Below are 117,868 nucleotides of genomic sequence, written 5' to 3' on the forward strand. Positions count from 1 at the left end.
ACAAGTTGTGAAAATATTTGGCCCATCTAAACCTAGGCGTCATTATATCTATCTCTGCAAAGCAAACCCAAACCAGTAGGGTTAGAATCCAGCCTTAAAACAGCTCTTAATTAGTAATGGACTCATGGGTTGACCCGTCAAGCCCAAAAATTTTCTGTGGATAACTCGAGCTTAAAATACCCCCACTATAGGTAGATCTAAGTCCTTATAATATCACTCTAAAAGAACCCAAACCCATATAATTTTTCCATATTGTGATGGTGTGAAATCCAGTGGGGGGCAGGTTACCATGTGGGGAGAGGCACCGGACTTTGATTCCCTTCCAATTATGCAACTTCCACCTATATTCCTTGAGTTTTACTATAACCACTCCTACCTAATGGACCTTCCCATTCCCCACAATAATCCAAGTCTGGCACTAACAACTAATTTATATTTCCCACAAAGATTAGGGCGTACCTAGAGCTAGAGCACAAGGCTCCCGGCCACTGTGGGTCTGGGGAGGTTCATAATAATGTGGCCTATGTGGGGTCTGGGGATGGTTATAATAATGTACGTAGCCTTATCTCTACTTTCACATAGAAACTGTTTCCAAATGAATAGAAAAAGGAAAAGGAGAAAAAAAAAGAAGTTGGAATCAATTATGGTAAACATATATTATAGGTTTTCAAGGATCGGATCCCTTTACGGGGCGGGCTGCCCCAGGCCCCCAACTGTGCCGTGCTGCACAGACAGTGGGCCGTGCACGATGACTACCTTGCCCCTGCCAGAGTGGGGATAAGGTGGTCATCGCACGCGGCCCTGTGTCTGCGCAGCATGACACAGTTGGGGCAACGTGCAATAGAGGATCCGGATCCATTTCTCAAACAGAAAAAAGTTCAAAATGGGTAATCACTGTTTTTAGCCCTCTACATTATACCTTCAGTTTTGCATAGTGAAGAGGAAAATGCATAATTTTTAGCCCTCAATATGAGCATCACTGACCCTAATTGGTGCATACAAAACAATTGTGTGAAAAACACAGGTCAAGATACTGACTTGGGAGTCATAAATACCTCTTACCTGATTTATCTTATTCTTTTTTGGAAGTAAAATTAATGTGTAGTTAGTATAGGCTAGGGTTGGCATTTCACAAGCTGATCAGCTAGGCTAACCACAACCATTTCCTTTGGCACACATGGCCTCTGCTGTGCCGTCGGATGTACACTGCCACCCCGCCGGTATTGCAAAGGATTTTAATCCGAACCACAAGATATTAGTTTGGTTCCAGCATTTTAGTAGTTTTATAGAGGTGAACATCATGGTTTCTGCCATAGGATGATTAAGATTTAAGTATGGGTTAGAAGGAATAAAAGCACCATTAGGGGGCCTCGAGCTTGCTTGATGCAATTGGCCCCAAACCAACCTTCTTCATTATCAGTGCTTTTGATGCAATTGTTACTACTAGCTTCTTTGTAGGTTCATAACTTGGGTTCTTTTACATATCCGATTGGCCCCAATTGAGACCACTTTATTTAGTGGAGGAAACCAGGCTCTCTTTAATCTTAAGTCAGTCTTCTGACTTCCCTAATTGAGACCACTTTATTTAGTGGAGGAAACCACTAAGCTAGACCCATGCTGCGAGTTATTTCATGCCATAAATAAACCCGGACACGTTTCCTATGGTGGGGCAACAACGACACCGCTGATTATAAGATTGCTTGGAGAATGGTCTACTTGCCCAAGAGCGAGGGAGGCTTAGGCCTGCGTAGACTAGAGGAGTGGAATCACGCGGCACTAATGCGGCAGGTCTGGAATATTGATTCGAATATGACGAATTGTTGCGTACAGTATATCAGACACAAATGGCTTCATAGGCATTCCATCTGGTCGCTTAACACACCCATCCAATGCTCCAATGTGTTCAAAGCAATTTTACAAACCCGTGAAAGCACTTCCAAGTGTATTTGTCACATTCTAAAAGATGGATCCTCCACCTTGCTATGGTGGGATCCATGGCTACCTGGTGGAAAAATCTGCAAAGAGGGTTGTCTAGTAGTGGAAGCTCTGGGTAGAGACACCTTCGCTAAGGTGGGTACTCTCCTGACGGAGGATGGCATGTGGGACCCTGGTATAAATGACCTTGCTGTGGTAGAGCGTTGGGAGGAAATCTCCAACACCAAACTGCATAGACGAATTGGTGGAGACACCCCGGTCTGGACCCCCGCATCAAACGACTTATTCACTCTTCGGTCTACTTGGGAGGAGATCCGACGCAAAGGGGAGAAAGTGGCCTGGCACGACATTGTTTGGTCTCCCTCTAATCAACCTCGGTTTTCCTTCATTACCTGGTTAGCCTTCCATGGACGCTTAACAACGAGGATGAGGTTGCAGTAATGGGGTATTACCAATGACACAACCTGCTATCTCTGTAAGAACATGGCCGAAACCTTGGACCACTTATTCTTTGGCTGCCCCTACTCGACAGTGATATGGGGAAACATCCTTTAGCTGTGAGGACTCTCCCAACCGGCACCCTCCTCTTGGCCTGAGACAATTGCTTGGATCACTCAACACATGAAGGGAGACTCCCTGGTGGCCTGCATTAAGAAGTTTAGTGTTGTTTCCACCATCTATCGGATTTGGGGGGAATGCAACAACAGAGCCTTTCGTCACCTGGAAAGTGGTCCAACAGCAGTGCTACATAGGGTTATACGGGAAACACGGGAGAGATTTACGAAGTGGGATTGCCACCTGCAAGACTCGGATGCAAATAGGTCTTTCCTCCAGCGTTAGGCGATTTCTATTCCACTTTTCCTACCGTGTCCCACTCCTCACTCTTGGTGCCTACCCCTAGAGACTGGCTGGCCGTAAACTGTGATGATTCCATCAGAGGGGATATTGGGGGCTACGGGGCAGTTGCACGGGACTCAGATGGACGGGTCTTATTTGCCATTGCGGAGGCAACGTGTGACAACAGTATGTTGAAGATGAAACTCGTGGCAATCAAGAAAGGGCTCCTCAAGGCCAAATCCATGACTACCCACGATTCCATACAAGTCAGATCAGACTCGCAGGTTGCAGTCCAGGTACTGAACGAGAAATACAGAGCCCCTGGGATGTCTGGTGCTTGATTGGTGAGATTCTGGACCTAAGAGATGGGTTTCTCAACTGCACCTTCACGCACCACGTTCGAGAAACCAATGTTTGTGCTGACTTCCTAGCTGGTTATGTGCAGTCATATCAGGAGATTGACATGTGTATAGCTTCTCTCCCTGAGGCCCTTGCTGTTCTCTTGCATAAGGATGCCAATGGGAAAAATTACTATAGGTTGTAAATACCCCTCTTCCAGACACTCAAGAAATCTGTTGGACAGGCGGATTCACATCTCTTACAACCTACACAATCCTCTTTGCTTGGAGCAGAGGCAATTTGCTTACATTTACATCCGTCCCAAAAACAAGTGTAAACTAAAAAGAAAAGGCAGCTAGAGCCCCTAACAACAAAAGCCATGTGTAAGAAGAAGCATTCATGAAAAGATCATCCAAAATGAACACTATTATCAAATTAATCATTCATTTAATTATCCAACTAATTTTGTATTGTCAACAAAGAGATCAATGGAAACATTGTTACAAATTAATTTTTCTACTCATATCCTTATACTCGTTGATTTGTAACTGATATCCCTAATTCCACATGACCAATCACACGCGGACACGTGGCATTTATCAAGATTGGTTGGACCGGGCCGAACTAAAAATATGAAGATGGATCGGGTTAGGTTGGCATAGTAGGGCGATCTATCCAAAATAACAACTGAAGATCGGGTCGGTAGCCATTTGAACGAGCCGACCTTCAAGATTCCATTAGACAATTGGTAGGTTAAGAGTAGGATCGCTTCACCCATGTCACACCCTTCGCATGAGCTAGGGTCATACCGAACGCATGACCCTCTAGGCCAGATGTCCTCACCAGAGAAGCTCCACCTATGCATCTGGGAGACCGGAACAAACGTATAATATCGAGAAAAGGCCTACGACGATTTGTGATCTAAATCCTATAAGGTAGTGGACACTTAACTTCTTCGATTTCTCAGCTTTGAGATTATTTGTGGTGCGCGATCTAATTTAAGCATCAGAGCTAACTCCGCCGGCTCAGACCTACACTCCATAGCCTAGGTTTGCTTTTCTTGCAAGACGGTTCGACATTAGGTTAACACGTCCGGATCCTGCACTAACAAATTCAGGACAATTCGACATTAGTTCAACACGTCCGGATCCTGCACTAACAGTAACAATTCCCCTTACAAATAAAAATCTCCTCACTAACATTGAAATCAATGGATGATCAATTCAAACTATTCATAACCTCACACTCAATAATTTTTATCGGTTTCATCTGGTTCAATTTTGGTTTGCATATTAATCGGTTCGGTACAATCCGTTTTCATACTACAGCCCAAACCAATCTGATAAGTTCGATTTGGTCCAGGTTTTTTTGATCGGTTTTATCGGTTTGGGTCAGAAATAAACTCAAATAATTTATTCCTCCATTCCCCATCCCTACCCCAAATTTGTTGGGATCTATAATGCCCCAAAGACACACTTAGTTATATATGGGGCGTCATTCAAGTTTTTTGTGAATTTAATAAAATGCTAATTGAACTTGCCGGAGCTAAGTTTTCAAAAAACAGAATCAAGGATTGAATCGGTCAGTGCTAACATCGATTCAAATTTGCCAGAATCGGCCAAATCAATCAGGATCAATTCACTGATCGAATTCCCAAGTTTCAAAAATTCGTGCCCCAAACTTTATTCATTGTGAATTCCAAATTAACATAGATCACCAAACATATATCCATCAATCCAAGATCCCTGCCAAGCCAAACCAGCAAAAATAAGGGATTGCAAGATATATAGTTCTCTTGAACCTATTAGGTCCTAAAGGCTAAAGTGTAAAGTGAGGCAAGCACAATTCCATGCTTCATGGGTTCATAACTTTGGTTCTTTCAATTTCCAAATCCACTCAAACCCACTTCAGACCATTTTTCCACTTTTTTATATTTTATTTTATTAGGGAGGAGGGGGTAAAGACCACATTAATTAGTGGAGGAGACTCGGCTGGCTCTCTTTTTGGTCTTCAAGTCCTTGTCTAGAGGACGGATTGAAACAAAAGCCAAGAGACGTCTATCTTCTTTTAGTTAAATGTTATGGTAATTACTCTACAACACGTTTTTGGAGAAAGAGAGAACAGAGATCTTGGACGCGCTTTCATTCCTTTGTCCTGCTTCTCTCTTCCTACCTTTCCCACTCTTAGTGAAGGGGTACAAAAACATCTTTGTCTACTTTTCTTTTTGAGCAAGTGGTATAAGAAGCACACTAGTCTTCTTCTTGTTTTTAGTAAGAAGCACACCAGTCTTCACTCCTCACAAATTGGAGCTTTGATTGTCAAATTAATATGGGATAAAGTTTTTTGCACCGGAGCCCAGACACATGGGATTGGACGAAATGACTAGTCCACCCCCTGAATGCCTAAAATCCCATTCCTTTCTAGCCCCATATGTCTGGGCTGGGCGCAAGATATGCTCCTGGACAGAGGACAAAGGACGTACGTGCACCCAATTAATATTGTGTTTTTGGAAAAGGAACAATTCAGGTTTGGCCGGCCTTTGAGGTGGATTTTACTACTACCTACCAAATCCCCACTCATCACACGAATTTTTATCTGCTACTGTAACTGGAGTGTTGTTGTGCTCATCGTGTGGTGCAGCTGTGGGCCCCACTGTGCACACATGATCGTTGTTGCACCGCATAATGCATACAATAACGCTCCAATTACAGCAGCGAATAAAGATCCCTCATCACACACATACAGCCAGAGCAAATGTGTTTAATGAAGTGAATTTTACGTTTTATACACAATAGAGTGGCATACTTGTAATTTTCTATCATGTCTTCCAAGGAACTTAAATCAAAGTCTTGTGGAGTGGAGAGTGGAGACACCTACCATCTTGTTTCTATAAATAAGAAGCAGTGAGGTCTAAGGGTTCTCATCAATCATCGAGCACTTAACCAACCAAGCCTTCTCCCTACTTAATCGTGAGTCCCTTCTTTTGTTCCCCTTTGAAGACATACATAGAAATATGTCTGGGTGTTTCCTTTTCTTCTTACTGTCTTTGTTTCAAACTTGTTTCCTTTCTTCTCCTTCTCCTTCCCCTCAATTATGTCTCCATGACGAGAGATCTGCTTTGCTGCAACTGAAGCAAAATCACTACCATGCCTCTCCAGATTACAACTACCACCGTCTCAACTCTTGGAAGCCAAATACTGATTGCTGCTACTGGGAAGGCATCACCTGCGATGGCACCATTGGTCATGTAGTTGGGCTTGACCTTTCTAATTCATCACTCTTCGGCTCTATCCATTCCAATAGCACTCTCTTCCATCTTCGTCATCTTCAAATGCTCAACCTCTCGTCGAATGGTTTTGACTACTTTGTTCCAACCGGGTTTGACAGACTCTCAAGGTTAATGCATCTCAACCTCGCTGTTAACTCTTTTTCCGGACAAATCCCATCACAAATATCACAACTCACTGATTTGGTTTCTCTTGATCTTAATCGGAACATTTTTGGGGGCCATATCCCATTTGAAATCTCAAAGCTGGCCAAGTTGGTTTTTCTTGACCTCTCTTTCAACTATGGGTTATCTTATCTTGAAAGCCCTAATTTGGGAGCATTAGTTCAAAACCTAACTATGTTGAGAGAACTACGTCTTGATTGGGTGAACTTGTCAGCTCAAAAAAATAGGGATTGGTGTCGTCACTTATCTTATGCACTACCTAACCTTCGTGTGTTGTCAATGAGGGATTGTTCACTTCCAGGTCCCTTGGATGCATCCATCTCAAGCCTTCGTTTCCTTTCGGAGCTCTACCTTGACGGCAACCAGAATCTCTCTTCCACGGTACTAATTTCTTTAATGAACCTCAATTCTTTGACTGTCCTTAGTCTCAGTTCTTGTGGATTCCATGGAGATTTTCCAACCAATGTTTTTCTTCAACCTAATCTGAAGCTCATAGACTTATCTGGAAATTCTCTCCTCTCGGGTCATTTGCCTGAATTCCCTCAACTCAATAGTGCTGCACTTGAATATCTAGATGCTAGCCAGACGAAATTCCAAGGGAAGTTGCCAAGTTCAATTGGGAATCTCAAGTTTTTGAAGGAATTATTTCTCTATGGTTGCAACTTCTCTGGACCAATCCCACCTTCTCTTGCAAACCTTACCCACCTTACCGTGTTGGATCTTTCATCCAATAGTTTCATTGGTCAAATTCCTTCCTCTTTCAGGAGGAGCTTTCCCGATCTTGAGGAACTATACTTGAACGAAAATTTGCTCCAAGGGCCGATCCACTCCTATTTGTTTTTTCTCCCATCAATCCGTTTGTACTTGTCCGATAACCAATTCAGTGAAGTCATAAATGAGCCTGTTCACAACATTTCTTCCTTTTCCAGTCAACGGCACTTTGATTTAAGTGGCAACCACTTCAAAGGAGATCTAGAAGACCTGATTAGATCAATTTCCAAAATCAAAGGAACATTTCAGGTGCTTGACCTTTCAGGAAATGACTTTGGCTACACAGTGGAAGATGGAAATCTTTCCCCTGATAGTGGGGACAATTTTCTTGATGCTCAAATTCTAGAATTGTGGATGACTTCTTGCAACATTAGTAAATTCCCAGATTTCCTTAGGAACCAGAAGGAATTGACTTATTTAGATATCTCTAATAATAAAATTAATGGTGCACTACCCAAATGGATATGGAAAAAGAGTTTGACATACCTAAACCTTTCTAACAACTTGTTTACAGGTCTGGAATTGCCATTGCCCAATCACTCCTTCAACATTAAAGCATTTGATCTTCACTCAAACATGATGCAAGACTGTATCTCAACAGTTCCATGCTTCCCTCAAACATTCAATCAAACACAAACTGAGTTTGTATCTCCTATCTTAGGGAATCTCACGTCCGTTCTCTCAAAAGCCACCTTCATTTCAATTTCGGACAATAAATTGACTGGAAAAATCCCTTTCTCAGTTTGCAATCCGAGTGATCTTGATATTTTGGATTTGTCCAATAACCAACTGAGTGGAACCATTCCAATATGCCTCGGCAGTAGCAATTTGGGGGTACTAAATTTAGAGAGCAACAAATTGCATGGATCCATTCCTCCTACTTTCAGAAAAGGATGCAATCTACAAAGACTCAAACTCAACAAAAATATGCTTCAAGGAAAAGTTCCAAGATCACTGGGCAATTGCAAGAATCTCACGGTGTTAGATATTGCGGACAACCAGTTGAATGATACCTTTCCCTATTGGTTGGAAAATCTCTCTGAATTGCAAGTTCTTGTCATGAGGTCTAACAAATTTTGTGGTACCATTGCTCAACTCCCCCAAGCTAATTCTCTCTTCCCAAGCCTGCATGTCATTGACATCTCTTTCAATAATTTTACCGGAAATTTACCATTGCAATACTTCTGTCATTGGAAGGCGATGATGTCTGATGAGGATACATCCAAAATGCAATATCAAAGTCTCAATTATTCTACCTACTATTATGACACACTTGTAATTAGAGAGAAGGGACAATTGTTGAAAATGCCATATATTTTAACCACCTTCATCGTCGTGGATCTATCCAACAACAACTTTGAAGGAAAGATTCCAGATGCTTTGAGCAATTTGAAAGCACTGATGGTACTCAACTTGTCTGGAAATAGCCTCACAGGTCAAATTCCATTTTCGTTGGGGAATCTAAGCAAACTTGAGTCGCTAGACCTTTCAAGAAACAAACTCTTAGGAGAAATCCCAAGGCAATTGACAAGTTTGACCTTCCTTGCAGTCTTGAATCTATCATATAACAACTTCATGGGAAGTATTCCGCAAGGAAACCAATTTAACACTTTTTCAAATGATTCCTACGAGGGAAATGCAGGATTATGTGGGCTGCCTTTGTCAAGGAAGTGTGGAGTAACCGAAGATGGAGAATTACCTCCAACATCAGGGTTCCAACGAGAAGATGATTCAACATTTTCAATACTTGATTGGAAATTTGTCTTGGCAGGATACTGCTCTGGGTTAACAGTTGGATTGGTTGTTGGACAACAATTATTTTGGAGAAGAAACAGATGTTCTGAGTTCATTTCAAGAGTTGTGGCATCCAAACAGAGAAAAAGGTCAAGGAAAATCAAACACCACAAAAGAGGGAAATGAATCAATCTCCAAGCCTGGAATAAATGAGATTTGTCATTGTATCACAATGAAATGTACTTGTTTCCTTCAGCTTTTGTCTTGTGTCGTTTTCTTTCCCCCCAACCCCCCAACCCCACTTCTATTATGTTACTTGATTGTTTGAATTCATATTAGGACTGGGTCTGACGTTGTGTGCCCTTTAATTTGTATCGTTTTCTTTTATTTGGTAAAACAAAATTTTATACTTTGCAATTGGTTTCACTCCAAATTATTATCACTCTGGTTTTATGAAGCTTTGAATTTGAAGCCTATGAACATCACAGTCACACTAATGCTTATTATTCGATCTCATCAATCACTTGTTTTGATTGGGAGGGTCTAACAGCTAAGTGTTCTTTGTTGCGTACGTGCTCAAGTAGAGCATTTCCTAGTCCAACCTAAATTCTTGAACCCATTCTATTGCAGCCCCAAAATGGACTAATCAAATGACCCCATAAGTAAGATTTGGGTCTCTTTTTAGTTGTTTTGACAAAAGCAAATAAATAAATGAAAGAGACTGACAAGCCTGTTGGGTTTGACGATGACCCATGAACCAAGACCCATGAACCATGATGGATCCATTTAGAATTACGCCCGGGCAAGTCCATCCGTAGCTTTAGAATGAGATGAATAAAATGAAGTCGTTTGTTTCTTCAGTTTGGGCTGGTGTTTGGTGAAGTGGTACTTATGGCTATAATATTGAGTTATTTCTCTTGCAAAACGCCACAGTGGGGTCTAGAAAGTATCATAATGTACGCGACTACTAGGTCGCAATGGAGCAACCTTATCATTGCGTTGATACCTACCTTCTAGTTATTTGTGTTATATTATACTAATCTTAATTGATTTCAAATATAGGAAAGTAATTCTCTATGCGAAAGCGTAGCATACGCTAGTGTTCCCTGAGTCTATCTCTCACCTCCCACAACAGAGGGACAAATATGTCATTTCATAGAGTAGGAGAGAGAGATAGACTCAGGTAGACGCTAGCATACACTATGCTCCGAGACAGAGTTCATTTTCCCTTTAAAATATAAAGTATAGATACATAACAAAAATGTACAGTCATAATATACATACGACAAATAATAAAATACATATTGAATACCGAGCTGGTATTGGGGAACTGGGGAGGCACATGGAAGCATGGGCATCCAACGGTCCAAGCTCAATATTGTCAATGAGCTTGTATCGTTTGATGTCCGATCTACCACATGTAGGCATCTCACCTAACACTGCTGCATTGCTGAGCTAAAGATAATTTTCCGAAGAAAAACCTCTTTTATTCAGTTAACAAATTCGTGTGGGACTTACAGTGATATGGTCAAACATCAAAGCCTAAAAAAGAAAAGAAGAAGAACTAGTAGTACACCTCATCTCTAATATTAAGGGATTAAGATAAGAAAAAGGTTATAGTTAAAACTGTGCGCTCTTCTCGCTATCGCCGTCCACCAACGTGGACAGGAAGGTGGACGTGTCAGAGTTGTGAGCGGAGCAATTGGCACGAACTTCTCCTTGAGTGCCCGTCAAGACATTAAGTTGGCCCATCTTGATCATGGCAAAGACGAACTTCTCGTAGAACAAGGTCTGGTTAATAGCGAAGCTGGTGACGATAGCCTTGGTCCTACTGTCCATGTACAGATCTTGGTCGGAGGTGAAGAGTCCCTGTCGGTTCATGAGGTCCACGTAGTACTTATTGTCGAACAGGTCTGGGGATCGGATATCCAAGACGGTGGTGGCGTTGGTATCGGAGGCTGGGCAGGTGCTCTTAAGGTTGTTGGCGAAGGTCTTATCCATGTTTGTGTCCTGTGTAGGGTAGAGGCGATTGGTGAAGGAAGAGCAGTGACTGATGCCAATCGTGTGGCCACCGGAGAGAGCCACCACATCGGTGGCGTCGAACTTCTTGGTAGCCAGTGAGGTGAGGATTGTGGTGGTGTTGCTGCTGGGCGCTGGCAGGTTTGCTAAAGTTGCTTCCCTTGTTGCGAAGCTCAGACCATCTCGCCTTCCTAGGGGCACTTTGTATTCGGGTCCTCCGGACTGCACACCCAAGAGAGAAGCACATAAAGTAAGAAGGGCGTGAGTAGGGATGTTTAAACTCAACAGTGGATCGGGATCTTATGTTGCCGCCTGCCCGTGCGGCCGATCCGGCGTGCAGCCTCACACAGGCAGGGTGTGGACCCTATCCAGACAGGGTGCTCGGACAATGGGTAGGGCAGTCATATCACCCCCTGCCTATGTGAAGCTGCACGCTGGCCACACGGGCAGACGGCAGCAAAAGATCCAAATCCCTCAAAAGCTGGCCCACACTAGTAAGCCCGACCTCTACCAACAAAGAAAATTTTGGTGTTACCCAATTTACCGGAATATTCCTGTTACCTAGCCTTGCAGTCAAAGAAATGAAATAATTCATTTTCCCTTATGGTTCATAAATACTCTCCTAAATAGTATTTTTCAAAATATATTTTTTTATTCCATTTCTTTACCTGTGAACCGGTAGTAGGAACATTCTTGCAACCAACTGGTTGAATTCAGGACATGTAATTATTAAACGTGTTGTGTTTAAGCACCAACTGATTAATAATCATACAGTCTGGTGCAAAATAGTTGTATGAGACGGTCGTTTATGAATAGATCGAATACTATGATTGGCCGATAATCAATAGCATAGACCGATTAGCCTTTTGAAGCTTACTTAATCCGATCATAGTATGTTTAAATCCAGATTATAACCCGATTAGCCTAATTACCTTAAACCCAATTATAGACTGAAAACAATCCGTCGAATAAAAACATGTCTATGCCTTGGCTTACAAGGTCCAGTTACCTATACAGGCGAAAACTGTGTGGGGCCTTAAATTGGTGGGGGTGGGGCCGATTACCTACCCACATGGGGACGGGTAGAGACACTTCTGACCCCTCCATAGGGCATGGGTCCCACACCCCATGGAGGGTTCAGATCTATCCCCACCCGTCCCCATGTGGGTAACAGATCTGAACTCGGCCCGGAGGGCAATTACACCCCTACCAAAATATACCGGAGCCAACCGATTGGCACCCTTAGGTATGAGGAGTATAGTTTACCAAGAAAACGGAGTCACGGGCAGCAACAGCAGCGATGTCTGCACAGGAGACGACTTGGCCGCACTTCTTATGGACGAGGGCACGGAGATCGTTGATGATCTGAAATGCCTTTGCCCTGAGGCTTAAGTTTGGTGGCGCTGCCTTCTCGCTCGGACCACTTGAAGATCCATCCAGCAAAACCGAACCATCACATCCCTGCAGATATCCAGTTGTACCCACATGACCATTATCATCACAACTCTAGAAGAAACGTTACCTACCAACAACAACTTCATTTACTACAAATTCTCGATCATAAGATCATAAAAAAATAGGAAAAAAAAAAAAAAGCTAACCTGAACAAAGCAGTCATGGAAGTGAAGACGGAGGAGGCCTGCAGCTTGGCCAATATCCTTCTTGAAAACTTTCTTGAGTTGGGATCTTACGATGCTCTCAAATTTAGGACAGTTAGACTTGTAGAAAGTCCATGAGAGACCCTTCACTAAAGGAGGAGTAGATTCCGCCTCCGATACACCAGAAAAGATACCCAATACAAAGGAAGAATAGATCAAGAGCATAGAGATGAGGAAAGACGAAGAGGAAGCCATCGTTGATTGATCTCTTCTGCCACTCTGCCTCTATCTATCCACTACAATTACAATAAGCACAGGAAATGAATGACTCTCACTCAATTATATAGGCACACAAAGAGAGAGAGAGAGAGAGAGAGAGAGAGAGAGAGTTCTTGATAAGGTGTGCAATTCAATAGTATTAATTGTTCATAAATTTGCAGATAAGGTACTATAGTATTGGTCGAGCTTTACAATTTTTCATAAAAAACTTTAGAGGAAGAAAAAGAAAAGGTCGGGAAAGAAAAAAAGTGAGATGCAAAGAAGAAATTAGATTTTTTGTTTTTCAGTTGAATCATGTGCTTATTAAGAGAAAGAAAACAAAAAAAATAAATAAAAGGTAGGAGTCTGAGGGGAGGAGGTTGAACACGTTTGCTGTTTTTAATTTTAAGATATATAACGGTGGAGACTTTATCGAAAAAAATCTGGGTCTGTTACTTCTGTACCCACGGTATCGGAACCAATAAAAATCTTATACCCATATTGCTGGGTGCGTAGTGCACATCTTACGGTACAATAGAGAGACGATGTGTGCCACACTGGTACATTTCATCTCAATTGTGCCACAGGACATCCTACAGTATAACAGAGGATGGAATACTTATCAATCAACTCAGAAACTGATATGATATTGGATTGATATCAGTAAGCATCGATCGTATCAAACAAATTTGTCATTAATACTTCTTTAAAAATAGATTTTTTAATCAATTTATCCTTTTTTTGTGTCATATTATTGATACAGTACCGATACAAATATTAAGATTGGTAAAATTGATATAGATTGCTCGATACAAGCAATCAGATACCAATACTTAAAACCATGTGTACCTCGACCGTGAGTCCTTGTCAGGTCCATGGCTCCATCTTCATATGAAGCTTCATTATTACATATAATTAATTCAGTGCGCGTGGCATCATCTCCAAGCCTATAGTTTCATCAGACCTTGTGATGGGGACTGGCGGTCTTAGAACCTAAAAATTTTTTTATTTTGATTTTAATCTTGGGTAAAAGGAAAAGAGATGCCATAAAGCAAAAATGTCTTTGGGAGAAAGTCCTACAAACAAAGGGAATCCAATCATACTTGGAACTTTCACAGCAAATCCTGAAAAGCTGAAACTTTGTTCATAGAGTTTCAAGCAGCCCACGTGCTTATTTCACATTATTTCAGTCCTTATGAGTTATGATGATAGTTCCTTTTGCATCTTCATCCATTAAAGTATAAAACGACAACAAGGCCCAGGAACCCTAGGAATTGGTACTCAAGTAATTATCATTCCGTCTTTAGACTGATTAAATCGTATAAATTGTAAATTTGACCCGTGACTCAGTCAATTTCAAAATGTAAAAGCACTCTTCTTCTTTAGTTAGGTAGGGTAGTTCCCCCCTTATAGAGACCTATCGTTTCCATACACATGACACAGGCAGAAGGAATGAGATGACCAGTTCACCATGGAAAACGAATTCGATCCTATAGTCGTCTTCTTTATTTGACAAAAGCGCAATTGAAAGGGATTCTAATAGGCTCAGTGCAGTTGTAAACCCTAATAAATCAAATCAAGCGTGATTTCTGTATATATTAGTTAAGGGAAAAGGTATACTAACCGATCATACAGTGCTGCATATACCTGTATTTAAACACAGTTGTGCAAATGATCAATGTTTCTTTGATCCGTTTTGCCTTTCCATGAGGATGTACCAGTCATTTCGTATGCGACTGTGTCTGAACATAGGTACGTGGTGCCCGTGATTCTTTTGTTTTTTTTTTTTTTGTGGTTAAAATCCCATTAGTTAAAGTAAATTTTAAAAGAAAGTTAAGTAGAAAGTAGCATTAATTACTTATATTCACAAATTAAGTACAAGATTATTGGATAAAATTTCTTATCAATATTACGCCTTTAAGTTGGTGAAATCTTAATTGATACTTAAATCACGCTTGGTTAGCAGAGTCAAATTCTAGTGTGAACATGAGGAAAGAGGAAGTATGAAAAGTAAATTTCAAATCCCATTATTCTTTTCCCTATTGTGTTTATAGTTGAACAGAGAAAATTACAACACAGCCAAGGAGGGAGGGGAAAAATGATAATGAAGACATTACGAGAAACCCCCTTGTAGCGTGGGGCTCCTCTGTAGTGCTATACAATGTGTAGCGCATCAGTTGATGGCCCGCAATGCTTGGGCACGCAGCCCAACACACCAATGGAGTGTTGGACTGCATACCCAAACATTGCAACCCATTGGATATGTGCTACACACTGTGTTGCGCTACAGAGGACCCAAGTCCCCCCTTGTAATCAATACCTTGCAAACAAATATTTCTTATAATTAATAATTAATAAGATAAAAGAATGCTGTCTGGATTTAGATCCTCTACGGTATGTGGTTGAACAGTCATCACGTTGCGCTCAACTCACAGCCTGCCGTGTGGATTTCATGCCAATTCAAACAAAGAAATCAGAAATAAAAAGAAATAAATGTGAGAAAATACACATTAATTTCCATTAATTTCCTTAGGGCAACAGATGCTAATGGGTAGGTGAAAGCGGTTCAACTTTTAGAAAAAGGGGCAAGGGAGCAGGTAAGTCAATTCTCGATAGCTATTCCCCATATCATGCGGTTATGTACTGTTTTCTTCCTTTGATGGGCCCAATCTCTTGAGAGCTTCGTAATTTTAATCCAACTACAATTTTTAATGATTATTGCTTTGATGGGCCCAATCCTTTAATGGTTCTTGCTTCATCGATACTGATATTTGAGTTGTGATTGGTATGCATTTTTTAAATGTATTTTAGATCTATTTTACATCTTGGATGATAAAAATAATTGTTTTTAGAAAAAATTACTTGAACACCCCTTTAAGCTATGACCATTTTACTTATTATTCTTAGTTTTTCAAATAATTATTTGAACACCCCCTATAGTTTACCATTTTTTTCAAGTAAATCATTTCCGTTAGTTTAGTGATGATGTCATCGGTGAAATTTTTTGTAATGCTTAAACTACTGAAGTGACAGATTTACCCCCTCCATCTTCTTCTTCCGGCAACCAAAAAACAAAAAAAAACCCGGTATCGCTGCTGCTTCAAAAATCATTAGGGCATAAACTCCAATACTACCTATTCGTTTTCTATTTCTTCCGAGGCAAATGGTTTTCTTCCTTTGTTATCTTCATCTTTGTTCATCATAATCAAAGCTTTTGAATCTCAGAGTTGAACATATAAGAGGAACAATGGAGGATTTCGATCTCGAGAGCATCATCTGATGCTCTCTTCTTGAACATTTTTGCCGTTTCTGTTTTCGATTTTTATTAAAGATCTAACGGATCTTGGCATTACAGCAAGGAAAGCCGTGGATACTGAAGCTTATTGCTATGTCTTGCCTCTTTTTGGCGGCGAAGATGATGAAATCGGAGTTTTCCTTGATCGATTTTCAGGTGAAAAACTGAACATGCTCTTCTTTCGGTTATTTCTTTCATTCTGTAACCGAAACCGTCAAAAAATGCATCTGTACGCACACCTGATATTCTAAAATGTTTCTTGTATTCGTCTGAACTCGGAATAGAGGGGAGAAGGTTTCATCTTCAATACATAGTCTATACAGAGAATGGAACTCCTGATTCTCGGAACTCTTAAGTGGCGAATGCGCTCAATAACTCCTTTCGCATTCGTGCATTTCTTCCTGTCTTTATTCATGCTGAAAGATCCGTCACTGAGAGATGCTCTCAAAACCAGAGATAGAGATCATCTTTAAAGCTCAAAATGGTAAATCGCCAACACACTGTCGAATCCATTATTTGGATCCATACATTGCTCTTTTTTGGCATCAAAATGAGTGCACAAATTTGTTAGCTAATCTCATTGAGATTGCAGAAATGAAGTTTTTTATTTCAAACCATCGATAATAGCCAGCTTCTGCGCTTCTCTCTGCTTCTCTGCTCTTCCCTTCCTTCCTTCCTTCCCCAAATAACCCAAAATGTAATAGAGAGAAGAACTAAACTGACCGCCTGACGGACGGTCATCACCAGTGTCGGACAACGCTGCGGCTAACCGCCGGAATGGCCAGCAGAAGTGCAACACCGAGGTTTTGGATTTTCAGTTGCAGGTTTTTTCTGTGTTTTTATGATTTACAGTTTAGGGGTGAGGGTAAAATGGATATTTCCATTTAAACACTAATAGTAGACTAACACCGTCAGATTTCAGGGGGTGTCAAGTAATTGTTTGAAAAATTGGTAATAATAAATAAAATGGCCATAGTCTAGGTGGTGTCCAAGTAATTTTCTCTTACTTCAATTGTTCGAGAATGCAAAATGGACAAAGAATGCATACTAATCACAGCCTGGAATGTATTATAGATCTAGCATGTATTCTGGAGCAACAGAAATCTACCAATTAACATTTTTTTTCTTTTTTGAAACGGACTTTTGATACGTTCTACAACTAAGCCCATTTTTTACACAAACAACATTTTTATCGCTTCAAAATGCATTCTAACCATTCAAAACATAGCATTAGATTTCAAGACATTTGATTTTCCTTGAGAAACAAGGGATCAAACCCATGGAAATCTCTCATGTGGGTGGGGTGGATGTGGAAAGATCGATTGGGCAGAATTGGGTTGGGCTGGGCCAAGCATGAAGTCCAAGCTTAACTTTACCCGTAAAATTGGCATATCTAGGGCCAAGTCCAGCCAGGATGAGTTGGAGCCCAGGTCCACCCGTTATGAATCAGGAGCCATGACTCAGCCTGGCTCCTTCCTTTCTTTTCCTTTCAACATGCGCTTTGACATTAAATCCTAGACTGAGTTTTCCTTCACCGACAGAGTAGAGAAATCTCTTCTAAAGTGGTTATGTGACAAGTTGAAATTACTCCTCTTTAATGCAATTCAATGGTATCAATGGAAGTAGATGTAGAGATTCTCTCTTCACCATGGGTGCAACGATACTTTTTTTCTTTTTTTTTTAAATAAAAATCCCATTAGTTTAAGTAAAATTTTAAAGAAAGTTAAGTAGATAGTAGCATTAATTACTTATATTCACAAATTAAGTACAAGATTATTGGATAAATTTTCTTATCAATATTACTCAATGCCTTTAAGTTGGTGGAATCTTAGTTGATACTTAAATCTCGCTTGGTTAGCATAGTCAAATTATAGTGTAAACGTGAGGAAAGAGGAAAGTATGAAAAGTAAATTTTAAATCTCATTATTTTTTTTTTTCTATTGTGTTTATAGTTGAAGAGAGAAGATTACAACACAGGCTACACGGCCAAGGAGGAAGAAAAAAAAAAAGATGATGAAGACATTACGAGAAACCCCCTTGGGCTGCGTGCCCAAGCATTGTGGGCCATCGGTTGATGTGCTACACACTGTGTCGCGCTACAGAGGACCCAAGTGCCCCCTTGTAATCAATACCTTGCAAACAAATATTTCTTATAATTAGTAATTAATAAGATAAAAAGAATGCTGCCTGGATTTGGATCCTCTACAGCATGTGGTTGAGCAGTCATCATGTTGCACTCAACTCACAGGCCGCCATGGGGATTTAATGCCAATTCAATCAAGGAAATCAGAAATTAAAAATAAATAAATGTAAGAAAATATACATTTATTTCCATTAATTTCCTTAGGGCAACAGATGCTAGGGACCTTTATCCGTTGCTGTAACTGAAGCGCTGCTGTGCGCATCGTGCGATGCAACAACGGCCATGTGTGCATAGTGGAGCCCGCTGTGCACACATGGCTGCTGCTGCACCGCACGATACGCACAGCAGCGCTTCAGTTACAACAGCGGATAAAAATTCCAGATGCTAGTGGGTAGGTGAAAGCGGTTCAACTTTTAGAAAAAGGGGCAAGGGAGCAGGTGAGTCAATTCTGGATAGCTCACCCTTCCCCATATTATCTTTGCCTTATGCGGTGATGCACTGTTTTCTTCCTTTGATGGGCCCAATCTCTTGCGAGCTTTCATGATTTTAATCCAACTACAATTTTTAATGATTCTTCCTTTGATCGGCTCAATCCTTTAATGGTTCTTGCTTCATCGATACTGATATTTGGGCTATGTTTGATATGCATTTCGGAATGCATTCTAGGTCTATTTTACATCTTGGATGATAAAAATAGTTGTTTTTATTGTTTGAAAATGCAAAATGGACAAAGAATGCATACCAAACGCAGCCTTAAATGCATTATGGATCTAGAATGTATTCTGGAGCAACAGAAATCTAACAAATAACATTTTTTTTCTTTTTCAAAATGGACTTTTGATACGTTCTACAACTAAGCCCATTTTTTATATCATTCTAGGAATTCAGAATGTGAGCGTGTAACAAACTACATTTTTTTATCGCTTCCAAATGCATTCTAAGAATGCATATAAAACATAGCATTAGATTTCAAGACATTTGATTTTCCTTGAGAAACAAGGGATCAAACCCATGGAAAATCTCTCATGTGGGTGGGCTGGATGTGGAAAGATGGATTGGGCAGAATTGGGTTGGGCTGGGCCAAGCATGAAGTCCAAGCTTAACTTTGCCCGTAAAATTGGCATATCTAGGCCCAAGTCCATCCAAGATGAGTTGGGGCCCAGATCCAGCCGTTATGAATCAGGAGCCATGACTCATCCTGGCTCCTTCCCTTCTTTTCCTTTCAACTTGCGCTTTGACATTAAATCCTAGACTAAGTTTTCCTTCACCGACAGAGTAGAGAAATCTCTTCCCAAGTGGTAATGTGACAAGCTGAAATTACTCCTCCTTAATGCAATTCTTTGGTATCACTAGAAGTAGATGTAGAGATTCCCTCTTCACCATGAGTGCAAAGATACTTGGTCCTTTAGTTCTCTTTCCATATTTTTTTTTTAATATAATTTTCTGTTCCATCTTTGCTATTGTTGGCTCTCCAACTAAACCTAACCAAAAGAATGCTTATTTTGTTTGACTAAGTTTTCCTTCACCTGAGGAGAAGAGAAATCTCTTCCCCATTGTGATGTGATTATGTGATTGGAATCTTGGATGATCATTACGAAATCAAAATCACCCTCCATGTTACAATCCGATTCTAGCGATGAAAGTAGATGTAGAGATTCTCTTTTCACCACGGGTGCAGAGAAACTCAATCATATTTTATTGGTTTAAACTTGTCCCCTCCTTTCCTAATCAATGGAATTTGGTTCGGCCCACCTTTGGGCCTCTACAAGTTTAAAGTGGCCTAATGTTTAGCATAAAATCTTCCCTATGCAGCTGAGTGATCTGAAGACAAACCTTTATGGTAAAGTGTTGGGGAAAGTCTGCAGTCAAGGGCTACAAGAATCTCTACAAGATGACTCATGGTTTTGGTTGTCCCTCAAAGAATAATATCAATATTTCTGTTAAATTTGCTTATCATTTTCCATTATCTGAGGAATCAAACCTTTCTCTTAGCAGTTCAAGGTATATTTAGGGATCTTATTTGAAAGGGATTTTAATCCTCTCCGATTCCCTAAACTGTGCAGTGCGGCAGTTGGGGGTGGAGATTTTGACACGATGCAGCTCGGACATTCAACGGTCCGAGCTCATAGATTTCCATTTTTTATTTTTTTTTCTGAGCTTGGCACCGTTGGATGTCCGAACTGCAATGTGTCGACATCTCCACCCTAAACTACAGAACTGCAAAGTTTTAGGGAATTGAAGAGGATTATTTTCCTTGTTCCCATTTTAATATCTATATACAAATGGAGCTTGGAGAACTGATTCATTTATTGGTGGCAGGAGAGTCATTATTCGTAACCATAATGGATCTTTCATTGCAGTTAAATGTAAGCATAGTCGAAGCCATTCTGCTACAGAGATGGAAGCTGAAGCCGTTAAGGATGTGCTTTTATTAGCCCGGAGTTTCAAGCTAGATTGTATAACAGTTTTTTCTTATTTTTATTGTAAGCCATTAGTGGCCTTTCTGAATTGTTCTTCCGGTTCCTTAGATTGGGATGCATCTGTGGTGGAATCTAATGTTTTGTCTTTCAGACAATTCTCTTCTTCTATTTTATTTGTGGTGGAAATCCATTCATCGAGGCAGGTTCAGATGCACAAAGAGAGAGAGTATCGGATAATATTTTGGGGGAAATACTAAACCCTAGGAGGATTCGCCAACCCTAGAATGATGGGAATCCATTCATCGGGTGGTGGAGGGAAACTTAATCCTAACCATATTGTCTAAGTTACTACTCTTTGGAATTTTTTTCAAGCTTAATTTGAATGTTTCTTAAACACCCAAATAAATAATGAACAGGATCCATATGTTGGACAGATACCTTGAGGCTGAATTTTGTTCCATGTGACCCTCCAAACCTCAGGCGTGGTAAGTTATATGGGCCCGGATTTAGGACTAAAACTTACATATGAACAGGGGCCTTGGGGCTTACCACTTACCTGCCTATTAAATTTGGACCTATCCTAAAATAGGGAAGCCATTCCCTGCATGGGATGCAAGGGCATACTGCACACACCAGCCAATGAGAGCACGTGGCAGCACAATGGGCGGTGGAATTTCCATCATACATGGGGGTATAGCGGTCATTCCGTCATCCACTATGCATGTGGCCTGTATCCCATGCAAAGAATTTTTTCCCCCTAAAGAAATATCGATACCAAACCTTTTTTTGTACATTTTTACCCTCATCCCTACCAATTCAGAATCTGACCAATACCAAACCGATACCTAAAACCATGTTTCAGCCAGACACAACACGAATCATTTGACACTCCTCCTAAAGTCTTTTATCCGCTACCTAATATCTTTGTCTCATATACTACTACCCTTTCCTAATTTTCCACCAAACAAAATCCTATTTTGATGTAAGCCACATGCTGGACAACCTGTTTCTTTCATATTTTGTTTTTCCTCACATATAGTTGTTGTTCATTGCAACATAACACACTACAATAATTCAACTTTAACTTTCTTCCCACCTTTATTCCTTATTTTTCTCATAAAAATGTTTTGGATTATAAAAAAAAATCACAACATTTAATGAAAAATCACTTAAAATTTTTCAATCACATATTAAAATTTGAGTCTTCTACTTAAATAAATGGAAACATAGTAGATTGAATTGAAATTTGAAAGTGGTAGACTTCCCTTCTCTAAAGCATAGATTAAAAAGATTTGTGAATGTTTAAGTGTGCCCTAGGCTTGCCCTGACTTGCTTTAGCAGATGGACTTCACTAACTTTCACATTCAAAACAATACAATGAAACCAACTACTTAAATTATTATATATACAGATACAATTCAATTCAGCTTAGATCTTTTCCCTCCAATCAACTCTATTCAAAGCCAAGCCATCAATTGCCATTTTCTGCAATTGTTGTTGAATCAATATTAATTAATAGAATGGTCTTGGACCTCCTCCTTGTCTTTGTGCTCTTCACACTGGCCACAAAGTGACTCCAACATTGTCACCACCTCCTCCATGGAAGGCCTCTCCCTTGACATCTCACTAGTACACAAACATGCAATCCTTAGGAACTCCCTAATCTCATCCTCCTTCAACCCATCTGTAGACAGACTCTTATCGATCATGTCGATTTGCCGGTCTTCCGCAACCATCGTCACCGCCCACTCAATTAGCCCTACTTCCCTCCCATTGTCCATCTTCACCGGCCAATTCGGCCGCCGCCCCGTCGCAACCTCTAGCATTAGAATACCAAAGCTGTACACATCCGCCTTGAGTGTCGCCAAAGTGACACCGGCCTTATACTCCGGCGGCATGTACCCCATCGTTCCGGCCACTTGGGTCGACACGTGGGAATGTAATGCCTTGACCCTCCTAGCCAATCCAAAATCGGCTATGTGGGCCTCAAATTCTAAGTCCAATAACACATTACTTGCCTTGATATCTCTATGGATAATTGGGGTTTCTAAACCGTGTAGGAATGAAAGGCCCAGAGCTACACCCTTAATGATCTTAGTCCTCGTTTCCCAAGGTAACGGCCATGACACGTCACCCACAACAGGTGACGTGTCTTGAAGCCATTGGTCAAGGCTTCCCCTCTCGATGAACTCGTATATTAAGATCCGGTCAGTGCCGGAAACGCAGTAGCCAAGGATCTTAACGAGGTTGGGATGACGGATCTTACCTAGGGTTTCCATCTCGGCATGGAATTCACGGAGTCCTTGAAAGGCATCTTCGCTGAGCTTCTTGACGGCGACGGTGGCTCCGTCGGAGAGGCAAGCCTTGTAGACGAGACCGAAGCTGCCGTCGCCTATGATTCCGTCGGTGGCGAAGTTACGAGTGGCGACGACGAGATCAGTCATGGAGATTTGAAGAGAAGGATCGAACGTTGCGCTCTCATCGATGTTTATGGAAGAAGAAACGTTACGGGGTTCTGGTATGGTTCGGCTTCGAGTTTGGGTATTTGGCTTTGTGGTTAATCTGCAAAGGAAACAAATTAAGGCAAAAATTAGGGTTACAATGAAGAAGCTAGCAGAGGCTGCAAGTAAGGCCTGAACAGTCGGCTCCATGAGTGAGATTCAGGGTTGGGGGTCGGGGGAGTTGAGAAATTGAAGAGGAAAAGTAAGAAATTAGGGAGATTTAGTTGGATTTTCAGGGTTTACTTGTGAGAGACGTTGAAGAAAAATTGAGCAAACGTTGTCAGAGATTTGACTGGACCGTGTGTGAAGAAGAAAGAAGGAAGGAAGGAAGAAAGGGAGCCGCCATTAACAGTGCTTCGAGGAAGGCGGTATAGGGCTTTTAGTGGAATTGCAGTGAAGTCATTGAGTGGAATTGACTTGGGATAGAGTCAATGGTTTTCTAAAAGATGTTTGTGTCAAAATGGACTACTTCAGAAATTAAAATCGTTGGATTGGAAAGGAATAGATTCTGATCCAATGGCTTTTTCTTTTTGTATATGGTTGTTAATATAAACTCTGAAAGTTTATTATTTGATTCCATAAAAAAAAAAAAACAAGTTTATTATTTGATGAAAGAACTGGTCTAGAAATCAATTTCAAAAGTCAAGGAGGAGTTAATGATTCTTTAGATGGACACATCAAGATGAATTATTTCTTTGACTGTTACTACGAACAGTCAAAGAAAAAGAAAAGATTTCAGTTGTACATGGTGCACGATCACGTACACAGCCGTCAGATGGGGATGAGGGGCTACGGTCCTATCTGATCTTGATCATCAGTCCCATTTAAAGTTTTTCCAACAATATCAGCTCAAATCAGATCAGGGAGAATTGGGATCGGTCTCGATTAATTTCGATCTGGATCGACTGAAACCAATCTGATTTCTAAAACCTTGTGCTCAGTGAATCTGAGCCGTCCCACTAAAAGAAGGGTAGAAAACGATTGGACACTAGAAGTTAGGGTCATAGTGAGGAAAAAAATATACGACCACTTGCTTTCAAACAAAATTTGTCCAACCTAGACAATGGACAACTTAGGGGAATTTTTATCGTATGCGGTTCCTTGACCGGTGTGGTTCCCTAATGCCTCTCACAAGAGGAGGGTGGACCCCACCAGGGTAGAGTGTTCAGTCAGGTGCCTCGGGTGGGTCCCACCCCCCCTCTTGTGAGAGGTATTAGAAAATCACACCGATCAAGAAACCGCAGATGATAACAATTCCAACTTAGGGTGCTAGCATATCCCAAACGGTGTCAAAATAGAACCTTGATCGACCATTTACGATTGAAATGGGCAGACCGCAAAGAAATGAGTTTGATTCTGATTTTATAGATTTTTTTTCTGGTTCAATTTTGAATTTGACTAGAAAATCTATGATTCTAAACCAAATAGAAACCAGTAAAATTGGATCAAATAAATTCAACTATTTATACTACCTTATATTCAAGCAAGTGTTGGTTCTATATTTCTGAGGGACGATATTTTAAAAGTGGCTTTTATGATGTTAGAATTAGTACTCATATATTCAAGCAAGTGCTGGTTCTGTGTTAAATTTACCTATTCATGTTCTCGAATTAATGGGTACATAGGTGAAACTGAACGTGAACCAACATTACAAGTTTACGACCCACATGTAAACTGAATGTGAAATAGCAAAAACTGAATCGAAACCAATAAAATCGCAAATACAAAACGATTATGATTTTGATTGATTCCCATCCGATGCGATTCCAATAGACACCCTTAGCCATTTACAAGATATGTTCAAATATAAAAGGGAGCATTTGATTGAATTAGAACCTGAATTTTATCATGTAACTAATCTAATCCATGTCTTCTCTATCCAATGGTGAAAATGAACATATTATCTGGCCTGGCATAATAAATGCCCTGTGACATTTAGGAAAATAAAAACCATTGCTCACTTAAAGATGTAAAAATTATTGTTAATCACTTTTGAAGTACTTGCTAAACTTGTTTCAAGGAAAAAATTGACCAGGTTATGGGCATACGGGTCCTTAATCATCTATCATAGATGATAGAACCACTCTTGCCTAAAATCTGACCTTGTGTTGAAGAAAAAGTTCACAAACTCCCAAGACACTTAAACTGTTGGCTTACCTAAAATGCCACTTCATGACCTTTTTAAGATAAGTTTCCTTTGATACGGTCCACACACAAAAAATAGTAAAAAGATATGACAATCCCAATCATTAGAGAACACACTATACAACTTGGGTAAACTACTTAGTCAAATTTCCTAATAAAATTCAACCTTATACCCCTTGTGCATTGGTATGCATCTCATGTATGCTTAACTTGGTACTTGGAAGGGATGTCAATCGGTCGGGTCGGGTCGGTTGGTTTCATTATCCGTCTCACCAATTTAAGGTCCTACTATGTTTCAACCGTTTAGATGATCAGGCCTTGTAGGTCAAAGAATGGGCACATTTCTATTCGGTCAGTCGGTTGGTTTCTGATCCATAATTGAACTCAAGGTAACTGGGCTAATCAGGATGTAAACGGACTAATTGACTAATTGAGATATAAAAAGGTCCTTAAATTGGCCATAAAGGGTCCTTAAAACAGGCAATACTCAGGCTAATTAGACTTTAACAGTCTAATCTAGCTATAAACAGTTGGTTATCTTCAGGTTATAATATTCTATCAGTCGCAATCAGGCGACCAACAAGCCACTACCTTACATCGGGACCGCTCGATTATTCATTGGTCATTCCTTGATAATTTCCTAATACTTCTTCACTTGTCAGACGGTATATCTTTCTACATAGTGTTCCTTACTTAATATCTTCCTTCTTAAACTTATAATGTGCTGCTTACTAATTTTTAAGTTGGCCTGCTTGTTGCAGGAGAATTCTTACATGCACCATGTCAATTTTTACATCAAGGAAGAGCTAGTCCTTTTTCCACAATGGTTATTGATACTTCACATATTCTTCTTTTCTATGTAGTGTATCAAGTCTTTTTGCAATGTTGAGAATTGCTTTTCAAGACTACAAAATGATTTTTAATGTACAGATTCTTTATTAGGGGGCTGTAGAAAAGCAACTTCTACAAAAGTATGACCAGTAAGGAGGGCTCAAACTCCGAATGCATCCAAGCAGCTTCAAATACTGGATGAATTAAGAAATTGAGATCCAAGTCATTGCTTTAGGAATTGGATCGGTTGAACTGAAGAGGGACCAAGTTATGGTTTTATCTGGAATACCAAATGCTTTAAAGCTCAACTATACCATCACCATTGATGCCCCTTCTAACTAAACTCATTTGTCAAATATTTCATCCCTTCATCATAATCTACTTCAGTAATTTGACCAACCTCCATAGACCTTCGAGGAGTACAAGTGACATGTCTGATGATGGAAGAATTGAGGTCAAATCTGCTTTCAGTTTGAAGCAGCTGGTTTCAATCCATTACTCTGCGACACTGGGAACCAAGCTATCTTGGCTGTCCTTCACATGTTCTTCAATGGTGGGTCTGATTTCATTGTACAAGGAATCAAGTTGGGTAGTGGCCTGTTTCTTCATTTCCAGCATATCAGTACAGTTAAAACTACGTATCATATGCATTTGATATTAAAGATTATCACAGAATCATTTTAACAGTGTACCAATAATCACCCACATAAAAACCTAGTATCTTTTCCTATTCAGTATTCTTATGGCAGGGTTGTTACTTGGGGCTTGAAGTGCACTAAGTGGGAGAGGAGCAACTCAGGCTGGCCCATTACGCATTCAAACCCAAATACAGACTAGAACAGGCTGTGTCTCAGGCTCTGCACCACTCAAAATTCATCAACTGCCCAAACCAGCCCAAGTCCAGTTGCACCTCCCTTCAGAGACTCAATGAACTATTCAACAGCCTACCAGACCAGGAATTTCTTACATCGTATAGTAGATTTCCATTAAAATTCCTTATAAGGATTAAATATTTGTTTCCTATGGTTTGTTAGATCATAGCTTCCATCTTGTTGGCATTAGGGTAGCTGTGATCCCAAATAAGCTTTGTAAACCAAAACATGTCATTTCACAAGAAAAGAGGGTGGATATTTGAGAAAAGGATGCAAGAGTAAGACAACAAATACAAAAATGAAATCTACCACGAGTAGATACATTGGAAATATAAAACCAAAGATGATGCACCCCAAATAAACTGAAACTTGAAGCAAGGAGGCCCTCCACCTTTACCAAACAGAATGAAAACACCAACTCCCCCCCCCCCCCCCGGTATTTTTATCTGCTCCATTTCCTGGGCAGGTCCATTTCCCCAAGTTCCTCTAATAGAGGGGGGTGGACCCCACCCGGGCAGGGGTAGGGTGGTCATTTCCGCTCCCCTCTATTAGAGCAACTTGGGGAAATGGAGCAGATAAAGGTCCCCCCCCCCCCCACACAAACAAAAAAAAAATCTGATACTAGAATAAACCCATTTCACTCAATATGACATTGAAGCCATGAAACCAAAAAAAGGCAAGATGAAAATCAGAGATATTTTAAAAGACACAAGTATAAGAATTAAAGCGATGGATGGGCAAAAACTTTTTTTGTGTGTGTGTGTTGGTTGGGAAGAGAAGTTTTCAATCCTTCACTAGTGTTTGTGAGTTGCTCCTAGGTGATCTTAAACAGAGAAAAAGAAAAGGAGGCAGAAAATAAAACGACGTCAGAATGAAACATAAGGATTTTGCTGGTTTTAGGCTAGCCCTCAAAGGTCTCCTTGTGATTTTGGTCATTCAGTAAAGGGTCATAACTACTAACTAAACAGAGTAAGCAGTTCGTATTCATACCTCATAATTTAAGACCTCCTCTCGTGCTTCCTTTAGCAAGATTTTTTAATTTTCCATTAGGGTAGGGCTGTGACCTCCTTTTGGAGACCAGGCTGGGTTAGATGTGATAATTCCAGCAGGCAGTGTTACTTCGGATCTGGGATATCATTGCATTTTTTTGGGCAAAAGTCTGGTGAGTATTCTGCAAATACAAATTTTTCTCTTTGCCTACTTCCAACTTTGCCTCATCCACTGCACCCTCGATTGGACATGAATCAAGTGGCTCAATAACAGATACAGTTGACTGTAGATGACCTTCAGACGCTAACCCATTGTTCATTGCAACAGAATATTCTTGTTTTCAGTTGGTATTAGACTCATATTTTGAGTGCTCACTCTTCAGAAGCTTGGAAGTGGGTTCATCCTCCTCAGAATCATAAAGAGGGATACCTTCAACTGAGTATCTATCTGGTACAAGAAGGTTAAGCAGCCAAGAATCAAAATGAGAAACAAACAATGTACAAGGACATACAAACAAAAGTTCATCAAAGGAAGATTTTTTTACTCCAATAGACAAAGTTCGAAATTCACACATTCTTTCTTCCTCTATTGAATCACCCATTAATGACCGATCTCTCAGGGCAGATATAGTCCCACAATAAAAGATTGGGAAGCCAACCATCTTGTTTGTAAGTTATTCGAGTGCCTGTGATCCTCCTGGACCCCAGCTGTTTGCTTACCTTAGCTATCTCACCTGGGGGATCCTAACCATCTAACAACTCAGGGTTTTGGACACTCCAAGTGGTGGCTCATTGAATGCAACTAGGTTGATTTTATTGCACACATATAAAAATGATGTAGAGATATATTAATTGCTTGTGAAGCAGAAGCACCAAGTTACAAACATACTACCTCTTCAATATTATGGTTATAAACAAGCCAACCAAATCACATGAGTGACAAGGAGGGTAGAAGCCCTTTTTTATTTTTGGTTGAAAAGGCTAGAAGCCTTGTAATCCAGAAAATAAGGACGTAGGAAAGAGGCAATGCATCTATGAAGTAAGGTCATATTATGGATGTAGCCCAAATTGTAATCCAGAAAATGTGAGCAATAACCAATGGCAAAATCAACAAGTAGAATGGCCTGGGGTACCCTTTCAATGATGTGTCCAACTTCACCATGTATGGGCTGCAAACAAGAGATTGCTGATCAGTAAACCTATGGACACATTCTGTGATAATCAAGCAACAATCTATATTGCTAGTAATCCCGTCTTTCATGAGAGGACCAAATATATTGAAGTGGACTGTCATTTTGTTCAGGATGCAGTGGTGAAGAAATTGATTTCCACTTCGTTTGTCAGTTCTGATAATTAACTTGGAAACCTGTTTACAAGCCTAGTTTCATAATGTCTCTCTCTCCAAGGGTGTTCCAAGATGGGCATGGGTGATATCTATGCTCCAGCTTGAGGGGGAGTGTTAAGTTGTGTTAGTTTCGTAGGGGCACATTTGTAATGTTCTTTTATATTTCTACCCTCAAGTGTACACTTAAGTTATAGGCTTTAGTGTGGACCCTGTCCTTTATTGTTTTCTCTTTTTTATGTTAAAATAAGTAGTTCCCCCCACCCATGGTTTGGAGAATTCTGCTCTACTCTCAAACTGTGGGCAGTTCTCCTCACTCACTCTTCTGAACTTTCATCTTCTCTTCTCTATTCCTTTATGTCCATGTACTGATATCAAGTTCTAGTGTTGTCACATTAACAACTCAAACAATGCCTCAGATGTCGAAGGAACCTCTATCCCACCTTCATCCCCACCCCCTTCTCTTCCTTGCAGCTTACCCTCCATACATCACACACAAACTGCTCAGAGCAACCTAACCATTCTACTTTCATCCCCCATAATAAACCTAGCCATGGGATTGAATTCTCCCAGTACCTCATATTTTCAGCCTGCCATAACAGAATCATATTCAGTCCTAATTTTCCACCGATTTCATCATAAAATCCTCAACTTCTCATCCCCAATCCACACCATCCATTAAACCTAATTTGAACTTGACCAAACCAAGCTTCACCCACTGTAGGAGTTTGTCCCACGCTTCTAAAACTGAGACTAATTGTGAATCCCTGTAGACTGCACTTGATAGCTCCAAAGTATCAATCACCGCCAAGCTGCAGGTAAAGGAGAGTATGGTACAGCATGGTTGTCACAAAACCCTAGAATTGTGGATGTGGAGAATGTGAATAATGGCTTGTGACTAATTGATCACAGCCCCTCTTTATTTATAATAGATGGAAGAACATTCTAGAATAGGTACAATGGCAATAATACCCTTAGGAAAAAATTACCCTTGAACCCAAATATTACAATACTCCCCCTCAAGTTGATGCATAAATATCAAACATGCACAACTTACCAACTATAAAACAAAAACTCTTACTGCTAATACCCTTAGTGAGGATATCAGCTAACTGCTTACTAAACTGAATTAAAAAAAAACACAAATAAGTCCTTGCTCGAGCTTTTCCTTGATAAAATGGATCAATTTCAACATGTTTGGTCCGATCATGATGAACTGGATTGTGAGCAATACTTATTGTTGATTTACTATCACAATAGAGACGCATAGGAAGATCAACAACAACATTTAAGTCTCGGAGAAGTCCTTGGAGCGAGAGGAGTTCACAAATTCCATGGGCCATAGCTCGAAATTCTGCTTCACCACTGGATTGAGCAACAATTGTTTGCTTCTTGCTTCTCCAAGTAACCAAGTTTCCACCAACAAAGGTGTAATAACCTGTTGTGGATCTTCTATCATCTAGGCACCCTGCCCAGTCAACATCAGTAAAGGCTTCAACCCGAAGATGATTATGAGGAGAGAAGAGAATACCCTTTCCAGGAGAAAACTTCAAATATCTCAAGATCCTATGTGCAGCATCTAGATGAGAAGAATAAGGATCATGCATATATTGGCTGACTACACTTACTACAAATGCTATATCTGGTTGGGTGTGAGATAAGTATATTAAACACCCAACTAATATTGAGAAACAAAGGGGGTTTCTAATGCTTTAACCACTCGATCAACCGAGGGAGTACACAACTGATATCATAGCAACTTACATTATTAAACAAAAATCAACCAGCAGCCAACAAGCAATAATGAAATTAAATATGCCATAAAGACTTGGCTGAGCCAAGCCACCAAGAATTGGTCATCTGGGAAAGGATAGGGCCAAATGGCACAAGTGCACAACACAGTACCACTCACTCTCATAGCTTGGTTCTCTCATCATATGCTGCTTTACATCTAATTTTTCTCACCAGGCAGAGTTGTACCATGCTAATTCCTCTTAAGCAACTGGACCTTTAATGCTGAAGGAATTATTAAAATTCTACACACTATAAAACGCTATACAAAATCTTATAGCTCCATTTATCCATTATATAAGCAGTAAACAGATAATCCAATCCATCTCCCTGCGGCCACTAAGTATTACCCAACTTATCCTAATGTTAAAAGACCAGGTCCTATTCAGCAGGCAAGAAATTTCGCATTCTAGTCCCCTTACGTAGAAAAACCACTAGAGAATGGCAATGTACTTACACCCACCAACCAGATTAGTCTTATTGACCACTATCAGTTCATTGATAACTCTGCTTCTCAAATATGTAGCTAAACAGCCTATGGTTTTGGAATGTGGATACTATCAACAGACCTTAACACCCCAGCTCCAAAATAAAAAATCAGTTTTCTGATGCAATGACACCTGGCAACTACTTTGGACAAAGCTCCATTGTTCTATTGTGCTTGATAATCATTTATGATAGAAGGAATTCAACAAGCTTGACAGTATCTCTACCTGCTTCGTGTCATTTCACCTCCGTAAAACCATACAATTACACATTACGTTCCACATAAAAGTACGGAGTCGAAAAATATCTTCCAACCTCTCCCATGTCTAAAACAAACAAAAATGATACCCTCGTTCAGAACACAAGAAGCTAAGGTAAACATAAGCAAAAAACCAAATCAAGGGTAACCCAATTCAATTCAGCTAAATCGAACAAAACACACCACTGATCACCTGCATCACATATACAAAATAACAAAAATCAACAAACAACATATAAAAACAAATACTTACATTGTTCCCTTTCCAGAATTGGTAAACTCTGTTAGCCATGACAAATTGCTCCAACTACGCTGGAAGAGAATCGAATATTTAGAACTTAGGGGCGTTCATCTTCTTATCATCTAAATCTCTGGGAGGGAAGTTAAAACTAAAAGAAAAAGAAGATCTAGGTTGCAGAATGTACAGTCGACTTAAACGGTGGGTGGGTCGTCAGGATTCGCACTTTCGTTTATAGTTTTCGAGTCCCTCCTTTCCTCCCCGTAATGCGAGACTCTCTCTCTCTCTTCCCTATTTTTCCCCCCTTAACCTTTTCCCTTCACTTTTTAATTGCTCGTTTTCTCCACACTCTCTAGAATGTTTTACGCCAAACCTTCCGGGATTATAGGTGGGAAAAATGAATAAACAGAAGGCGCGTTTGGTAATTGGCGTCTTCCCCTCCTTTACCAGGGTCAATGTCGGGTACTTTGTATATTGTTTGATCATTGACCATCCAAATGACCATTTTAACCTTATTTTCTTCTATAATTGACGAATTATGATTTTTTTTTGTCAAAAATAATTTTATTATGAAAAATGTGAAAACTCGTGGCTGAGGGTTACAAAGATCAACAAACCATGGATCGAAAATGGGTCACACCATCGTATATATCACCAATAGCACCCTTCTTGCCAGGAAGTCAGCACAACGGTTATTTTTCCTTTTAACATAAGTGAAACTGCATGTATCAAAATAGGTAAAAAGATGCACAATATCCTCCAAGATGCCACGAATGCTAAGAGGAGACAAATATAGTCCTTGTATATAATTGACAACATCCTTATTATCGGATGCAATAAGAATCCTGTCGAAGCCTTCCGAAATACACTCCAACAAGAAGATCGGATAGCCATAACCTCCCCAGTAGCAATATCCTTGAAAATCATAGGAACCGAGACAGCATGTATCGGTCTACCAAAATAGCCCATGCAAATAATTCCACCATTACTTGTAGATGAGTTTGGAAGCAAACTAGCATCATAAAAAACTTGAGTCACCCCTGGTTGGAGAGAGGATCATTTAGAAACCAAAGATGAAATATGGCTCACCATAGAAGGTTGCAAAGCAATAGGACTCGGGGAATCATGAAACTCTTGGAAAGCATGAAAAGATGTTTGAATAACCTATAATGGAGATCAAACCTAACGACCAAAAACATTGTCATTTCATGCTTTCCACAAAAACCAACATATAAAAGAGCACAAAAAATTTCCCACATGTAGAGTGGCCTTATCCCATGAGATATTGCTCCAACTCATGATCCAATCACACAAAGAAGAATCTTCTCCTGAAGGAATGAAGAGCCCCAAAGAACAACCAAATCAGGCCTCACGGGTGAAAGAACAACCCAACAAAATATGTGTGATTGTTTCAACTGATCCACATCTAGCACAATACCGATCCACACTGATATTGTGATGGCAATCCTAGTATAAATATGGATCGTTTGATTGGTAGGCTGGACACACATGGCTAAGGGTGTCAATTTGAAACTATAAACGGTCCTGCTAAAACCTAGTATCAAACCATCCCATTAATAAATGATATGGTATTGGGGGTATTAGGATCTAATTTTGATATCGAATAATAAATAGGATGCAACAGTTCTGAGACAAGATTCCCAATGTTGTTAGTAACACTACCAATTAAATAAATTAGATACTATCAATTAATGAGAAAAATAGAAGACCAATGTGTACCCGGTCAACAAACACAAACAATTTTTCCCTTATTGAATGAACCTAATAGGAAGCAAACAAATAGAGAAAGATGGAACAATATATGTCGAACACAATGGTGGTAATAATCAAGCTCTCAAATTAGTTACTTAATGCATCACAAACACATACATGTGAACACCATCAGATTTTAACGTGAAAAGCCTTATCAATGAGAGGAGTAAAAATCACGGGATTATAGTCCGCCAAAATTCACTTTCTCCAAATAATGAGAATACACAAGAGTCTTATCTAATAAAGATTAAAGGCATACAACCATTCCAAACATCAAGAATAATATTTCCTTGGCATATATCATCGACAAGATGAACTCCAAAAAGAGGAATGAAAGAAACTGGAAGAGATCCCACCAAAACAAGGGCAACAAAAACATAATTATCAGATTGAGTTAGATGATTCCAACCAACAATCACATTGTTCAGAATGAATAACTATATCTTGCAAATCGTCTAACCAAAAATCAGCTCAAATGGGCCACGAATGACCATCAGAACATGCACTTGAAGTTGACTGCGCAAAGCCTCAAAAACCAAAAAAACAAACAAAAAACAAAAACTGTTCACCTCCCCTTTTTTCTTCTCTTCGTTTCTCACAGTCAACCACTCTCTTGAGTCTCAATAAAACAATAAATGAGAAAACCCATCATTAAACAAATCTCTTAACAAAAATGCCCTTCATATGAGCTTTAGCATACAAAGTTATTTTTTTCTCTTTTCTCTGTTATGTAAGCATTTTATGTGTTTAATACATGTAATATTTATTCCATTTTGAAACCTCAAGTTTTTTTTTTATCAAGATATTTGTTTTTTGAATTTGGTGTCAGAGCTTCCATTTGTTTGTTTATTGAGTTTGTTATTAGAGTTTCCGTTTGTTTGTTAAATTTGGTATCAGAACTTTCATTTATTTGTTTATTTTGATATCAGAACTTTTGTTTGTTTATTGAATTTTATATTAGAGTTTCTGTTTGTTTGCTGAAATTAAATATCAATGTTATGTAAAAAAAAATGGTGTTAGATATTAAAGTTTGTATATATTCCTGTAACATATTGAAATTGTTTTGAAGACTGTGGTCTTAAGTTTTGTTCTCAATGGTCAAAACATAAATTTTAAAAATTGATTTTCTATTAGAATTTCATAATCCCCCCCAAAAAAAAGGACCGATGGTGGAAGGGGTGGTACCTACGAACCAAATCTTGACGAGACACTTCCTTCCACTATAAAACCACCCCAAAATCCTAAAAATACTATTCGACTGCTAAGCACTGTTCCCGCTTCACTGATTGATAGTTTTTTATGGAGAATTATTTGGAGGGGCAGTCTGGTTTATTGATTACGACTTTTACTGCGATAAAGACTAATATCACTCCGTTATTACATGAAAAGTTCAGTTGGCATGACATTCCAAATGATTGTACTTATCATTCCTTTCATCACCAAGCTACAGATTTTAATTATGCCCTTACCTAGTTTGATAATCTTTCATATTCTTCTTTCTTAGTTGGTTGCGACCCTGAAATAGATTTAAGACTGTTAGGTATTGTTACACCTTATTCTAAGAGTTCAGGTAATAGTCTTTAGGAAGGTAGTGAGTTTAGGACAGTTTTTGAGTCTATCATAAGCTCATATCACCAATCTCTTCATCTTTTGTAGCAAAAAAATTTATGCAAAACTATTTTAAAAAAAAATAATGAATGAAATTTATTGGGAACCTTCCAATCAAATTTCTTTGGGTCCTCTCTTATCACTTAATTTATTGGGTTGATAACTTTTGTATGATCAAATCCACAAAGGAGATTTAATATGTCTTATCGTTGTAATGGGCGTCAATCCGATGAAGACCAATAACATAATATAATTTCATGAATATAATTTTGCCTGCAAGTTTCAGTTCTTGATACTTGTAATTATAACTAATTAAATACTAAATTTCAGTTAAATTGTTCATCCATTAATTTTTCAAGTCCATCATATAATAAATGACTTTCAAAGGGGTGACCATACTATATTATTGTAGTTAAATTATTGTCATTGTCTAGGCTTATTAGAGATGGATTTTAAATTTAATTGACACTTAAGGTCCTGCTTTCATGGACCCATGTCTCTATTAATGGATATGTTTTCTATAATATTTCAAAAAGTTCATTTATTAGTTTGTATGGGGTGGGAAAGTAAGGAGACAACATGCAGATATTAAAGGACTTTGTCGTGTGATGTGGCAATGGGTTTATTCCATTCCATTTTTCAACAAAGTCCTACCTTTATTATAAAAAAATATATGAATTACAGGGTAATAAATGATTTCTCATTGGTTATTTTCATTTTATTTTCTTTGTTCTTTTTCTTCACCATATTACAGGTGGGACCCACAATATATCATTTCCCATCCCTTTTTATCTCCTAAACAGATGGATCCTAAACAAACAACTGCTAAAAGTTATATTTTTCTGTGTTCTCTGTTATGTAAGCATTTTATGTGTTTAATATATATAATAATTATTCTATTCTGAAACTTCAAGTATTTTTAATCAAGATATTTGTTTTTTGAATTTGGTGTCAGAGCTTCCGTTTGTTTGTTTATTGAGTTTGTTATTAGAGATTCCATTTATTTGTTAAATTTGGTATCAGAACTTTCATTTGTTTGTTTATTTTGGTATCAGAGCTTTAATTTGTTTATTGAATTTTGTATTAGAGTTTCTGTTTGTTTGTTGAAATTGATATTAAATATTAATGATATGTGAAAAAAATGGTGTTAGATATTAAAGTTTATATTCCTGTAACATATCGAAATTGGTTTGAAGACTGTAGTCTCAATGTTTCATTCTCAATTGTCAAAACATAAATTTTAAAATTTGGTGTTCAACAATAATAACCAAATTTAAATGGTTGGTACTGTTTTCTCTGAATTTTGTTTTTTTCCTTCTTCAAATGTTTGTTTCAAAACGTGTGTCTTTTGAGATTATCTTGAGCAAATGTTTTGAGAAGGTGTGCCCTCTTATGTTAGATAATGACTTTGTCTCAAACCATTGGTATTTTATTTTATTTTGCTCGAATATTCTCAAAAGCTTTATCTTCTCTTGTATTTTCACATAGAATGTTGAATAACTTTCAAACGTTTTGTGAATTTTCATTGAACGTTGAGTACTACCTTGTCTACTATCTATTTATTTAAAAGCAAGCGGAACACATAGCTTTCAGGTTACAAAGATCCCAAAGCTATAGAATGGAATTAGGTCAACCTGTCTTGCATGTCAAAGATAGAGCCTTCATTGCTATGTGCTATTGGGTAGACTACTATTTAGGTGCAAGAACTCTTGGGTAGGTTTGTAAAGGTTGTTGTAACTTAGAAGTAGTTTACAAATTTACTTGATTTACAACCATAGTGAACAAACATAATCTTAAGGAGAGTGACATATTGGCATGTTTCAGCCTTTGTTTATTGTTCCTACCATTGATGTTCGTGATCGTTATTCAAAGACCGACTCTCCTAAGTGACATTGTTTGAAGAATTACTTGTCATGAGATAAGTTTTACTTTATCCTCACATTGGTGTTTATTACCTACAAAGACAAACAAAAGCTTAAAGAGATATCAATGTATGTTCTAATATCTATGCATGTTCATTGTTAGAATAGTTGCTCTCATACTGCATCGTTAGGCTTTTGCAGTTAGTGAATCTTAAATTTATTTTTAAAAGATTGTTACAAAACCCACTGGGTTGTCCATATTTCGAAGCCAATACTCTTGTTATTTTTTGTTTTCCCATTAAATGAAGGCATTGAGGCAAACTGTTGGGAATTTGTTTTAGGTACCACAAACACATCAGAAGGATTTCTTAGGTACCCTCAGTATTCTGATGGAAAAAAAATCATTAGGAGATAGTAGAGTGTATGGGTTCATGGATGTGTAGGTGTGGTAATGACTTTAGTCATATATCGCATACAGATAGGAAATATGAAAATAATTTAATTAGATAGTATTAGTGCTAGTATAATACAAGTTGTTATACAATACATTTGTGGTGTACACAAATGATAAAAAAAAAACAATTTACTCAGATTTGGCTTCTTTCCTCTCCCATTATAGTGCTATCCACCAATGTAAGAGTTGTATAAAGCATCATGTGGTAGCTTTTCTTAAATAGTAGACAAGAAATATATTTTTTTAAATCTCAAGCTCTCTTACGAAACCAACATGAAACTATTATTTCCCATAAAGGTTTTTAGTGTAACTGGATGAATTGTCCTGAACTGGAGATATATTTTCAAAATTTGAACTGGAATAAGAAAAATTGACCAAATCCCGTTCCAACTTAAATCCATTCCCAAAACCAATATTTGAAATTGGTCATAATGCATTTTGTTATTCATTTCTTATTAATTTTTCATCATTGAGTCAACAAAACCAATGAAAATTACCCAATTATAAAAATAAAAAAAACGTTTGTTTCTTCATTCTAATTTCAATTCATACGATTTCGATTGATTCTAACCAATTATGTACAAATTCTAAGTGATTGTGATTTGATTTGAATCAAAATCGAGGGAGGCAGTAGTACCAATACACTATTTATGAGCCAAACATACCAATACACTATTTATAAAATCGAGGTGGGTTTAGAGTTTGGACAGATCAGCAGTTCAGTTGAGTGAGAATTGCACCCAAACGAACCCTACCAGTAACGGTGTGAGCAAAATGCGAAAAAGTCACTCTAGGTCATAGGTACTTATTAAGCAAGTAAGGTTAAAATAGTCATTTGAGGAAATAGGTATCAAACAAATATCAGAGGAACCCGAGGTAAAGAGGAAAAGATATCAAACGCAATCTTCTTTTTATATATTGGCGAACCAAACGCAACCTTAAACATTCTGTGGCGTAGTGTGTACAGTAAAGGCTTCGCGTCTAGCACAACGGAGTACAGTTGAGACTTGAGAGAGAGAAAATAGGAAAGACAAAGCGAAGCAAGAAGGTAAAGAAAGAAAGGAAAAAGGGAAAGGCAAAAGGAAAAGGGCGGAAAAAAAAAAGGGCGGGGGGAGAGGAGAGGCACTTCTCTCTATGCGTGCGTCTCGTAGGGTAGTCAAAAAACCACATAGCGAAACCCGACGACTCACCGCTTAAATCCACTGTTGATTCTGCAACCTAGGCCGCCTTTTTTTTTCTTTCTTGTAGTTTCGATTTTCAACTACGCTCCCAGTGTTTTAGATGCGAGGAAGATGAACAACTCCAAGTTCCAAATATTCGACTCTTTTCCGGCGTAGTTGGAGCAATTTCTCATGGCTAAGCGAGTTTACCAAGCCTGGAAAGGAAATAATGTAAGTATTTGCGTTTCTATGTCGAGTTTATCAAGTCTGGAAAGGATACAATGCCAAGTATTTTGCGTTTCTATGTTGTTAGTGGATTTTCACTAATTTTTTTTTTTAATCTGTGATAGAGGTGGTTAGTGGTGGGTTTTGTTCGATTTAGCTGTATTTGAATTGGGTTACCCTGGATTTGGCCTTTCTTTTTTTTTTTTTTTTGGGGGGGGAAGGGTGGGTGTGGGTAGCTAAAGTCTAAGACTTGGGTAGGTTTTGATTTTGGTAACCTTTTGAAGCGTTTGATATGTTGAGCCTACCATTTGTTTATTTTGGGGTTTACTTAAGTTCACTTCTGCTTCTTGTATTCCGAATGAAGGTATCTATTTGTGCAACTCTGCGGAGTGAATTGTCATTTGAGTTAATGTAAAGTTTGTTGGATGCTTTCTATCATTAATGATCATCAAGTACATAGGACAGTAGAGTTTGTTACAAAGCTGTTGGCAGGTGGCAGTGCATCAGCAGACTGATTTTTTATTTTGAAGCTGAGATGTAAGGTCTGGTGATAGCATCCACATCCTTGGGCTGTGAGCTACTTATTTGAGACTGAGTTGTCAATGAACTGGATAGTGGTCAATAAGACTAATCTAATTGGGAGGGTGGAAATAGATTCCCACTCCTTACTATAAGTTTAAAGATTATGGAATCTGTCTCTTCCAGATATTGTCTTCAATTATAGATTTTTGCAGAATTTCTCTAGTGATTTTTTTCTATATAAGGGCACTAGTCTGTGGAATTTATTTCCTGCTGAATAGGACATGGTCTTTTAACATTAGGACAAGTTGGGTAACAATTTTTGCAGGGAAATGAAACTGATTACTGTTTACCGCTTTCATCTAGGATAAGTGGAGCTATAAGTATTTTTATAGAGTTTATAATTTATAATTGGTAGAATTTAAATATTTCCTTCTGCATCTAAGGTTCAGTTGCTTATGAGGAATTAGCATGGTACACCTCTACACGGAGAGAAAAAAATTGTACGTAGAGCAGCATATGGTCAGAGAACCAGGTTCTGGGAGTAAGAGGTATTGTGTTGTGCCACTTGGCCCCATACTTTCCCAGATAACCGTTCCTTGTTGACTTTGGCTCAGCCAAGTGTTGATATCATATTGAATTTCATTTGTGCCCTGTTGGCTGCTGGTTGGTTTTTAACTTTTATATGTTGATATGATATCAGTTGAGTACTCCTGTTGAAAGAGTGGTTAAAGGATTAAAACCCCCCTTGTTTCTCAATATTGTCCTTCCATTACTTATTTCAACTCTCTTCAGGTTGGGTAGTAAATAATGTGATAATCAATGCAAGGGGGCAATATAGTGAACTTCAAAAAAACTCATTTCTTAATCTGTGAGATGGGCAAAGAATTTGGGACAGCCAAAATGGAAAGGAGGACTGTTTAGGACTAACCTTTTAAGGCAACTATTGAGACTATCAGACTACAATGAAAGAACTATGGAAGATCAAAAGGGATGCAGTTCTAGATAGTGATAAAAGGTTTGATGATCTATTGTATAATTCAGTGTATTGCCTTGGATAGAGTGGAGTAGTGGAGATTGGAGCGGGACTTTAAAATTAATAGTAGATGGTTGGTACATTTGTTAACCGACTTTTTTACGTGAGAAAGAATACCAGACTTGGGTATGTTTTACGTTCACGAGTTGACTCTCTCAAGTCATATATAAGTGCTTAGGTGAGTTGTCTATTTTTGAGCGTCCCCACTATATCACTGGATGGTAGTATACCCTCTGCAAGGAGAAACTTTGATCCATCTAGTCCTATTATTGAAAGGCTTCATATTATAGTGTACAGGAGTAGATGGTTTTAGTATGATCCCAATTTTCCCCCAACATCTATTCCCTTATCAATGAATCCCAAACACCATCCCCACCCCCCAGTTGGCCGCTGGGAAGAGTAATTGTCAGCATTATCTTGCCTATTAATCGCATGGAAAAGTATGCTGGAAGTGTTAACAGAAGTTCTCTTTCTAATCTTGGTTTTTAACATTCTGGTTGAACTGTACCTGTCTAGTGATGGAAACATTTGGCTCCAAAGGGAAGGGTTTATTAGGCTCAGCTGCATATGCTTAATGTTGCCATCCTCTGTGAATGTCTAGGATAGAAACTCTAGTTTGTATTGGAGTTGAAATCATGGAAAATTGTGGATGTTCATGGGAACATTGTAAAAGTTATGGAAATTATAAGGAAATTTGAAGCATTCTAGAAATGATATGATAAGCATAAATTCACCTATATAGGTCCTTGCGTATGGGAAAAAACCCTACTTGTCATAAGAGAAAAGAAAAAAGAAAAGGAGACAAAAGATCATTTATAATCGTTTACACAGATTAAAAAAAAACTGAAACCTTAGAATTTCAAGATCAATACTTACAATTGTTTTCAAACACTAGAGGAGTGATTTAATGTCTTCTTAAGGAGTAAGCATTTAGGCATGGGGTGTAACCTCACAAAGAGGCCTTATTTTCAAATTTAACGGGAATCTATATCTGTCCCGAAGCAAGCTATAGCTTGGTGGTAAACCGAGCTGCACTTTTACTTGTGTGTAAGTCTAATTTTCTTTAATAATGTGATATAGCTCTCATACACTGATAGCCTTCTGGTCCAGATTGGTTAACTCAGACAATTGACATGTAAACCTTGGGCCAAAATTACTAAGACTCTTGGAAGATTTTTAGTCTGGTTCGTGGCAACAGATTAAAAAAATATATATATTTTACATATTGAATATGTTAATTTTTTTAAATTTTGTAATTTCTATGTACACTAATCATTTGAGTGAAGATAGCCCAAGCCACAGGAGCTAAAAATAGCTTGATTAATGTTAAGGATAAGCATTGTGATGCGGATCCATGGTTCGAAAACCCGAATCGGATCGCTTACGGGCCTACCCAAGTGTTAGATAACTAGAATCATAAGCACAAATGGCAAAACAGTAAATATTGCAGTTGTATAGGAGCAATGGCAGAATGGTAAATGATGAAAGTAATGTAGTCCTAGGTTGGTTAGGGACCAACTAGGAGCCAGTACAAGAGGATCTGCTATGAACAGGCAGTCTGATTGGGTCAGAATAAGGATTTAAGTCAAAATTAGGGTTAGGGTTAGGTTAGAGTTTGAGGTGATGGTTATGCTAGGCAGGTGAAGGGGAGTCTATCAGTAAAGGTCCAATGATGGTTTGATAAGCGGAGTGTGAAAATTAGAATGGCAGCAAGTTAGGGTTTTGGGTCTTTGAAAAGAGTGAAGTGAGGGGATCTAGGGTTTAGAGGGGGAATGTTGGTAAGGGCTTCAGGTTGAGTTCTCCAAGTGTAGAGAGGGTCACTCGGCCACGTTTTGGTGACCTGATGATGGCTGGATAGTGCTGGACAGGAATTTCGGGTTAATGGGGGGAGTGGTGGAATCTAGGGTTTAGAGGATTGGATGGGAGCAGAAGTGTGGATCGAGTGGAGGGGCTTGGCTAGGGATGCTGTGGGTTGAATTTGGTGTCAAACTGATGGAGGGTTAGGTCTGGGAAACAGTAAAAACCAAAAGGGGAAATTAAGGTTGGATTGTAGAGGATGAGAAGAAGAAGTAAGGGGATGGGGATTGCTGGCACACTTACTTGTAGTGGCAGGGAACAATTGGCAGCAGCAGAACTCGAATAAAAATAGCAGCTTGAACAGAAAACCAGAAGGAGAGCTTGTATGAACCACCCGGGCTTCACACGGCAAGGTGTCGATTGGATCACACACCAATCCCACCTGCTTTGATCAGACAAAAAGCAATCTTCACAGTGGAAGAGAAATAGCAGCAGCTTCCACAAGCAATTCAATTTCAAAAAGTGGAGAGTAATGAGCTCCACAATTTCTATTGATTTAGGGCTTAAAAGCCTTACACCTATTCAGCCTAGGAGTCTAACCACCCCTAGCCAACTTAACTAGTCCACTCTCCTCTCTAAATCGTGGGAGTATGGTGTGGACCTTAAAAAAGAAAAGAAAATTACATAATAATAAAAGGGGGTGACTCAAGTCACTTAAATTGAACTACTGGTTCAACCAGGTTAGGCCGGTTCAATTTCAAAACATTAAAAACTTAGCCTTAGCTAGCATACCTTATTTGTGCCCATCATTCCATCTATAAATAAATAAAGGTCTGTGTCATTCTAACAAGCCAATCTATTCTCCTAAACTTGGTAATTCGGTATTAAAACTCAATATTATGGGTACTTTTTTTTTTGTGCTACACAAAGAAGTCAGCCCTACAAAGTCTCTACTTTGACCTCCCAAGGCTGAGCATGGCCACCTGAGATGTGCCGCCTTCACTTACCCTCTGACTCACTGATCACACTATGGTCTTGCGCCATAACAACATTCCACCAGCCACCAGGCCCTCACCGACCACTACCAGGTGCTACAACTAGATGGAGAGATGAAGCCCCGTCGTCCCATTTTCTATTCCTTTACTTTGCTGATTTGCTGGTTCTTCCAATTCCATTACAGTGCAGGAAAGTCCTCATGCCTACCCAGCTGAGACTTCTCTCTTCAAGAATACTCGTTCAAGCCACAAGGTGAAAGGGCAATAATAAATAAATGAGGTTAAATTTTGGCATCTCTTTATGCAGCAAATAAACCCTTGGTAATCATAGGCTCTTGGATATCAGATGAGTTATGGGATAAGCTCTAGCATATGTATGCTGAAATGAGCATATGTATGCATTATTTCAGCTGTTATCAGATATATGACTAAACTAACACATTTCATGTCTGTGGGGCCATAATTTTTTTCTGAAGTGCTTTAGAATAAAATGAAAAACACACAAAAAAAGTTGATTTAATGTGTTGGAAGTTCAACATTTGAGTTTCTGACTGTGGAAGACCCAAATATGAGAGTATGGAATGTCTCTTTTACATTGCATTCTACATAAAACTTCGGTTTTATTTAGGACAGTTTTTTTTAATCTCGTTGGCTTAGTATATCCTGTTAATTCATCAAATTATGAACTAGTATTCCAAAAGTTGGAGACTGGAAATTGCTTCACTTTTTACAGTGGATCTCAAATTATTAATATTCATTGCTTTGTTGACATGAGAGAAGGCATTGATTGCAAGGATTTATTTTTGTCTTGTTCATGTGAAACTGGTAGATATTCTCTCTTTAGTGTGAGTTGGGATCTTATCCTGAAGTTTTAAATGCCTCGTCTTGTGTCCCGGGGGAAAAATAGAGATGTCTCCTACGTTACCTGTAATATGTGGAAGTATCGACGTAATTTCATAGAGTCATTCGGTCTGAATGCTACATGAAGAACATAAGCCAGATGACGGAACGGGGAGACCTAGGATGTAGAAGATCATAACTTGAGTGATTCTCTAGCAGTTGCTACTCTTTTTTGAGGATCTTTTTTCTTCCTCTTTCTCTGTTTCTGGGGATAGTTTTATTCCACCCAATTGGTATATTTCTCACATGTTTTTTGATTGCATTGCACATTGCTCTTGAAAAAGATGGGGCCTTTTCCCAGGACGGGGACATGCCTAATAGGGATCACTATTTTATTCAACTGCAGAACTGCGTAGTAGATGCCTTTGGTAGAAATGCATCTAAAAAATATGGTAATTCTGCTAGTGGAAAAAAGGTCAAGTGACCAAGGCAATGATAATGCTGGGATGTGTAAAGTGAAAGAGAATTAAGGAGTACATCATGTGATCATGACCATAAAATTTTGAATGCATTGAACTATTATTATAAAATTGTTGGACTTGCTGTTACCCTTCAAATTTGACGGTCTTGAATATATTAGTATCTTCAGTTTGTATTTATTTATTTATTTGTGAGTGGCTACATAGAGATTGTAAGCATTCATAAATAAATTTGTCTAGGGGCTGTAAGAGTAGAAAGGGAGACGTCTGGCTGGCCATAAAAGAATATTTTTGAGGAGCCTTGGAGCATTGTTCATTTTAGATGAGTTATAGTCCCCAGGTTGATGGTTTCTGATAGTCCCAGAAATGGTTATTCATTTCTCTATCAGATCAGATAACTCCAAATCATGCAAATAACACAATGGTTGGAGGGATTCATGGGTGAAGTAATAATGGGATCTCATTCAGTGACAGAAATTGAGCTTTTGGGATGCCTTTAGGTGGTAGTTAAGACTTATCCAGAGTTAGGAGGCCAGTTTATCTATGAATTGCAACAAGATTGAGTAGTGGCCAGTGGGTTGCCTGAAATTTCAAGGATTGATTAGTGTAATCAGAGCGTTAATGATATGAATGGAAGAAATTGATTCCCTCGTGTAATATGTCTTCCTTTTTTGGGGGGTTGGGGGGGGGGTACACGGCCATCTGAAATTGTCAGTATTCTTGATCTTGCTTGCTGTCAAAGTCTCAGGTGTATTAGTGTGATGAGATAGCAGCCCAGTGGATCAAAATCTTCTTTCTTGATTATTCCAGCAGTTCTGCTATATGATTCCCATTCCTTCCTTTGTGGACCCTATAAGTCTATAACCCATGAACTTTATCTTACTTTCCTAACCATCTATCTTTAGGGAAATCAAAGTAAGAGTGTTTGATTTCTAAGATCTCCAAGTTTGAAGATATGCACTGCTTAATTCTTTGACTGCAACCTTTCAGAACCTCTTTTTTTTTTTTTTTTTTTTTTTTGGGGGGGGGGGGGTGTGTGTTCAAAAAGGAAAGAATTAAAACCATAAGCCTTTCATTTTAGGGTGTAAAATAATTTTATACCATGATTATATTTCAGATAGCATAGTTATTAAAACCAGAGCAGACAACAGGAGGGCTGGTTCTTGAGTCATTGTTTCTATCAGTTGGTTGACTCATACTAGTGAATATGTTAATGTTATATTGTTATGTCCATAATCAAGTGTATGCTGATTACATCTAGATAAGTTTTCATTGTCAATTCATCAAAATATGTTAAATACATGAAAACATTCCTCAAAGAAATTATGGGATGCCTAGATCCAAAAGCAGTGGCAAGGTTGCAAATTGGATGGCAAGGGTAACTCTCTCTCTGGGCTAACAAACCTATATCTGCCACTTGGCATCCAAAAGATGTAGCATGTTGCTCACACATTCCTCTGTCCTGACTGGAAACTTAATGCTGTTAGCTATGTAGTCGATTGAGTTATGAAAATGGTTGAAACGTCAATATTTTGAGAAATGATTTGAATGGTAGAAAATATAAGGGGAGATGTCCTTAGACAGTGGGCTATATAGCTGGAAAGGGCCACAAAGTTTGACATGTGGCTAATCCATTCTACCAAAAAAAAAAATCCATAGGTCCTCCCTATCCAACAGTAAGAATGGCCCCATCAACCCTCTACGCTGGTTAAATAATATAGCCAATTCAAGCAAATGATGCTTGTTGGGCCACCGGCTAACACCTTTCCATGGGTGACCTAGAGAACATCTTCTCACATTTTTGTGTGGTTGGTTCTGTAGAGATAGTACAACCAAGAATTCAAAAATAGAAAGATCTGATTACAACATGTAGACCTCTGTCCACAAAATAAAAATAAAAAAAACCTCCAACTGAAGCATGTGTTTCGAATTAACCCAAATAAACTGCTATTAGCACTAGGTGTGAATCCTAGGGGTGGCTATAAATCTGATAAATCCTGATCTGGGTCAGACAACATGCCATGTTGATGGCTATTTGTCCCTAGAGCTGGCCTGAACCTGGATTTCAGGCAATGTCACATGTTCACTTATGACCAAAAACACTGAATTTTAATGCATGTGTAACTCACAAAATATATTGTTTAGTATAATTATGAGTGTAATTAATGCTAGACATGCTATTTTAAATATTTGATTTCAAGATCAAATAACAAAACTCTTACCAACCAAGCTAATACTTGCAGTGTTGCTTAAACAAACTTATTATTTATCATATGATGATATTTCAATTTTGGACAAACTGGGTCATTACGCTTAAATTTTCAAATGCCTATCCTGACCAAGTTTTGAATTCTGGATAGATATCCTTGTCTGAACCTAGATTTTGGACAACATATTCTTTTCCAAGCCTACCTTAACCAGGCCAGACAGATTCTACCAGACAGGTCAGTTGAAAGATTTAACACCCCTATTGGACCCCACTGATGTAGAAACGCTTGCTGTCCTGTTCTTCTTGGCCACAAAATATGAAGGCGGGTCAGTTCATGTCTGGTCGTTAGAAGGACTTTAATCATTGCTCGAGCATTCATGCATCAGAGCCCATGTTTTTACTATGTAATCTGATAGAGGTTAGTGATTTCAGTTGGACAAAACGTGAGGATGAATTAACTACACATTGCCTTTTTTTATACAAGTGCTTCTGTATCATTAGGGAAGATTGCCATGTCATTTATTTGGAGGGTTAGTAAAAATGCTTGTGAATGGCTTTTATTCCCTTGTGTCTGATAAGGGAGGGCAAAGTGCTTGGAGTCTTTTAACTTATTAGTGTGTACAGTGGCTTGTATAAAAGTGCCATTGGAGCTGCTTCCATCTTTGTCCACAATGGTGTCGATGTCATTGTTTCTTCTGATGTAGTTGCTTTTGTTCAGCATTGCAGTTGTCAAATCCTTGATGTGGGTTGATTTCCAAAGTTGTTTCCAGGTATTGGTTTTATACAAAAATGAATTTGGGAAAAGTCAATGACCATGTCAATTGGAAGTGGGAGTTTGGTAATTGCAGTTCATTGCAGCCTTTTGTTCTTCTCTTGGCTCTTTGCTTAAACAAATTGCCTTCTTGTTCTGTTTGTTCAGAATGGAGGCCAGAGCTCGTTTCATCCTTTTCTTCTTTTGTACAGTAGCATGCTTCTTGTTTTGTGATTGAGGCTAGGAATTGCTTGTTATGGGGCCCTCCCTTTTCTTATATGACTCTTTATACACGAAGACCTGCTACAGTTGGAAGCTGTGATTTATGGTAATTTCAGTAAGAGAAAGGCAATCAATATTTTCGTACATGCCATCCTTCATTATTGTTTATTTAATTTTAAATTCCTTAGTTATCAGAAAAGATCTGCTCTATATGTTTAAAGACATGGGTTTATCACGAGCTAATTCTCTTATTATGGACTCTGTGATAAAGTATTACGTTATCTTGCATTTTTTTTTGCCTTCTCATTTTTTCTTCCTTCCCCTTGCAGACGTTCATCTTTTGTGGGAGGTTGATATTTGGACCCGATGCCAGGTCACTGATTGTCACCATACTCCTTATACTCGTTCCCGTCATTATTTTCTGTGCGCTAGTGGCGAGGCATCTTCGCCATTCCTTTTCACCATACAATGCAGGATATGCAATTCTGGCTGTAGCAATTGTCTTCACCATCTATGTTAGTCCCCTGACTCCTAACTTGTTTCGCAGTTCGTGTATTAGTAAACTATCTAACAAGATATCTCAAGACGTCTGAGTATGCATGGCTTGCTTGTTGGTTCTTATATGATCACCACTCAACACCTGGTTGTTCTTCGGGTTGTAAGCTTCTCTGCTGTGTTCTCCAACTGAAAACAAGCTCTTGGTGTGGTCTTGCCCAAACTTCCCCCTATGGCATTATATATGTATTCAATGGGTTTTTGTAATCCTTAGTGATTATATGCTCCGTCCAGTACTATAATTTCTATGTTGTTTATTATACTTATTATTGTTCATTTCTTTCAAATACTGTTGTAATTAATGCTTCTTTGGTGGTTATAGGTATTGATGCTTCTTCTTGCCACCTCAGCCCAGGACCCAGGTATTATTCCACGTGCGTCACACCCGCCTGAGGAAGAGTTCTGTTATGAATCTTCGGCTTCGGTTGATGTTGGTGGAAGGCAAACTCCAAGTCTACAATTCCCTCGCACCAAAGAAGTTGTGGTTAATGGCAGAGCTGTGAGGGTGAAATATTGTGATACTTGTATGTTGTATCGTCCTCCCCGGTGCTCTCATTGCTCAATCTGTAACAACTGTGTGGAGCGATTTGATCATCATTGCCCTTGGGTGGGCCAGTGCATTGGATTGGTATACTGTTTAACATGCAGGTTCTTTATTTTTTGTAGGTGTTACGTTTCTGTTGATACTTCAACACACACACACACACACAGGAAATTTCTGTGACCATGCTCTAGGTATGCTCCAATGTTGCAATCACACGAATTTTAGTCTAACCATTTGTTTTTCATGTGCAGCGCAATTACCGTTACTTCTTTATGTTCGTTTCTTCATCGACTCTTCTTTGCATCTATGTGTTTGCGATATCAGCATTGTACATTAAGGTACTCATGGATGACAATCATGGCACAGTTTGGGAGGCAATGAAAGAGTCTCCTGCAGCAGTGGTGCTCATGGCCTATTGCTTTATTTCTCTGTGGTTTGTTGGTGGTCTCACTGGCTTCCACTTGTATCTTATTGGTACAAATCAGGTCAGCTCCTCCACAAAACATGCAAAAATAAAAAATATATTTAGGCAAGTCTTGGTTTTCTTTATTTTATTCTTCCTTCGTTCTCATTATTCCTCTCCAAACCGAACTTTTGTTTGGTTTTGACCATGAAGTTTGTCTTTCAACAGAAGCAATGGCTTATAGGTATTTTGGGTGTCTTCGCATACTCTCACAATCCCTCTGCCTGGTCAACTTTGTAGCTCTTATGTTTTGGTGGTATAGCCTATCCAGAGCAGTATTGTTGCTACAACTAGGCAGTGGTTTTATTTGTGTTTGATGTAACTGGTGTCAGCTCTAGTTTCTCCAGCTGTCCCCCACACCAAGAGGGAGCAAAAAAAGATTAAATAAAGAGAACGTAAGATGGAGCAGCTGTCCTTTATCTCAGAGGCCCAATACCTATTTTCTCTTTCAGATAGGCCTTTTTTTGGGAGGGGGGGTCTTGAGTGGCCATGTCACAAGGTTCAAATGAACTGGATTCTTTCTGCTTGTTACCTGATAATTTTGGCTGTGGCCCACCTAAGATTTGGCTCCTTAAGATCCAGTGCTTTAACTTCACAGTACTGTACTTGTTTGAAACAGTTCTTGAAATGTTTGGACTTTGTGAACCCATGTCTGTTTTTTTTTTCTTCTACTGTTGCAGCTTCTTAGCTGTTGTCACTATAATTTTTTCAGACAACGTACGAGAATTTCCGGTACAGAGCTGACAGCAGGCAAAATGTCCACAACCGTGGTTGCTTAAATAATTTCTTAGAAGTTTTCTGCACCAAGATAAAGCCTTCGAGGAACAATTTCCGTGCTTTTGTACAGGAGGAAGTGCCCAGACTTCCAATGGCCCGTACACGTGATGTGGAAGTGGAAGATTCAGGTGGAAACCCACGTGCTAAGGTGGAGGATGATCTAGAGATAGGTGGGGATCTAATGAAGATCTCCCAGCGCCGTAACTTCGAAGAATTAGATGAAGATGTTCGTGGCAGAGGCCGCAACGGTCAACGTCGTGATACTCCAGAAGCTGACTTTGCGTTGGATTCAGATCAACAAGCTCCTGCTGTTCGATCAGAGGCTCGCCCCTCAAGTTGGAGTAGGAGGAGTGGGAGCTGGGATATATCACCTGATATTCTTGCCATGAACTCCGCAATCACCGAAAGGCAGAAATTATAACACACAAAAGGAATCACAGCAGTAAGGAACTTCTTATTTTGGCTGATTCTTTTGGCTTACATGGGCGCGTATGCATTGAATGGATCAATGTTCATATCTGAGTTGTGATGGACCCAATTCAGTTCATGGTTGGTGAAAATGCGATTGCTTTGACAATTACAGATGCGCCCATGGAAATCAAATTAATTCCTCTTTTATAAATCATGTATACATATATGTAGGGGATGACCATGACCTCTTCCATTTGTTTTAGGGGCAGGAGTGTGTTTGTAACTACGGGGCGGTCTAGGGTATAAAAGAAATCCGATGTTTTCTTCTTTTGTTCCTTCTTTTTAATTCTCTGAGATGACATTGTTTAAGTTTGATATTGTTGGTTTGTGAATCTTTGATGGGTGGCTTGATTCTTTTTGTGTAAATTATCACCCTTATTAGTTATTATGGATGTGATAATGCCATAGTTCTCTTCATGGGTCTATACACCTTTTTCAAGCTAACCAATGGTCAGGGTATGGGTGCATTACTTAAAACAGGAGCAAGCATTTTTTGCCATGCTGACCTCTCTATTCTCCTTCATCTCTCACAGGATATATAAGCTGTGCTTCATGATGAGCATCAAATGGGATGGTTTGTAGTATTTTGAAGTTATGGTTTACTGTAACCATTTTTAACCAGGTTTGCACTGCCACCTGACTAAAAGTGTAGATTGAGTCCTTCACTATCTACTATTTCTCATCCTTAACCCAACATCACCCAATCATTAGAAACCTAAACTTTAACCAAATCACACATGATATTTCCTCAATACCTGCCAGCATGATCTAAGATCTAATCCATCTGTATGTAAGCTAACTTTGTTGGGTTTGAGTGAGCCAGGTCAAGCCCAGAGGCATTAGTCTCTCAGCCCTGAATCCCATCTTCTTCAAGACTTCCTCAAGAGAATCTTATTTTTAAGTCAATTTGGTAAAAATTTAGGATATTTGGTGATACTAAATGAATAGTTTCTACGTATAATGGCCCATATTATTGAATTTGGTTATGAAACTGGAACATGACCAGACAATGTATTCCTGTTTTTTTTTCTATTTATTAAATTACAGGAATGGGTACACCTGTGGATGATCGAGAACTTTGGAGATTATGTGGACTGTGGAGCCATCTGGATTTCAAAAGGTGTGTACCCAGTGCATGAGGCTCTCGTCACTATGGAGTCGCTTTAGTTTTGCTTCGCAGAGAGGTTGTTTCCCTACTTGAACCTACGACCACTAGGTCGCAATGGAACAACTTTACCATGACACGGAGTCATCTGGATTCCAAGTAGGTTAAAATCAATGTTAAAGGGTTTTTGTTTTTAAGGAAATCGGGCTATTCTAGCATTGGAGGTGTTTTTAGAGATCATGATTGTAGGTCAAAGGTGCTCATTTGTTATGTGTCATGTATTCAGTAGGGATTGCGACTTTCTTGAAAGCTTTGGAAATTGTATGACAAAAGATTTTGACAAATTTTCAACCTAAAATAATTTGTGACGGGAGTTGGGATGATGCAACTCAAGTGGCTAACTGAGTATTTGTACTTTTGTTTAGGGAGACGGTTCTTTATTTGGCAGTGTGGCCCCTGAAACCAGCGTGGGAGCCAATCACAGCATTGGAACATCAATAAGGGTGGGAATTTTACATTTATAGGGGTGGGACTGTCATTTTGCTTTCTTTTATGTCTGGACGTAGGTGCCACATTGTCAGACAAGGTTCTTTTTTCCTTTTGTCAACACAATTTGTATTGACACATGGTTTTTTAGATTTTCAAGGTGTCCTTAGGAAGCAGAAGCAAGGTGACTGCAGCAAGAACCACAAGGAACAATGTCGTTGGGTTTCATAACCGTTTTGTTAACTAGGTAGAACAATGTTAACACTTTGATTAAGTTTTTCTATTATGTTCATGTAATTAAACAGGATAGATGTTTGATATCGGTAACTAAATTTGAAAAACATGTGGGGAGTACAAATGTGGATTTGAAATCTGGTTTTTTGCTTCGTAATTTATGTTCTATTTTATTCTAAAAAAAACAAAGAATGAAAAATTATGATTATTTTTTTCGGTAAAAGATTCAAAATTAATTCTTAAACAACATTAAAATCACAAAATTTTCTTTATAAATTTATTCATCGTTGTGCATGAAGACTATGTTTGGATGTCAAGAAAAGAAAGAAATAAAGAGAAGAAATTTAATTAATTTTTTTTTAATTTAAGAAGGGAAATAGACACATAAAATCAATCATTGTCTATTGTCTTATTGTGTTTTTTTTTCTTTTCATGACAACCAAACATAGCCTAATGAAAAGACATTCAGAAGATCGAATCACCTACCCGTATGTACCCGTATGTGTACATTGCATGTATAAATGATGAAATCTATATTATTTGGTGCCATGAACATGAATGGGCATTTATGAAAATAAGAAAGACAAATGTCATCACCTCACCATACATGAAGGCATGAAGCTACAAACTTTGACCTTAGTGACACGTGTTAGGATTAAGAATGGGAATCATGTAAATTTCATCCTCCCACCGGTGCTGCGTAGTTTGCCTTTTTTGGTGAAAACTGGGAAAAGCTTTTGGTTTCCGCTCGATCACCAGCCTGGCTTAGGGTTACTAGTTCTTCAGTATACCCTTACTTCGATAGTTCGATATCACCGGCTCTCTGTTCAGTTTTCCGCTTTTTGAAGCTTCGAATCCACCGGGTCTAGGGTTTTCTTATTTTTTATCTTGTAGGCATCGACAAAATTCGAAATTCTCGATCTCTCCCTTTGGTTTTCTTCACTTTGCTGGTTTTGGAGTTTCAAACCAAATCGATTCAGCAATGGTAAATCTGCCAATCTTTTCGACTCAGTCCCTTGTACCCTCTTTTTAATTTTCGTTTTCTGATCTTTAGTTTTTTCTCATTTTGGTTCTTTATAATTGTTTGGTTACTATGCTGGATTTGTTTAATCTTCATTTTTTTTTTCTTTTGCCCCTCTTTTCGTACCTCTAGGAAGGAGGAGGCAATCTAGATGCTGCCATAGAGTCTCTATTGAATGTGGAGAAGCAGATGAGGCTTGCAGCAGACGTAGCTGGGACAAGGAAAGCTGCTATTGACATTCTTCAACTGTGCTTTCAAGCACGAGCTTGGAAGACTCTTAACGACCAGATCATTCTTTTATCGAAGAGAAGAGGTCAACTCAAGCAGGTAACAGACATAGACAAAGTAATAGTATAAGGAAGTTCTTTGGCTTCTAGCTAACACACAAAATTACTAGCATAGCGTGAGAAAGGCGCTTTAGTTTGAATTGGATACCTTGATTGGTGCAATTTCCAAATTTGTTGCCTCAGAGCAGAGGAATTGGCAGTTCGTGGTATTGATGTTATATCATAAAAAATCTGTGACTTAGGGCTTGTTTCCCTGGCTTCAAATTACTTAAAATTTGTGGGCCAATTTCTTTTGAGACATTAACTGTGACATTTAACTAGTTAGCACTGTGATATATTACCGTGGAATTCAGAAATGAAAAAAAGGGGAGCTGTGGCCTTAATTCTGTCCCATGGTAATTTAGTTTTCGAAAGTCTTGATTAAATTCTGCTTCACTGAGTGGACCATGAAAGAAAATTATTTTGTTGGTGTTATTGATGGAATGTTTACATTTCACACCATAAAGATGCTGGCATGAATGGTAAAGAAAAGCTGATTTTAATTGATGTATCAGTAAGGATTATATAACTTGTGGCATTGTATTAGAACCTTCAGAGATGTTCTTTTCTGGATCCTTCATCTTATTTCTGGACTTGCTATTTATGGCACACATCAGCTATTGTTATTCATTAACTTTTTGAAATTTGACACTTATGCTTGTTTTTACTTCATGTACTGAATTTTAAAGCAGTTACTTAATTATTGATTATGCTTGTGAGGATTAATAATTCTTATGCCTTATTTGACAAACATCTTTCTGAGTTTTCCTGTATTTCATACTGGTGAAGTATTTTGTCATAAGTGATATTTCTGTTGGACTCTTGTGTGTAACATTGTCGGTGGAATTGGTTCCTAATGTTCACAGTTTCTCTATTTGTTTCTCAGGTAGTAACCGCAATGGTCCAGCAAGCAATGCAATATATTGATGAAACACCAGATATTGAAACTCGTGTAGAATTGATCAAAACACTTAACAGTGTATCTGCTGGGAAGGTGAGAGTTTATATATATTAAAATTAAAATTTTGTGCTGTACCTTGTAAATTATCCCTCCCCAAAGTTTTTCTTTTTAGTTCTTGCGATTTTATTGGAAGCTGTTAATTATTCTGTAGATATATGTTGAGATAGAGAGGGCAAGGTTGATCAAGAAACTTGCAAAGATTAAGGAAGAACAGGGCCTTATCGCTGAGGCTGCTGATTTGATGCAAGAAGTTGCAGTAAGTACTATATGCTGTTCTATGAGCTTCTAAAAGATTTCCATCTACAAGACTTGCATTTACTAGTGATCAATGCTGGTTAAGTTTATTTGAAAAAATTTAGTGGCATTAAAGCAGAACAGGTGTATGAAATACGCAATTTGTATATGCTATTATTGCCCTTCATTAATGAATACTATTATTTTCCTTTATTAATGATTTTGTATTTCAGGTGGAAACGTTTGGAGGAATGGCAAAAACGGAGAAAATAGCATTTATCCTTGATCAAGTATGAAAATTACCTGAAGATCATTAGGGGACTTCATTTAGAGAAGGATGGTCTTTTAGGACATAAATATGATGTTAACATGTTGTCAACTGACGTGTGATTTAAATTTTTCTAGGTTCGTCTATGTTTAGACCACAAGGATTATGTGCGTGCGCAGATCCTTTCAAGGAAGATCAGCCCACGTGTTTTTGATGCAGATACTTCTAAAGAAAAGAAAAAGCCCAAGGAAGGTGATAATGTTGTTGAGGAGGCTCCTGCTGATATACCTTCATTATTGGAGTTGAAGCGAATATATTATGAATTAATGATACGGTATCTCTCCATTTGCTTAGTCCTCTTTTTTATTTTGAATACTGTCTGTGGCACCAGGGATGAGGTTTCCTATCATTGGATTTACTTAAATATTATGAGGAATTCTGATTGTGTTTCCACTGCTGCTCTAATGTCTAGTGGATTCTGGGGATTTTCTGTTTCAAACGTTTTTTCAGATGCATAATTTTTTTGTTATGTCCTTGTTGAACATAGATTTGATATTGATAACTCCAATAACGCTAGTTCTTTCATGAAATGTAGAAGCTAATAGACTTCCAGTGTTCTGTGAAATTTTTTTTGATCAATTGAACTTTCTTCTCAAAGAGCCATGCTTCTTTCATGTTTGAAAGGACCTGTCTAGCTATATTGCTTCTGTAAATGAGTCTTATTTCATAATTTTAACACACTGGATTCTCCCTGTTTAAGGCTAGTTGAATGGATTTACCTGTTTTTTGTAGAGATTGTCATGTTTGTGTCATTGCACTCATATGTTAATTGGTGACAAGAGTTTTACCTATTACTAAGAATGGGACGTACGGCCGTGTTGATAGGGGGATGGTATCAGTTGGGATGAAAGGGAACAAACCTGACACGGTAGAAGCATTTTTCCCCCAAGCTCAATTTAATTATTAGAACCTGTCACGTGTGGGTTTAAACTCTGATAGGTTGCAGTTAGTGCAGTACAACTGAGGGATAACTTTAGTAGTTAAATGTTAGGTAGAAACTAATGGTGGTAAGAAAGGAGAAATAAGGCTTTGTTACTTGGGTTGGGAAAGGCGATCAAGTATGGGTATGTGTCTATAGGGCTGCTTCACCTGACACTTGATACTTATGACTGGGGGACAAGTCTCCTGAAATGGGTACTTGTATGAACTTGGCTGGAATGTGTGTGCATAGGGAGGGTTAATCTTCTTCTTTGTCTTCACAGCCACATTAGACTAGTAGATACGTCACCAAAACATATCCCATAGCCGTACCTCTCTATTATCATGTTTATATGGGTATGCCAAGACTCTGGGTTACAGAGATAAGTGTTCCCTTTTCTATTCTTTTTTTTTTTGGGGGGGGGGGGTGGGGGGGTGGGTGGGGTTAAGGGGTGTGGTGTGTGTACAAGAAACTTAGAGGCAGCAGTGGGAATACTTGGGGGGGGGGGGGGAGGGAAATTAACTGGGCAAAAAGGTATCAAATTTGCAGCAGAGAATGGTAATAGAAAATTGAAAGAAATACTGAAAAAAAAAAAAACTAAGGATCGGTTCTGCTGAACAGACAGAGCTGGAATCAAACGAATTGATGGATTAAGTAATTCTTATGTGAACACTTCACTAAGGATGGTTTAGCTGGCCTATCTTTGTGCTCGTCTGAGTCAATTTAACTGCCCTCCTCAGGGAAAATCTTAATATGGGCATCTTAGAGGAATATGATTTGGAACATGTAATCTGGAATTCACATTGTAATGACAAGCAGTTTGAATTAACATGGGATAGGGGAAATGTTAGTTATTCTATGTTCCATCTTCTTCATTTTCCCAACATGTGGGGCCCACAAAAAAATTTACTTTCCCCATTGCCTGCACATCCAAAAGTGTCCTGAAGGAATTAGAAGTGAACAAGTTATGCTGATATGGACAGTGAAATCACTTATAGATGTAAGGTTTATTGTATTTGGCGTTAATAAAATTAGCAATTATGTAATTGGTTTCATTTTTTTTGTGTAGGTACCACTCCCATAACAATGACTACCTTGAAATCTGCCGTAGCTACAAGGCAATATATGAGATCCCTGCTGTGAGAGAAGATCCAGCGCAATGGATTCCAGTAATGGCAATTTGAGTTTATTCTTCTGCCACGAATTGTCTTTTGGATGGGTTCTTCCCATGTTTCGTAATTTCCTGACAACATTTCTTCTCTTAGGTCCTCCGTAAAATTTCCTGGTATTTGGTATTGTCACCACACGATCCAATGCAGTCAAGTCTTCTTAATTCTACCTTAGAAGATAAGAATCTTTCTGAAATTCCAAAATTTAGGTACATCTTTTCTGATCTTTTTGATTTTGAAATGACATTTTTCTTTTTCTCTTTTGTGTATTTGTTTCTTCTTATGCCTTTGTATGCTGTCTTACTATCTCAGGTTGCTCTTGAAACAGCTGGTCACAATGGAGGTGATCCAGTGGACAGCCCTTTGGGAGGCCTATAAGGATGAATTTGAGAGCGAGGAGAATATGCTTGGGGGTTCCTTGGGTGAAAAGGCTGCAGAAGATCTAAGACAGAGAATTATTGAGCATGTAATGATTCCATTTGTTTAAGGTCATTGACTTGTCACTTCATATGCCTCCTGATATTCAATTATTTTGGCAATTAATGCTTGCAGAACATACTGGTTGTGTCCAAATATTACTCGAGGATTACCCTGAAACGACTGGCGGAGCTGTTGTGCCTCAGTGTCCAGGTTTGATGCTACAGAATATTTTATGTTGAGGTTTTCCTTTTGGTAATTAGGCATATATGTTTCTTCATTCTAGTTACTCTAGTGGACTGCTATCATCACATCATACTTAAAAGTATTATACCATGTACAAAAAAAATTGAGTGTTCAGTGGAGTTTATGATTGTGTTTTTCCCATTTCACATCATATCTGCTGCACATGAGAATGGTATACTCAAGCTATTAGTGGTTTATTAGTGAATAGACTTTGTTTAGCTAATGAAAATTTTTGGTCACAACATTGGAGCTGAGATGCTAATTTAATAAGGGAATTATCATCGCCACCCCCAGAGTTACACCTTTATTTTAATGCAACCCCACTAAGTACCCAAATATCAAAATGAACCCAAAATCTAATGGGGTTAACTGTGAAATACAAATGACTAAAATACACTCTACACTAACCTAGTCATCCCCGTCCCCGTCCCTGGGCTCCCCCGGCCCTGCTGGCATTTGCGCCTAGTGAATCCAACATCCACTCCCAGGCCACATCTCGCACCCAACAGATGGCCACCACTGCTGCAACCACATACCCAATCACGGGGGAAGAACCATGGCTGAAACAATGGGGGTCGGCCTCTCTGAGCCAGGGGAAGAAACCATGGTTACATCACCTCTTCCATCACCGGTAAGGTATGATTTCCCGATGCCTTTCCTCTCTCTCTGATTTTCTTCTCTTTCCTTATTCAATCTTCAACGATTCTATCTCTACCCTCTTTCATTTTTTCGATTTTCATTCTGAAACCCTTATTCCATCATCACTGATCCATTCCACCTCCACCTTCTGCCCTTCCAAAAGAAAACCTAACCTAGTCTTCCCACCATCTCCACCTGATGATCCACTGACCAAATATCATCTTTCTCTATTTTTCTCCCAACCAAAAATCCATTCTCTCATCCTCCACTGGTCTTCCAAAACCCACCGATTGAAACCCCTACCCATTATGACTGAATCCATTACTAACCTACCATTACCATTCCACTGTTGCTAAAATCGCCTTTTCATTCTTCACCTTCTATTCTCTTCTATATTTTGCAGCCATTACACCATTACTGTGGTGTTTCTGTGACCGTACAAACCTATCATTTCGAGCCAGATTTTGCATATTACATTTGCGGAAACGGGTTTAATATTTTAAAGCTGTAACAACATTCTCCACAGTCCCAACTAAACTCTTGAAGAAAATAAAAGCAGGGATGATTTGGTTTTCTAAGCTTACAAGACCCCTGGGTCTCTGGAGAGGATTTTGGCAAGGTCAATGTTTTGAACACCCACAGAATGGAAGAACTCAAGTTTTGGAAGAAGGGTCTCTGTAGGTTTGGCAAGGTCAGAGTTTTAAACCGTTCACCTCTGTTCTCCGGTTGCAGAGGTGAGTGGTGGCTACAGAGATGAAGGCTTCTTCGTTTGATTGAGGAAGAAGAACTTGCTTCACTTGTTTTAATTGGAAGGGTATAACAGTCTTTGAGACTAATATTACCTGCTGACGTCACCACTTAACAGCACTATACATTAACCCCGTTAGATTTTGGGTTCATTTTGATATTTGGGTACTTAGTGGGGTTGCATTAAAATAAGTGTGTAACTTAGGGGGTGGCGATGATAATTTCCCATTTAATAATCAGGATACTTTAATTGCTTGTTCAAACATAATTGGTTCCAAGGATATCATAATCTAATATTCTCTTAAAGTAAGTATATATTCCAATTTTCAAAATTCGAATCAAGGTTTAAAGTATCGGTATTGGGTATCGTATCGGTCGGGTGATTTTAAGAGACGTATCGTATCGTATCGTTTCGGAGATACGTATCAAACAATACAAATATGTATAGAAATGGTCAAGATACACATGGAAATACATTTTTGGAACAAAAAAAATATAAATAAAAAATATATAATAAGTGTCATGCATAAAATCTAAAATGGTGAATAATGTATACCAAACTAGTGCATTAAATTGAAATTGTTATAAAAGATGAAGTTTCTCACATGTTGTAATCGTCTATAGCCATGAAGAGTATTGGATGATGCAAAGGATGATGTTGTAGCACTCCTTGATGCGTTTTTAGTTTAAAAGTGTGAAAAACCAAGATTAAATGCAAGGTTTTAGACTCTTGGTTGAGAGTTTTCCTTCATTTTTTCATTAGATTAGGAATTGTATTGAGTCTATAGTGAAAATGGTTTTTTAATGGAATGTATCAATGGTATTGGTACGTATCGATATGTATCGGTGCATATCGGTATGTATCGATACGTATCGGAATGCATCAAGCTGTACCAGCCGATATGTATCGATACGTATTCAACCACCCACTGAACCCTTTACTAGACCATCGATATGTAGCGGTTGTATTGTATCGTATTGGTCCGTATCGGTCTATACAATTCGAGACAATTCATTTTTTTTAAAAAAAGACATCGGTATGTATCGTATCGGTATCGACCGATACCGATACGCATCAGTCTGTATCGTATCGTATCGGTCGATACTTTAAACCATGATTCAAATTACCAAAATTCCCTAATAAAAGTGTTTTTATTGAAGAGACTTCTCTTGTCCCAAGCATTTGATATGTATTTTTCTTTTACAAATGAATATATATACACATTTCAAAATTTGAAGGAGCTCAGCCATGGGAGTATTCTGCTCTGTAAACCAATGAATTAACCATTTGTTGAACTTAGGGTCCCAGCTCAACCATATAGACAGCCATTTTTTAACCTTGAACCTTATGTTGTCAGTGGTTATAAGTCTCCCAGCAAAGTTGAGTTGTCAACTATTTTCTGATGCTTTATACCCGCCCATGTGAAAGTGGGCCTCTGATAAAATTTATTGGGAAGATGCAAAGTTTTGACCAACAATTAATTCTTCATGCAGCAGATATTAAAGCCATTAAGAGAAGCTTCTCTTAGCTAGAGTGTGTAAAGGATATTTTCCGTTTCTTTACGGAGAAATTAGCCTCTATTCAGGATTTTTTATCAAGGGCTGCAGGAATACATTGATTACCTTCTCATATGACTGAGTGCCAACAGATCAGCTGGTCAGTTGGTTGAGTTGGCAAAACTGGTGAAAATTCATATGTGAGGCTACATAATATTGTTGTCCTTTAGGAGGCTTCATTATTTATAAGAAAAAATCACACATGTTTTTTATTTCCTGCACCATGTGAATATAAAAGTACAATATCGATTTCTTTTTTCTGAACTTCCAAACTTGAAAAAAAAATCAGGAAATTGATTGATTGTGCACTTAATCTCATTTTGCCAAGCTGTGAATCTTATATAAGCGTCTATTTGTCTTTGGCATTGTATCTGTCATTTTCTTTTCTGGACAAAAAACTTGAACCCTTGCATTTATCTGTTTTTGGATAGTTGTGATGTGAAGGGGAGATGTAGCTTGATATGGCTGCTTGAGAAACATAATATTGTAGAAAGTAATTGGTGGATGTTGCCAAAGAAATTCATTTGGGAAAATCCCTCTGGAATTATATGCTGAAACTGTACTGCAAGCTATATATGAAAATCTCTTGGTGAAATATAACTTGTTGGTCAGATTTATTGTGACGCTAGAATCACCAGTATGCTGTCTGATATTTGAAAGAGGTGGTAGCAGCATTCTTCTCTTTGTATCCGTAACGTGTTCCGTGCAACTTGTTTAAAAATTAATGACAAATATGATGCTAGGGCTGTTTCCTTTTTTTTTTTTTTTTTCTTTTTCTTTTTTGTTGAGGGTCGGCTGATTACCCTATCATTTGCTCCTAACATAAAGATAATAAAAGGATACTTCTCTGACTGCTTGAGATACTATGTGTGATTTTTGTCCATTGTTTTATGTTGTCAATTATAGTGGTTTCATTTCAACATTTCTTTTAGGAAGCTGAGAAGCACCTCTCAGACATGGTTGTAACCAAATCGCTAGTGGCAAAGATAGATAGACCAATGGGAATAGTCTGCTTCCAGACAGCCAAGGACAGCAACGACATTCTCAACTCATGGTCAATGAATTTGGAAAAGTTGCTTGATCTTGTTGAGAAGAGTTGCCATCAAATCCACAAGGAAACCATGGTTCACAAAGCTGCTCTGAAAGTCTAGGTCAGTGAGAACTTCCTGCCTTCCCCCCCCCCCCCCTCCCCCCCTTCCCCCCCAAAAAAAACTAAACACAAAAAAAGGGCCTTAATATCATGAGTCTTCATGCTGATTTGTTTTTCCTCTTACAGGTTTGTCTGACATCAGTTCATATGTTGCCACTGAGTGGGTCTGATTGGTTTTACATGTTTCTTCGGTTGCGTAATCAGTCAGAAATTTCGTTCTCTGTTGGTTGTCTATTGGACAGCCTAATGGAACAAAAAACTTGGTGCCCCTTGAAGTGGATTGAATTTAAGAATGTTGTATACTTAATGCATGCATGGTACCTTCCCGCCAATATACAAAAGTTATTGTTTTTAGCCATTGAAAAGAAGAGTTTTTACCCTTGTTTACCCAACATTTTGCCCGAGGAATGCTGGCAAGCTATGGGAAGAAACGTGTGCTCTATATTAATTTACCAACATTGTGGATTTGTGGCCAAGCAAATGCATTTTGAGAAGTCCAACTTTGTGGCTGAAGTGTCTTGATTTGATTGCAAAGCCAACTTTGCTGCTTTGAAGATATTATCACACCTCTATAGTTGCATTTAGAACATGTTACCCTTTTTTAATTGTTCGAGTTTTTAAGCCAGGGGTAAGAATATTTTTTTCTCGCTATTTTAAAGTGACTATTATGCAATTTTCAAGTACTTTCATTGTCTCGTATAATTTTTCAGTATATATGTAAAGGGCAAAAAAGAGGTAAGAAATTTTTGGTATGGGTGTGGCATTAAGAAAATCTCTATTTCATTGTCACGAAGATGTGGTATTACCGTTGAACTAGATACATCTTATGAATGAATGAACTAAGCGTGCGGATGTGCATTCTTCTGTTATACCGCAATTGCATCTGATGAACTGGACATCAATATGGGCTCGGATTTTAAGTTTTTAATGGGTTTTGTTTTTGTTTCTAGAGCTGGACATGAATATGGGCTCGGATTTTAATGGGTTTTGTTTTCGTTTCTAGAGCTAGTAATTGTATAGGAAATTATTGGAATTAATTTGGAGAATTTGTTGCTTTTGAAAATGGGTCTTTATGTTTGTATTGCAAGCAAACAGTTTACCAATAAACCTTGTAACCTTACTTTATCTGTCCCTAATATGTATTTTTACTTCCATTGAGCGGCATATGAAACAATGACACTGTAGCATGCTAGTTTAATTTCTCTCCCCCTTTTCTCTTCTTCCCCTTAGCCAATTCTGTTGCCTGTGCTTTCTTCCCTCAGTTTCAACCATGAGCTGAATGATCTCTCTTTTTCTTGGAGTTTGCAACTTTGTTAGAGAAGTATTTGCACAGAAGTAAAAATTATTACTGCAATTACCTCTTTAATCAATCTTCTACCCACCTTCGTGTCTCTGCCACAGCACCACAAGGATCTCAAAACCATCTAGCTTACACACCCCTAACAATAAATAAGGGAAAAAGAATGCCATCTGGTTTTATCTGGTTTTCTCTCCTGCGCCCAGACACAGGAGTGTACGGAAGTACTACCCTTGCAACATTGGTAACCCTTTAATGCTTACTTGTGTGTTCCCATTGGCTTGCATGAGCCTCTTGCCCATAATTAAATTCCAAACCTTTGACTGAATTCTACTCATTACCATCGGAGAAGATATTTCTAATCAAGATAACTCAACCAAAAACAATGACCATTGTAACTAGCCATTTCAATTCCTTTTGTTCGACTTCTCGAATGGTCATGGGTTTATGGCAATGCCCATCAGGTGGACAACAGAATTGCACAACTGAATCACAAAGGACATAGGAGTGATAAAAATAAGGGTAAAGTACAAGTACCCCCTAGACTGCACCCAATATTCTTCGTACCTCCCTAAACGGCTCAATATTTCACATACCACCCCTCAATATTCTACGTATCACCCCTGCTTTACACCCCAAATGCCAGATAGATCCAATCTGTTAAATACCACCGTTAGATACCAAAATTTTGACCATTTTACCCTTTGCTCTATTTTCTTAAATCTAAAAAGACTTAATTACCCTCAGTTATTTGTTACCCTAAACTAATTGAACATGACCATTTTACCCTTTGTTTTATTTTTATAAATGAAAAGACCTAATTGCCCTTTATGTATTACCCTAACCTAATTTGAAAAGACTATTTTTCCCCTAAATATCTGTTCCTAAAAATTCCAAAATGCCCTCATCTTCCCCAAATCATCATCTTCTTTTACGTACCCACCACCACCACCTCCACCGCCACCCACCATTAAAGAAAATAGATAGTCTTTTCGAGCGAGGGAACTCATTCCACAAGAGTTTGATCGACTTGTGATTTTAGGGGGAGGTTTCAAACTGGAAGATCTATGGACTCCACATAACAAGTGCCCCAAACAGCAAGTGGAGAGAGGGTTCAAAGTCTGAAATCAAACCCAACAGAGGATATGGAACCAACCATTATTGCTCGCCTTGATCTCAAAACCCCACTTTTTGTTTCGATCTGAAACTCAGCAAGGAAAGTCGCTCCTTTGTTTGTGAACACTCCTCCAAATCTGAAGCTGAATGGTCCAAGGATGAGGGACATTTCAACTATCTTCCCTTTTCTCAGATTACCACCCAAAACAGGAGATAGAGTGATCCACTTCAAAGAATGATTGCAGCAGAAATCCAAGGAAAAAAAACAAGAACGAAACAGAATGGAAAGGATGGTAATCAAACCTGAGGAGAACCAGGAATGAATCGAGCAGGGACAGTGAGAGAAAGAGAAATGCAGGAGCGTAATCACGGTTCAGTTCAAACTTGTTCCAACTGACTGTTATTTTTAATGGTGGTGTTGGTGTTAATGGTGGGTGGCGGGGTGGCGGTGGTGGTGGTGGTGGTTGGGATGTAAAAGAAGATAATGATTTGGGGAAGATGAGGGCATTTTGGGGTTTTTAGGAACAAATATTTAGGGGTAACATAGTCTTTTCAAATTAGGTTAGGGTAATACATAAATGAGGGCAATTAGGTCCTTTTATTTATAAAAATAAAACAAAGGGTAAAATGGTCATTTTCAATTAGTATAGGGCAATAAATAAATAAGGGTAATTAAGTCTTTTCAGATTTAAAAAAATGAAGCAAAAGGTAAAATGGTCAAAATTTTGGCATCTAACGATGGTATTTAACGGATTGGACCTATTTGGCATTTGGGGGTGTAAAGCAGGGGTGGTACATGGAATATTGAAGGGTGGTATGCAGAATATTGAATCGCTTATGGGGTACGAGGAATATTGGGTGCATTCTAAGGGGATACGTGTACTTTACCTTAAAAATAAAGATGACTCAGAAGAAGAAAAGAGGATCAAGGCGACTGAGCAGGGGCGAGCATGGGTTACACTACATCCAAATCATGGTTTATGAACTTTGTGTAGTAAAGTCTGTTTTTCCTGCAAAGCTTGATGCTTAATAGACCTGCTCTGACCATTGGAGGAGGAAAAACAAAAAAGGGGCCCTAAACTTTGTCCCCCGAATCCGATCACACAGATGGTTCTAATTGAGAGTCACCTTTTCTAGCCTAAAATGTTCCTTTCAATCTTCTCAAACATCAGATTCTTAAATAGATTTATGTATTCAATTGAACTCTAACCGATTAGCCATAAGCCCAGAAACCAACTAATTAATCCATTCCATTTTCTCCATTGCTACCACTGATTTTATTATTTTTCCAGATTGAAAATCTTGTCAATCCAATAAGCTAATTGTCAAATTATAATTGAAAATGTCTGTAATGGATCTGTAACTATGTGGAATTTGGCATGACAGTAGATGATGAGAACTCTGGAGTAGAATTGAATTTCTAAAGATGAAGGAAGAGCAAATAAGTAAAAGTAGAACATTACTGTAAACAAGTCGGTTACAAACAAATTAGTCCCTTTTGAATATTTAGGCTGACATGAATTTTTGGTAACTAAAGATCTCTGAAATGTACGTACTATGCCATAATCATCGAAGTGATATGACCTATTCGGACTCAAGAAATCCACGAGCGCAAGGTTTTATCCACAAATCATGACAAGAGGAGACATTGAATGAAGAAGGGAAGATAAAGAAAGAAGAGGTTCGGAGGGTGTCTAGTCTATTCGGTATCTGACAAGTGACATTATTAGGTTATGAAGGGACAACGTTCGTTAAACTTGAGAAAGACTTATCCAAAACTATTGCGAAGGTTAAGGGCTGATTCTTGGGCATCCAGAACCTTCCAATTCCCCAGTGTTCCTCCATAATTGGGTAGATGGAGTTGTCAATTTTCATATTTGTATTAAGGAAAAACTCTCTTTCTCTCTCTCTCTCTCTCTCAGAGTCGGTCCCAGTTTTCTTCTTTGAATGATTATTTTTCATAATATCTGTACATCAGAGGCGGTGGGGTTGATGCTCTTCCACTCTTTCATTCACTTTTCTTCAAAAAATTCTAGGATGTTACACAATAGGAATTTATTACAGATTTCTTGGTTACAGGTTCACTAAACAAGCTAGGACATGAAATTTGTCTTATCCCATAAGAGCTATCCACAGAATTAGTACATCAATTTCGTCCTATTACTCTATGTGGTGTATGTTTCAAAATTATAACAAAGATCAATTGCAGATCGTTTGAAAGAGACCCTTGATGACATGAAATCCCCCCCCCCCCCCTCAGTCAATTTTCATTCCACATCAACTGTGACAACATTCTCATTGCACATGAAACTTTTCAACTACATTTACGAGAAATAAGAAGGGAAAATCAAAATTCCTCGCACTGAAGACTTTGATAGATTAAAATGACCTTTTATTGAAGATATACTTATAAGGTTGGATTCAATTCTAGATGAGTAGTTCTAGTCATTGCTTAACTCGAAAAAAATCCTTAAATCTCGCTTGTTTTACTTTACTTACACGACAAGATGATAAAACATATAAATATTCATTCAAGTCAAATTGATCCATCAAGCCCTCCAGACCGTTATCATCACAGATCTCACAAAATTTTCTTTTTAAATCACCAACAGAAATATTGGAGCAAGACAAACTTTAAAATAGATACGAAAATATGAAATACACCATAAAACATATATAATTAAATTTGAGATTGAAATTTGATATGTCAGAGAAAATTTACCACATCACTCTTCCATATGACATAATAAGGTTCATGGTCGCAATGCATGTGCAACACCATGCATGGTGACTAAGTTTTTGCTTTAAATAAAAGTAAAGTTCACGGTCTACTTTTCCTGTCTGACATATTGAGCTAATCTTGGTTGAAGTATTTTCAGAAAGAAGAAAATGGAAAGCTTCGTAACCATTTTCACATAAGGTGCCAATTTGGCTGAAACTTGCAATGAGCAAAGAGCAACAAGAACAACTTATCTTTAGGATTTGATCAGCCAAGCTGCCATCATGACTTCAAATGTGGATTCAGGATTGGCCGATATCTGGCCGATCCCCGTATCAATGTAACTATTCTTGTTAAAGGCAAAGTTGTCCAAAACCGAATTATTTTTCTAAATTTGAAGCCCAAAACCATCTAATACAGACCGATACGATTGATACATATCTGTTTTATATCATATATAGTCATACATGGCTCTGAAACCTGCTTCCAGGGGTTAAAACATTTAGATTGTATTTGTTTGATTCCTACCTGGACTCAAATTAAGAGGTTATGTTGTTCCCTTTGTCAGTCAAGTATGAATTTTAAACTAATTTTCGATTTCCCTTGCAACCAAATGGAGTCAAAAAAAAAAAAAAAACCCTCTATACATTATGTACCACAAAATTGAGATTGACTACCAAAATTAATATATAATCTATCAGGGAAAATTCCTTATCTTTTATAGTAAAAAATGTGAAATCCTCTTATCACATTGGATAAGACACATTAGCGTGCATTCACGCGATATGAATATACATGCCATTGTTGGGTTTGATGGCGTTTATCTAGATCGATTGAAAGTTTGGTTCAATGGTCTAAATGGGCTATTGGAGAAAAAAGAGAGTGAGTGGAGTCTTCACAAGGTTGGGTCTATCAAGAGAAAAGAAGAGGTGGAGCCTTTCAAGTGTTGGGGTTTTCCAAGGAAATGATCGAAGTCTTTAAGAAGCTGGAGTCTTCAACAAAATTGGATCTTCCAAAGGAGTGGAAGTAGGTTGGTGGTTGAAGACACTAAGCAAGATAGAGGAGAGAGAGTTAGTGGGTTTTCTCTGAGGAGAGAGAAAATGAATCTTGTTCAACAAAGTAGAAAAGTCTTATAAAAGAAGAGAGTAGCGATGATCCAAGTGAGAGTCTAGGAGATACAATGCCGATACAACATGTGTATAAGGAATAAATAAGGAGCCAAGGAGAAGGTATATAGAGAAAGTTAATGGGAGATGAGAGAAGGGTGTACATGGATGCTTGGGTTTGGATATCAAATCGTTAGAATTGTATTATTTTATTTTCTCTTGATTCATAGTGGTAATTAGATCACACTCCGCGGTGGGGGGGAGGGGGGTTTAAGTTGTTGCCTCTTCTTTGTGTATGTGCTTTTGATTGATCTTGCACATATCATTTTTGCGCGTTTCTCACATCGCAAATAGAATGTTGAATATATTGTTCTTCCAACCCAAACAGCCATCAGATAAAAGTTGGGAAGACTTCAAATCAAGACAAGGCCAATCCATAGATTGAATTACTGGTATCATATTGTACCAACTGATACCAGACCAATACAAATGTATCGGTATCAATGTCGCCAAAAACCGATACAACTTTGGATCAATCAACATTGATAGTGATTCACTAAAATCTAAGATTTGAAATTGATTTGGACTTGAAAATATAGGTCGGATTAGAAAGAGAAATCCAAAGATACCTAACTCCGAAAAGGGTGTCATATGATTCAAGTCGACAAGTGGACCATTCGCATGCATGACTACCACAGTAAGTTGGTATCTCTCCAAACTCACAAACCTAAAATCTAATCATTATTGACTTGCTAAATTTGGGGGAGGCAGGCAGGCCACCTAACTCCACGCGCCATTTTTATTTCCACTTTTAAAAGGTGGAGAATAAATTAAATTGAACCACGTGTTTATTTCTATAAAAAAAAAAAAGGGTGATTATTCTACATTTACCACAGTTAAACGTTCTTTTGGTCTCAAATCAAATAAGATAAATCCATGATTTGATCCCATTATGGTGAAGGAATATTTAATTATGATGTATAATACCTTTACTATCTCTAGTATTGGGATTATATGTATCAATCATTTCATATTAAGCTCATATTAGGCATAAATTAAAAGAATAAACCACTTTTTTTAATCGATAATCACGATCTGTATTCATATCATGTTGGTATCAAGTATCGACGACATCAATACGTATCAACCGATATGGGCTATACAACTAACACGATACCAATACTTTATCCATGCTTCTTACATGAACAATGGTAAAACTTTAGGCAATGTTTGGTATGCATCCTAAGTTGATTTTGCATTCTTGGGTGATAAAAATTAATTGTTTTTATTATCCAAGAATGTGAAATTAACCTAAAATGCATACCAAACACAGGCTAACCTAATTTGATGGCAACCTCAGTATAACCAATGTGATTAAACAAATCAAGACCCTTTAAACAAAGATATATTCTTCATTAGTCATCATTATTTGATGTGGACAATGTAAAACAAAGAATAGTGACATCATTTATGGTACATGTCATTGGATCCGATCCGATCTCAATTTATGCAACCATTTTGCCTTTTTTTGGTTTTTTGTAAGACAAAAAAGAGTGCTCCTTCTCATGGTTCAAGTAAGTGGAATCTGCATTAAGATTGGTTTCCATCCATTTCAATTAAATTGGAATCAGTCAGAGTTGTCCTAGGACTCCTAGAAATTCTATTTGAGTCACTCTTGAGTCACTCAATTCAAATATGCTCATTAGATCGATTGATTCTAATTCAAGTCATCCGGTTCCGTTAATTCTAATCCACTTCCTCGAACAACATCTCTTATTATTAGGGATGTAATCAAATTGAATTCGAATCAAATATAACACTATCCATATTCAAATTGTTTCTCAATTTTTCAAATATTGAATCTCCTAAATGAATTCCAACATGAATCAAATACAAATTTTCGAATATCCATTACATCCTTACTAGAGATTGGAGAGTGGACTCATGAGTCTGGAGAAAGTGGCATTGCCGTCTCACAATTTGTGTTGAACGATAGAGGATTGGAAAAGTTGAAAATTCGAAAAGACGAGAAGGTGAAGAGTTAAATCCACTACCCGCCAAATTTGAAATTGAATAGATGTCCCCATGAATATTTTTCATTTATTTTTTTGTTTAATTATTTGTAATATACCGTAAATTTTTATAAAATTATTATTTAATCATATTTTTATAGTCGTCTAAACAGATCAAATAATATCTGGTTTGAAATTGATATACCTATATCCGCATCCAAATAGCTTTCGAATGAATTTGGATAATTTTTTGGAAATTGATTTTTCAAATATGAATACCCTTAAATGGATAAACCATGGACACAGGTATCGGTATCGGATCGATCCATTTGGTATCAATCCATATCATTTTTAATAGACGATTTGTCCCTCAAATATACTGATACCATATGGTATTTTAAGAATTATACCCATGTGTCTATACCGTCCAATGATTTGGTATTGATCTGGTATCGATATTGGTGTCTAGCTCTACTGATACTAATAAATAATAATGATCGATTGATACTTTTGATTAGAGACTGATACTTAAAACCATGGGTACCTATTTAAGCACATTATCAAATACGAATTTTCGATTATCTATTACATCCCTAATTACTATCAAAAAAAAAAAAAAAAAAATTTCTTTTTGGCATCCCTAATTGTTATAAGAAGGAGAAATAATTTGGTATGGTTACATTTCAATGTAACTAACTATGGTGACTGAGTAAAACCCTAGATTGATAAATTAAATAGACTATCGTCACCGCAACCCAAGGGTCAACACTTTGACATCTTTAGATCGGGACCTTCCTTGGTTGTTACACAACCACAGATCCATAAATCCACCAGGGGACAGGGGTACCTTCCTTACACGTGGCATTTGCATGTAACTTTCCTTTCCTGAACGGATCAGAGAAACCACGGCACGTGTGCTTCAAAGTCACCCATGACGTCCATTTAATTAAATACCAAAGCATACGTGGCCTAGACGTAAACCGCTTTCTCAAGTAACCCCAGCAAACACAAAACCCTACTTAATTAAATAATAATATTTTTTTTTTTCTCTTTAAAAAATATATTTCTATTATTATTATTATTATTTTAATAAAAAAAGGTTTGTATAAGTTCCATTTCTGGTAAAAGTAAAACTCCTTTATTAATGTTAAGTGATTTTCTACCAGACTTTGAGAGTCTTTCTTAGTAATTGAATACTTCGAATTAAGATTAAAATATACAGATTAGCGAGCTTATTAATAAGTTAAATATGGTGGTATTACCGGATTCTTGCTATTTACGGAAACAGGTCAGATTTAACCCGGATGGGTTTTCCAGCAAAAAGGGCCCCTGAGTGGATTTGGTGTCACTATCTCAACTCTCAAAACATTCCTCAATTTATTTTGACTCGAAATAAAGTCATAACAATGTCTCTTTATTATTATTATTATTATTATTAGTATTATTTTTTTTTAATTTCAAATGTTCTATTCAAAGTCGAAACTAAAGTTCAGCTGCATAAAGACTTCAACTTACACTATTTATCCTCCTTTCTTGATGAGCGTAGATCATGTTCTTGTACAAGTATCATCCACGGCCCTCTAAGGCCAATCACATAGAATCCAATGTGAGACCCACATGAGGAGTGGATTTTATATGAGTGACCTTGGAGGGACTTGAACGGTACTTATACAAAGACATAATCCGGTCTCTTTCTTGATTTAATCAACTCCAAACTCTCTCTAATTTAGAGTCTAGTTCCGTTGCATGTACATTCAGTTGTAGACATACGTTCCATTCATTACCAATGGTGGCTGTAAGTCAGCTAGCATTTAGGACTTTCTTCTTTTCTTATAGATTTGCTTCGTTTTCATTTAAGTTAAGTGTTATAAAAGATTGGCAATAAAAATCCATCGAGAAGACACACAGGGATGGGATTTCGTGGCCCCTATATTTTTTATATGGATTTGCTCGGGAGCAAACCACAACTCATCCGTTGATTTTTTAATATTATTATCATATCAATCTTGGTTATCTAAACTAATTATAGATTCACATTCTCATTTATGCACTGTCAGGGGTTTTAAAATCTAGTTATATGCAACTCATGAACTTAGTCAATACAAAGATATATGATAGCACCTAATTTTTTCGATTCGATAGTTCGCAACAGAAATTTTTTTTTTTTTTTTTTATCGCTCATCCTCAAAATGTGAACAATTGTAGGAAAAGAAAAGTTGATTAGCCTTTTAGGATTGGTGTATGATGTATGTGATCACACTTTCATAAAATAAAATTTGTAAGAAAAGAAAATACATGTTGTCAATGTGTAGTTTACATCTCTCTCCATTAAATATAATATGCAAGCAGTTTGTAGATACATCTCTCATAAATTTTAGGATATTCACCATACAAATATGCATGGTTACATTACCAAAGTTGCCACTATTGATGATGATCATATGAGATACTATGAAACTCGATACTATTTTTATTTTTTGTATACTACTATATTTGTCGAATACGGATCACCTACCATATGTTGCATGATTAGGTGATGACATCTATCCCACTTAACGTCATTAAGAGTGAAAACAAAAAGGACAGATATCATCACCAACTGTATGTGTAGTTTACATGTATAAGTAGGTGCTCCAAACTCATTTTTGTCTTTGAAGAAAGAAGGAAAAAAAAATCATTTTAAAAAAAAATGCAAATTCGTTATGGTTACACGTCTTAACCAACATTGCAAATCCAAAATTTTGTGATTTTAAATTACCTACATGTATACTTCACGTATAATTAAATGATGACATGTATTCTTTTACTTACCACACGTTAAACCGTAACATACAATTATGCGATTGCAGTTCAATTTTGTTCACAAATTGATCTTCTGTGTAGGCCATATAACAGACAATCCGGCGAACTGACGTTTCTGCATTTTCCCTTCGGTGATTGAGAGAAACGTAAAAATCAAGGATTGGGATCAGAGCTAAAAAGGGTCTGATAAGTGATAATTTCTCTTTAATTATTCTAGTTTTTCTCATCTTTTTTTTAAAATGAACAAAATCAATAGAACAGTACTTGCAAATCCGTACCAAATACATCAAAATCTTCCAAAGAGAATAAAAACAAGAATTGAAAACAGAAACTAAAAAAAAGTCTTGACAAAAAATACAAATCAACTGGAAGAAGACGGCGGATAATGACCGGAATCCGTCCAGGATGGTGTCGGAAAACCTGAGGGACCACTACTACTACTACTACCATCACCACCACCACCCTGATCACGATTCTGTTGTTGCTGTCTGAAATAATCCATCTGCGGATAACTCCCAAATGGAGGAGGGTAAAAGGGAGAAGATGAAGAAGAAAGGGAAGGTGCGACAGAAGAAGCAGTAGGTGAAGAATAAGAAGATGGCAAAGCAGCAGAGTATGGTGAAGAATATAATATTTGCTCCAACAGACTTGTTGGTTGTCTCTGAAAATCTACAGAACTCTGAAGCAACTGAGAGTAAGCAATGTAATCCCTCGTTGGGTCAGAACTCTGAAACTGATTCTGAAGCGCTTGAGGCTGCATAAATGGCTGAGGCATCTGAGAAGATGGTAAAAGGGTTGCCTGAGAGCCTGAAATGGTCAACTGGGTAGCTTGAGAAATGGGCATTGAAGGAGTCAGAGTGACGTTCTCTGGGAAATTGAGTTTTGCTCTGTTTCCTCTGAATCTAAGAGCAGCTTCGTCATATGCTCTGGCAGCTGCTTCTGCTGTATCAAATGTGCCCAACCAAACTCTTGCAGCTTTATGTGGATCCCTTATTTCAGCTGCCCATTTTCCCCAAGGCCTTTGCCTAACTCCTCTGTATCTTCTTCTCCTCTCTCCCTCTCCTTCCCCCTGTGAAGTTGTTTCTTCTTTGGCAATGGTAATGGATGGAGTTGCTGCTGCTGTAGTTGTAGTCAAAAAGCTCGGAACTTCTTCTTTGACTGCAGAGAAAAAAATAATTAAACCCTCCATTTTATCCTAGAGAAATCTGGGTTCTTCTAGAATCCCCTAATTTCTTACCAAATGGGGAAAAAATAATATTTTTAAGTGATTAGATAAGAAGGAAAGTTTGGTTCTTGATTAAAAACTCACCTGCAACACCACCAAATGATGATGATGATTCTCCTTGTGAAGTCCTGAAATCACCAAAATTTCTGTAAACCCTCATAGCAGCTGATTCAGATGGCTGACCAGTAGTACTCTCTTCTTCACGTCCCCTTTTCTGTCCTCCACTCCATGAAGATGAAGAAGAAGTGGTAGTATTATATGATGAAGAGGGTGAAACAGAAGATCCTGAAACTCTACTTGATGCTGCAACAGAAGTATTAAAATCCGATCGATACATCCTTTCTGCACTCCTATCACCAGATACCACACGGGTCAGAGCAGACACCATCGCTGACATCTCGCGCTCTCTATTGTAAATAGAAAACATCGGTGCTGCAGATTCTGTTACAGTAGTCCCTTCTAGTTGCGATAGTGGTGGCGGTGGTGGTGGTGGAGGTGGTGGCTGAGATGAACCTTCATCGGTGTCTCTCTCATCGACCCTCCTCGAATACCTTCCATACTTGCCTGTATCTCGTGGGTCCGCCACCTTCAACAAGCACATCAAACCTGAATTCACGCTCGCTGACTTGGTAGAACTTATACAATCGACCTAGAAGAGCTCAGGGGCAAACCAACGGCTATATAGACGAAAGGAATTTAAACCTACAGTAGCGCCGCCATGGAAACAGTCTCTTCATCCAAATCTGTGCAAAATTAATATAGGGATGAGCAAGAGAAGTTTCTCTGGTAGTGTTCAGAGATTTTGGGGGACCATTTCTTTAAAATTTGAGAAAATTTTCACTTAAAAAGACGCCGACTATGGATTATACACGTTCACACCAAGTGGTTGACTGGATTATCTGAACGTGGTGAAGAACATATGAGAAGCCCTTCTGATTTGGTCTCTTTTGGAAAGAACGTCGGTGATTTGAGAGAGAGTTCGTTTTCAATTTGATTTGTTAATCTTTAGGTGTTGCCGACTGTTAGCCCATTTATGTACATCTGGGCCTGGACCTGGACCTGGACCGTGGAGGTATATATGGATTTAGGTATTGGTATCGTATCGGTTGATGTATTGGTATCGAAAGCAATACATATGAATATCGCCAATGTTTTGTATTGGTATGGCACCAGTACGTTTGTCTTGATATTGCTATCGATAAACTCTACGAAAAGGTTTTATCTTTTGACAACCCATTACCCATTGGGTTAACTTTGTTATATGTACCTTTTGTGAAAGAAAACAATGCCATTAAGGATTAAAGGCACCGACCTCCTGGCTCTCCTCTTTCGTGGCGGGAGTTGGAGGATTCAACTAAACAGGGGGATTTGGTCATTTCATAGGGGAGGGCGTCTATGAAATGACTCGAACACTCCTAGTTTTGCTAGGCTGGTTCCTCCAGCTCCCGCCACAACTGGGAGAATCGAATACCTTTTGGTTGGAAGGGAAATTAGAGGAAGGTAAGTAATTTTTAATTTATTACCTTTGCTATAAAATGATTACAATTATGTTAGGTAAAAATTAAATAAAAAATTATATATTTTTTATTGCAACCAAACAGAGCGTAAGGGTCCAATTTTTTGAGAGAGAATTCTCTATCCGGGAGTGTACGTGGACTATGCCAACACTCCCTTGAGTCTATCTCTCTCCTTTCCATATGAAAAGACATCTTGACCCCTTATTTTGAAGAGGAGAGAGATAAAGAGATGAAAGGTGTTGGCGTAGGCAACACTCCAGGACAGTGAACTACTTACCTTTATGGATAAAGGGGGATGTTTGGCAGAGTGAAAAACCACTGAAGTTTTGTAGTAGATTTCATCGAATTTGACTTGTGAAAAGCGTACAATTTTGCTAACTAACTTGGTGGAATGCTCTCAACCATTTGAGTTTTGTCACAATAAGCTTCTGGTTTTTCATCGTTATGTTTTTTTCTGTTGGAATTTCCCGAAAAAAGGATGTGGGATTCATCGGTTTTGTAGAAGAAAATCGTATGGGTTATATGTGATAGTGGTCAATTATCACATATTATATTTAGAAAAGATTCTATGGAGCACTTGCGATGACGGTGGAATCGTCCGAGGAGGCAGATTTGCTATAACCCATTACATTAATAAAAAGTACAAATACCGTCTTAAGGACAGAACGTGCTCGATTCGAGTCAGGCAATCTCACCATCCTCTCCTTTTTTTTATATCTGTTTCTAACATTTTCTCAATTCCCAAATATTTCTTGTTCTTGTTTTGACCTTCCACATGAATTGGTATGGGTCTGACGGTTATAACTCGTTAGCTGCATTTATTTAGTATTTCTTTCCTTCACCCACCGGTAGAGGAAAACTTTCTCCTTGATTAGATGTTACCTCTAGCTGCTATTGTACATGGTGTGGTGTAGAAATTGGTTTCGTTAGTTGGAAACCCACAATGTTATGGAGTTCAGAGGAGTGCATAGTTTAAATACAATATGATATCGATATTTTTAAGGATAAAATCATTCAACACGGATTGATACATATCGGATATAGCATCAGTTTCGGAATTGATCAATACTTGTTTCGATACTATGTACTAAAATAATGGGGACAAGAGAAACTGAGAAAGGGTAAGGAATGTAAGGAGGCGTAAGAAAGCATATCCCTTACTAACGGCGTGAGAATATTTTATCAAATGTTGATATATTCTTTAATACGGAAAAAAGAAGGCTGCTTGGTCACGTCCCCTATGCCCAGACACATGGGTGGAGAAATGACCACCCCACCCCCCCATATTGGATGCTTGGGTATGTAGTCCCATTGATCCTCGTGTTGATGCAGGGGCCATGCGGCCAACTAGGACCAAGTAGCATTCTCTCTCCCATTCTTTAATGTCTACATCCAATGGATTTTCAATTACAATTCATTGGCACAACAGCAAGAATTTTTTATTTTTTTATTCATTTTCTTTGGAAAAAAAATTCCCACCCAGCCAATTTACCTTATGCCAATATTGATACATTCTTTAGTGTCCAAATCCAATGGATTTTCAATTAGAACTCATTAGCACAACAACAACAAAAAATTGTCTTTTTTTTATTCATTTTCGTTGGAAAAAAGATTTCCCACACAGTCAATGTACCGTATGCCAATATTTTTTTAAATGTTGATATATTTCTTTAGGGGGAAACATTCTCTACATGGGAGCGCAAAGGCCACATGTGGGCACGCTAGCACATTGAAGGGCAGAAATTCCGCCATTCATGCATCCCAAGTAGGGAACTTTTCTCCATTCTTTAGTGTCCAAATCCAATGGATTTTCAATTAGAATTCAGTCGCACAACAGCAAGAAGTTTTATCTTTTTCTTTATTCATTTTCTTTTGGAAAAAATAATTTCCCACACAACCAATGTAATGTATGCTTTCTCATATTAGTTTTAATTTATTATTTGCTCTCTTCTTTTCTATTCATATGGGTCTCATGTGGATGATATTGCTTCCTACATAGCCATTGGTGGTATGGCGTGACAGCCACACTAGCAGCATGGAAAATTCTCTCTTAAGATAACCATGCTTACACTCCCCCCACCCCCCCGCGGCGGAAAAAAAAAAGTGTTATTTATAATGTACATGATAACACATTCATCTTATTATAATGGAGAGGCTTTTCTGAATAAGTGGCATGGAGAAACACACCAATAAGATACAATCAAACAATTTAGTGATAGAGAGATAGGGGGGTCCTAGCATACCCTCCCTGACCTGCTTAGAGGACATGTTTCCTTGAATTTAAAAACGCTAAGAGTCTGTTTATTTGTCAAATAAAAGTTGGATAGACAAAAAAGGGTGGGAAAAGTATACTATTTTTGTACAAACTACCAAGGATGTATGTGTTTGGATACATGGGGTGAGAAATTTTCAAACAAATTCATATATCCTAACAAAATTGATAGGACTTTGACACTGTCCATAAAAAAGTTACTTATAAGTCTATCTGTTCCTTTTTCTTATTTTCTTTTTTCCCCATGGAATCCCACCCCACGTCCATTTCTTCTGTCTTCCATTACAAAATATATATTCTATTATTTTTTTTTCTTTCTTTTCCTTTTCTTGTCAACCTAATTCAGATCATCTGAAATTCACCCTCATAAGTTTTCCACCCTTTTTATCCGACAAATAACGGGGCCTAAGCGGTCGCGTTGTAAGAGTGGATCCAATGCTTACACATAGGGGAAATCGATCTTTTCCAAGGTAATTAGACGGTTACGTGTTTTGTGTCCAGCCATGGGAATCCCACCTACGGCATGATCGTTAGCATTCGTTTTCCCATTATTGTTTTATGGGAGAGAGGGATTGCTAGAACGGCAGATTGGGGAAACCGTATGCGAGACGACTTGTATAGGAATTTGCACACTAGATATCTTCTTTTCTGTTATTTTATTATTAGAGCAATAAATGTGAAAAGGACTGTCAAATAAAATAGTCAGAAGGCATCCCCTCTTTTGGAAATCGTCGTAGAAAGAAGTAAGAAGAATGCGACCTGGAAGTGGAAACTACTCTTGTGGAACGATTCTTCTACAAAACTCGGTCAAAACTTCAAAGATTCATCATACCCACGAATCGCGTTTAGAGTTGACACGGAACTCATTTCTTCTCCTGCCTTCTTCCGTTTTCCTTGTCCATCATACCCATGAATCGGGGTAGAGTTGTCTTCTCCCATGAGTAGGAGAGAAATTGACTCATGGGAGTGCTCGTATAGACCACACTCCCAGACAGAGAAATCTTTTTTCCTAAAATTAGTTATTACATAAGTCATTTGAATAAATCATTTTTAATCACTCACCAATCACATTAAAAAAAAATTTCCTCTACAAATGTTAGTGTTGTGAAGGGTGGAGCTCTTGAACACTACAAACCACGTTTGCAAATCACACGACTTCGTAAGTTTGATCGAGTTTTTCTACACCCCATAATGAAGTGAGAATATCTTCACTCATCAGATTTTTACATTTGATGGAACTATTGGAACAATGAGAAAGACACTTTGAACATTCTGTCACATAAAGAGAATTTCTTATTGACACCTCTTAATTTGTAACTTTACTTTTTTTTATGAACGAGTATAACTCACCTTTTCTTTCACTTAAAGTAAAATCTTATCATGCTACATATGATGCTGAAAATGACATAATAGTAAATCACTTCCAAATTATTTTGAAAATTATCTAATGTAAAGATTTGTTATGACTATGACAAAAGGCAACCAAAAGAAAATTGTGATTTTTAAATACACATATAGAGGTTTTATTCAAAAAATCACATCTTACTAAGGGTGGAAGTAATTATGAGATCTTAGATTATCAGCAGTAGGTTTCTCTTCACCCAGTGTAAAGAAAAAATCTTGAATTTGGATCGTCTAAGGCGCAGCTGTCCATCCTGCCTGTGCTACGTAGACATAGAGCCGTGTACAAAGACCGCCTTACCCCTACCCGAGCGCCTTGCCTGAGTGGAGTGGGGATAAGGCGATCTTCGCGTGCGGCCCTATATCTGCATAGCACAAGTAAGACAGGCAGCTGCGCCGTAGACGATCTGCATCCAAAAATTTCTCTTTGGTACTACTAGCGTTTCTCAAAAAAAATTCTCTTTGGCACGACTAGTTAGCACTACAAATCAAAACCTTGTTTTTCATTTTTTTTTTCTTAGAAAAAAACAAACCTTGTAAGATACTCATGGACCATCACAATCACTTCCAATTAAATTTTAATTTTTGTTATTTCACAATTTTCAAAGTCTGTGGTAGTATCAGGTATGTAAAAAATTTATAAAAATCACTTGCAATTTAATTTTTTTATTTCACAATTTTTTAAGTCTACGGTGCCATGCTGGCATACCTTCTAAACTATATATCTTTTGCCCACGTGTTTTTTGTAATGCAAGGATTATGTGCGCATATTTATTATGTATTTAAACTAATAAATTGGCAAGAATTATACATTCACATCATATACACGGACTTTAACAAAAAATACTAAACGGTTTTCATGATTTGTTGTTACTTAGATAATGTGTTCACATGGTCTTCAAATGACATTAATCACATATATTATCTTTGGATCAATTATTCAAAAAAATTAAAATTTCAAAAGCATTATTAATTTTTCAGCCTAAGTTTGAATCAAAACTTTTATTTTGACACATGGATATATTGATCTGATTGAAAAACCTAACCCATTAAGTGGAGGATTAGAGTGATTATCCCACCATCTCATTATGTAAAATAATTTGAAAGACTCTTAGGATTGTCAATCCCAGCTCTAAGCTCCCCGGATTCCATATTCAAAACAACACAAGTAACATGTTTAATATGATTTACTCATCTAAATTATGAAACATCTTAACCAAATATTGTCAATAGAGATGGATGAAAAGATATTTTATCGTTCACCAATCTTACATTTGTTTTACCATTAAATTATTATTGTTTTATATCCAATGACAGGGGCTCATGCTCATTGCCGATGCCGTCAGCCATCACTGTGATGATGCAGGTTCTATCGATTGCGGTGTTGTCGTCGCCGTCGCTGACGAAGGTGAAGATTTTCGCCCTGGAACAGCTGCAAGGCCCATCACGAACCTGCCGCATGCTACCTGTGACCCTTATTGGCTTCCTACCTTTGTGCCAACTGTCTGTCTGCCATGGGTAACTAAGATTCCAATGTTTTGTCTGACATGTGTCATAAAATATGGAGTCTATCTATATGGCACGTTAGTGCATGCATTTTATTATGTAAGCTATGTTAATAGCAAATTACCTAGGGAAGTGGTTGTTACCCATCCCCTAGTCTGGATGACCCGGTCAATAGCATGTGTGACCGGATCGATTTCCACTCCTTGGTCCCGGGTACTATGTACGAGGTCCTTGTGCTTGTCATGCTATCTATCCAGTTTATGTTCCGTGTTTTTCTGGCATTGGGCACACATGAATGAATAGCCCTTTTTCTACCCAAATAAATTATTATTGTTTTATGGATAGAGGTTGGGCACATCACCCACTCCAAGTATGACGTCGGTGGCCTTGAAATGGGTAGGGTCAAATGGGAGGGACAGAGTGAACCTTTCCATGGGATGTGGAGAGAGATAGACACAGGGTTGGCACCCCAATGGCATCTCCCCCGTTTTCCCTTACTTTATAAGAGTAATATAGTAAGATTACAAATTATATGACATCTTTTTAGGTGTCAATAATTTTTTTTTTTTAAAAAACCCTTTTATCAATTATAGTAGTTTTCTCATTTGTCTTTTTTTTTTTTTTTTTTTTTTTGTTATACGTGATTAATGAACACATAATTTTGTATTTATTTTCAAAAATATCCTGAAATTAATTTACGACAAAAAACAAAATGCAACCCTATTACCCTAGAGGAGAAAAAAAAAATTTATAAGATCTGGATCTTTATCGTCTCCATTTATCTGTCCCTCTATTCCTTTCATTTCATTTCATAAGGGGATAGAAATGACCATCATACCCACTGCTTGAATACATTACCCGCGTGGGATCCACTCTCCCCTATTAGATGAAATGAAATAAATGGAGAGCAGAAAAATGGAGACAATAATTTTCCATGAGATCCAAGTTCATTTAATAATTGAAGAAGTGGGCAAAACCTGACTTCAGCCCAAGATAAAGTGGGCAAAACCTGACTTTGTTGAAAAACTCTCATTGTTATTGTTGAAAAAGGACAGTTAATCCGGGAAAATGGGAACTAGATCCCTAAAAGGGCTAATACCCAGTCTTATTTCTAAAACTTCTCCATTAAAACTGGATTGGAACTTAAAAAGTTGCCGCATTTTACTTTTATTTTATCATTTGTAAAACCAACTAAGTCTCCATCATCAGGTTGAGATGATGGCCGAGTCTGATGGTATCTTAAGGTGGGACCAGGATTCTACGTATCGGTATCGTATTGGTTGTAGTGATTGGCGTATTAATATCGATACGTATTGATTCACTGGTCAAGCTCAATGTGTTTAAAATTTTATTGTAATCTGAGAGATTGAGATGCTAAGGTTCTTTCCCAAAATCTATTTTATGGAATTGTGATATGAACGGCCCTACCTGAAAAGTGGGGGAAGAGTGGAATTTGGGGTTCAGTTCCTTTTCTGTTCTTTTTGCCCTTTTCATTTTCATTCCTTTAGCTTCACGTGCGCTAATTAATTAATGTACATGACAAGCCGTCATCGGAACAGTAGGTAGAACTAAAAGCCGTCCTCCTCACTCAAACCGCACGCGTGGCATGATTCCTTCCTTGGTCCCCTCGGTCCTTAAATCAATAATTTTGTCATGACTGAAGTGAAAAAAAAAAACAAAAAACAGAAATGCTTACCGACGACAGCATGGTGTGTATCTGCGTCTAGACACAGTCGTGTGCGAAATGATCGACACATCACTTGAAAGACAGAAAAGATCAAAGATGCTATGATCGTACAACTATATCAAGACGCAGATACAAGGAACTACGAGACCAATTTGTGTTCTTTATTCATGTTAATTAATACATGAATAACAACCCATTGAATTTTTTTTGTTAAAAAAAGAATTATTGATAGTATATCAATCATAGCATCACGCGTGCAGATAGATTTTAATAGCCGATTTGTACTTAACTATTTACCAGTTTAGGGCACTCTTATGCCCACAATAGATAATAGGCACGTTTATTAAAAAGGAAATATATAGGTTTTGGTATATAATAAAACATATAATATACCATAAAGGAAAAAGTTTTCACGCAACTAATGTACCCTTTTTCTCATATGGGATTTCTAATAAATTTTTTCTTTTCTTTTCTATCATGTGGGGCTCATATGAATGATATCATTCTTTCATTTGTGTAACTTGGGACATCATTCGAAAGTCCTCTCTCATAAAATATACATATGTTGATTATTATAATATATTATAAGAATTGATGTTATCTATGTCACAGCACAAGCTATGCCCAGACACATGGGAGTGGTATTCTTGTCATTTAGGAGGGTGGTTGGGCAGAGCGATCATTTTTCCCACCCCCCATGTATCTGAGCGCAGCCTACACCTGGACACAGAGTACATTTTCTCATATTATAAATATGGGAGAAGCTCTTCAAGCAAGTGGTATAAGGGAGCGAGCAACAAACTGGTATTGTAAAACATAAGGCAGAAATATCATTACATATGAAAAAGAGAGATAGACACATAGAGTGGTAGCGTACCCTGCCCTCAGACTTGGAGAATCTTTTTCCTATAAATATTTATCGTAAATGATTATTACAAAAAACATGAAATTGTGTTGTTTATTGAGATTGAGATGTGTAAGGTTTTCAAATCCAATGAAAGATGAAAAAGAAAAATAAAGAAGAATCAAATTTTGTCAAATAAGATTGCCTTTTGGCCAAACCTCTCTAGATAAACCAAAACCCTATATCATAAGAATAATATGAGTTTTACCTATACAAAAATAATAATAATAATATGAGTTCAAGGTGTGACTCTTCGAGGTCATTGAAGGATACCCAAGAGATTCTATCAGTTTTTGAATGATAATATTAGTAGCATAATAATGGAAAAAATTGACTCTATCCTCGTAATATGTGGATCGTGCTATATAGATTAAGTCTTTTTATTATTATTATTATTATTATTATTATTATTTCTCCCTCCTTAAGGTTAAGGTCCTAATCCCATAACCTGTTAAAGGATTTAATCAGAGTGATGGACCCTTGCACCAGTTAAAAGTAAATGTCAACACAAAGTTGCAACTAGGAAGAAGGTAGGTCTCCTCAACTTGTAAAATGGGCATGATAATAATGAATTGATTAGACGTGAATTGAACGTAGACATGCATACTTAAAAGTTAGCTTAATTAAAACTAGGGAAAATGTTATCCGTACTGGGGCGCCGCAGGATGCGTCCAAACACATGGGTAGGTGAAATGACCTCTCTAATGATCAAAATGATCGTCCCGTCCCACCCCATGTATTTGGACACAGCCTACGCTCCCAGACAGAGGACATCACCCCTTAAAATTATTAGCTTGCAAAGTTATACTAGCTCAAACTCTTATAGAGTACTATTACCACCTAATTTTTAAAAATAATAATAATTATTAAGGAAAGAATCTTTGCATATCCTTTGAATTCCTTCTAGAAGAAAGTTTTCCGCCATCCATGGTGACTATTCCTACAAAATGGACATATAGTTCTATTTATTATATATATTGAAAATCTTAAGAACTTTATGCTAATATTGGGGTCGTAGCCATCTGTGGCTTGCAGTCGGGTCGTCTTCTCCTAGAAGCCTTTTGACGTTCCTATGTGTTTCGAAACCCTCCTCCTCATTCAAATTCCTACTTCTACATAGGAAGTTAGGAGTCTTAGTTCATCTCTGTATTACTTTAAAGGAAGTCGTATTGGACCCCTTCGAATATCCATTCTTCTTGGCGGCCATAGATAATTGTTTGAGATCGAGGATTCTACTAAATGAATAGAAAGAATAAAGATTTTGATAAGTTATTTATCTTTTCGGCCACCACATCGTTTTGACCAAACCAAAACTAGGTCTTCTTTTAGAAAAAATTAGGGCTTCCTTGTTTGCAAAAGGAGTTTTCCCTAGAGTTTTCCCTATATTAACATGCGCAGACAGGCACAAATCCAGCTCTTCACTCCTTTGAAGGTCTGAAATCAATGGCTCGTCAAATTGTCAGTCCATGTCCTTTATTTGAGAAGGCGTGTTTCACACTATGATTGGATTCCTAGAATAGAAATATCATCATTAACTCTCCCCCTTAGTTATGAAGGTCCGAAATATCCTTTTTCATTCAATCGGACGATCAGATCCCATGGATTGAGAGATTCTCTCTTCACCGCCGATGAAGGAAATCTTGATCCAATTCCTTATTAAGGTTAATTAACCTAATCCTTCTAGTAGGAAGGGCCAAAGAAAGGTCAAGAGTCAAAATTTGTAACTCCAACGGCAGAAATCCAAACCAGATACAAACTAGAAAGACGAGTTTAGTGGAAAGCCAAAGCTTGTGCATCAGTGCATGCCATGATAGAAAGATAGATACGGAATACGACTGCTAAGAAAGTAGAAAGGGAATGATTCAAAGTAATTTAAAAATAAAAGCAGTCCAAAAGCTATCTATGATCTGTACAAAAAGAATAATTAGGTTCATGACATGGATATCAAGTATCACGCCTTCTCCAATTAACATTTTGACCCCTTGGCTTTTTATAATTTCATATTCTCTTCTTAGTCGTTTGTTTGACTTTCTATTGGAGTGTCTATCCAATAGCTCAACTTCCCACTGGACTCAAGATGAACTTTGTGGTTGGTGATCACAAAGGGTTCCAAGGATTGATCACAAGAGTCTACAGCCCACCAAAGGGGGAAAAAAACAAAATAGAAGAAGAAAGAGAATGATTCATGGATAAAGATGGAATTGGTTTAATGCACCGAAGTCAGCTAATTGACATGGATCTTCCAATACCCACATGAGAAACAAAACTTCCCACCAATGGTATGGTCTAGTTTTGCCTTTGCAAGGATTGTGAAATCTGAGGGCCTGAGGTAGTGAACTTTCCAGCTTTTTAAGGTTTAGTGTGAAATGGCACTCATAGAGAAGTGACCTCTGAAAGAATATAAGTTGAGCATGAACCAAGACAAGTAAGAATGCAGGTCAAAGGTTAAGTTTTGAGGATTCAGTTTCTCTTCACTCATGGTGTGAAAAGAATCTCTCCAACCATGGAGAAGGTTGAACATGAATAATAAAGGTTGAGAGTTAATGATGAATCCAAAGTCCAATCATAGTGTTACATCACCATTGAAGAGATTTCTCTCTTCACCATAAACTTAATCTTTCAATTCAAAAGGGACAAGAGAAGCACTAAAGGTTTCAAATGAAGTTCATAATAAGCTATCTATGACAAAATGGGCATTTCCTAGATGATAATGGATCTTCAATGGAGACCAACAGATCAACAACCACAGCAACAGAGAATTGCATATTTTCTAACTAGCTAGCCCTCAGTGCTGAAGACTGGAGAGACTGAACTGTGATGAGTATCTTTGAAGTATAAATTTCAAGGCATGTCTTTTACATAATAAACAAGGCACAGAGACTAAATTACATTTGAAAGGATATCAAAGGTTGTGGTTGTCATTCACTGAAAAATGATGAGACTTAGAGAGCTTAACTAAAATCAGTTACTAGTCAAACAAAACCGACAATTTCATGTTGGCCAACCAAATAAGGACCTCAAGGTCTCAGAGAAAATGAAATCCTGAGAAAAATTCTAAGGTGGGTGCCATTGGACACCAGAGACTCAAAGTACCTAATAATGAATTTTTTGAACACAGGCTACAATTCAACTGATTCATCTTTTAATCAAGTTCCATCCGCTAATCAGTCCCCTCCACAAATCAAACAAAACAAATTTCAATTTTCACATATTTGACCTGAAAGTGAAAAAAAACAGATTCTCAAGTTGATAGGTGGGGCTTTTTTGACCAAGAGAAAATCAGGTGTTCAGAAAAAACCAAGGAAAAAAATGCAAAAAGCTACCTTGATATCTACCTCTGTTATTGACTTCAACTAACAAGCAATTCTATTAAGAATTCTGCCAACGTAGTTCTTGCCCAGTTGAAACGTTCAAAGGTTATCAGCTTTGCACACCTTCCAACTTCCAAACATGGAATTTCAAAGATTTAAAAATATATATATATATATTTAATTGTAACTTGCTTCCAAATGGATCACAATTGAACTTCAGATGTTGAAACATAAGAAGAAACCCAAAACTAGAATTATTGTGAATAGAAAATCAGAGAAAAAGTTGTTATTTCATTATTTATATACTTAATGAGAAAAAGAATACCGCCCAACAACACCACCTATGCCGTCTCACATGGAGCAATGAAATGACCGTCCCACCCCTCCCCATGGATGCCCATGCACATACTCCCATTGACCCCCATACTGGCACAAGAGCCACACAACCTTGCGGCAAACCCTTCCCTTATTTTATCAACTTTGCTACTTGAAATTCATTATTGTTGTGCTTGATTAAGCCCCATCCCCTTTTAATCCCACATTTTACAGCCAAACACTGCCTCTCAAATGACACTAAATCAGCTGATTTTCACTCATGGGCTTCAGAACAGTCTGAGCTAAGGTAGGAAGGGCTGAGCTGATTTACAGCCCTATCAATGTGCTGTTCCAGGCTTTCAGCACCATATATCCAAGTTGGATTAAACAAAATAAACAAATACCATAGATCCAAGTGGGCAAGCCTTGGCGAAATAGCTAAATTGCACTATTGGCTATTGCATTCTGTTGGTTGCAGACTTGCAGGTTTGAAACTTGGAAACAACCTCTCCAACAAAGCAAGGGGTAAGACTGCGTACATTTGCCCCTCCCAGACCCTACAGTAGTGGGAGCCTCATGCATTGGGACACTATTTTTATGTTTATTTGACAATAAGAATATAAAATAAAAGTGAGAATATTCTGCCTTTTTTTTAGCTTTTGTTTTTCTATTCATTATGCCAAACAAACAGAGCCTTACATTTCAAAACAGATTTCAAGTTTATGACACCAGATGATAGGAACTCTCAAGTAACATTGATAAGCAGAAGCAAATACAAGAGGGAAAAGAAAAAATATATCAAGTCTATTCCTAAAGCTTGTATAGAGCATATATACAATGAGTTGACCAAATTAATCTGGGCTTTCCCTTTTACATCGTTTCAGAATTCAACTATACCCAGCCTCCCATCCACCAATCACATTCACCCACATTCTCCTGTAAATGGCCCTCTCATCTGGATTTAATCTTCCCAATGTATAGATATTGCATACTCACCTGTATGAACCACATTTCATGCATTCTATACATAAGAATTTAGCTTCCACAAGCCATACACTCTTCTCTGTTCTCCAGAGAACAGACTATTTGAGCAATGTTAGTATTAACATCGTCCACTTTGGTGACCGTTTCCTACAGTGAAACCAAAAGAATATCAGTGATAAGAAAACCAGAAAGGGATCATCCAAAAGAGAGATCACAACAAAAAGGAAAGAATATTACATTCAGAACGGATGTATCAACAGTGAACTTAATGGCATCGGCTGCTGCACGTGAACGTAGATAGTACATTCCAGTTTTTAAACCCTAGCATAAGCAGCAAAAAAATGTAAAACCACTGTGCTATGCTGAATGCATATCAAACTTATAGACACCACAAGTATTATGTGCAAGTTAATACCTTGGACCAAGCATAGAAGTGCAGGGATGTCAGTTTCCCAAAATTAGGTTGGTCCATGTGAATATTCAAGCTCTGACTCTGATCTATGTAACATCCACGATCAACAGCCATGTCAACCAGTGTTTTTTGCTTAATTTCCCACACTGTCCTGATATCATTGCAACAGATCAGTTTAGTATTACAATGGCATGCATAAAAAGCCATTTTTGAAAGATTATAGCAGATGTGAGGAATGGTGAAGTCATACTTGTAAATAGCCTTCAGATCATCATGAATTTCTGGAATTTTCTGGACTGACCCATTCTCATAAATTAAGTTGTTCTTGAGGGCAGGAGACCAAAGACCCAGTTCGGTCAAGTCATGAAGAAGATGCTTGTTCACTACCACAAACTCCCCACTAGAAAATAAACAGGAATTATGATGTTATATGCAAATCAATAGACAATTGCCCTCACAAAGACTAAATGCAAAGTAAAGTGCAGAAACAAACCTCAGAACTCTGCGGCTGTAGATATTAGAAGTATATGGCTCAAAGCATTCATTGTTTCCAAGAATCTGACTGGTTGAAGCAGTGGGCATCGGTGCTACGAGAAGAGAATTTCTTACACCACTCTTGGAGATCATTCCTCTCAGAGCAGACCAATCCCACCGGTCTGATGGTGTAAAACCCCACATATCTGGTTGAAGAATTCCCTGCACATAAGCATTACCATCTAAGCTACAAACTTTGCATTAGAATTAAAAATTCAAAACTTAGAATTGGAAGGTAGATGGGGTGGCCTGGATTCCAATGCAGATCAGCCAGAATTCACTGGAACCAGCCACTTCACTTGGAAGGTGAGATGAAGAGGGTGTAGACCTCCTTAGATCTCAATTTCTGGAGTTATTAGCTCAAAAATCTTGTAGATCTAGCCTAAACTGTGAGTCTCCTAGAAATTCTGCGTTTCTGCTGCCCAGATGGAGATAATGGCCAAAAATGCATTCCTTGGCTCAGTTTTCCTTGTATAGAATCAGTGGATATAGGGATCAGCCTCCACTGATTCCAATCCGAACCAGCCAATTCACTCAAGCCAGTTAAAATTTTTAACACCATGGGGTAAAGTTCTTAGTGTGTGTCTATCTGTGTTTTGCTAGCATCAGGCAGAAATGAAAAGGTAACACCAAGCTGTATGTCCAAGTAGCCTCTTGGTTAAGGATCATGAGCTACAGAATAGTTGAGAAGCAAGCGTGTCATCACTATAAGATACCACAACCAGCTTCCATGGAAATCTTCCAGGTATACTTAACAAAACAAAGATGACATAGGATACAATTCTGGCCCAGTCATTTGTGCCAACTGATGGTTTGCCCAAGACTCACATGACAAGGAGAGTAAGTACTGCATTACAGATGTTTTGTAGAAGTCAGCTCTAATCAAATTCAAACCTTGCTCACTGGACTGCCATGATATGTTTCGTAAGGGCCATCTTTTGCAGCAAGTTCAGAAGAAGCTTTGAGAGCATGGTAGTATATAGTTTCAAAAATATCCTTGTTCAGCTGTTGAGCCTGCAGTATTCACAAAACAAAACAATTACTGAAATTATTTAAACATGCTTGGAAAGATGCCATTTTAGACCATTTTCAGCATCAGTGATACCTCTAGTGACTCAAAAGGCATGCCAAGAAGGATGAAGGTATCAGCGAGACCCTGGACTCCAATCCCAATTGGCCTATGCCGCAAATTTGATGTCTTTGCAGTTTCAACAGGGTAGTAATTGACATCAATAATTTTGTTGAGATTTGAAGTAACTATTGCTGTAACCTGTCATAGCAGCATGCAGAAAACCATATTAGAAACTCATTCTGTTTTATAATAAAAAAAAATCAATAAATAATTTCACACCAACATGCACTGGGACAAAAATAGTAGGGAATCAAGTAGATAATTGTTTGCAGATATGTGTGGAAAACTACAGGTGTATGTATTCACACACGTACATACTATGCATGGGTGCATTCACCTAAATGCATGTCAACCACACTTATTATATTACATAAGATTGAGAAAACAAACCTCAGCCAGCATGTCAAAGTCAAAATACCGGTTCTTGGATCCTTTACTTCCAACCATCTTAGATGGGTGAGACTCAATTGGAACCCCCTACAACAGACCAAGGAAATTAAGCATCCAGAGCATCAAAGGCTACCAAAAAGTAGATCTAAACAATGTCCGACATATGAGACTCACCCTTTCTCTCACATATCGTGGCAGAGCAATGGATGCCAAATTACAAACTGCAGTTTCGGTTGGACTTGTGTACTCAATGATCTCTGTGCACAAGTTTGAAGACTTGATAGTCCCCAGATTCTGCTGGTTACTTTTTCTGTTGCAAGTATCCTGAAGATGCAAAACAAGGTCAAGAACAAAATCTGGAGAATGTAGACCACAAGCAGTTTTGAACCTTTAGTATACCTTGAAGAGCATGTAAGGGGTCCCAGTTTCTATCTGGGATTTCAGAATCTCAAACCAGAGGCTGTGTGCTGACACAACTTTCTTTGCTTTTCCCTGATTAAGTGTAATAATTGATCATTATTTCAGCTCAAACCAACAATCAGCATCGACAAGAAATAGAATGGGCTTACCTCTCTCTCGTACCGGGTGTAGAGTTCCTCAAATTCCACACCCCAGCAATCAGCCAGGCCTGGAGCCTCATTGGGGCAAAACAGAGACCATTGGAGATTACCTTGGACCCTTTCCATAAAAAGATCAGGAATCCAGAGAGCATAAAATAGATCCCGGGCTCTGTGCTCTTCCTGTAAGAGTGTGAGACATCAAAAGATCACCTTAACTGCAAGCTTGGTAATTACAAGTATTCAGGAAAACATACACACATAAACAAGGACAAATCAACTGATCCCCAACAAAATTATATATGGATCATTGGTGGACAACAAAGTCTTTTACACAATGCAACAAATAAATCTCTTCTTTTTTGGTGGATACAAGAGTCAAAGAAGTCATTATTAGATACCTTTCCATGGTTCTTTCTGAGATCAAGATACTCAAAGACATCAGCATGCCATGGCTCCAAATATACAGCAAATGCACCTACAAGCAGCATACACTGACATATAAACAACTATACCAATAATTTTGTTGAATCAAAACAGAACCAATACTTGATACACATACGCAACTATACATATCTAGGTAACAAAAATACACATGCAAACAACTGCATTGATGGTAGCAAGTGCACACAAAAACAGCCATACATATCTTTGCACAAATACAAATATGCACATATATGCTTTAATGAATGCATACCCTTCCTCTTGCCTCCCCCCTGATCAACATATCGTGCAGTGTCATTGAATACTCGTAGCATTGGAACAATGCCATTAGATGTCCCATTTGTACCACGGATATAACTACCAGTAGCACGAATATTATGAACAGAAACACCAATTCCTCCAGCTTGCTTGCTTATCACAGCACACTCCTTCAAAGTATCATATATCCCCTCAATGCTGTCCTCTTTCATGCACACAAGGAAGCAACTACTCAACTGTCAAATACCATTAAATGAAGTCAATAGGAGAAGACAACCTTTACATATTTCAGAAATTGAGACAGAATATAGGATGTACAGAACATACTTGGGGCCTTGGAGTCCCTGAATTGAAGAGAGTTGGAGAAGCATGAGTGAACCAACGTTGGGACATAAGATGATATGTTTTGAGAACAGAGTCAATATCATCCTTGTGGATCCCAACAGCAACTCTCATGAGCATGTGTTGTGGCCTTTCCACCACCTTTCCTTCAACCTTCAACAGGTAGGACCTTTCAAGGGTTTTGAAACCAAAGTAATCATACTCAAAGTCTCTGTCATAAATGATCTCACTGTCTAGGAGTACAGCATTCTGAAATAGACAAAAGTCATCATCAGAATGGAGTTAAGACGACAATATTTTTATCAAACACTTGATAGATACACATCACAAAGCAAAAACATTCAAGCAATGAACTAAGTATGTATTGTCTTTTCACACTAAACAACAGCTATAAAATATAGAAGGTATCATCTATTAATACCCTGGAAGTTGAAACCTCACGCTAAGCAACCTCATTAGTCTTGTTCTCCTCCACTAAAGTTGAATAACAGCCTCTCTTAAGTTGGTGTTACCAAAGGTTTATAGAATCAGTATTGGATTTAGTTTCAAGAATCAGTATCGGATTCAGTTTCAAGAATCAGTATTGGATCAGCCAATCTGGATCAGACTTCAGACCCCAATTCTGGCTGATCCAGCTCATCAGATCCTTGTACTGAAAAAAAAAACCTATATGCCAAGTATATACCAATTCAGAGGCCAATCCAGGCCAATTCTGATCCAATCCAATCTGGATCAGCCAGCACAAATCCAGAGCCCAATTCCATGTTTTGAATTCCTGTTGTTACCATAATGATCAGTGTTTAAAAAACATGATCAGAATCAGTCCAAAATTGTTGGAAATCAGCTACAAAGCACCCTAACCCTAGTTTCCATACAGGATCAACCCTAATCGTCCTTCAATTTTTCAAATCTGCATGTTATCACATCCACAAAGGCCCATGCATATCAAATTGAATCGGGCCATTTGAAGAAAAAAAAAATTTTGAGTAGCTTTTACTGGTTCCCTTCTAATTTGGAAAAGGACAGGGAAAATTTTTTCAAATAGCTCACAAAATATATGGTCCTTGGGTCTATAAGTAAAAGAAACTAAAGTTACAAAATGAAACTAACATGAACTTGTAAATTCTACAGAATAGAAATACCACCTTCATGATTATTTCATAAACATCATCAGCAACAAGGGGGGCCTTCAGTCCAGACTTCTCACTGACATGGTTGTACATGATTTTGATCCTGCATCAAGTCATGGAACAACACAAATCAGATTTATCTGCTATTTTTGAGTGTTTGTGTTTGTGTTTTGTGTGTGTGTGTGTGTGTATGGGGGGGTGGGGTGGAAGGTTTATAGTAAGGGATCGGATAAAGACACCAAATTATAATAACCAGAAATTAAAGTAAAATAGATCAATAAAAACAACAAATTAGTAATAACCAGAAATTAAAGTAAGAAACATAGAAGCACTTACGTCTCTGAAAATGATTTCTTCGTATTCTTATGCAGATTTGAAACAACAATCCTAGCAGCCAACTACACCCGCAAACACAAATAAACAAATCAAGCTAAACCCGATAACGTATCAGTATCATCATCAGATAAAATCAAAAGCATCCAGGAGGAAGATGGGGGAAAGTGAGGTTGGGAGATGATGGCGAAACCCTAAAACAGCCCAATTATAACAAACAAAAGATGATACAGTCAGAAATCCACCACTCGCAGAAAAAAAACATGTAAGAAGACTAACCGAAGCATAATCAGGGTGATTGGCAGTCATACCAGCCGCCGTCTCGGCTGCCAATTCGTCAAGCTGGCTGGTAGTCACGCCCTTGTAGACACCAGCACAGACCTTCTGAGATACAAGCACCGGGTCACAGTGCTCAATACTGAGCCCATAACTCAGTTTCTTCAAACGAGCAGTGATCTTGTCGAAATGCACTGACTCCTGACGGCCGTCTCTCTTCACCACATACATTATCGCAAACTCGAAGACAGACTCTGATGGATCTCAGATCAAAATTAAATAAAAAAGAGAAACTGAACCACGAAAATCTCTGAGTGAGGAATTCCGTCGAACAGTTCACTGCCCAGGAAAATTCAGAATTGCATATTCGAAGCCAATGAGATTTTAGATTTATAGGTAGAGAAACTAAGGAAGAAGTGTGCGCGAGAAGGAACACTGGAAAGAAGAGTTTAAATAATAGTAGTGGTTGTTTTTGAAAAATTCTCTCTCAGTACGAAGGTTTCCCTCTCTATATTGGTTTTTGAAGTTTCCCGCTAACGATGAAGTAATGGAAACAGCTAAAAAGCCTTTTCTTTTGTGTTGTTGGGAACTTCGTAGTGCATTTGATATGTGTGAATTCACTATAAAAAAATTTTACTATATTCCACTGTGGACCATTCACCAATCGGTCAGACCGGTTGTTTTGGTCAAACTTAATCGATTTCCATCAACTTAAAAGCCCCACATCGTTACTAATTGGGTCTAATAGGCTAGGTAATCGGGTTCAAATTAATCTGATTTATCAAATTATGATTAGTCTTTAAGCAGACAAATTGGGCTATAAACACGCTATAAACAGGTCATAAATAAATTGATCAAACTATAAATAACTTAATTGGGCTGTAAGCGATCGGCTCCAATCGGTTATTAGCATCGGTCATCCTTGATTTGGTTAGCTAGAACAAAGCATCATGAATGCCCGAATAATAATCGATTTAAGCCCAACATTGAACCGTTTACTAATTAATTTATCCGGTCGGTTCTAATCAGGTCTACCGGTTCGGGTCAGCTTTTTGACACCCTTGTGGTTTGCCATTCGGTCATCCACTCTCTCTTTAATGAATTTTTGTAGGAGTTGAGCGGGACCCTGGGAGGGCAAGTGCATCACGATCTCTTCTGGTTACCCGCGCTTCTTTGGATTGGCGCCATTTTTTTCTTGTTTTTTTTTGGTAAATGGCGCGGTTCTCTTCTATTGACAAGGGTTTGGGCCCTGCCCAACTCTCTATCCATAATCCTGAGTTCCTGACCGTTAAATCTCACGACTACTACTTTCTTTGGTGTGCTCCACCCAAATTTAAAATTGATGGCAAAGTTTACTACTTCTAAGGGAATTGGGGGTCGACCAAATTTAGACTGGGCAGGAAAACTTGAATTCATTGGTTCATAATAATCTTATGTTTTAGAGTTAGTTAATTTCACGGATACTCCTGTAAGAATACAATATATCACGGACATATCAAACCTTACCAAAATATCAACCTTTCTTCTCGCGTTAAGCACCCAAAGTTGAAATGTCCATTTTGACCCCATTGTTTCTGGTGCAATTGGTCTTTCTCCCCTATTGCTTTCTTGGTTGCCTTTATTTGTCCCACAATCCCAACTCTAAGACACCTAGAAGCCAACGCGGAATACACCGTTGCAGCACCAGCACCGGCCTGCTTCAAAAGATGACATCACAGCCTTCATCCGGTCACAGTATTGCCTGTATCTTCTATCCACATAAGCAATAGAATTTGGATGAAGAAAACATATTGTATCATAGTAAGATTCCATGAAAAGAAAAATAATATAAATTTCAGAAAATTAATGAAATGCTCAAATTGTCGTGATGTGAGCATTAATGTGAAGGCCCGTAGTCGCTCAATTAGTTCAAGAATCAAGTCTTGAGACCCAATCGATCAACCACCCAAGTAAAAGCTAGGGTCAAGTTTCTAACTTTCCACATAGATGAAAATAACATCTAATAGAGAAATTGGGAGTAAAAATAAGATGAAAAGGAATCAAATAGAATACCTCTTCAAGCATGGAAAACAATTTAGCTTTTCGTTTTTGCAATTCAAGAAGGCCTGGGGTGTAAAGAGATTGTCTGCAATAACTATTTTCGTCTTCCCATTGCTTGGTTTTGTAGGGCTTCTGCTTTAGTTGATCTGTCTATTATATTATGAGTTTACAGAACTCATTCAAGAGCTCCTGAGCAGGAACCAAGTACTTTGAGTTCTTGAGCTCAAAGTGATGAGTATGTGTTTGATGAAGATCATTTGCAACAACTTTTCCCAAAAACCCATCTTCCGGCATATACTGATGTTAATGACTCGTCGTTTCTCTGAGCTCAAACGATTGTAATCCAATACTAGAAGGCTTGTTTGAACTGAGAGAAAGAGATAATCCTTGACTCGGCCACTCGTTTCCTTCACAGGGTAACACAGAAAGCCCATTTTCCCTGTTCTTGATTCTTCCGCCTTCAGACCAACGAAGACAATGAAGAGAGTGTTTCGTAATTTGGGGTTTTACCCTTAAGGGTATTATGGGAAGTTCACCTGTGGTAAGGGTAACTTCATCATTATGAAAGAATTAACAACGATTTAACAGCACAGACCTATGGGAGTGGACTAAGTTGAAATAAAAACATAAAGTAAGAGTAGTCTGTGATATTTTTCCAAAGTTTGATATGTCCGTGATATATTGTATACTTACAGGAGGTGTCCGTGAAATTAACCCTATGTTTTAACTTATGCTGATGGATACCTTACATATTGGGAGAAGTTACCTTTATATATGGAGATATATAAATAAAGGGCAAGGGGTCGTCATCTGGTCATGTGGCCTTGCACCAACGTGGGCCAATGAGTGTGTGCATAAGGGTATCAATATGAATAGAAATTTTTTAAGAAAAATTATTTGGACACCACCTAGACTATTGCCCATTTTCTTAATATACCCAACTTTTCAAACAATTACTTGACATCCTTGAAACCTAACGGTGTTAGTTTACTGCTAGTGGATGAATGGAAAAATCAATTTTACCTTCATCCCTTATTCAATAGAAAACAATGAAATTTAAATCACCTATTTTCCCTTATTCTTCTTCCTACTGCAACCACACCTCCTACCCTGTCATACTTTACTCATGTATTAAATACATGTCCATTATGTTTGTCTTTTCCCTTTCCCCATTTACGAACCTTAAATCCCAAACTTACATTCGCCTTTGCAATTTGAGTCCCACTCCTCACCTTATCACCTCTACAATTCAAGTTCCTCTTCTCACCCTCGTCTTTGCAACTCAATGAAGCTCATCAAAGTTCCGACGAGCAAGAAAAATGTATGCGTCTCTCTATTATGCTTTCCTCTCTTCTTCTTCCTTCTCCTCCGGTAATGGAGGTGATGATGGTCGCTGCTCCTGCCTCTTCCTCTTCTTCTTCTTCTATGGTAATTGCATTGACAGAGGTTGTCGCTACTGCAACCACACCTCCTGGCAGCCATGCTGCTGTTTCAAGAACCATAGAAGGTGCCATGTATTAAGAAAAGATAATTTTTTTCTGAAATCGATTAGGGTTTGAATTTGAAATCGGTAGGTTGCATAAAGAAGAAGAAGGATTTGAGTTATTTTGATTTAAAATTGTTTAAGAAAAGAGAATTTTTTTAAAAATCGATTAGGATTTGAATCTGAAATCGGTGGGTTGCAGGAAGGAAGAAGAAGAAGGATTTGAGTTATTTTGATTTGAAATTTGTTTAGGAAAATAACACTTTTTCTAAAATAGATTAGGGTTTGAATCTGACATCGATGGGTTGCAGAAAGTGAAACTTGGTCTGAGACCGGGCTGGTTGAACCAATTGGATCAAACCCTTGTCGCATGTTTTCTATACATTGGGGAAAAAATTCGACTAACCAATCGATAAGACAAATTAAGACGTATTGTATGGACCGAATATTTATTATTAAAGAATATATATATTTTAAAAGACCGATAAAATTCAAGGTTTTTTCCTACTATCTTTCCTTTTTCATATATTAAGAAACAAACTGAAATGAAGGAATCGAGTTCGGTTCTATAAATTCCAACGTAGGAACCGAATTTGGATAGTGGATACTAGTGTATATTAATATATTATAGTCGATATTACTAATATTAGTATTAAATCTTATAAGACTACTATATCGCAGGGTTATATTATATTTATAATGTAATATATTATAATAGATGGACCGGGTATAAAAACCAGAACCGAATAGAATCGGATTTTGGAACCAAATCGAACCAAGTAGGTTCGGTTTGAGTATTGAATTTCAGAATCAATTTGTTTTCGATTCAATTCCGAATCACACCAACACTCTCTGGAATCGAACTGAATAACCGATTTACACATTTACTCATAATAGACAAATAGGGGTCATTAAAGAAATCGATAACAAACCGTAATTGACAGCACCGAAGCTTTTGGTTTCAAATTGGGCTTTGCATATTGAACTCTTTATCAATCTGAAAATATACTATACCAATACACGTAAAGGGGAGGGGGAGAGGGGGAGGGGGGGCGAGAATGACCCAAATCAAACCAAAACAGACCATCGACACCCTTAGATTGAGGGATCAATATTTGATAAGTTAACTCATCATCAGATAAGGCCATATTTGGTATGATTTCTATTTCATTTTTGGATTGATTTCATGAAATAATCATAAAAAAAAATTGAATTTTTTTTTGTTGCATCAATATGAAATATTTCAAGAGGATCGAAAGAAGGCACTACACATCAAGCTACATGTCGGAGATATATACATAAAATTAAGGTTTATAGAGTAAAAAAAGCACTAAGAAAGATGAAAATAGTTAAGGCTCAAGGCCCCAATGGGGTCCCAATAGAAGTGTGGAAGAGTTTAGGAATTAGTGGCTTATCTTGATTACTAAGTTGTTTAATAATATCTTGTACATTGGGGAAATGCCAAATGAATATAATAAAAGCATTGTGGTTCCGGTTTATAAAAAATAAAGGCGATATCCAAAGTTACAACAACTATAGAGACATAAAACTAATGAGTCATTCTATGAAATTATGGGAGAGGGTTATTGAAATACACTTGAGAAAAATAAACCACTATTTTCGGAGACCAATTTGGTTTTATGCCGGAAAGATCCACAATAGAAACTATCTACCTAATTAGGAGACTCATGGAAAGATTTAATAAGAGCAAAGAGGATCCTCATATGGTCTTTATTAACCTAGAGAATGCTTATGCCAGAGTTCCTAGAGATTTAATCTAGCATGTGCTTGGGATGAGAAATATTTCAAGTAAATATGTGGACATAGTTAAACATATGTATGATGGAGCGGTGGCTAATGTAAGAATTGTAGGGGGGGGGTAAAGGTAGTGAATTCTTAATTTTAGTTGGGTTACATCAACTTTAAGCCTTTATCTGTTTGCGCTTATATTGAATGAGTTAATCATAGACATCCAAGCTGAGGTTCATTAATGGTGCATGTTTTTTGTCAACGACATTGTTTTGGTGGATCAGACAAAAAAGGGAATTAATGCCAAAGTGAAGTTATAAAAATCAACCTTGCAATCAAAAGGTTTCAAGATAAGAAGGTCGAAGATGGAGTATTTGTTACGTAACATTAGCAGCTTTGTAAGGGATAATAAGGGGATGAAAGTTGATGAGATGGAAATCTCAGGAAGTAATCAATCATTTTAGGTATCTAGGATCAATCATAGTAAGGAATCTAACATAGAAGATGATGTTTCACAAATGGTTAAAGTAAGATGAATGAAGTGAAGAGGTGCTCCCGGAGTGTTAGGTGATTAATGGATTCATTTAAAACAAGCAGGGGATGGACAAGTGATCACAACTAAAAGTAACATAGAGAACACGAATAAAAGATCGTTGGCTGGTCGTGTAGCACCTGCACCAGCACAAGATCAATAAGAGCGCACACATGGACATCAACATAACTAATGTTTTTTATTCATGGGGACAAAAAGGTACTTTCGCACGCTCCTATGTTTGGGCACAAGTACCCATAAACACATATAATAGATGGGATTGAGTTCTTGGTCTAGGACCATAGCTTATGTTAGCACTCCCTAAATCTCTCTCGCCTCCCACAATAGAGGGATATACGTATCATTTTATAGAAGGAGGAGAGAGAGAGACTAAGGAAGGTGGTACCATAGGCTGTGCTTGAAATAGAATTCATTTTCCCATAATAGATATCACATAATTACAACGGGGAGAGGTTTTCCCATGCCCTGACATGGGTGAATCTCCCACACCATGCCAATGATGGCGCAAAAGAGGAGACTGTATTATCCACAGACCACATTGGTCCCCATATGGTTAAGGAAGGAGAGAAAAAAAATAAATAAATTAAACCCATTTGAAAGGGTATGTGGTATATTAATTGTGTGCGAAGCTTTTTCTTATAAAAGATGGAATATATTTTTTATTTTAAATTCTTAAAATATTTATGAAATCTAGATCATTTATATTAATATATATACATATATTTATAATTTTTTTAAGGAAAAAAAATTGGTATGTTATCCTTGTACAAATTCTTTTATATACTTTTCATATAAAATAATAAGATACATTGACACAAAAAATTATCTCCTCCAATTATCTGTCCGGGCCATTTCCCCAAGCCCCTCTAATAGGAGGGTGGTCCCCATCGGCAACGTGTTCGGACAGGGGGGTAGGGTGATCATTTCCAACCCCCATGAGAGGAATTGTAGAAAATGGACGGACAGAAAATTGTAAGGAATAAATATCCACATTATTTTGATCATGTGGATCTCATTTGGATGATACCATTATCTAACCTCTAATTAGTAGCAGATTCCTTCCTTACACTGTACAAGTAGGAACTTCTCCCTTTTTTAATACCCATATTTATTGACTATGAATCAAGTGTATTTGACTTGATTTTCTATTTAAATAATCAAATTTTGATTAAAAGGATTTATGTGTTATTTGATAAGAAGAACTCGCTTTTTTTTTTAAATTTTTTTTTTTTTATAATAATTTGGTTTCAGGAACTCTCATTTTATTTCTCAACTCATAATTTTCTGAAATAAAATGGAAAATAAAAAGAGCCCAAAACAGTTATCACTAATCACATGGCGGCCTTACAGCTTAAGAAATACTAATTACTAATAAGAATAAAAAAAGACGACTTTGAATTTTTTTGAAGTAGTCTCTCTATGAAATCTCGTCTCAATACCTGACTGGCTGACTCCCACCGTTTGTTTATTAGAGTTTAGACTAATAAGTTGATGACTTAGGCTTCACGTTTTCCATGGCGACAAAAACTTTCATAATCCATCAGAAGCTCTCATGGTGAAGTGCATTATTAGGTTTAATATTTCATCGCTCTAATCCATTATCCAACCCCTACGGTCTCTCTTCCTCTTGGCATAAATTTCATCTTGTAGAGGATTGAGAGAGACTAGAATTTGGACAATTGTTGGGTTTGTTTTTTTTCTGCAACTAGGAATGGCTGAAGAAAAGGAATCTACGTCGGTCCCTTTGAGTCAAGGTGGTGCTGGCGAAGATCCCGAAGATCCTGCAAAGTCTCCACCTAACTCCCCGAGTTCCTCCACTCGCAAGGTCAGTCTGTTACCCTATTCTCGTTCTATTTTCATTTCCCAACTTGCACACTTGTTTCTCCGTCTTTCTGTATCCCCGCAATCAAAGATCAAATCTCCTGAATTTCCTTTATTTGTTTCGTATTATCCTCGATTTGGGGATCTGATTTGTTTTTGGATATTTGTACCCCGAAAGTTACATAATTTTCAACCTGTCTTATGACAGAAGATGTTACAATTCAAATGTAATTTTGTTGATTTATACTTTAATGGGTACATTTGGGAAATTTTTGGTTAATACTGTTATGTTGGCGTGTGAAAGAAAGTTCATTTGCTTGCTAAAGATAGGAAAGGAAATTTAAGGGGAAAAAGAAGAGAAACGGGTAGAATCACCATTTTCACTGAAACTTACATTCGACGTGCTTTGAGTGATGCTGTGCATGCGGGAATCTGTGAACAATGCAAATGTTACAACCTCTCAAGCTATTTTTCCCGGTAGCAGATTGTTTAGATGGGCTAACTTGATGGAATAACCAATGCGCGTGATAAGCTAAGGGTTTAATGCAATTACAAAATCCGAAACTATAGGATAAGTGTTATTAGATTTGAAACTAAAGCTAATTTTGAACAAGATAATTATAACAGCCAAGAAACATTGATATCAATTAGTAAGGACTAGGAAGGGAGTTCCTACTTCTAGTTTGTTGACATGATATAAAGAAAAGAGGGGGAGGGAAGAACAAAACAAAAATAAGAAAGAATGTGGGGTTAGGGGTAGGGGTAGGGGTAGGGTGGTAGAAGGAGAATACAACATATTACATTACTGTTCTTCCCTATAAATTCCAATGATTTTGGGTAAACAATTATGTGAGAGCAATGCTAAAAACTTACGAAGCATTTTTCCTGTCAAATGCTTTGGAAGAAGGTGGAAGATATATGGCTGTTATCATGGGCAGGAAGCAAATGTTGTGGCACTTTTATAGACCCCCTCCCCCCATTATTTGATTGAAGATAACAATGTTATCAAAGCACCTAGGGGACCCTGGGTGATGAATGGCCAGTAGCCTAGGTGGTTGCTGAGTCCTGGTACTTTTAACGGGCCAAACTTTGGCATAGTGCTCCAGTTCTGTTCCTAACACATCTATTGTAAATGCGAGAGAACCTCATGGTTTAACATATCTATACAGTAATGCGTATAACAACAAATAAATAGTAGTGAAAGAGCATCTGACCTAAGTTAGTTTTCCTTCTGAATATATGAATGAAAATGATAAAATACATTTATGATAGGTCAATGGAGCACTCCCCCCCCCCAACACCCCCCCCCCAAAAAAAAAAAAAAAACTTTAAAATTATTGTAGATACATATTCTTGACTTGGTAATTGTGTGACCAAAATAATTTATTGTGTGTGTGCCTTGTTGCCTGGGTGTACATCTTGGTTCCTAGTGAACACCTATTTGGACCTTTCTCCTTCTGTGTCACCTTGTCTTGTAGAACAACTGGTCACCTAGACTCCACTGATTTGCGGTCACCTTAGAACAATATTGAAGCTCAGTTATGATGGGTGTTCTCTGAAAATTAAAGCCTTACAGGCATTTCAAAAGCATCTTTGAGCTTTTGAAGTTCCCTTGATTAGTGAAGGTGATTTTGTTTAAATCTCATATGGTTCCTCTCATTCTTGTGAGCTTTGGAGATGGGATCACTTGAGCATAGTGAAGGCATTTATAGGGATCCTCACCTTCTCAGTACCCTTTTTTATTTCACGTTTATGCCTCAACTACTTCATGGTCCACTTGTAAATACTGCATCCCACCATGGTGTACTCATATTTGATGGGATACCTCACGATTCACGTCCTCCAACATCCCCCCCAGTGGTGGGTTTTACCTTTTAGGGGATCTTTTGTTGTCTAACTTAATAGAAAAATGTGAGTTTTCGAGTGATTGTGACTAAAAGAAATTAATGTTGACAGTATTCTGAGGAGGGGGAGGAAGGGTAACATTGGCAATTTTTTCAATGTTAGCCAAAGTTATAAAAATTAAAGTTTCGCTAGGACAACTCATATGGTATATTGGTATCTGTGCTTGTATACTTGCTTTCATTTGCGTGTACCATTACAAATATAGTCTGAATAAAAAACAGCCTTAAGTGTTGACGAACGAGTACATGCCTGGACAGACTGGTGAATATGTGCATGATATGTTGGGGACTGTTTACGGACAAAGAAGCTATCTATGTTCTCTGTTACCTGGACACTTCATGTACCCCACGGTACCTGTATCAACATGACAAGATATGGGTATAGGTATGAGATATGTGTTTGACACATGCCCAAAGTTAGACCTTTTAACATGGCTGTGAATAATATGAACCTGCTTATTTTTTTGACACATTAACTCCCCCTTTTTTGACACATTAACCTGCTTATTTTTGGCACATATTGACCATACTTCTTGACACAATTTAGCGAAGCCCCCATGTCCATATTCAATTTTGGATGCATCCCACTATCCTAAGTTTGCGGAGCATGTGAATCTGATACCTTGACAAATACCCGTACCCAATCCTTTTACCTGACTCTTGGAACATAATCTCTGTTTGATAGTTATTCTTACTTATTGGTAATGTTGATATGGAACATTTAGGCATTTCCATGCCTGACATTATTGTTTCCAACACTTGTCAGGCGTGCTTTGCTGTTCTCCAGAGTTGGGTCTCCAAAAAGTTCATGACTGGATGGTAATAAGTTTTGGCTATTACTTCATGAGTTCAAGGGTGTCAAACATTACCTTCATTCATCATTCAATTTTTGCATTCTAAATAAGTTTGTGTTTAATTGCAGCGTGGTTCTTTTTCCTGTTGCGGTTACCTTTTTCATTACATGGTGGTTTATTCAATTTGTTGATGGTTTCTTCAGTCCAGTATATGAAAGACTTGGAATTGACATATTCGGTAATTCCCCAATGCATTTCCTGTGATCTTTTGTTCTATGTTACACTTTCTTAAGTTGTGTCATAAGTATTTTTTGCTCAATCCAATTATAGATGGTCCTCAATTACTTTGCTAAATTTTGGTCTAATTAATACAGTTTAACCAAGAGACAAAGAAAGACATGCATTTAGTTTCAGTTCAATATTAAGTAGGCTTTGAGTGGAATTGCAGAATTCTGGTTTTGTTTTGGCTTGCTTGAGTCTATGATCTCTTTTATCAAGTTGTCTGCCCTACACTTGGAAATCTGATTCATTGTAACTGTATCAATCAGGGTTAAATAAAAAAAGAAAACTCTCATACTAATGAAGTAGTACTCCAGAATGGTTGTTTTTGTTGATATGTAATTGCTTTAAATTCTTGATTGTACGTGACTTATATAATTCTTGTCATTGTTTATTAAAAAAGTCGTTGTTGCAATAACAGTTGAGTTGGATTTTGCAATGACTTCAATTTTCAACTTAAGAAAATTATGATGCTCAAAGTTTGATTGTTTACAGAGCAAAATACTTATGAATGATTGCCAACAGCCCCACCCTGAAGCTAGGGGTGGCAATTCTCAGATAAGCTTGCCTGAACCCCACATCTAGCTTGACTTAATGTGGGCTGATTAATAAACAGGTTATTTTCAGTTCAGCCTGAGTACTAAATCCTCTGGGCTGCAGGGGCTTTGAACCCAATGGGCTGTTGTGCGTCCTTTAAACCAGTCAAAACCTGCGAACGTACCCTATTGCTTGATTTTCATATTTTTATTATAATAAAATAATTGTTTTATTTTATTTTTAAGTGGGCTGCCTGGACCTCTATTAAAAATGGGTTGGGCTGGGATGGCGTCCCTACCTCTCCCGTTAAATCGGGGCGGCTTCAGTTTGGATTATGTCTTAAGACCCTGTCACGCTGCAGTTGCCACCCCTACCTCTGGTCTCCGAAGAAATAAAAAAATGAAAAACATAAAAGGAAATGTAAAAAATGAAATGTTTCTACAGTCATAGTTATAATTGGGCATCCATGGATCAGCCGGGCCCATCCAGCTGGTGCTGGCCAATATCACTGATCTTGCCCCAAAGATTGGCCAGCATCAAGCTTGAATCTGGATAGGCAGTGTCTGATCCAAGCCACATTCTAACGATCTTTAATTCCTTGTTTCTATACTTCAAGAGAAAAGTTTAGTTGATGCAAACTTGTTTTATCATAATGTTTGGAATTCTTGTTGGTTTAGGTGTCTTTTGTTCTTTTTACCAATGAAACTTTATTCTTTCAATGTCTGATATATGTTTTAATATTGGGTAGCATCTTGAATAAAGTTTTGGTAAAGTGGCATGTTGGTAGCATTTTCTTATATTTAGTATGGTCCTTTTTATCTTATCTTCTCTCTCTCTCTGGAGCTTTAGAATATATACTGGAAGTTTTCACACTCTACAGTGCAGTGATTTGCTTCTTCTCCTTCTTTCATCTCGACATTTGTTGTATCTTTACAATTGCACCTGTTCTGGGTATTCTTGTTTTTAGAAAATGACATGATAAAATAATGAAGCATCTATATTTTTAATAATATTAGGGCAAGGCAATTTTACTGTTTTTCTGGATATTCTATAAGGGCTTTGATCGTTCTTTTTAATATATATATATATATATAAGGTTTTGTTGCATGCAAATAAATCTTCTCTGCCGTATCCGGAAGTAATGATAGCAGTAGACTTGTAGGTGTTAAATATCTCAAGGTGTCTGTCTCTATGCTGCAGGGCTTGGATTTGTGACATCTTTAATTTTTGTATTCCTCATTGGTGTATTTGTTTCATCATGGATGGGTGCCACTGTCTTTTGGCTTGGAGAATTGTTGATAAAGAGAATGCCGCTTATGAAGCATATATACTCTGCCTCTAAACAAATTAGTGCTGCTATTTCTCCTGGTACCATACTAATACTTCTATTATCCCCATTTTTCCTGCTCATGTCTAAATTCTTATTTAAATTTTATCAGTTTTAAATTTTTTACATGGTTCATTGTCATAAAATTTGTCAATTGCCTCTGATCCCAGAGTTCCCTTCAATTCTGAGTGCTCAGTGAACTAGAGCTCTAAATTTTGTATGTTTTAAAGATTTAAGGGTAAACCTAGGAAGGATAAAATAAGGAATGATCATATTAGAGCTGATTTGGGAGTAGTTCCAATACATGATAAGCTACGAAAAATTTGTTTGAGTTGGATTGGCCATGTTCAACGGAGGCCTTTGGATGCTCCACTACATAGGAGTCATTTGATTCAGATTGAAGGAACTAAAAGAGCCAGGGGCAGACCTAAAATAACCTTAGGAGAAGTGGTGCTGAAAGACATGCATAGCTTAGGCCTTTAATCAAGTATGACCTCGAATAGAGCTGATAGGAGGGCAAGGATCCATGTACCCAACCCCTTTTAGTTGGGATAAGGCTGACTTGTTAAATATTTAAGGGTAAAATGAAATTTCAAGTATTCGTCTACAATGCTTGCAATCTAAAGAATTGCTTCTTGTATATTTGTGCATGGGAGAGTTTAATTTGATCCTTTGAAATGAATATATCTATATATGGCGTCCATTGGCTTATGTTTGACAAGTAATTGCTGTCTCAGTAAAGTACTGAGATGTCTTGTCAACATAATCCCTAGAAACTCATACGTGCATGTGTGTGTGTGCCTATTTCTTTTAGTTGTGCCACAAATATTGTGTTTGGCGTTAGGAAATGGAACTTTTTTATATCTGGGGTGTTGCTTTAGTGGTCAGGACATATCAACTTGTTTGGGAGAACCTGGCATTGAGTTTTGTGGGTTGTGGGTTTTAGGCATGGTTCAATACTTATCAACTTCAGTTAAAGAATTCCACTTAGGATTGCAATAAAACTGGAATCATTTCGAAGTAACTGAACTGAAACCAGATCAAAGAATCAAAATTGGATCACTGAAATATTTTGGTTTCAACCATGACTGAGTTCATGACCAAATTAGAAACTTCATTACTGTAACAACTAGTTGAACTTTAGAGGGCCCCCCTAACTCACTGTCACTTGGTCACAGCATCAGCACAGTTACTCTGGCCTGCTGTGCCTTCGTTACTTGTTTTAACTGTCTTCTGGTTCCAAGTGGGGCTCACCAGAAAGAAAAAGGCATCTATGTTTCTTTTGTTGTGCCATGTCATTCTTATAGTGCGGACAGCATCTAAAGTATCTAGAACCCTGTTGTCCTGCTCAAACAGAGAGGCTGCCTAAATTTAATAAATTTCTAAGTACAGGTAGTATGTCCATATTTTTCATTTCCTCTTGGAATGATGGAGCTAATCTTCTCGATTATAGATTCAGCTGACATTATGTATTATCTTCACAGACCAGAACACAACTGCTTTCAAAGAGGTAGCAATTATTCGTCATCCACGTGTTGGTGAATATGCATTTGGTTTCATAACATCGTCTGTTGTCCTTCAGGTAATCTTTTTCGTTTTTTTTTGGATTGGGAGAGGAGGTGGTTAATTTGCTGCATCCATCAAATTTATCTCTTTATCATTTCTCAAATTGATTTATTTAAAGACTCTAAACTGGCTGCTTGAGATCTTAGGCTTTAAACTTTTTTCTCATTTGAGGATCCTTGCAATTTCTTCTGTAAATCAAACATATTATAGTTTCCTTCTTCTTGAGATCTTAGGCTTTAAACTTTTTTCTCATTTGAGGATCCTTGCAATTTCTTCTGTAAATCAAACATATTATAGTTTACTTCTTAGTTTTGGCTTAATTGGTGGATATGGTGTTTCTACTTACATATGCATGTTTGGGAATATCTTGTTGTTGCCATTTACAAAGTATACTTGGTGTGTGTTATTATTATAATTATTTTTTCCTTCATTGCAGAGAGAAAATGGGGATGAAGAGTTATGTAGTGTTTATGTTCCTACAAACCATCTATATATTGGCGATGTTTTTCTTGTTAACTCTGAGGAGATCATAAGGCCAAATCTTTCTATTCGAGAAGGCATAGGTTTGTTACTTTTTTCCCCTTGTTCCATTTATTATCTTGTCACAGTAGTCACCCTTCTAACCGTTGTTGCTTGTCAAGTTGATTACTGATACTGAAAGAAAATAAATTGATAGAAATAAAAAGTTTGTTTTACTTGGTTTTTGTGTGAGTTAGGGGACTAAGTATGAAATAGGGGACAGGTGAAAATTGGTAGCAGAATCCCTCGATAGGAACTGGGTCAACGACCCTGCCCATGGTCTGTAAATTGCATGCTTCTGCCCTGTGTATGACATCCAGTATGCGAAACCAGATCTGCTCCATGGGACCCATAATGTATCAGTTCTTCCCCTGTGCACGAGATATATAAATAATGGGAGAAGGTTCTCTGAGCAAGCGGCATAGAGGAGCACACCAATGAGGTGCGCCGGAATGGTTTCCGTACATAGGAGGGGGCAGTGAGGTCATTTCTGGGTCATGGAAGATACATATGATCTTGGATGTTGTTTTCTGAATATCATGTGAAATATGATATGGTTGAAAACCTCTGGACCTGTTTGACAATGGAAGTGAATGCCTGCCAGAGAGAGAAAGAGAGAGAGAGAGATTTGTGGGTCATGGAAGATACATATGATAGATATTGTTTTCTGAATATCATGTGAAATATGAAATGGTTGAAAACCTCTGGACCTGTTTGACAATGGAAGTGAATGCCTGCCCCTCCTGTCATTTCGCTTCTTGGTTGGAAAACTAGACCAGTATTTTCATGGACCTTTGGACCAAGTGGTTACTGTGGTTGGATTGCGAGCTGCCAAACCCTAAATTCTGATTCAGTCCATGGCCCAGAGGTCTTCCCAAAACTGTTGACTGGTAAATATACGAGATTGTTCCAATTGTTCAAACCAGTTGGACAGCTGGACTTTGAGAGGTGTAGTAATTTTTTAAAGAAAATATATAAAAGCCACTTGAAAGCAAAGAGATTACTGTGCAGGACCCAAAGGAAAACATTTTTGGTTTCAGGCCATTATCTGAAAATTACATGTGGTTGTTGTCGTATTTTGGAGTTCTGCTAAATTTGGAATCTCTCACTTCCAAAATTCCTGCAGTTCATAGTTGTCAAGGCATCACCTAGGCAATGCCTAGGCATCCAGGCAGCAGGCGCCTTGGTTGTTTTGTTGGTGTTGCTTTGTGTCCAGACCCCCTCCAATGCCTTGGGTTGCCTACACGCCGTGACAACTATGCTGCACTTCTTGGCCAAAATTGAATTTCGGTTGAAACACTTCCATGCCCAATTTTTACAATCGGATGACATCACATGCTCAGAGAGATAAGGAGCTGCACCTTGATTCTGGCACTCTTCTTTGTCTTTTACTGGAGAATTCACCCATGACATTCTCCTTATCTTTTGGTTAAAATACATTACATGCTATCGTCTATTGAGTTTTGCTTGTTGCACCTTATTTTTATCCTATTACAACCAAACCATTATCCCTAAACCTTGCTTATCGTGTCTTGCTTTTTAACTAAATTACATGCATGCCACCCAGCTTTATTATGAATTTTTTTTTTTTAATACCAAAAAAAATTATGATTTTTTTTCTCATTATAATCTCAACTGAAATGGATTGAGTTATATGGGCTTAGAAATTTCGCTCTATAAACTTGGACATCCTTCTGAGCTACTTTGGGCTAACCATGATCTGACTAAAGGGGAGGGGGATTAGAAAGGGAAATGGTTGAGAGAGAGGTTTTTGTGTGTGTGTTACTGATCACATACTTGTCCTTTTAGCTCCCTTGTGAGTCTTTTCATTGATCCTTCTTGGGACTCATGCCCTTGTACTTTCTTCCCATCCAGTTTGTACGGTGCTAATTGGCTCCAGTGATCCAGCAGCCCCAGACTTCCCCTTGTTGAGTGGACTCTGATAAAGTGAGATGGTTTATTAGATGTGAACCATCAGCTTTGGACCCTTTATTAGATTGTGCAGATGCAAGACAGCTCTTAAGAACTTAAGGTGTAGACGGTGTATTTTTTCATATTTTACCTTTCACAACCTTGAGAAAATATATATTTTTTGAATCTGTAGTTTTAATTATCTAACCTTTAGTACTAACTGTTCTTGATGGGTACTTGCACACTATAAATCTGGACATTCATTGTCTTTCTCTTGCAAAAACTGAATACCGGGAATTTCCATCTGAGAATTTCAATACTGACGGCATGCTGAATTTTTAAAATTTTATTTTTTCTGACCAATATGGATGGTGAATTAAATACTTTGGTTTTTAATTTGGCTATGTAAGTGATAAAATGGGAACAAAATTTTGGTGTCCTAGTTATAGGTTTATGAATTCTGTACTCGATTTCCTCATATGATTTGTTTGATATGTGGATGTTGCATAAATAACTTATAATTGTTATTGATAATTCAGAGATCATTGTTTCTGGGGGTATGACAATGCCACAACTGATATCTCCTTTACAAAGGATTCCTCGTCCAAACGATCGGATTCCTCTGAATAGAATAATCTAGTAGCAGGAAGGCATGTCAGGTAATTCAATAATTAGTTAATGGCTTATTAATTGGTTTAGGCATATGGAACTTTACTTCTTTACATCAAGATAGGTCCTTGGTGATATGGTATATTTCTTTGTTACTTCTACAGGAATGAAGAATTACTGAATTGGCTTTAGTTTTGTAGTTGCAAGCATGTAGACTGGTGGTAATCTGTCCACCGTAACTCTGGTCAGTGCTTCATGGGATGTGCCCTCTTGGCGGTGTTAAGGGAAAGAAAGTGCTGGAGCCCATCGGTAGTTTACTGATCATATTCACATTCTGTTGCTGAGTTCAATGGTTCTGTAGTATTAGACTCATAAATATGCAAAGCTTCTTGTTGAGTTTTGGATTCCGACGTTGTATCCGTGTTTTGTAATCATTGAGCTTTGAATTTGTCCAAACACCATATTAATGGCTGTGTACATATTCAGGTATTCTAGCATGAACTAGCAATGTAGATAGTTATTTAGTTCTTTTGGTGATGTTCTATGCTTTAATTCAACTTCCATCAATCTCTTGGGATGAGATTGCAACAAGCTACATTACACTAAGCTTGGCTGATTGTCTCATCGGTCGATCTTGAGATCCAAATGTCCAATAGGATGAAGGATTATTGTTTTGTATATCTGGGAGAAACGGAATGTACATGCTCTGCAGTCTGCAGTTATTTCACAAAACTGATGCCTTCAAATCAACAGTGAAAAAAAGATGCCCTAGAGCATCTAGGAATTCTTCATGAAATTAGTTAATACCCCTCCTTGGCTCGCTTCGAATTTTTATCCTCTCCTGTTACTGCACGGTGCAGTAATGCATCGTGCGGTGGCTGCAGAAGCCATGTGCATCATGTGGGGCTCGCTATGCCACATAGCCTTTGCAGCGCCACACGATGCAGTACTGCACCGTGCAGTAACAGGAGGTGATAAAGATCCGGCTCCCTCCCCCTCTTCTCTTTTCCCATTGAATTACCTCCCACCAATTGCATCTTAGTTCATAACCCACTCCCTCTTCTCTCATGTAATTTTTCTTTTGTTTTTCGATACCAGAAGTTAGAAATGGGAGATTTAAGATAGATTTTTGATGATACATTGGGTTCCATAGAGATGTTAGGAGGCTCAAATGGAGAACGTTAACAGATGAATTAGGAAGGAAACAAAGCAGGTCAAAAGTGAAGCCCACTCTGCCGTGCCCATGGTTAAAGGAATCATAATCGGGTAGCAGCTAAGGGTGTCAACTGGTCCGGTTCACAATCGAACCGGATAGAAATCAACAAAATCAGAATCGTTTTGCATTTGATCCGGTTTTACTGTTTTCTATTCAGTTTTCGTCATATGGTAATTATGGTTTACATGCAGTTTGCAGTGCCAGTTTTGGGAAATGTTAAAGAAGACAACCTCATATTTTCAAATCCTATATATTTTAGTGTTTCTCCATTCTCTCCCGGTCTCCCCCAATCATTCTGTTTCTCATGTGTCACGCCTATGTAATAAAAAAAAATCCCATCTTTACCGGTTCTCCTTTTGCTTTCTTGTTCCGTGTTTTTTCATTTTTTCCCCTTCTCTACTCTAAACAAACTGTTTCTACCATTAGCATGTAGGGTTTTGCTAATCCATTCTTCAACATATATATGATATAGTTAGTCCCAAACTTCTAAATGAATAGATCCGATAGCAACTTCGAATATGGAATTCAAAGGGATCAAATAGGAATTAATACTTTGAATCATAGAACTATAATGAACTATACAATCAACCAACACTTCTCGAATTTGAAAAAGAGTCCGAAGAAATGGTTTGATCTTCTTATTTCTCGAACCGATTTTATTATTAACCCAATTGATGCGTGTGTAAGTATTTAAGCGAGAGGTATCGGTTTTTACTTGATTTTTTCTGATTCATATTTGATTTAGAACCAACGGCTTTGTGGTGTAAATCAAAACCAAACCGGGAAGAGAACATATGAAATCAAAACCGGATCATTTCTATGCGATGTGGTTCAATTCGATCGTAAACAGTCGATTCCAATTCCATTTTGACACTCTTAGTCTTTATTTTTCGGTTAAAATTTTGACACCCTTAGTCGCAGCGGCCAGAATCGGCCAATTACCCCATCCGATCTCTCACTAGACTACGCTTGGGGTTGGTGGAAGTACCTCAGGCTTAGGGAATTCAGAAGTCACAGATGAATTCTTGACTTCCACAATCATAGTTCCTTCCTTCTCCTCCTTCGGCTCTTGTGATTGGATTTGAAAGGATGAATATGCAATGAATTTATTTTTAACTAAAATTATATCAATAAGCTGGAGTAGCTCAGTTGGTTAGAGCGTGTGGCTGTTAACCACAAGGTCGAAGGTTCAAGCCCTTCCTCTAGCGGATATTGGAATAATTTACTAATTTTATTATTTTTTATTATTCAAGTTTGAATGGCATGACACAAGTTCTATTGCTAATTTTTTTTAGGGAAAGAGAACGCTATCTGGCCGAGTGTAGTCCGCTACCCCTGCGCCCGGACACAGGGGTGGGTGAAATGACCGCCGTGCTCTTCTTCTAGGAAACTCCACTTTTCTATGGGGGCACAACGATCATTTCGCCTATCCTTGTGTGTGGGTGTAGGGGCAGCGCACTGCACGCATCCAGGTAGTGTTCTTTCTCCTTTTTTTATTATCAATAACTACTTGAGTTTTCACTGCTATCTGGAAATACTTTCTTGAGTTATGATATAAGAAGTTTTAATGACTTTGAACACACAGTTATGATACATGAAGTATTGATGACTTTGAAAACACACACACACACACTCCTACCTGGTTCCATTACTTGACCTCTGACCCTCGTAGACTCAAAAATTGGTTGTAACTGTTGTGAAAATAGTCGCACATTGGTTAACCCTGAGGCCTTCCATCCCCTCATATACATGTGGGTCATTCCACCCAATAGTACGAGCTTTTAGGGTGGTCACCACATGTGAGGAGGAATGTTGGGAGTAGTCACATGTTGGTTATCCGAAGGCATTCCATCCCCTCATAATATACTTGTAAGTCCCTCCACCCAAATAGTACTTTTAAGACCAAGACCAACTTGCTATACTATGAGGATCTCAACAGTACTTTCCAAGGACATAGATGATGCTGCGTTCTCTAAACTGTGAGCAGGCTTGTTGAAAATCTATTAGAATAGGGAACACCTGCCATGGGCCATTGCTCAAATGACCCCTGTAAAAGGCACCCCATCAGAACTTTTATGTCTGTTCTTATCAAGAATGCTGTCAACTTTAATTTCTTTCCTTGGCCTAGGACAAAATGAATGGCATCTGCTTCCATTGTTAGTGCATCCCCAATTCCATAGTACCTAGTCCCAACTCCAATAAACATACTATCATATTTACCAATAACCGAAGCAGCCGCTTTCCTTTCCATAAATGTAAGGCAAGCTCCATCTGTAGTGATCACCACTCTCCAAAGCTCAGGTGGTACCAAACAGGGAATTTGAGCATTAGTTTGGTTACTTACATAAGTGGGTTGGATGCATAATGCATTAAAAAGATTAAGATCCTGACAAGTCATGTTGAATACCTGAATGATTTTATCAGGTTTAGGCTCAAGTACGCGAAATATCCAAATTTGACTTGCCATTACTGCAATCATGCCTAGAATAATTTTCATAGCATGCTTCCTCTTATAAAAATGCATTGCAACTCAACAAATCCGTGCCTGGAGCAATATAACAGTAAGGCCGGTGAATTAATAACTTAACATTCAGACAGAGATTTGCACTGAATTGATCAGTGCCTAATTGTTTTAAGGAAGAGTGCTGCTGCTTTCATTCGATAGACACCCCAGTAAACAAGAAGGTTGCATGATGATGTTTTCCATCTAATTGGTACCTCCCCCACTCCAAACACACCCCCCCCCCAAAAAAAAAAAAAAAGGTTCAAAAGGAAGAGTGGGAAAAATGATAACTGATTTCAGCTCCTCCTTTGAGCAGTTGGAGGAAGTTTCTCTGAGGGTCCACAGGGAAGTTTCTGTCCTGTTTCACGCTCAATTCTACTCTTGAGCTCTCGGAGAACCCGGATTTGACCAAGCTTTTCTGGAGACAGTTTATCCCAGTAGATTCCTACATTTACACAATTGGTTAAGTCACCACAGCATTTAAAAAAGGAGTACAATGAATATAAGCGAAGATGAATGAATTGAATATTGGTTGCACCTTGAGGCTTTGGTATTGATGTGTTCGTGAAGATCACTTGTGTAGGCGTGCAGATTATGTCAACGGGGACGTCATGGACTAACAGCTTCTCAACAGGAATATCATCTACCAGTTGTCTATCATGCACTGCACCAGAAATGAAAAATTACACTACAATAGCAACAACATTGCCAAAGAATGGACAAAGCAGTGCAGTAGGATTAAATGGATGCAATACCAAAGACCAACGTAATTTCAGTAGAGAAAAACACAGAAACAAATATACACACAAGGAATGGTTTCTTTGACGCAACCCAGTGAATCTCTGATATTAAATTTTTAAAGAGTCCCTAATATTACTGGCATTGGTCAAGTGCCATTATCAAGCAACTCCTTAATACACACAAGTAGGGAGGGAGGGAGAGAGGAAAAAAGAGAATACAACTAATCCACCAAAATGTTAATGGCCTTCGTTCTTTCAGTTGTGTCTTAATTTCCTAATATAGACACAAAATGGTAGCTGAAAAAGAACAAGGACGAGGTATCGAAAGGCCAGTTCTAAAGGCTCATTGCAACTTGCAATACAGAGAACCACCCAATTCAATTGAACTAGAGGTCTAACCCCACAGTCAGAGTTCACACTCTTCATAAATAACCCCACTTTAAAAGAGTTAATACACAAGTTGCCAAGTGAATGCCACTAACAGAATTTGGTCTAGCACCAATTTAAGTAAAACAAAGGAAGAGGATACACCGAATATGGAGAAGAAAACTAAAAGAAATCATGCTTACCAGAAGTTACTATGGGGGTAGTGTCATCAATGGCTCCCATGTAACGTAGCATCCCATATTCAAGTTCCGCAAAGCCCTGTGCCCCAAAAAACAGCGATAACACTTTAGGAACTATGGTTCACACTACCTAAGAACATAAGATAAACCAACGCAATCGGTGTACCCACAAAGAATGGGCCCTTGTGGCCTAAGAAGGAAACTCCAATTAGGACAGAGATTGCAGAAGGGTGAAACGTGGATGATTAATCATTGTAGTGGATGATTAACCATTGTACTATAAGTGTTCAGTGTGATAATGTGAAACCATGATCTCTAAATTATGAGAATGATTTAATAGGTACTTTGGTAATATATATATATATACATGTAGAACAAGTATGGGATCCATCTGATTAGTAGGATCACTTGCATGAGTGGTCCACTAAGTGTGTTTAATGAGCATGGCACTAGCACTCCCTTCTTTAGTTTGAAGTCCCCCGTCAGAAAAAGAATATGCAAGCTAGCTTTACGACTGAAGTCCCTGTACACAGTACAAGAGGCTTGCGATAAAATAAAAGGGTTAAACTACTTGTCACCATGTTGATGACAATTATTTTGTAAGCATGCATCACTTCTACCACATGGCAACTCAGGTGGGGCTGTAATTGTGTGGATAAGAAGACCCCATGGTCCCTTGTTCACATGTCAAGTTTCAGCCTAATGGTAATTATGGTATTAGCCACATGGAAAACCAAACATTAAAAATATCCGGACCACAAAGAGGGAGGACTATAGGGGGTGCAATGGATAGGGAAATTGTTGAATTTGAAGCTGAAATTTGACATGTGGCTAATCCTGACTATTTGTTAGACATCCAATGGTTAGATTTGCCACATCATTTTTTTACGTGACAAATGAGAACCATGGTTACAACCCATTTGTCACAAGTGTGGTGACACCAAGATTTTCCCAAAAATAAAACCCCATCTAGTGTTCTTAGACCTGGACTAGACAGATGGCTTGACCAAGAACCAGGGGAAACATTAACCAAAACATGCTTATCAACCCCAATCAAATTTTGACCCACAGGTCTTCTCTAAAAGTAAACAACAACATAACAGGGGCAACTATGGTCAAAAGACTCTCTATTGTTACCAGGATCTTGATCTAGGAAGGGTGCCATCACACAAAGGTGAACTTTCCATTGTCTGATCGGAATCCTTTCAACAGCCATACCCAACATTGTAATGGCGG

At 38.0% G+C, this 117,868-nt stretch overlaps 8 protein-coding genes, 1 long non-coding RNA gene, 1 other non-coding gene and 1 pseudogene across 14 annotated transcripts in view; 6 read left to right on the top strand and 5 right to left on the bottom strand.

Annotated features, from left to right (window-relative positions):
• Nucleotides 1-6,102: 6,102 nt before the first annotated feature.
• Nucleotides 6,103-9,322, top strand: LOC122666960 (receptor-like protein 33). The gene has a single exon (XM_043863093.1). The coding sequence runs from the start codon at nt 6,125-6,127 to the stop codon at nt 9,251-9,253; it is 3,129 nt and encodes a 1,042-aa protein (XP_043719028.1). The 5' UTR covers nt 6,103-6,124; the 3' UTR covers nt 9,254-9,322.
• Nucleotides 9,323-10,635: 1,313 nt separating this feature from the next.
• On the bottom strand, nt 10,636-12,951 carry LOC122666751 (peroxidase 12-like). The gene is made up of 3 exons (XM_043862814.1): nt 12,688-12,951; nt 12,353-12,547; nt 10,636-11,308 (listed from the first exon to the last, which is right to left on the bottom strand). Exons 1-3 carry the CDS (start codon nt 12,937-12,939, stop codon nt 10,688-10,690), a joined length of 1,068 nt encoding a protein of 355 aa, XP_043718749.1. The 5' UTR covers nt 12,940-12,951; the 3' UTR covers nt 10,636-10,687.
• A 3,326-nt stretch (nt 12,952-16,277) lies between these two features.
• Nucleotides 16,278-16,892, top strand: LOC122666752. The gene is made up of 3 exons (XR_006333713.1): nt 16,278-16,393; nt 16,522-16,721; nt 16,830-16,892. It is a non-coding gene; the product is annotated as an uncharacterized LOC122666752 (long non-coding RNA).
• Nucleotides 16,893-22,242: 5,350 nt separating this feature from the next.
• LOC122666604 (leucine-rich repeat receptor protein kinase EMS1) lies at nt 22,243-23,725 on the bottom strand. The gene has a single exon (XM_043862624.1). It carries the CDS (start codon nt 23,449-23,451, stop codon nt 22,309-22,311), a length of 1,143 nt encoding a protein of 380 aa, XP_043718559.1. The 5' UTR covers nt 23,452-23,725; the 3' UTR covers nt 22,243-22,308.
• A 15,331-nt stretch (nt 23,726-39,056) lies between these two features.
• On the top strand, nt 39,057-51,360 carry LOC122667120 (annotated as a pseudogene).
• Nucleotides 51,361-53,532: 2,172 nt separating this feature from the next.
• On the top strand, nt 53,533-63,027 carry LOC122667119 (26S proteasome non-ATPase regulatory subunit 12 homolog A-like). 2 transcript variants are annotated; one of them, XM_043863320.1, is made up of 13 exons: nt 53,533-53,804; nt 53,973-54,167; nt 55,053-55,160; nt 55,279-55,383; nt 55,595-55,651; nt 55,767-55,963; nt 57,678-57,777; nt 57,874-57,986; nt 58,090-58,243; nt 58,330-58,407; nt 62,316-62,534; nt 62,660-62,706; nt 62,763-63,027. In XM_043863320.1, the coding sequence occupies exons 1-11, from the start codon at nt 53,802-53,804 to the stop codon at nt 62,532-62,534; spliced, it is 1,329 nt and encodes a 442-aa protein (XP_043719255.1). In that variant the 5' UTR covers nt 53,533-53,801; the 3' UTR covers nt 62,660-62,706; nt 62,763-63,027. The 2 variants fall into 2 exon arrangements, with proteins under 2 accessions (XP_043719255.1, XP_043719254.1); XM_043863319.1 differs by having other exon boundaries at nt 62,660-63,027.
• A 10,807-nt stretch (nt 63,028-73,834) lies between these two features.
• LOC122667130 (ethylene-responsive transcription factor ABR1-like) lies at nt 73,835-79,964 on the bottom strand. The gene is made up of 5 exons (XM_043863329.1): nt 79,950-79,964; nt 78,010-78,014; nt 76,601-76,604; nt 74,895-75,427; nt 73,835-74,743 (listed from the first exon to the last, which is right to left on the bottom strand). The coding sequence occupies exons 4-5, from the start codon at nt 75,409-75,411 to the stop codon at nt 73,947-73,949; spliced, it is 1,314 nt and encodes a 437-aa protein (XP_043719264.1). The 5' UTR covers nt 75,412-75,427; nt 76,601-76,604; nt 78,010-78,014; nt 79,950-79,964; the 3' UTR covers nt 73,835-73,946.
• Nucleotides 79,965-88,506: 8,542 nt separating this feature from the next.
• Nucleotides 88,507-95,084, bottom strand: LOC122669235 (ribonucleoside-diphosphate reductase large subunit-like). The gene is made up of 17 exons (XM_043865949.1): nt 94,519-95,084; nt 94,243-94,304; nt 93,922-94,009; nt 92,762-93,025; nt 92,430-92,670; nt 92,134-92,210; nt 91,745-91,915; nt 91,575-91,667; nt 91,350-91,499; nt 91,176-91,262; nt 90,759-90,923; nt 90,548-90,667; nt 89,613-89,815; nt 89,370-89,519; nt 89,123-89,270; nt 88,945-89,028; nt 88,507-88,854 (listed from the first exon to the last, which is right to left on the bottom strand). The coding sequence occupies exons 1-17, from the start codon at nt 94,744-94,746 to the stop codon at nt 88,759-88,761; spliced, it is 2,427 nt and encodes an 808-aa protein (XP_043721884.1). The 5' UTR covers nt 94,747-95,084; the 3' UTR covers nt 88,507-88,758.
• Nucleotides 95,085-101,994: 6,910 nt separating this feature from the next.
• LOC122669099 (protein LIKE COV 2) lies at nt 101,995-112,135 on the top strand. 4 transcript variants are annotated; one of them, XM_043865773.1, is made up of 8 exons: nt 101,995-102,165; nt 104,832-104,884; nt 104,988-105,097; nt 106,876-107,043; nt 108,487-108,584; nt 109,005-109,131; nt 111,538-111,658; nt 111,774-112,135. In XM_043865773.1, exons 1-7 carry the CDS (start codon nt 102,052-102,054, stop codon nt 111,636-111,638), a joined length of 771 nt encoding a protein of 256 aa, XP_043721708.1. In that variant the 5' UTR covers nt 101,995-102,051; the 3' UTR covers nt 111,639-111,658; nt 111,774-112,135. The 4 variants fall into 4 exon arrangements, with proteins under 4 accessions (XP_043721708.1, XP_043721710.1, XP_043721709.1 ...); XM_043865775.1 differs by having other exon boundaries at nt 111,538-111,657; nt 111,800-112,135; XM_043865774.1 differs by having other exon boundaries at nt 111,538-111,657; nt 111,814-112,135.
• A 1,822-nt stretch (nt 112,136-113,957) lies between these two features.
• Nucleotides 113,958-114,031, top strand: TRNAN-GUU. The gene has a single exon. It is a non-coding gene; the product is annotated as a tRNA-Asn (tRNA).
• Nucleotides 114,032-115,566: 1,535 nt separating this feature from the next.
• The window catches only part of LOC122669098 (5-formyltetrahydrofolate cyclo-ligase-like protein COG0212), a 4,295-nt gene continuing 1,993 nt past the window's right edge, over nt 115,567-117,868 (bottom strand). The window contains exons 4-6 of the mRNA XM_043865772.1: nt 116,636-116,711; nt 115,865-115,990; nt 115,567-115,771 (exon numbers count right to left, since the gene is read on the bottom strand). Coding sequence (XP_043721707.1) covers nt 115,623-115,771; nt 115,865-115,990; nt 116,636-116,711 — 351 coding nt within the window. The 3' untranslated portion in view covers nt 115,567-115,622. The remainder of the gene's footprint in view (nt 115,772-115,864; nt 115,991-116,635; nt 116,712-117,868) is intronic.

Source organism: Telopea speciosissima, chromosome 7 (assembly GCF_018873765.1).
Source record: "Telopea speciosissima isolate NSW1024214 ecotype Mountain lineage chromosome 7, Tspe_v1, whole genome shotgun sequence".
NCBI lineage: Eukaryota > Viridiplantae > Streptophyta > Magnoliopsida > Proteales > Proteaceae > Telopea > Telopea speciosissima.

Coding starts and splice junctions, on each gene's coding strand:
- LOC122666960 (XM_043863093.1), top strand. CDS start 6,125: ATGTCTGGGTGTTTCCTTTTCTTCTTACTGTCTTTGTTTCAAACTTGT.
- LOC122666751 (XM_043862814.1), bottom strand. CDS start 12,939: ATGGCTTCCTCTTCGTCTTTCCTCATCTCTATGCTCTTGATCTATTCT. Junction 12,548..12,687: donor TCCATGACTGCTTTGTTCAG/GTTAGCTTTTTT, acceptor GGATATCTGCAG/GGATGTGATGGTTCGGTTTT. Junction 11,309..12,352: donor CCCGTGACTCCGTTTTCTTG/GTAAACTATACT, acceptor TTGGGTGTGCAG/TCCGGAGGACCCGAATACAA.
- LOC122666604 (XM_043862624.1), bottom strand. CDS start 23,451: ATGGAGCCGACTGTTCAGGCCTTACTTGCAGCCTCTGCTAGCTTCTTC.
- LOC122667119 (XM_043863319.1), top strand. Junction 55,652..55,766: donor TAGCATTTATCCTTGATCAA/GTATGAAAATTA, acceptor AAATTTTTCTAG/GTTCGTCTATGTTTAGACCA. Junction 55,964..57,677: donor TATTATGAATTAATGATACG/GTATCTCTCCAT, acceptor TTTTTTGTGTAG/GTACCACTCCCATAACAATG.
- LOC122667130 (XM_043863329.1), bottom strand. CDS start 75,411: ATGTGCTTGTTGAAGGTGGCGGACCCACGAGATACAGGCAAGTATGGA. Junction 74,744..74,894: donor ATCATTTGGTGGTGTTGCAG/GTGAGTTTTTAA, acceptor TTTTCTCTGCAG/TCAAAGAAGAAGTTCCGAGC.
- LOC122669235 (XM_043865949.1), bottom strand. CDS start 94,746: ATGTATGTGGTGAAGAGAGACGGCCGTCAGGAGTCAGTGCATTTCGAC. Junction 91,500..91,574: donor CCCCTTACATGCTCTTCAAG/GTATACTAAAGG, acceptor TTGCATCTTCAG/GATACTTGCAACAGAAAAAG. Junction 89,271..89,369: donor GATCTGAAGGCTATTTACAA/GTATGACTTCAC, acceptor CAATGATATCAG/GACAGTGTGGGAAATTAAGC.
- LOC122669099 (XM_043865773.1), top strand. CDS start 102,052: ATGGCTGAAGAAAAGGAATCTACGTCGGTCCCTTTGAGTCAAGGTGGT. Junction 104,885..104,987: donor AAAAAGTTCATGACTGGATG/GTAATAAGTTTT, acceptor GTTTAATTGCAG/CGTGGTTCTTTTTCCTGTTG. Junction 105,098..106,875: donor ACTTGGAATTGACATATTCG/GTAATTCCCCAA, acceptor TCTATGCTGCAG/GGCTTGGATTTGTGACATCT.